This window comes from Tachypleus tridentatus, chromosome 9 (genome assembly GCF_004210375.1).
Source record: "Tachypleus tridentatus isolate NWPU-2018 chromosome 9, ASM421037v1, whole genome shotgun sequence".
Taxonomy (NCBI): domain Eukaryota; kingdom Metazoa; phylum Arthropoda; class Merostomata; order Xiphosura; family Limulidae; genus Tachypleus; species Tachypleus tridentatus.
This window is the reverse complement of record NC_134833.1, coordinates 110,426,098-110,547,993: the sequence shown is the minus strand read 5'-3', so window position 1 is coordinate 110,547,993 and position 121,896 is coordinate 110,426,098. Positions and strand designations below refer to the sequence as shown.

The 121,896-nt window shown below is 32.8% G+C and overlaps 1 protein-coding gene and 1 long non-coding RNA gene across 5 annotated transcripts; one reads left to right on the top strand and one right to left on the bottom strand.

The window, feature by feature from the left end:
- Positions 1-10,527: 10,527 nt before the first annotated feature.
- Positions 10,528-97,688, bottom strand: LOC143226037 (protein O-mannosyl-transferase Tmtc3-like). 4 transcript variants are annotated; one of them, XM_076456433.1, is made up of 21 exons: positions 97,503-97,688; positions 67,363-67,560; positions 54,320-54,456; positions 52,248-52,329; positions 51,595-51,694; positions 48,616-48,731; positions 46,019-46,191; positions 44,494-44,746; positions 41,282-41,430; positions 39,768-39,851; positions 38,437-38,574; positions 36,000-36,093; positions 34,652-34,786; positions 32,972-33,054; positions 31,127-31,199; positions 24,748-24,834; positions 21,670-21,743; positions 19,932-20,052; positions 15,285-15,386; positions 14,074-14,157; positions 10,528-12,703 (listed from the first exon to the last, which is right to left on the bottom strand). In XM_076456433.1, exons 1-21 carry the CDS (start codon positions 97,545-97,547, stop codon positions 12,359-12,361), a joined length of 2,673 nt encoding a protein of 890 aa, XP_076312548.1. In that variant the 5' UTR covers positions 97,548-97,688; the 3' UTR covers positions 10,528-12,358. The 4 variants fall into 4 exon arrangements, 3 of the variants coding, with proteins under 3 accessions (XP_076312548.1, XP_076312549.1, XP_076312550.1); XM_076456434.1 differs by having other exon boundaries at positions 39,768-39,848; XR_013014254.1 differs by having other exon boundaries at positions 12,668-12,703; positions 15,195-15,386.
- Positions 17,843-22,904, top strand: LOC143226038 (uncharacterized). The gene is made up of 2 exons (XR_013014255.1): positions 17,843-18,048; positions 20,704-22,904. It is a non-coding gene; the product is annotated as an uncharacterized LOC143226038 (long non-coding RNA).
- Positions 97,689-121,896: the final 24,208 nt, after the last annotated feature.

Genomic DNA, 121,896 nt, shown 5'->3' with positions numbered 1-121,896 from the left:
GTAAGAATTTATTTAACTACATCAAAAGTAAACAAAATGTTAGAATGGGGATAAGACCCTTGAGAGATGTTAAAGGAAGGCTCATATTTGATGATCATGAGATGGCTAAGTTATTAAATATTAAATTTTTGTTCGGTTTTTTACTAATTTAAGTAGCTTTCCAAATCTTAAACAGTTGATAGATGAAAATGTGATAGAAAAAAATAACTGCGTTAATTCTGAGCTGGTCAAAAAAATGAAAAGTTAAAAAAGTTAATAAAGCTAGTGTGACAGACAATATATCCTCAGGGGTTTTGAAAGAGGTTAAAGATTGGATGTGTGAGCCACTTACTATTATTTTTATCAGCCCTTGAATAATGGGCACGTTTCCAAAAGATTAGAAGGTGTCTAATATAATTCTTCTTCTCAGAGAAGGTGAGAAAAATTGTCGCAGTAATTATAAACTCGTTAGTCTTACCTAGGTTGTAAGAAACGTTTTGGAAAGTCTAATAAAAGATGCTTTGCAAAGTCATTTAACAAAATTTATAATTTTGTTAGGTAGTCAGCATGGTTTCACTAAGTGAAAATTTAAGATAAAATAGATGAGGATAAAATTGCAGATTTGATGTACCTGGATTCTCAGAAAGTACTTGAAAAGGTGTCACTTAAAAGGCTTGAAATGAAGGTTACCTCTATAGGTGTGAGTGATAAGCATTATTAGCAAAATTAGAACAAAAACGAAGACACCACTTATATCCATAACTGGTAAAACATCAATTCTACATTTGCATTTTGTTTTGAAATCCTACTAATTATTTGAAGAGCTTCTTTCCAGTGGTTAAACAACATTTTCAGGTTATGCACACTATATCAATAAGCTGTTTTAAAGTAACACGTTACTCATTGATTTTTGACAAAACTTTCAAAAATCTCTCACCGAGCATTGCACAGGTATATCTGCTACTTAAACACCTGTATACTAAATTTTAAGTTTAAGGCACTCAAATATTTTCAAATTATTTTACAAAATTTATTTCATTTGCCGATTAGTACAGAGTTTGTTTTGAAATTTCGCAAGGGCTATCTGCGCTAGCCGTCTCTAATTTAGCAGAGTAAGACTAGTTGGAAAGCAACTAGTCATCACCAACAACTGCCAACTCTTGGGCTACTCTTTTACCAATGAATATCGGAATTGATAGTCACATTATAACTCCACGGCTGAAAAGGCGAGCACGTTTGGTGCGACGGAATCCATTTGTACAGTGACAGTTAGACATTAATAAATAAAACTTCATTAACCTTAACTCTTACCTCAATATAAACACTTCATAAACATCTTCAAAGTGATAGAAACATTTAAAGGATGCACCCAAGTGACAAAACTCTACAGTGAAACAATCATAACCTTCTGTGTCTTCTGTGTCAACACATTTTACATCAACTACAACAAGAAGGCTTAGCAGTGGGATCACCTTCATCATCTGCATGTAACATTTGAATATAACACCTCTGAAACATCCTATCTGATATGTTGGTGACACATTCATAATACAACCATACACTATAGACAAGATTCGAGAATTAATCAACTACATTAAGAGACAACTTCTCATTATACAATTTACGTGATTATTACCAAGAAACATACCTTATACACCACATGAATTTATGAGAAACTCACAGATGTGAGTAAGTACATCGATTTTACACCCAACCTTTCGGAGAGTTTTAAAGGCAGAGTGAAGAGATATGTAACTCCGAAAAAGGAAAGAAAAAAAAAGCATATCACTGCAGTCCTTCTTAACGATGGATATCTGGAACATTTGATAAAGAAGAGAGTAAAGAAGCCGGACACTGATAATTACACATATACAACCATATTTAACATATGTTAAAGTTCTCTCAAAAATCATATATAGAATATATAAAAGGCATTAAGTAAGAACATCATTTGTAAACCACCACACAATAAAATAACAATCACCACGTCTCGAGCCAGTTAAAAATAACACACCATTTATTGTATTCAGTGTGAATGCGAATTCTAAAACACTATGGAAATAAAAGGACCAACAAAAGTTAGAATTACCATAATAAAAGATTTTTAACACAATATTTCTCTTTTTAAGACTCAAAGATTTTGCAATTTGATCCACATAAAAAGATGTGGCTATTAAGAAGGTACTTATATGAAATAGATTTACAACAAAATAATGAGCAAACATATCAATAATGTCTCTGTGGAAACGAAATTTAGATAAGAGTTTTCATTTCAATACACCTTGACAATGATAATAAGCATACTGTATAAAATATTGTCCACACACTTGTAAATCTAATCTTTGAACTTTAAATAACTTGTATTACATATTTTTTGCTATTTCTAGAGTTGAATAGTGTTACTATCATATCTAACATATTGATATATGTAAAACAATCTGCTATTTTAATCTTACCAACCTTATAGTTTTCTTTCAGATACGTTTTACTAAGATGGATACTCTTTCTATAGACAAATAATGTTACTAATGTTGCATAGGCAGATAATAGTACTAAAGTTCTATAGGCAGTTTATCATACTAGACTTACTGTGTGTGTCATACAAATGTGTTCCTACACTTTTCTATGACTGCATACATATGTTTTTCTCTTTTATTTGCATGTAGTTCTATAGGAGGATAGTGTTACTATAGAAAGGCGATGCTACAAAAGACAATGTTAACATAGTTTGTAGGATCATTGATTAATGAACAGTACTTTGTCGTAATCGTCTATCATAGTTTTATAAATCCTGAGAAGAACTTATATTCGTGCTTAGCTTTATAAATCACCAATGTTTAAAGGATTATTATTGTTGAGGGGCATTTCTATCTGAACATCATTTTGCTGCAACTAAATATAATAAACGAATTCATCATCTTACGTGTATCGACATATAATTTTTGTAACAATGTCTACTTTTGAAAGTTGTATTTAATAATTTACTTATAAAGCAAGATCAAAGTTAGATTAAATTGTTAGTTCTAAGGCTTTGTTACTATAGTACCATTTTGATCTACGTCATACCGTTTCGCCATCTAGTGACACTTTGTGGAACAAATAACACATTTTGTAGACAACTTTGGCATGTTGTGGCGCCAATGTCTTTTGTTCAACTTTATGGAATTCTGACTTCATATCTAGCAGTATTCTTTCTGTCTTCTGCCTGCATTGGAGTCCTAGCAATGTGCCCATTGATGACATTTAGTGGAACTATGACGTCTCCAGCTTTGATATCTAGGACATCATTGTATCGACCCTTCCTTTTTCTATTGTCTGTGTCGCCCTCTGGCAGAGTGCCATGCAATAAAGGGATAATTACTACTATTCCTTTGCTGAAATTATAAAGCAAGTATCTGACAGTTCTCAGAAATAAGAAAAATCCATAAAATTGTCAGACATGACTTGCCAACTGCAACCGATAACTTTGGCTGGACTGAAAATCTACAGAAATTACCTGAATGTTGAATAACAGATACCACTTTTATGCAGTCCAAAGATGTTCCCATTTTCGTTGAATATCGATCTTTGCATTTTTCCAATAATATTTCTTTGCTTCCCTTGTTTGCTGACTCACTAGAACACGAATACCAGTGTTATCAAATTGGGCTATTTCTTTCTATGTTTGACCAACCTAGACATTTTCATTTTCATACTTTCCCAAAAAGGGGAAAACACGTGGAAAAAACTTGATGTAATCTTGCCCTCATACTTGGATTGCACTCACTGTATTTAGTTGTGGTAACTCATTACACTGTCTCCTGGTAGAAACCTAGTTGCAGATGACTGAGTCTGATGACAGTCGTCCATGCACACTCTTTCCTTATTTTAGTAGAGCGTAGAAAAAGCCTAATTTTCTTCGTTCCAAGCCACTGGGAAGATCAATATGGAGTTTTCTTTGCGAGTGGTGCCCTACTTATAGTTAATGACTGGGTGGGCTAACTCCTCATTTGGGATATAAGGTTACGGCTTCACTGGCCACTGTAGTACAGGACATTACACAAAAGAATACTACTATTTATCCCATTGGATATTTCTGGCTAGATGAAATCAAGCTTTATCTCAGGATACAGGTGTGAGATACTACTCCAAACATCTGCTTTTATATTAACTATAAAACAAAACAAAGACCAGAAATGTATCCAACTGGATGAGAATTGGCTTTGACTAAAAACAAAATGATCTAGTTCCTTATCCACCTACATATTTGGCTGGTCTGTACACTCTAGCAACACATACACATGAAAATGGCTTAGATTTTGCCATCTTGACTCTGCAGTCAATTATAGACATAATAATTGTAGCTGTAGAAAAACTCTTGGACCAAACATGTTTCATGCTTGAGAAGGATGTTGCTCCACTAGGCTATATCTAATTTCATAAACGTCACACCAGCCTATGGACTTTGAGTGTTACGGAGATATAATCAGTATTTCTGAATTTAACGTTTTACTCATCTGAACAAATAAGATAGATAACTTTCTGTATAACTTCTCACTATTCCTAACAACTTCTAGTGGTTATCGTTTGCTTCATCAAGAATGATTTTTCAGGTCCTGTGCAAGTGCTCACACGGTGTATTATGCTTGAAAGTTGTATCGCCCTTCTACTGGTGGAGGAATACAAAATTGATATGATTATATCATAGGCTGGCATAATTTACACAGAATTGTGCAGTGTTAGAGATTTGTTCAAAATTTGTGGCACATGCAGGAAATTCCACGGCAACTGAGTGCGAGACAATATTCCTTAGTGGTGCGGAGAGGTAAGTATTTATCTGAAATATATATGTTCAGATAAGGAAAATGTTAACATTGGATATAGCATGTTTTCATCCTTATTTTTCATGATTAAAATTGCATAATTTCACCAGTCTACTTTTAATAAGGTTAATTATTATTTAATCGTATACTTGCAGTACATGAACACCTTCACGAAACTTGGTAAAAAAGTCTATATTCTCTACCAAAGAGCCAGGATATTCCAAAACATTTATATTTACCATATGATATGTACGAAAGTTTCCATGTAAATATAAAATTAACTGATATTACATTCTGACTTCGAAAGCAATACTTAACAGGCAAATGGTAGCATTGCTAATGTAGACATGATTCAGGTTGCTCGTCGAAATAGTAATTTAAATACCTTCTTAATAAATCATCAGAACTTTACAATATTGCATAGTGTTTCCTTTTATTATAATATATGTAATAATTAAGTTTCAAGTTCTTGTAATTTTTTGTTATTTTTTCTTCTGTTGTTTTTTTTAATGACTCAAAAACCAGAAAAATGATGTCAACTAATTTCACTGAGATGACAGTTTCAAAGGCGTATTCTCTTTTATAAGTATTCTAAATAACTATTAGTAATTTTAAAACCCTCATAATTCCAATGTAAATAATGTTATCATTATCCCTTGTTGCTAGCTTTTATACAGAAAGTTGTAGTTTTTTAAAAAAAACTTAAATACAGGATAAAACAGTTTTAGTTTGTTTGTTTTAAATTTTACGCAAGGTACATGAGTGCTCTCTGCGTTAGCTGTCCCTAATTTTGCAGTGTAAAACTGGAAAGAAGGCAGTTAGTCATTACCACCCTCTGCCAATTCTTGGGCTACTCTTTTACCAACGAATAGTGAGATTGGCCGTCCCATTATAACGCCCCCACGGTTGAAAGTGCGAGATTGTTTGGTGGGAGTGGGAATCGAAACTGCGACCCTCGGATTAGGAGTCGAGTGCCTTAACCACCTAGCCATGATGGGCCTAATTACGTGAAGCTTCAAATCCAAATTGAAATTATCGTGCATCTCATGATATTTTTACACATATTTTTGTGGTTTCCAAAATCAGCTTCTTTTTTACGTTGCACATGCGATAAAACTTCGAAATTACAATATAAGACTTAAACTGTAATAATTCAAGCTGTTTAAGGTAATATTTTCTTACAACCAACAGTAATGTCCAGTCAGTTACGTAGTAAAAATGTATGTATATCTTATTAGTATCCCTTTGACACGCAAGGATTTTGTTATAATCATTTATTGCTATGATATTTCTGGATGATGGTATTGCTTGCTAGGCCGGTGGCGTAACCGAATAAATAAAATCTAGATTTAACTGTGCAAAGTTTCCGTTTATTAAAGGACAAGTGAAGTTTCCAACAGCACTTTTATTATTATCGTTTTTATCTTGAAGTTTACAGTTAAGCACAAAGTTGCACAATAGATTATTTGTGCTCTGTCGACCACGAGTACAGAAACCCGCTTTCTAGCGTTCTATGACCACAGACATGATGTTATGTCACTTGAGGTTGGGGGCTGTTATTATCGTTGTTCAGATAACAGGAATCGGATATATCAAGTATTAATGAAAAGTGAATGTTGAGACAACAAACGAAGGCTGTAACTTCATAACAAGTATAAGAAACATCAGAGTTTGAATTCACTGATGTAGTTCCACTTGCCTATAAATAAACGATACACTAGTTCAAGCGTGATTTATTTCTTAACGTAATCTCATTCTGAGTGTATAAACTTGCCCAAGTGCTGCTCTAAGGCATTTATTCCCTTCTGAAAGAGCCCTTCTTCTTAGTTCTCAATCATGACTGGGTGGTATCTAGAAGATCATCAACACTAAAACCCATAACCTTCGTAAAGAGTTTAAGGTTAGGGAAGAGAATAAAAAGTCACATGGAACTAAATCTTGTGACTAAAGGAGTGATTGATTAACCAGAAGTCAGCATCACGAATAGTATTCAAAGCAACACGTGATTTGAGAGATGTGACATTTTCCTGATGTCAGAGCACGCCTTTTTTAAGTATTTCTTTTATATTTTTTGACGCAAAATATTCATTAAAGTTGTAGTTATCTCCTGTAATGGTTTGACTCCTTTCCAAATAATCAACTAGCAATACGACATTGGCATCCCCCATAAATGATACCATAACTTTCTCAGCAGAGGGTTGCGACTTGAACTTTATTGAGATAGAAGAGCTTTGGGGCTTCTACTGCAAAATTTTCATTTTTGTCTCCTGATTAAAGTGTTGAATCTGCATTTTATCCATAGTTAGGAATCTGTTGAAACTTTTGCAGTAGGTATTGGCTTTAAACAGCTCGGATTTGTTTGTGCTCATGTTAAAACACTTTTGGAACTCATCTGGCACTAACCTTACTCATGTCCGAACTGTCATATAAAACGCTTGCTATAGTACATTTACTGGTTCCCACTATATACCTGCTAACTTCTTAAAGGAATTTTTCCTGTTTTATTCTACAATATCTGTTGTGGTCGGATCATCTTCACATAATCGTCTACCGCGATCATCAAACCGTTTTTCTTTCACTGTTGAATGTACCGAAGAGTTTCTCCTAATGTTGCTTACATACTCTGGCGGATTTCTTGCGGTATCATTTTCTATTGAAACAAAATATTTGATCACTGTCAAAGTGCGAGCTTCACGATGACGTTTCACACTGCTCATTTCTTCCCTTAAAATCCATAACACACAAAATAAACTCGTCCATTTATGTGTTACTTATTGTTTATCCAATATTGTTACGCATGTATATATTGCTAGATTGTTATTCTTGCCTGAGCTATTATTTAGGAATGATGCAAATGTCATCCCTACTATCTTGTTTGCATACATTTTTAGAATTGATATTAGCCATCCATACATTTACTTACTTTTTAAAAGGTTTTCTATTTACTTACTTGTTTTACATGAAGTGTTTAAATAGACATAGGAAAGTTTTATTTCTAACCAAGTTTTAAATATAGTGAGGGTCCAACAGTGATATTTATTGTTTATTTATTACACCCTTGTGTAAATTAATTGAAACAAATGGTCATTTTACAATATTTTCAGCATGGCAGCCAGTGTAGCCTCGCTGGACCTGCTGATTTCCTTTAGTAGTTATTTTTTCACACAAACGGCATCATTAGCTGTGTTTTGCAGCACGGTCGATCTATTTTTGGGATATATGACGAAATTTTGAGGAATATTACGTCATTCGAAATTGTGTTACAAAGGCAATGAGACCAGTCAAAAAACAACTTCTTACAAACTCAATGAAGAAAAACGGTATCAATGGGGTCTGAAATACAACAACTGCACGCAAGAACAATGGATTTGTTTGTTTGTTTTTGAATTTCGCACAAAGCTACTCGAGGGCTATCTGTGCTAGCCGTCCCTAATTTAGCAGTGTAAGACTAGAGGGAAGGCAGCTAGTCATCACCACCTACCACCAACTCTTGGGCTACTCTTTTACCAACGAATAGTGGGATTGACCGACGCTTTATAATGACCACACTGCTGAAAGGGCGAGCATGTTTGGCGTGACGGGGGTGCGAACCCGCGACCCTCAGATTACGAGTCGCACGCCTTAACACGCTTGGCCATGCCGGGCCAAGAACAATAGAGGAAGGTGTTATTCAGTGACGAGACTTTTCAGCATGCTTTTTCTTCTTTAAACACTTGTGTGTGTATATGTGATAAAGGTCACAGATTAATCTGTTGAAAGAAGTTATTTTGGTAATTTGAGAATTATGTAAGAAAATTGTTTTACAATATGTTTTTGGTGTTTATGTATTATTCTTATTATTGATATGTTTGTTTTACATACACCCTTGTGCAAATTAATTGAAACAAATGGTCATTTTACAATATTTTCTGAAATACAAGAACTGGACGCAAGAACAATGGAGGAAGGTGTTATTCAATGACAAGACTCATTTCTTCGTACAGGGTCAAAGAAGTCTGCATGTTTGCAGATCTCCAGGTGAGAGACTTCGAGAACCTCACATCAATCAGTTCGTAAAACATTCCTTGAAGAAGATGTTTTGAGGCTTTTTCAACTACTATGGCGTCGGAGGCTTACATATCGTAGAAGGTATGATGCGAGAACCACAGTACATCAAAGTTTTGCAGAGAAGAGTCGTTCCAGAATTGAAAAAGAGATTTCCAGATGGATCTGGCATTTTTCAGCAAGATCTGGCTCCGTGCCACACATCGAAACTTGTGAAGAATTTTATGACTACAACGCGAATAAAGGTGCTGAACTGACCTGGAAACTCTCTGGACTTAAATCCTATTAAAAATCTTTGAGCGATTTGTAAAGAAATATAAGATAATTGAGACCATAATTGAGGTGTGGTACCACGATCCAAAAATTAGTAAAGATTGCAGTCAACTCGTGGACTCGATGCCAAAGCGGCTTAAAGATCTTCTGAAAAATAAAGGTGGTCATATCATGTATTAATTTGTGAGTAATTTTTGAATTCTTAGGAATAAAAAGCAAAAAAATTGAAAAAATAGTCATTTTCCATCTTGTTTCAATTAATTTGCACAAGGGTGTACTAAATAGTAATTTCTGTTTTACCCTGGCTCGATATGGCCAGGTAGTTAAGGCACTCGACTCGTAATCTGAAGGTCGCGGGTTCGAGTCCCCGTCGCATCTAACATGCTTGCCCTTTCAGCTATGAGGGTGTTATGATGTGATAGTCAAGCCCGCTATTCATTGGTAAAAGAGTAGCCTAAGAGTTGGTGGTAAGTGGTGATAACTAGCTGCCTTCCTCTAGTCTTACATTACTAAATTAGGGAGAGTAAGCGCAGATATCCCCCGTGTAGCTTTGCGCGAAATTCAAAAGAAACTAAACTTTACAGGCAATTCACGAATTTTTTCAGACACCCCTCGTAATTATCCAGTTTTGCAACTTTATAATTAGAATTACATACCTAAGCTTTATAGCAACATAGCGAAATATTTAAAATAAGGCTTAAGTGGAATATTATTATTCATATGAATGGTTGAAGTGGACTTCATACCTCTACTTTAAAGCTTCACCAAACGAAGACCTTCTCTTTCCATTACAACTTTTCATAGAAAGTATTTTGTTGAACATCTAATATTTAAGGTTTGTTTTAGATCACAATAAAAAGTTCTAAAATGTTGGAAAATCGTCCGTGTTTAAGGACTTGGTACGTAATTTATAAACCTGATCCAAACATTCCATTCTTAAATTTCTTTGATACACAACCGTCATAATTAGTGTCTCAGAGTGAAGTTTAGAATTGAATTGCATTTATCGAAGCTAAAATCTACAAAATTTTTAAACTAAACCTAATACAGGTTCTATTAAGTATGAAAGGTAACAAAATATTAATAGTAATGACCAGTTTTCCCCATAAATCATTTAATCACGTCAAAAGTTATAGTTTCAAACCATATCAGCAAAGACAAAATACTCTCTACTCTTGTAACATTGACTTTATATTTGTTCTTAACTTTATGAAAGCTCCTTATAATGATATTTTATTATACAAATTAAAACTGTAAACTTTGTACCAATCCAGGTTTTATAAACTGTAGAATATATTGATTTCTATATTAGCAAAATATTGTTATTACTGTTTCATACGAACGAGTGTGCTGCTCAATTTTCTCACTTGAGACACTGAAATTAAATTAACAAAAGAAGTTCCAATAAATAAACACAGAGGTCAGTAAATATAAATAAATAATTTCACTTTTTATTGATCAGAACAACATAAGTTTTTTTCAAGTTGTAATATTTGAGACAATGATTAAATAAAATACATGTAAGTTCAATTCTTTCTTGAGGTACTGGGACAAAACCATTAATAGAAATCACACGTTCTTACTACAGAAAACCATGTACATAATATTGACTTAAATATATAACAGGTTGCTTATACACATGCATTAACATTTCTGTAATAAAACTTTGTTCTTATTTTTAAAATGTGTACATAAAAACTTTTGCAAGTGAGTTCATCTTGGTGACATTTACATCTCTTTAAAAGTAATCTCATCTTAATAATCACGACGTCTTCAGTTGTTTCTTCTGCGATATTCGGTACTCCGGTTATCTTCAAAAGTTATAACGGATACATTTAAAACATATTCTTTCATGAAATGAATAAGAAACCGAGATCTGTAGTTTCGGTGTATTTTTAAAACAATCGAGTTGAAAGACGAAAAATTCTATTGACAAACTACGCTATGGATACAGAAATAAGCTTTTTTTTTACGACATATGGGAAATACATCATTACAATTTTGTTTTTACGAAAATAAATACTAACAGAAATATGGAACAAGCAACATAAAACAGTTTATAACAAATATTTTTTTAAGAATTTGATTTTCTTACTAAAATCCAGCTAAAACATTAGTCTGCATTACATCGTACACATTTTCTTTTGAAACATTAAAGTTTCGAATGCTGCACAAAGCACATAAAATTACTATATTATGATCTCTACAAATACACGTTGTTATAAATAGGTGTACTTGTTGTTCATGTTAAGAGAGAAATACACAACCGTGGGTAAAGTTGTTAACATTTTTAACCTAAATTTCTCTTTTGACCACCAGAAAATACATTATTTAAAAGTATTTACGTATGTACTGTACTCGTCGATCGAATGTGTATTAAACATCTGATTTTAAAGTCTTTCATAGATATGAAGAAGGAACTAAAACAGCTTCTAAAGCTAATTTTTCGCCCTTCAGAGTGTTTAAATCAGTAGTATTTCATTTCTCACCATTTATCATTGAGACGTTTAAATTCATTCTTGTCATGTAAACATTATCAGAGGATTGTTGTTAATTTGTATTCACCAGTTTTATAATCTCGGTTCTAGAGACACTTGAAAACTAATTTTCTTCAAAATGTTTTATAACTCCAGTGTTATTACTATAATAATAAAATTAATATTTCTGTTATTATCTTTATGAATTATATTTGGGTATTTTCACACTTCATTTATTTAAATGATACCAATAACCGCTTACTTCTCTTCTTAAACTGACGAACTTGAATCTAAAAACCTTTTGAAGACAGACACGATACTTTTTAATAACAGGCTAGTGCTAACAGTGAACTGAGATGCAAGGAGATCTATCGCCACTTGATAATTTTCACGTGTAGGTACAAAAAAAGTAACATTTTCAAATTAAATCACATTTCTATTATCAATAATAGAGAATGTGAAAATTAATGTGTATTACAGAGGTGAATCACAAGTCTTTCATCTCTGAGCAGAAGAATATACAACACATCCTGATCAAACTTTTAAGATTACACTTTAGTTTTTATATGATATGTCACAAACTGGAAGCTACAATTATGGCTTAACCAATTCTTACATGCTTTCTATCATAATACATTAATATACACAAAATAAACTACCCAGAGGGCAGCAAATTTCTTTCATAAAACTAGTTTTTATTCAATGTGACATATAATACTGTTTTTATTTACAGGTGACTCTTGCTGCTACTGAACCAAAACACCAATTATATTTAGGAACAATTCATGACTCAGATGTGATGTGACTTGCAGTATCAGTATGATATGTTTCAGTACTGACAGGCCTTTTATTAATGGAACTTTCTGTAATTGTTGTGTCTTGATGTTTTCCCAAGGACTTCACTCTAGTTTTTGAAGCATTGTCCTCCTTTCTTGACTGAATTTTTTTTAGTCGTGCGCGGACAATTTTAAGGTGGCGCTGAATGTATTCTTCTTGTGGAGCAAGGCTAGCAGCCTGTATTAAACAGTGCTCACCTACTGTAAGTTGTCCACGTTCCACATAAACCACACACAGATTGTGTTTAGCCTGAACATTGTTTGGATCCATCTTGAGGATCTTGGTATAACACTAGAAAAATACAAAATATTGTGAGCTACATCCTACCAGTGTTAATGTGGGAAAGGAAATTAAAATAAAGTATCTATAAATTGAGAAAAGTATGAAAAAAGTATATTTGAATTCAAATACCAATGAAGATAGAGTAAATGTTTTTAGAAACTTAGCATATTTGATAAAAGTGACAAACATGCACTTTATAAGACTAGTAACTGACTTATATTAAACAGGAATGACTGAAAATACAAAAAATAGAGCCCTGCTTAGCTATCATTAAAACATGGTATGTTGCAATACAACACTGCACTTGTATCATGTAAGCATAAACATAAATTATTAAACTTTGTAGCTATTAGCACATATTACACATCTAATTTTAACATTTGAAGTTGCAACAACACAAAACAGCAGATTTATGATAGTTATAAACTTACAAAATTAAATAAATACTCATCAAAACAAGTTAAAACATTCTGTAAAATTACATTAAATGATGAATTACATTTTAATATAAACAATAACAATAGAAATCTGAGAAATTGTCAAAGTTGTTTATCAATTCAGTTCTGTGTTTAAGTCTGCAAAAATTGTGTTTATATATATATAGGTATATATTAACCTATACATAATTTATTTTTTAGCTATAATGTTAAAAATGAATAAGCTTAAGCAGAAAAAATTTCTTTGGAATATCCAGCAATTAAAGAACAAACACTTAACTGTAAAACATTTAAGATATATATTTGCAACAAGAACAACAACAACAAAAACTTGTCAAATAGATGAACATTGTTATACCCTGCTTCTTTTTGGTAAGAAAATACATGCCTTCTTTAGCCCTCTAAATATTCTTTATTTCACAACTGTAAAGTACAAATCACCATGAACTGTATATGAATAACTTTTTTAAAATATTTATCAATTAAAATTGTTGTTGTTGTTGTTGTTGTTTTAAATTAAGCACAAAGCTACACAATAGGCTATCTGTGCTCTACCCATCAGCGGTATCAAAACCTGGTTTGTAGCATTGTAAGTCTGTAGACATCCTGCTGAGCCACTGGGGGGGCATCAATTAAAAAAAATATGGTAAAAACTATAAATATCTGGCTGTAATAAAAGTTACCACATAATTATTTTTTACAATAAATTATGTTTTTCAGTCAGTTTAGTGTAGTACATGCCCTAAAACTCTCAGCCATTCTGATAGTTATGCAAGTTAAACTGTTTTGCCCTAACCTAAAGACAGCACACTAAAAGAAAGAAAAAGTGATAAGCTGATGATTGCAAATCTAATAGTGCAATCTGAAAAGGAAAATTATTTCAATAGCTAAATACCACCTCAAAAAAAACAACAATCAGAAAATCAGTAATAAACAATATACTTTCTCTGCTGCTTCCAAGTCTTTCATATGGTTGATGTAGATATCTCCTAGTAGTATTAGTCCCTTCACATGATCAGGATGGTACTAGAGTAAATATAAGCTTCAGGTTTTGATCAACAAGAATATGTTGTTACAGAGCATGTGTATAGAATGAGAAACTTTCTGTTCCAGTTAAGCTAATGCATGAAAAATGTATTAAATGATCACATTTACCATTACATATTTTTTTTCTTTTTTACAATTCTTATATTGCCTAATGCATTTGTAATACAAATGTAAAAATAAACTATAAATGTACATATATATGTGTATCCATCTTTGACAGCTCTCGTTTGTTAACATGCTGATCTTGTGAGGTAATATTAGATAGACATTTTACAATTGTGTCTTGAATAACATTATAGAACTATTTGAAACTTCATGCATCTCAGATGTAATGGAACAAAAAAGTAAATATATACACAGGATCTCAGTTAAAAAACTTAATATGGTGGCACAACATTCCAGTATGTACAAAACTGTTTAGTGAATGTAAACATCAGTTAGAAATAAGTTTTATAAATGTATTACCAAAATGAGTTCATCAAACAGTTATTTCTGAAGACTGTATAATGTTTCCTAAAGTTTATGTTGAATCACAATGTAGATGGAAAATTAATTATTTGCTACCACCTAACGATTAATGTTTTCTGTTTAAAGAATGAATACACAAATATACATTATTTATAAATTTTTATATTTCTGTAAAAATATTTACACAATAGATCTCATCAGCATTGCATCTGGGCTAAGATTGTGGTAATACGTTTTAATTGAAACATAAGGAAACGTAAAAGACTTCTTTAAACATCAATGCACCATAATATATAACAATGTAATTTAGTGACGTCTTAGATCTTAGTCACCACTAGGTTTTCGTTAACCAAATGTTAGTTATAATCATAAAGCCTTTTTTTTTCAAGTATTAAATAAAACAACAGCTTTACACGTATTAATAATAAAAATTTATTCTTAATACGGTTGAGAAAATCAGCTTTAACATATTCTGATGTTTTTCAGAATTTATGGTGCAGAGTGAAGAGATTTAGATATTTTGGCAACAAATGTAGAAACAAACGTACTGTGTGTAGAATGAGTCTTTTAATTCAGTTGCTATTGCAATTTTTAGAAAGTTTGTGACCTCTTATTTCACATCAACAAAAACTTCAAACCTTCAATAATTGTTTAAGGAAAGGCACAGCTTCGAGTGGACGTTGTGAATCTGATAACAGTAACGCAAGGTTGAAGAGAGCACTGCGGAAATCTTCTCGTATCTGAATGTAAAAAAGGAGAAAACTTAGTTGTTAGATATTGACACTATGTGGAACAAAACTGGTTACGTATCATCTGCACATGGTAAGGTCTAGACTGAAATAGACCGTCACAAAAGCTCTTAAAATTCTGGATGTATTTTTCCTATTTCTTTAATTAATTCGCTTACTTTGTCCAAAAATGTTGATAACTATGTCAACTTCTCATTTCTACTTTCACAAAACAAGTGAAACTTGATCAGACTTGTAGTTACTCCATACTTTAATTTTCTGTGATATAATACAATTCTATGTCTAGTTCTTCTAATATATGCTGCGCTTGTATTCCTTTAATGCTTTCTCTTACACACATTCATATATAGAAGGTGACTATATGCGATGTAAATATTTATTAACAACAGTGACAATGAATTTATTAAGTGAAATGACCAAAGGATAGCATTCATAACATTGTATAACAAAATAAATTAGGAATGAAATTCTCCAAGTAATTTCTAACACTTGCTATTGGCTTAACAAGTTGGTATATTTCACTAACAACTGACCTGATTTTGATCAAACCGATATTTTTTTGCTTGTTTCTTTCACATATTTTATGACTGCATGTGCCTTTCAAACTTTTTATCCTGGCGAGATGCCCACTTTTTTATATGCTCACTTGTTTAACTGCAACTTAACATTTCGGAATTGCGAAGGCATTTCTAGGTACTTACAGCGATCATGGCTCGAGACCATGTGCGCGGTAATTTCTGCGTGTTAGTAAGATATCGATTATGGTTTTCTATTCTGATTTTTCAAGATTTAATAAGGAATTCATGGCACCATCAAATAGAATCTGGATACTGGCTTTGTGTTCCAATGCCTGGCAACGACTCTGCAAAAATCACTCATCCAATTTTTCTGCAAAAATTTTTGTTTGATTTCTTTATAATTTTTCAACCAAATGATGCTGGGGCCTCATTCACGCGGGTCACTTCGTATCTACTAGTCGGACACTAACCGATTATTTTAGACAAATCAAGGTGGATGAATGTAAAACATTTTTAGTAAGTGATAAAGATGTCACTTTCCCTTATTTTTTATGCCCTGTATGGTACATATATATCTCAAACTTGCACAATATGTAAAATGCGTTAATGCTCTCAAATTACCTACATTATAGATACTTAACATATTGCAAGTGAATAAAGTTTCATCATTATCTTTGTCAAAAATTTAAAAGACTGTATTGAAATAAATACTTTTACTTGTAATCCACTGTCTAAGGATAAACAAAGCATTGTTTGTTTTGGTTTTTGGTATTTCGCACAAAGCTACTCGAGGACTATCTTTGCTAGCCGTCCCTAATTTAGCAGTGTAAGACTAGAGTGAAGGCAGCTAGTCATCACCTCCCACCGCCAACTCTTGGGCTACTCTTTTACCAACGAATAGTGGGATTGACAGTCACATTATACACCCCCACGGCTGGGAGGGCGAGCACGTTTAGCGCGACGCGGGCGCGAACCCGCAACCCTCGGATTACGAGCCGCACGCCTTACGCGCTCGGCCATGCCAGGCCTAAACAAAGCAAGAAAACTATTCTGTTACATAGAAACAACTAAACAAGTAGTTGTACGTTTTATAGAGGGCTACACGCTTCATTGTTTTCGTTGTTATCACCCTTATTATCGATCCCGAAAAGCTTACCCACTGTGCACACTTTATTGTAAAATTGTATAACTAATTCTCTAACTATTGCTTCTAAACTCAACTGCTCTAATTTTTACTAAAGAGGGAATACGAATATGGAAATAGGCAGACTAACAGAGAGACAAGAAATATGCAGATTGTATGTTTGTTTGTATTTGAATTTCGCACAAAGCTACTCGAGAGCTATCTGTGATAGCCGTCCCTAATTTAGCAGTGTAAGACTAGAGGGAAGGTAGCTAGTCATCACCACCCACCGCCAACTCTTGGGGATTGATCGTAACATTATAACGCCCCCACGGCTGAAAGGGCGTGCATGTTTGGCGCGACGAGGATGCGAACCCGCGACCCTCAGATTACAAGTCACACGCCTTAACACGCTTGGCTATGCCGGGCGTAAATATGCAGATAAATGTAAAAATGTACAGGCAAGTATCTGCCCAGTGCGAAATAGCAACTAAAGAAGGGTTCTCCACTTGTACGTGTAATAACCTGACAATTCACTGGGTTTCTAAACAACTTCACTCGCCGACTACTTTACATTTACATTTCATATTTCACTATGTAAAATCAAAAGCGCCGATTTTGGAGAAACGAGGGGGTACTAGACCAGGGAATATTTATTTTAGAAGCATTATTCCACAAAATAGATTTTACAATAAGTATGTGTATGCTACTGCACTGTTGTATAGTCACGGTCCCAAAATTTTTCGCGAACTAGTGTATAAAGTAATGTGGTCACGTGACTCTAATTGTAGCGGGATTAACGAAATATGACGGTACACGTAACACAGTGTCAGAAATCCTGATATTAGACAAACCAGTTTCAACACGCTTATGACTCCTCTTCAGGCTCCCATTGTATACTAGCAGAAAAACAAATGATCAACAACGACCATTTGCTCCTCAAACTTTAAACTCCATTAAGGATACAGGACGTCAAGAATCTTTTTAGTGATCTTAGGAGATGTTGAAATTAGTAAGGCCCTTTTCATCAAGCAACTGTTAACGATTCTTTATATTTAGTAACCATTTTGTATAAATTGTTGATTTCTAATCGATCTGCTGGCCAGAATAGAATAACGCATATAAAGAAAAAAGCATTCTTTATATCTCCACACTGAATACTTTTTTTATACATTCAGAAATGTCAACACTTTTTTCCGGTTTCACTTACAAAAGTGTATTAACCCGGTTTCAATTATATATTTTTTGCTAATCCATTTATTCATTTATGATAAAGTAAGTTGGGAATAGCTAAAATCCCTGTTGTTTGATATTCCTCTAAATGATTTTCAAATATCAGAGTATATGTATACATTTAACATGAAAAAATAACATAAACTAGACTGTCTATAATGTAGATTGTAAAAAAAAAATATCCTCATTGTGCAAAAGTATTTAAATATATGGTTCATAACAAGAATCCTTCAATAACACCCATGAATACTCCCTCCCCAAGAGAGAGCCATTGTTAGTTAAGAAATTATTGATTTTACTTAGTAGTAATTTTAACAAAGACATAAAAATGGGAACATACAATGTGTAAACACTGACATTTTTCATTTCAATTTCACAAATTAACTTTGGCAAATTGAAATAAAAACAGTTTTGCCTATTTTAAAACAATTGCTGGCCTGGCAATAGGTAGAAATGCACAGGAGACACATTTTCTAACATTTTTGTAAGCAGTTAAAAGGGTTAAATGGAGAAGTGCACCAAAATTCAAAATTAAACCTTTTTAATTCATGTGACCGACTAAGAAGTTCAATAATGTCTTGAAATGGTTGTGTCTACAGACTGATTTTACTTGCCAGAAATGAGGATTTTCTTGAAGTGATAATGATTAGTTTGATTTTTCACACGCACAAAAAAACAAGAAGTGTCAATTCTAAGTGTTTATGTCTACAGTTTGATTTTATTTTAGCAGAAAAGAGTGAATGTTGTATTTCAATGGTAATTTCCAATATAATTATACTTGGTAATTGAAAGTAATGTTGTCTGGAGGTGTTAGTATCAACTGTTGGATTTTATTTAACTGAAATGAGTGGTTGTTGTCTGAAATGGGGGTGGTGTCTAGAGTTGAATTTTACTTGGCCTTATAAAAATGGAATGAGTATCATCTTGAAATGTTAATATCTAGTTTGATTTTACTTGGCAGAAAATAATGGATGTATTAAGTTTTATTTGGGGAAAACCTAATCTCTGAATATGGTAGACAAAACAGAAGAGTAAGGTAGTAACCATAGGTTATAAAACAAACTTTAGCTTTGTTCAATTAATACTGTACACTTTGTATTTTAATTATTAAAAAGAAATATGCTTAAAATCAGAACATATTACAGCAATGAAAGAAAATATACTTCTGAGACTATAAATTTCATTATTGCAATAAAACAGTGTACTTCTACCCATCTTGGATACTATAAACTCCATCTTATTTTGTGATTATGGTTTTAAATCTTGTTTCATTATTTATTTGTAAATAAATTACTTGGAAACTTCACAGATCCCTGTTATTAAGTACTATCATACTTAAAATTACACAGAATATAAGAACACTCACTATATAAAACTCTTGTAATTTATTTCTAAACATATGCAAGTCAGAACGATTTTATTAATATTTCATTAGTAACAAGTATTTACCACATTCTACTATTTGAAAAGACGTAATTATCTTAATTTAACTTGCAAATTATTTCAGAATGCCTGGTAGTTAAGATTTAACTTCAAAAATCACATAGTTACCATCCTGATATTTAATTGTAAAAGACAAAACCATGATCACAAATTGATTTTACACTGCACTTGAAGAAGAGACTATCTTGAAATAGTAGTAATAAGTTATCTGTGACCCACCTGAACAGCATTCTTAAACCACGTTTCTGCCTCAGGCACTCGTTTTTCATCCATTGCCAGCATTCCAAGGTTGAAGTAAACTCTTTCATTACTCTTTCCTTTCTCTAACAGATGTTGTAATCTACAATAACAATAACTGTTAAAACATTTAGAACATAATGTACACAATCTATACATCATCACTCCTTTCTCTCTCTGACAGATGTTGTAAACTAGAGCTCCATTAAGCATTTGTGCATCTCAACATTGAAGTACAGTATCTATACATCATCACTCATAGTTTACTCTGACTTAGGTCGTAACCTATAACACTACTAACTGTTATAAAGTTACAAGGTTGAAGTGCTCTATCTATACCTCATCATTCATTCCTTTCTCTAACACATGTTGTAACTTAAAACATTATATGTTAAAACATCCCAAGGTTGAAGTAAACTACAGTGGGTTACTGGCACTTTATAAGAATATTTTGCACATGTTAATACAGTTACTGTAAAGTTGCTGCAGATAAAATGTTTATAGGTGGCTCAAGTGTGGAGGGAGATACAGTGCCCAATCTGAGGAAGAATATTCACAGACTGCAATCTATGAGATGTACAACACAACCATATAAAAATGTAATACTTATTACCCATTCTATTGCACATAGAACTGCCATGTTCATTGTTAAAATTCACAGACTACTCAAAACATGATTGTAGACAACATACATATATTCCAATCAGGATAATTAAGAAATATCTCTTCCAAGAATTGTTTGTTTTGTTAACAGGTTTTACACAAAAATACAAGAGGACCGTCAGTGCCAGCTGTCTCTAATCTAGCAGTGTAAGACGAGAGGGAAAGCAGCTAGTTATCACCACCCACTGTCAACTCTTAGGCTACTCTTTTTACCAACAAATAGTGGGATTGACCATCACATTATAACACCAATGGCAAGCATGTTTGGTGTGATAGGGATTCGAACCCCTATCCTCAGATTACAAGTCAAGTGCCCTAACCACCTGGCCATGCTAGGCCTATTTTCCAAGAATAAAAAATAAGTAAATAGCTGCTCTGCTTACATATTAGTAAAATGGCAGATTTATGTTGGCCAGGGAAAGAAAAACTGACACCAGCAGTTTCTGTGAACCCAGAATAATGAAACCAATATTTATGCTATCACTTCCTCCAAAGTACCTGTTAAGTCATCTAATTATGCATCCATAGAAATCCATTACATGTTGTTAAGATCTTGGAAATCTTTGCCTTTTTTTGCAGAAGCTTATTACAATATAAAGTGCAGTGACAGATAGTAGAGCATAGTCATTATTATTACAATACACATAATCAACAATGGCAAAAGTACCTTCAAAAACAGCTAGAGACCTGGAATAATATTATTGTTATTAGCCATTTGTATCTCATCATTCATTCCCTTCTCTAACAGAAGTTGTAACTTAAAATAACAGTAACGTTTGAAACAACCCTTGGTTGAAACAACTTTCATTGTTCTTTCTTTTCCCTAAAAGACTATACATGTAATCTAAGATAAAATATTGTGTTCAAACATTCTAAAGGCAGAACAAACTCTTGCATTATTATTTTTTTTCATAAACATTGTAATCTAAGCTTCAATATTAGCTTATAAAATATTCTTTAAATGTAGTTTTAAGGATAAAAAATCAAAAGTTTCAGTATATACAGATTTTTAGATTTAGTCTTCTTAAACTTTACAATTAGTTTCTGGTTTACTGACCTTTTGTAGGCAACATGTCTTAGTTTGTTGCTCCCACTTTCTTGTATTAACACTGCTGAATTCATAAGTGCTTGCTGGAAAGAAACATTGCCCACAAATTCTTAGCCTTTCCAAGTACTTATAATACTCAGACAAATAGAAACATTTATTGTTATACATGAACACGATATATTTTACATATTACAAAGTTAGTATGATATAAAAAAGTATGCTACCTTAACAACATCTATTACATAAGTAGAAGGTTTATACTAAAAAAAATATAGGACAATATTCAACAGCCAGTTTATGAGAAAAGGTGCTCTTCACTGTCGAACTTTGAAAATGTGATTAATCGAATAATAAAAATGTTTATTAATTGTGGAGTGGCTGCATCCAATACATTTTCAGCTGAGCAAATGCTCATGCAGTTAATAGAAACCACTCACTCGAGTACAATATTCTAGCAATTTCTGAGGTGAAACAGTTGTGTAATCCAAAAGGTAAACATTTTTTGACCAATAATAACAATATGTTATGCTTAGTACATGGCAAAATGGATAAGTTTTTGCTGGTGATATAGCACATAATCAAGCTGGAACCTGGAATGTAGCAACAAACTTGGAATTTTGCACTGATAGCAGTAATATTACCAAACAAAGCTTGTGATTTGTGAACACCAAAGGTAAGACAATAATCTGTGGCCAAAGAATACAAGAATGTTCCACCTGACCTTTTCATAGAACTATTACCACTTCAGAAGGAATCAACTAATTGAAATTACAACTATCTAATGCTGTTAATTCATTCTCACCAGACTCGTAAATACAATCAAATGTTTCATTGCTTTGTGTTGTTTGTTGAAATATATTGCCAAAAAATTCATAAGCATGTACTGTAAAGAACCTAGTACATATATAAAAACTAACAGTAAGTCTAATGTATATTTTGTTTATCAAGTAAGGCTTTTCTGTTATGGAATTCAATAGCTAATAAAGCTCCTACAGCACTTTGCTGCTAATCAAATTAATAACATTTTTTTGTTTACATTAGCAGCAAAAAACAAAATAAATGCATTCTTTGAATTCAAAGCCTTTTTACATGTACTTTTATTTGCATAGTATTCCCTTGTTTCATTATGGATAATGCTCTGAAAAATATAGGTTTCTTAGCCTAATGTTTTTATTTTAAATAGACATTGACTTTAGAAATATGTACATGCACTTAAACATTAAAACTACACAAAGTAGAAACAAAGAAAGTTTGAAGATTCATTATTTTATCAAAAATCAACAATTCATTGGACTGACATAACTTTTGTTACTACTTCAGAGATCAGAAAACATTATTATTTTGCATAACTTCTGATGTTTTCAAAAGATTAGAATAGATTTGCTGGCCTGGAACAACGAATAAAATGCTCATAACATATGATTTGTTTAAACAAATATTTAAATACAAGTTAAATACTTTTTTCACTGCAATTTATTGATGCTGCATCCTCATTCAAATAGAAGAGTGTATAAGATACATTTTTATTCTCCCAATGACTAATTGGAGCACTAAGTATATTCATAAAAACATTGACAGGTTAAAATGGAAAAGACTTGTCTTATATCGAGATACATATCACTTAATTTACATGTAGACGAGTTTAATAGCAGCCTGTATGTAAAAAATAATGTTTAAAGCCTGTTTTGAGAATTCTGTAGGTTGGTAAATACATGTGTTCTTAGGTTTGGAGAATTTTCCTAATGATATTTATGGTGTTTATTCATTGGTGTGTGACATTAAGACTTTCGTATAAACATATTCACTGATTACTTACCATAAATCAAATTCCTTATTTGGGTGGACATAATGTGTTCTGTACTTACTGAGTTTTGGTAAACACAAATTTATTAATCACACATTTTAAAACTCAAGTCACATTAATTCACAAAAATCATTACTGAACCACATTCTTTTACAAAACATTGGATTTCATACTGAAAACGCTAAGAATTCGACAATTTGGAAAATATTGCCACTCACGATTTCCACCAATCTTTATTTAGTCTCTTCAAATAAAGAAAAAATCTCGATACTGTAAGTCTTGGTGACTTTCTGTGTAGATGTGCCAACTGTAAATTCCAGGTCTCTAAATTCAAACTGTTTGCTTGATCAGTTACATCAGTTATTCAAACTTAAAGAAAATGAGACAACTTACAGATGATAAAATAGTGGCTTGCAGAAATATATTTAAACTTGCAGTCGTTTTATCATTTGGTTCTAACTCTACCAATCACATCTTGTTCTTGCAACTATCCCTTCTTTGTGCAGAAGTTTTTTAAAACCAAACTTTGTGACATCATGGCAGACCAAAGCCTTACTAATATGATGATGCTGTTGGTTGAGTCAGAAAGAGTGAAGTAAATAAAGTTAGAATTTATTCACGATCATTTCTTTTATCACACTACTGAATGTTAATTGTCAATCAAGTATAATGTGTTCACTATACAATGTAAATGTTGTATATTGTATTTACTGTTTCTGTACATATGTGGTCTATATATATTATGTTTCTACAGCACATATAAACATATGTAGAATGATATTCTGGATTAAAATATAATGCCTGCTCTTACAGCATAACCTAGCACTTACTTTGTAGTACAAACATGTGAACTTTTATGTATGGACAACTGTATACAATCTATATTTTAGAAAATGTATAACAGTTTCAGCGATAAATATTATATTTCATCATACCTCCTGTTTTGGGTAAATGACACCCTGCACACTAGACTTAAGTAAAGTAATGCAACAAATCAATTTTCAAAGGTAGCCAAAACATGTAAAAGAAAAGGGATGCCTTATCTTATAAACTAGCTTTAAAAATATTTCTTGAAATATCTTTCAATTCTAAATAAATGAACCATATTTGGTTAAAAATCCAATGTTTCACTCACTCAAATGCATATTCACTTGTTTGTTAAATTATATCCGACACATACTTGAATAAAAACAGTATGGTAATTAACAGTTTTATCCTTCAAATACAGAGTATACATATACCTTTTTCTCAACTATGAAAGCATAATCTACATAAAATATTACCTCATGGTTTGGATCAATTTCAAGTGCTTTATTAAAGTATACCATTGCTTGAGTAGCTTTCCTCTGTTCCAGGTAAACCACTCCAAGCTACAAACAAATATTTTTTAAGCATTAGCTCAAACTCTTGAAAGAAATAACAATCTAATAATTTGTCATACTTTAATTACCAAACATAGTCATAGAAAAATATTGATTTTACATTTCTTTAGAGTAAAAATCATTGGTGAAAGAAATGTTGAAAGTAGGTTTGACCTTTATACAGGAAATAGATACTAAGTTACAATGGTGATTTAAATTTTTTAACTAGAACTAAACATTTTATTAATTTTTATAACTTAACAGGACAAAATACAGTAAGAACAAGTAAATCTAATACTAGTAATGAAGCATACAAAAAAAAGTGGTAACAAGTAGGTGGGTTACAAAGCTCTTTCCTTTGAATAGGTATTATTGAAGCATTAAAATATTAGCGAATTTTGAGAACTTATCTCAAAAGTAATATCTTAATTTTTTTATGAAAGTAGTACTGATTGTGTTATACTAATCAAGAGATATAATACAAGAGGATCCCTTCATTTTCAACTATGCAAATTAGTAATAGTATTAGTTACTTCTGTCTTTAGTTTCTATTTTAAGTTTTATTTTAAAGGGATATGAAAATGTATTTAATTACGTAAGTAGTAAAGATAATATTGGTTATTTAACTATTTTAACTCTATTTTTATTGATCACAAAATACCACTTATGTTTAACAGTTTGTTGATGTTAAATTTGCACAATGGTTTTACAAAACAGTGACCTTCATAAATAACTTAAGATTATATTTATGTTATTTACTATTTTAAAAAAAATACTTATAAAATAAAAATTAAAACTGTAAACTCAATTTCCACTGTTGTACTAGTCCACAAAGGCCACACTATGAAAAACTGAATTTTACTATTTTCATTACCCACTAATGCTACAATCTGGGATTTGATTTCCTATGGTGTAAAGTGTGTAAACAGCACATTACGTAGCTAGCTTTTGTGATAGAAAAGCATTACTGACTTAAAAAGAATCACCTTTGTGAGCACTATTAAGCATAAGTATTTAAAATTTGTGTACTGAAAGTGCACATTGAAGCTGTCTGCACATAATATGTCATAACCTGTGTAGTTAATGGTTATGTTTATGTAGGCTTACATTATTCATTAATTCAAAACTGTCACTGTTAATTTACTGTTATTCTAATTATTGGTACTGTAGGATGTTTAATATCCTTGTCATGATATCTAAGCTTTTGTATCAACTACCTAAAATTACTTGAACAATTAATGGCTATTAAAGCAAATAAATTAGTATTATGCTTTATAAAATCATGGCATACATTTTTGTTAAAATTAATATTTAATAAAAGAAATTTAACAATTGTCAACTAACAAAAAATCTTCACATTTTGCAACATTTATGGCAAAGCATAACATGGAAAGTTTAAGATACAAGTTTTTGATAAAAAAGACTTGGAATGATTGTTTACTCCAAAAATAAAATTTAAAACAAAATGCAACTGATCAAAATTAGAATTCTCCTATACTGAAAATGTATTTGAGACAAGTACTTTCTCTCACAATAATAACTTTTCCTATTTTGTGCTGCCCTCTGTATGGGAACTTTTTATAAAACCCATGCCACAAGCCTTCCCGTACTTCCCTATTGGAATAAATGATTCCAATATGTCTCTCATGGAAATCATCATATTTTATCTTTCCTCTAACAGAATAGCAATACTATCACATGATGAACGTGACTTTCTATATGCATCATTACAGAAACATTACTTCGAAATTTGGCAGACGAAACAGTGGAAAAATTGTGGAGAAGAGGGTGAAAATTTTAAGAGAAGTGAAGTACCTACTGGAATAAGCCAACTGGATCAAATGAGAATTACAACTGAGGTAAAAGGAGAAAGATCCCAAGAGGAAGAGGGTTGCCACAGAATAAAAAGATGGGAACAGGAATCCCTGAATGAAGCCATGCATGCAAAATAACAACAAAGGACACACACACCCAGTATTAGAAGTCTATCTGGCTTAGGATGAGGGTAGAGTTGATAAATACAAAGAAGGAAAATGGACGATAATGAGGAGCTATTCTTGTGAGCCACTGATGTCTTGGGAAGAAAGGTTTGGTTTGTTTTGAATTGTGTGCAAAGCTACACGAGGGCTAACTGCACTAGCCATTCCTAATTTAGCAGTGTAAAACTAGAGGGAAGGCAGCTAGTCATTACCACCCACTACCAACTCTTAAGTTACTCTTATACCAATGAAGAGGGATTGACTGTCACATTATAATGCTCCCATGGCTGAAAGGGCAAGCATGTTTGGTGTGACAGGATTCGAACCTACAACCCTTGGATTATGAGTCTTATATGTTAACCACCTGGCCATGCTGGGCCAGGAAGAAAGGAAAGATCTAGATAAAGGAGAAGATAGGTATGGTGGTACAGTGTGTGAGAGATATCAGTATTTAATAGATCCCACCAATGCTGCCTGGATGCCAAATAGTAAAGGAAATATGCCTTAAGAGGTAGATGAAATAAAGAGCAGAAAGCAATGGGCTCAAATGTAAAGTAAGGGAATGAAAGTCTATATTAATGTCCAAATCTGGAAATACCATATGTCTAGGTGGCTGATATATCCAGAAAGAATGGATCAAAATGCAAGAATAGGAGAAAGAAAGATCCTGCTGTAACTAATTTAATAAAAGGTATGGGATAGGGCTGTCTAATGACCTGATATGAGGAGAGTGAAGACCCATTCTGAGAGAGCCAGATAAGAAACTTGGAGGTATTAGTAACCATAGCACAGAAAGCTGGAATACTTAAGATCTAGGCCCCAGGTGTAAAAATCATTTCACTTCCACTGCTACACAACCATGGATTAAATATGAACATAATTATCTAAATGAAATGTCAGTCAAAGTGAGAAATCAGATTTTCTTGCCACGGACGAGGCAAAAGCCAGTTGTGAAGTTACAGATGCGGAACTGGCAACTGGTTTGGCAAAGAAATTCAGGGAATAAAGGAAGAGGTATAGGTGAAAACAACTGTAACTAGAGTAATCAAGGAAATTATGGATGAGCAGTTCAGTAAGGAGCAATCAGAATGATTTTGCATGGAGTGGTATGAATGAGGGAGACTACCCAATAAAGTAACAGGGTAAACATAAATAATTTGTTTGACCAATCCTGGCTAAAGGTACCTATAACCAAAGAATGAAAATGGGAGAACCAAGGACCAAAATAAATGTAATTGAGAGCAGTGGCAAATGCATCAATATGAAATATATCCCATTACTTGCAAAGCCATTGAAAAACAAGGGGATTAAAGGTCCACTCTTTTGGGTAAACCTGGTCTGGTTTGGAAAGATGATTTGCCATGCAGTTGAAAGTACCTAGTATGCAACATATCATCAAATGAAAGTGACGATTGTAGACCCAAAAAGAGAAAATCCAGTGTTAGAAAATACACATATCTTGATTGGGTGTGATCTTGGTAATTGATATGAGCCACCACTTCAGAAAGTGACCCAAGCCCTGATGAACAACAAAGTGTTTGAGAACATTGATATGAAATGAATGTTTCCACACAAATGAAAAACACAGAGCCCAGCTCTGAAAGGATAAATCTGTGAATAGGTGTAAATCAGGACACACACTGATACATAAGCCTTGTTCAACCACCATTGGAGATTGGCCACAATGTATGAAGGAAGGGTTGTAGGAACATAAAAGGGGTTCCAAGCAAGGTTTGATTGGTTGTGAAGGTCCTGAAGGGATAATATGTAAGTTTGGCTGAACAGAGTGAGAGGTGTCAAAGAAGATCACATTCCCAAAAGCAATAGAGCCTTGTAAGTACAAAGTGAAAGAGTGGATAGGGTGTTCCAAACAGCCAATTCCATAGAACAGAGCTGGAAAAGAAAAGGTTATGCCCAACTAAGATGGGTGTTGAAGAAAATGCCCAATTGGACAAGGTAATTAAAACATGAAGGAAGGATGTATCCAGTTAATTAACCAGACCACCTGAGCATCTTTAAGAAGGAGCTGACAATTATGACTGACCAACTCTTGTTCAAAATAAGAAACAAGAAGCCAGTTGTCCATGTAAAATAGAAAGTACAAACCCATGGCATGAAGATGTAGATCAAAGATTTGTACCATCCAACAGAAAATAAATGGCATCAAAGCCAGCCTGAAGGAAAAGGTGCAAAAGTGGCACACCACCCCACAGTGGACAACCCAAAGATAAGGACAAGAATACTTTGTTATGAGAATATGCAAATAAACACTGGAGACATCCATCTTGGTCATCAAAAGACCCAGAGAAAAACATACCGAAAAGTAAGATAGGATTCTATGGTAAACTGTGGGATGTGAACAAATGAATTGAGATGGACAATTCAATGACCAGTTTCCACTCCTCTATCTTTTAAGAAACAAAACAAGTGGGAGTAAAATCCCCTAAACTGCATGAAACAGGTTTGATAGCCTGTTGTGATACTACCATGACAAGAGATTTCAAAGAGGAGAAAAAGGAACAAGCACATGAGGCAAGGGAGGTAGATTAAAAAGAGATGTGACAAATCCTTCTGACAAAACTCAGTGAACCAAAACATTGTAGATGAAAGTGCTCCATTAATGAATGAAGGTCACCAGACAAGCCCTTACCAAACCCATCATTCAATCACCAGAATCACTATAAGCATACCAAGCACTGTCATGGAAAATGAACAGCAAGGAGGAGGAAAAGGCAAGGGCTGGATAGGGTATGTTTGGAAAACGGGAATCAGTACCACCTTCTTCTCCAACTGGGACAACGAGTCATTAGATGAGAAAGGATAGACTGTTGTTGGACAGAAGAGACACTCAACTGCAAAGACTCCAGAATCATGTCAAACACAAAGCATCTCAAAAACTTGACCATCCAAAGATCCCTTAGATAAGGAACCATGATTAGATCCATGACAATTTAGTATCATGACCAAAAATTTCCAACAATAAATAAATCATGTTCTTAGGGTTAGAACTGAATACAATAGGTGGGCCAACATGGAAGTGAGGAAAAGAGAAAATCTTTAGAAAATGCTTCAAGATTCCTCCTGTGAAGAGCCTCAGACATGAGATGAATGAAGGAGCAGTACCACAAAAGAGTCATCTCTAGCTGTTTTAATTTAGGAGTATAAGGCTACAGGGAAGTCAGCTAGTCATCACCACCCACTGCCAACTCTTGGGCTACTCTTTTACCAATGAATAGTAGGATTGAGCATAACATTATAATGCCCCCATAACTGAAAAGACAAGCATGTTTGGTGCGACAGGAATTCGAACCCGCAACCCTCAGATTACGAGTCAAGTACCTTAACTACCAGGACATGCCGGGCCAAGAAGGAAGGATGTGGGACATAAGAGATAGGAGCAATAGACAAAATATCACATTCCTGAGAAATGAAATAAAAACTGATGAGGAGCTAACAGAATATCAAGTAGGGGTTTGTGAAGCCACAGCAAACTCTTGGGGTGGAGCCAAGAAATGATTAAACCCTCGTCAACCTGGCCAGGCTTGCAAGGTTCTTGAGGAAGTGGGAGAACAGCAGGAGACAAAGGTTCCATATAACATGCATTCTCTCTGCATATAAAGGCTGATAAATTCTCTGACAGGTTACTCACACCTGTGGTCTGAAGTATGGTACCAAACAAATAAGACGTACCAAAAGTGGTAATATTTACTCTAGAATTTATATTTAACATTAAATAAACAAGAAAAAGTATTCATGGCAAAACACAGTAAATCATTTTCTAAAATACAGTGGAGAGAAAATCCCTAAAATAAAGTAATTTAAATTAAGGTAAACCACTTCAAGATGTGGAGAGATGAGGCATGATGATTTGCATTAGAGATATGTTAGAACCTATGATTTCAATAAGGGTGTGTGTGTGTGGAAGGCTTAGAGCATGCATTGTAAAAAGTTTGCATATAGAGGAAAGCACAAAATGGGAAAAACTAAACCTGTAAATGGAGAGAAGTACGGCATCGGAATGTAGACTTTTACAATTCTTTATGCTGTCTGTATGTTTAATTTTCTTTTACAGATTATATTCACAAAAAATGTCATTAGAATTTCTATTTCAAGTTTAAATTTCAAAACTTTCCCAGAGAATTTCCCCAGACCACCAACAGCATGAGAGGTTGAGCCCCCCTCTTCCTGTATATAACTCAAATATTTGCAGAGCTACACTTGTGACAGTTAATATCATAATGGTCTTATCTAACTCAACTAAACATGTAATACAATAATCCTGTTATTTATGTACATAAAGCTACATAGTTCTCTACACTCACATTGTAATAGATATCAGGGTTACTGCTGTCAAACTGCAGTGCTCGTTCATACACTTCTTGAGCTTCTTGTGTTCTTGTGATAAACAGGCAGATGAGAAAACAAATACAGGTTATAAGAGAAAGATAGAATCATGTATATTAAAGTTCAAATGGGAATTTTTGACCAAAATTATTTTCCTTGCAACCATGAAACAGGTACAAATAATGTGGTATAACATTATGCAGCAAGGCCAACTATAGATTGTAATATCATTATCCTGGAAAACAATGGCATTAAACGTTTTTCTTTATTAATGAGTATATAAAAGGATAGTAAAACTGCAGTAGTCACAGAAGTTTCTCATCAACACACAGTTACAGTGTATAAAGGCTAATAAAGCATCATTAGTCACAAAATATTCCTCAGAATCATACAATCTAGCACACAGAAGGATGTGAAACATCACCATTTATAGATATTGTTTAGAAATACAGAGATTACCAGTACAGAAGACCACTAAAACACTAATCACAAAGATTTCTGAAAATCATACATTGTATTCTCTTATAAGTATATCAATATATTGTTATTACAAAGTGGTTGACAAAACAGTGTTACATATATAATTTTGCAAGTATTTGACAGAACCAGCTTGTATATTAAGGATGGTAAAAACACTTACAAAAACAACAGTTCTTAACAGCCATAGGAATACACAAGGCTGGTAAAACACAACGAATCACAAAAGTTCTTTACGACCACAGACACTACTGCATATACAATGCTAGTAAAATACCACTAGTCACAAACATTAAAAATTATAGAGACTACTGTCATACAGGTTTCTAAGGCCCATACAAAACACTGTATGTCTGAGGCTAGTATAACACCCTAATCATAAAGTTCTTAAAGACTGTAGAGATGACTGTATTTATCTCCAGTGAAACACCACTAGTCAAATATTCTTAAGAACCATACAGAATAATGCATATAAAGTTGTAAAACACTAACAATCACACACAAAAAAGTGACTATTGTGTATATATATATATATATAAGGCTCGTAAAATACTGCTAATCACAAAGATACTTAAGGACTACAGAATCTATTGTACATAAAAAACTGGTAAGACACCACTTTTCACACAAAAACAGATTCTTTATGATTCTAATAAGGACTAGTAAAACCAGAAGTAGTCACACAGATTTCCTATGTCCACAAAAACTGTGGTGTATATGGGTATTGTAAAAACTAATCTAGTCATCTAATTTCCACAGCTCATAAAAACTAGTGTAGATAAGGCTGTTACCACAAGCATAGTCAGGTAAATTGACAAAATCAAAACGTTGTTCTGGTGTGTTAAGGTTAGTAAAAACTACAAGTTACAATGATTTTAAGGCCCAAAGTTGATAAATACCACTTCTCACAGAGATCCTCTATAGTGCTAATAAGAACTGGTAGAGCAATATCTACACAAATTATGGCAATATATAAGACTTTTAAAAAATGAAATAGTCAAGTAGCTTCAATAAACTCAGACAAACTAGTGTTGACAATTATGCACTAATCACATGGATTCAATAAAACACACAAACTATATAAACACTATATTGATACACACATAGCTACATCTCTAAGAATGTGTTTTCTATGATAGATAGGCCTTAATCTTTCTTATTTTGATCTCAATAAAAAGTAACTAAAATAGGTATATTTTAAAAGCAAAAATGTATGGAGGTCTTTTTTTTTCAGTGAAGAAATGATATACAATACTATTTTAACCTAACAATTTTTTTTAGAACTTTTAATAACTTAAGCTATTAACAGTTTCTTGAAAGGCAGACAATGGCATACACTCACAAACCTATTTAATTTGATCAATATGTCACCCCTGTTGATATAGGCCTGGATGTAATCTGCTCTCATGCTGATAGCTTGTCTGTAAAGCTGAAAATATTTAAATATTATAAAAATGGAAATAATGCATTAGATCAATTAATATTAGACTTTTCTATTCATAGTTATAGTTCGTTTCATTATACTCTACTAGTTTTAGTATTGAAATTAGTTTTTAAATAACTCTTTTAGATTAAAATAACATTTGCAAAAGTTACATTGCTAACATAGTTTTTTTAGGCTTCTGACTAAACTATACATTTTAAGCTAGTTAAACCTCATGAGGTACTTTTAGGATTATGGCCAAATTTCAGTTAAAGAGAAAGTACTCTTTAATGATTAACCATCTTTTTCTTAGGTTCTAGTTTTATGGTATACATATGTGTGTGTGAGTACATGTGATATCATTTATTTCTACTTAGCCTGTTATGCTGGATTGTCCATACATAAATTTATAAGTTACTTTTTCAGTTTAATTTAGCTTTGGTCTATTACTTTAGATTAAATCTCGTATAAGACATTTGTTATAATAATGATAAAAGATGAGTTTCAATAAGGTAATCTTTGGCCATAAAACTGAACGATAAAGTACTAAAACAGATAACAATAAGTGATGTTTCTGGTAGTGCTGGTATCCACCTTACTTCCCAACAAGCCAATATGAAGACTTGTGCACGTGTTTGTCAATATTACAGACATTATTTCAATTTCTATCAAAAATCAGTCATTGATTTTAATATTGAGCATATGCATATACTACCATAATATTTACTTACTATAGGTCTTAGAACAAAGTACATGTTGAATACAAAACCAATGTAATATTGTCTTTTGCTCATAGCATAAAGACAATAAATATATCATCATGAATACAGAATTAGCAAATGTGACATCTGTGAAATTTTCATTCTCGACTTTCAAAATTGATCAGAATACATTCCTAACTATGATAAATGTAGCACTGGTCCACTGATGCTTGTATCATTTCTGGACACTTACTTTCATAATCACATCACTGACATGTCAAGGTGGAGTAGCAGATCTGACGATATAGATAAATAAGGTTCTAGTATGACATTATGGTATAGACATTATGAATTTAAACATTTCACATCTCTACATAGTATTTCACATCATTTCGATGCTTTATGTTTGCTATAGTTGTGTTTTCTTGTATTACAAGAACACTGACTTTATACCAGTTCCTTAGTTTCTTCAGTAACAATAGTCTAATTATGTAAACAATGGTGCTATTGTAGTTGGTATTTGCCAAGCTATTATGTGTGTGCCAGTGGGTGAAATTCATAGTAAGGACAAGTCCTTTGCATATGTTTTTGTTATGCAAATAAATGCTCAAAAGATATATTACGAACATTGTTATTACAAGTTATCAAAAAGAACTGTAAAAATTAATATTTTAATTTCATAGTAATAACTAGAAGTAATTATTAAATATAGTGTTCATTAAAACTTCCCAAAGAAGTTAATTTTAAATGGTGCATAACTTGGTTTATAATCATCGTTGATGTACTCAAAGTTAATAATAATTTCACATGAAGAAGTGGTAAATAATTCACTATAGTTCTTATTTTAAAACAATTAAATTTTTAACAACAAAAGTTAATTCAGAAAATGTAAGGTAACTTACAGCATCTGCTTCTTCTAAACGGCTCTTATTTCGAGAGATCAGATTGGCAAGATTAAGAAAAACATTCAGATGGTTTGGGGCTATTCGAACTGTGTAAGGCTCTCCCGTCTTGGGACGAGGAAGTAATCCTTTTGCCTAAAATTCACGTTGAAACCCAAGTCATTTTAACTTCATTGCCATACACAAATATTAAAATGATTTTATAAGATAGAGATAGAAAACATTACATTTCCTTATAAAGCAGACAGTAAATAAAGATATTTAACAGATAAATAGTACTGTCACAAGCCATATTGTATTCTAAAAGGGTTTCTTCTTTAAAACAATTAATAATTGGAAAGTAGTATTTGAAACATAAAACACAGATGAACAAACAAAAACAAATTATTAAAATTTAATATACTTACTACTATAAATCTTTTATACATTACTTAATTTATGTATAACTTCTGTGTCATATCTTGAGATAACAACATGGATCTAAACTTAATAGTTAAAGAAGGAAATATCCTTTAAAATTGTTCTGAGATAACAAATAAACCATAAAACTTGAAAAGGTGAAAGAAAAACCAAAAACACTTGAGATAGCAAAGACGAAAACACATAAAATATTGGGAGAGTAAGTTAGGTCACAACATAATTAAAGTCTTTGAAGGGAAAGACTAAACAAATATGAAAATTGTTAGACAAAGATCTAAATACAAACAAGACCTGAGAAAATAAAGATAAAACACACCTAAAACTCAAGAAAAATATCAAAATAAAATATAGGTAAAATCTGAAAAGGAAGAATGCCGAAACATGTTTATAAAATGCTGAATTGGAAAGACCAAATCAAGCACAAATTGCAAAGCAAGTAAAACAAAGAATAAAAGATCTGAACTAAAGAGTAAGGTTATTAAACCACAAAAATTGGTAAAATTTAAAAAAAAAAAAACATGAGAAGAAAATGATCATGACATGTACTATAAATGATACGACTAAAATCAAATCACACAAATATTGAATTGCAGAAAAGATACAAAAATAATATTAATACAGGTAAAGAGAGATATTAAAACATGTTTCTCTGTGATATTATTTCACAATAATCATTTTCATATACACCATACTATAAATTTAAAAACTAATTTAAGCAAAATAAAATTGTTTTATACTAAAAGAAATTTTGAATTTTTTCAGTTGCATAAAATATAAGTAAAGATCAGACATTAATTTATTTTGTACATGCATGCTTAGACGTAAGCTGGATTTCTTTTGTTAGGTTACTTTCATGACTTTGCTATATAACTTTAAATAAATTAATTTAAAGGTATTCAATAATTAGCAATAAAATGAAGCATTTTACCTTCATAAAAGCTTGTTCTGCCTCACTAAACATTTCTAAATTATTGTATGTTCTTCCAACATTGATATGAGCTCCAATATCATCTTTCTGGACACTGAAAGAATATCAGGTAAATATTTTGTTTTTTTAAAAAAAAACTTGTTTCTCTGTTTGTTCATATCTTAATTAATATTAGTATTGGAAAAGAACATAATACATTTGACACTTATTTATGCAAACAGCACAAAGTGTAATGTTGAACTGTTTAATTCAAGAAAATTTCCAAATTATTCATACATAAGATTGGATAATTTGGGATAGCCACAAGCCTTCTTCTCTCCTTTATTAGAAACAAGTTATTCCAACATGTTTCTCATGCAAATCATCATGAACCACTTCTCCACCAATAGGAGTGTGATATATGTGACACACGATTCCCTCTATATGCTTCTACTGAATTAACAACATATATAAGCACTGCAGGGAAGTGACGAGGAAGGATGGGAATTGTCAGATGAGGTAAGTATCTGTTGGAAATATATATGCAGTATTGAAAAATTATAATTTCTGAAATGGTACTTACCTTCTTTCACAAGATTAGCTAGAATCCCACATAAAATAAATGGGACTGGTACAAAGGAATGGCAGAAGTAACCCCTGAAAGCACCCAAATGGTACTTCTGGAAATGAGAGATAGTCAGAAATGAAGATCTGATGAGAGGAATTGCACCACTTCTGAACCAGGTATACTCTTTGCCCATCCATGAAATATGTAGGAGATTAGGGTGGAAACAGAGAGGAGCACATCCAAGTGGGAGAGAACTGTGGCAGGGTAGTGATCCCAACTACGAAATGTATGTGAAACTCATTCCAACATCACACAAAAGTGAGTAAATTAATGGATGTTGCCCGAGGTATAGAGTGGATATGGTGCAACAGACTGTGCACAGTAAGTCATCTACATCCAAAACTCATTCTGCTGTGAATCAATATCCATGCAGGGGTAGGATAAGGATCATACCCTCTTTATCTCGAGTAGAAGAGACCAGAGGGAAACTAGAACCAATACGACTCCTGAGCATGACACGTGTGATATCTTAGGTCCATCAACCCAGAGATTTGCCATCTTGTATCAAATGAATTTCTATATAATAAAAATCAACTCCTCAGCAGTGAAACTAACCAAAACCATTTGAAAAGAAATAACATTCTTGACATAAGATACAACAAGGGATAACAAAAAGGAGAGAATCTGAACAATTCTTATTAACTCCTTTTTGGTCCACAAAACAGATGGAGTATGATTGAGAAAAGAATATAGACAACCATAAACGTGTGTCAGGATTTATGTTGATTGGTTTTACTCTAAGTCCAACACCTGGCTGTGGAGTACTATATGGGTGGACTGTAATTTGAGTTCTCACTCCTTTGGGATTGTATAATGCATACTGGAGGATATCATGTCATCTACACTCACAGAACACCATTGTGCTCCTCTGCACTGAATGGTTGCAGCCACCTTTGTGCAGAATTTATTCAGGGGGTTACCTCCACAGCTGTCCACTCCAGCAGCTTGGAACTGAAAAGTGGTAATAACTCCAATTGAAGCAAAAGAAGTGTGAGAACACGTTAGAGAGTCCAGATGAATGTCATGCTCCTAATGATGGAGAAGTGGTCAAGATTTCTTGCATAAGAGACATCTTGGAATAATATGATCCCAACAGGGGGAGTAGAAGATTTGTGGCATGTGTAAAAAAAAAAAAGTTTGTATATAGAGGACAGCACAGGATGAGAATAGTTAATCTTGTGAGATAAGTACCATATGGGAAAATACAGTTAACTGCTACATTTAATTTAGTACTATACTTGGTACTAGCTGAAATTATATTATTTTAGAAAAAATACTCTTTGAAATATTTCACTTAATTTATAATAAGTGCATGAGATGTTTGATAGTATCTTTTTTTTATTTTTCTAGTATATAGGTATACATTTAAATAAAATTTAAAATCAAAATCAAGAATTCTAGTGGTATTATCAGTTTATCATCACTGTTATCATTACCAAATAACTTTCAAACCTTTTACAAATGTAATTGCACTCCTAATACTATAAAACTATATGCCACAAGTGAAAAAATTTAAGTTATATTATACATTTAATTATATGCATCACTGTTATTTCCTTACAAAACATAGGTACAAGCTTACTGAAAGTGATTTAACAATTAAAAAAAACTTTTAAACAACCCAGTTTCTTAGAAACTTGTATATGTAACATCTACATGACCACAGAAAAAATTATAAACTGAAAGGAAACTTTTCAAGATATTGATATTCCTCGTAATGTTTCGGAAAAAAGTATCTTTTTTAGTCTAAGTCATATCCATGACTTTAGAGAAAAAGGAATTGATCTTAAAAATAAGAACATGGAATAACCAAAAAGGTTTGTACACTACCAAACAGCTTGAAGAAAGTATTCCAGTGCTTCCGTAAATTTTCCTTCTCCTTCTAAAGCATGTCCCACATTGTTATAAAGTTTGGCATTTTGTTGGTTGACCTTCAACCCAGCCATGAATATTGAATATTCATTCTTCCTGTAATATGAACATGTACCAAATGTACAAAATGATTATTAACCAGAATAATATAGTCTCAGAGTTGTGAAAATAAACTGCATAACTATTATAAATCATATTTTATTCTTATATAATAATGACTTCTCCTAATCTGTTAGAATATCTCTGAAAAAAAAAAAAATCAAGATTAATTTAGGATATAAATGTTAACCAAAATCAACAAGAAATAATTGAATAGTGAAGAATAAATATTTGATATGAAATCATGATATACAAACAAGAGTTGAAACATATTATTGTAATGAAAGCAAAAATTGTATACAATTTACTTAATTTTAGTTTTGATAGAAGTCACAGTTTAAAAGGTAATAGAATATTAAGTATCCTTGTGTTCAAAACTTCATTGTTTTTTTTTAATTTTGCTGACAGATGATCAAGCTAGTCTCAGATTTTTAAGAAACAATATTTGATGACTACATTATTTTGAGAATGTATGCTGTTTTTTTTTTATAAATATGATTTATTTGGTCATAACTTTCAGAAACATATTAACCACCTCCATTTCTTTTCTATACATTAAAGTAAAGTAGTGATATTAACTCAACACATGAGTTCACTTACTAAGTGACTGAAATGTAAATATATGTGTATTAAAATTCAAACAGACAAAACTAACTCACTATTGAAACTCACAAAAGCTCAGTAACTATAATGAATTTGTGCTACTTGAAATGTAAGGACTAATACATTTCAGTACTTTAAAGTGAACAAGAGTAATGCAACAGATTCACACAATACTGATAAATCTCACATATTTATTGTTACATGAAAAGTACCATTGTACAGTAATTTGTAATTCTTTATTACTTAATTTACTAAATTTTCCTTGATTACTTAACATTAGGAATCTTTAACATAACATTTATTTCATGGAGTCTCTGCCAACAAATATCTATGCTGACATGTACTTTTAAAAAAAATTTTATTAATCAAGTTTGAGATACACACAGCAGTGTGCATTTCTATGTTAGCTTTACAAAGTACTAAGACTGTATTATTCAGGAAAACAAATTTAACTATCTTGTAAGTTTCAGTTCCTACTCTTTTTCTATATGAAGGCTACATTTTCCATATTAGCATAAAAATTAAACACACTTATGAAAGTAATGGAAATACATGTAACACAACATTTTAAGGACATTTTAACTCACCAGTCAAAATTTCGGACAATTGTTTTCAGGCTGTGAGATAATAATAGCACTGTTAACAAGGCCCACATTAAAGGTTTCCATCTTCTAGTCCAATAAAAAAAGGGTTAATGGTTTAATGGATAAAAATTATCGTGTCTATATGTTGAAATTTTCAAAAGTCATAAACAAAAGTTAATGATTTTAATTTTATGGAATAAAGTTGTGAAATAATTTTCTAGATTAATATCCAGGGCTTTTTTTTTTTTTTTTCCTACAACATTTAGAACTGTTACCTGGAAGAAATATTAGTTGGAACTAGCTTATGGAACTCAAGTATATTGGCTCATATATGTATTGTTTATTTATTTAAAGTAAAGTATAAAGTTACACAATGGGCCATCTCTTCTCTGCCAACCATGGTATTGAATATAGCATTGCAAGTCCGCAGATATACAATTATGCAACTGATGGAAGGGGTTTCACATATATTAGAATCAAAGTCTTAATATGGAGTTTAGTTGAACTTATAATTTTTTGTGTGATACTGACATTAAAATTGCATTATTGGTTTATGATTTTACTTTGTTATCAAAAAGATAATTTCTAATTTCAAACATTTTCTTAAAATTTTGCAGCATGAGAAAGTTGTCAAAACTATAATTTTTGGAAGGATGTTATAGTAATATTATAAGAGTAAAAAATACTAACAGGTAAGGACATGTGATAAATATGAAATAAATATGGAATTATAAAGATTGTATCACAGAAAAAATATTGGGATACTTTCTTGGTATCTTTATCACATAACATGGGACCAAGTTATTAAAATCGAATTTTGACATTTATTTGATTGATGAAACTGACATTATATGACTGACTGCCAAATGTTGCAATTCAGCATATCTTGTTATTTCTTATGTTCACTGAAATAATACTGAACTTTGGTGAAGCATTTCCATAGAATAGGCTAAAACAGGGATTTTCAAACTGTGGTACATACAAAAGTTAATTCCAAATTATATAATTTGTAAAAAAGGCAGTCTGAGCTTTCCACATACATATACAATCCTTACTTTTGGACTAGTCCTCAGTCTGCAAGGACTTGACAGTATTTTCTTCCCTTCAAATTAACAAAAGTTATACTAGATATTCTTCAATTGTGCCAAAAAGTAATTAATGGGTACTATTAAAAATATTCGTTTTTGCTGCAAGCTCTTTTCTTTTTAAATTAAACCTAATTTGCATTTTAAAAAAGGTTTAAACAGAGACTGGTAGATGAGCCTGAAAAACTTCAAAACTACTAGACTGAAAAAAATATTAAAATTAGATGGACAACACAGGCTAACTTTTGAAAAATTAGTTACTTTTAAGCAAAAAGCTGTTATACATAAAACACAAGTCTGATATACCAGTACGATGATGTGTTACTCGTTAATGAACTTTTTGTTTTCCTATATATGCAAAAAAAGTTATACTAATGTGGGCTAAATATATTATTTTTCCTAAAAACAAACGAACATTAAATATTTACTTACATCCTTTCCATTAAGAGGTGCCATCCATATGCAACAATCAAACACAACCCCATGCTTGGAGTGTAAAGAACTCGTTCAGCTACCACAAAACCTACTGGAAAGAAGAAGTTTGAAGCCGGAAGAAAAGGTAGAATCAGCAAGGCTAAACCCTAGAGATAGATACCAACAGTAAAGTGATTTACCATTAATTTTACAAGTTTTAACTGTGTAGGAAAAAAAACTTTAAAAAGAAACATCTACAGTAATTTTGCCATTTTTCAATTTTTTAAAAAGTAGTATATCAAAATTTAAAAATTAAAGTCAATATGTCCACAAATTTTTAAACTTAATGTTAGTTCTCATTATGTATTACTTTATTATATATCAATTTTTTAGTAATTATACTAGCTTACATTTTAAAATTGTTTTCAGTTATTTTCTGTATTCCATTTTTAAATTGTAATTTGCTGTATAATTTGTCAAATGGCAATACCTTCAGGCCTAGACCTTTCACGTAAATACCAAGTTATACTGTGGTACTGATATTTAGGTAAATTGGTACTCAACAGATAGTTACAGTTACAGGTCTCCACAAAATTCAGATTCTGGAATGTTATGCAAAGAAAGATTTCAAACTCAGACAGCAAAGAAAGTATAAATAAATACAAGAGAACAACTTAGTTGTAAACTAAGCCTGTATTCACATAATGTATATTGGAGCTGACTTTTGCTGCTATGGCAATAGAACTTGATAAGAGAATATGGCTTACTAAACAAAGAAAGAAACAAGGATAATTAATATGCTGATTTTTAAAGTCAGATCAAGGTCATACAGTGTGGTATCTCACAGTCTTTACCTGTGTTAATAACTATTCTAAGTAAACATATTCAAGTAAGATGAGCCCTCAACTCATACTAATTTGTACATGTATTACCCTAAAAAAAGTGTCTGACCTCACTTTAGGTATGATACATAAATAAACCTTCACACAAATATATACGTCATAGGGAATACTAACTAGAGCATGTAACCTCTGTCTAAGATAGAGAATTGGTGCAAGTTTATCACCTACTAACATCCAGTTGACAGAGATGTCACAATTATATGCAAAAAACATGTATGAAAACTTAGAAAGAATAACTAAATACACAAATTATAGGTAAAAGATACCATTAAATGTAACTTGTAAATGATAACTCCAGAAGGACTAAATATCTATTTAATTAAAAGAGTAATGTGTGTGCATGCATGGGAATTTTTTAAACTTCATTAATTTGAACTGTACAAAAAGGAAGTCACCTGAGGGGACAGCAGTAAGTCTATGGACTTACTATACTAAAAGCTGTGATTCAATACCCCACGATGGACACAGCAGATTGTCTAACTTGGCTTTGCTCTAAAACAAAACAAACAAACAAAAATGAAATGAATTGTAGGATAGTATGGATGACATCACCATTTGTATGAGAGAGAGGTGGGTGTAGACAGTACTAAAGATTGCAAAGGTAAAGATATTTAAGGACTATATCTGTCATTTTTCATATCACCAACTCATGTCTATAAATTAAAGTTTTGCACGTGAATTTCTTCATTTGTTTATAGACACTTGAAGTACTGGTACTGTGACCCTGTTGAATTTTAATGCTTGCCTCTGATATCCAAGTTTTGAAGGCATTGTTAGATCTGGTGTCTTTTAATAGCGAGGTTGATCAGTTTGCCATTTTTGATCAGACCCTTTGAACTAGAGATGATTGGTGAGTATCATGTATTGTGGAATAGGTTTAACTTCATTGTCAATGAGATCCCCTGCACACCTATCAAATTCATTCAGAACTCTATGTTACCTAACCTCTTAAGTTAGCAGTATAGGCAGATCATTCAACTGTTTTAATTATTTTAACTATACATCACTATCTTGAGGTGTTATAAATTTTGTGAATTCAAACACAAAATACCATAATAAAAAAAAATGTTGCATATATGAACCAAAATATTCCCCCTAGGTTCGTTAAATATTATAACATTACTAAAACAAAATGTAAATAAAGAAAAATAAATGTTGTTACTATTAATGTAAGAAACGTCAGTGAGCCCGTATCTACACAGTAATAATATTATATGTTAATCCCACTTAAAATATAAATAATGATTCCAGCAAGGCTACGTCTAAAAATAAAAAAAATATTGCCATTATGTAACTTACAAATAGAATACTATAGGATGCTCTATATTTAAAATCACTCTTAAATGGATATTCATTGAACTTTTAACACACTAACATCAGGAATTCATTCGACCAATAATTTAAATAAAAATCACTATCAATCACACATTTACAAAATTCCTTATATTCATTGTCAACCATATATTTACTGAACTCTGTTTTAAAATCACCATGAAAAGATATGTAAACTCATTTATAAAACTAATGTTACTCAAGGATTTCCTGAACTAATACTAAAAACAATGACAGTTAGAAATTAACTAAACACAAGCTGAAATTCACAGTGAATCAGATATGTATTGAACCCATCTATAAAGACAACTTTCATTTAGACATTTGCTGAACCAAACTTAGAAGTAATTGTCAAGCAGACATTCACCGAGCTCAAATTTAAGATTGGACCAATCAGAAGTTCATTCAACTGGGCTTTAATTAAAATTATTTTCAACAACATATCAACCAAAAGATCATTCACTGTTAGATAATCAGTGATCTCTATATTTATTCCACCTCAAACCAAGAACTATGTGAAGGCAGTGTAAAATCATTTTCAGTTGCTTTCATTGAACACAACTTCAATAATCATTGTCATATAGACATTCATTTCATTCGACTTTAAGTTTAATGTCATCTTTTTATCCTCTAATTTTAAAATAACAACTAATCAAATATCAACTGAACTCAATTTTGAAACTGTACTTTAGGAAACAACAAACATATACTGAGTACAAATTTAAAGATAGGCATTTTGAAAGTCACAGAATCCAGTTTTATTACTGTTTAGATATTTCTTTAGCACAGATTAAAAGATATTACTCTTTGAAATTCACATAATCCACTCTTAAAATAATTGTCAGTAAAGCTTTCACTAAATCATATTTTAAATTCACATTGAAAATTAAAATTTAAAAAAATCCAGCAAAGACAAACAAAAATATACAGTTTTTGAAAAATTACTAAAACTACAGTCATAGAGAAAGTGGCTTTTAAAATATTTAACAAGCATACCATAATAAGAATCTCAGCATGTTCATCATCTGAATAAAGCACAGACCACACTAACAATACAAGGGCTAGATAAACCCCTAAAGTGGCAATGTTACGGGGATCTGTGAATGATTCAACAAGCGGTATTGTTCCCATTGTCCAGTCACAACACAGGTTGAAAGGAAATAGAAGCAGCCATGTATTAACAGACAATAAATAATTGTAGGTAAGCTGTCGGGCAGGAGTATCCACTACAGCTGCTGGGTTGTCAAATCTGTGAATCCAAAAAAAAAAAAGCACGTATGCAATATTACAATCAGGAAACTGTACCTTCACGAAGAATATTGGCCAATGATATCTATGTAATCTCTTATAATATTTTGATTGGAAGGCAAATGTACATCACTTAGAATGATTTTAAACAGTGTGTCCTTCTTTTTGATATGCATTTAAAATATATAAGTGAGCTTTTAAGTAAATGAATAAACTTCATGGATAAGTATTCACCAGTGGACAAAGATTAAAATATTATTTTGGAAACAAAGGTTAATTTAATGTTTATATAATAAAAAACTAATTTCTATATCTGAACTTTTTAATAACTTTTTTCTTTGCCTGATATGATGCACTTTATACTCAAGCTGTTACATAAAAAGTTGAATTTTTATAAAATGCTGTGCAGCATACCAAGTACCTCCACCATGCTCAGCAAAACCATTTGTCAAAATACTTGTGCATACATAAAAGGAATAACATTGAGTTTGCAAGAAAGAAACTAAACTTTCTTTAGTAAGATTTCAATAAGATACAATTCACTACAATATACAGTGTACCACTATACTTGGTATATATAAACTCACTAGTAAAAAGTACAATATTTAGTTTCATGATTTATATTATCTAAGCTACAAACTTGACAAAACACCCAGCGCTAGTCAATTTAAGTAACATGACAGTCCTTAAATGTAATGTTAAATAGACAAAGTATAACTTAAAAACTTAGCAATACAGAAGGTTTAAGTGATGCAAGTTTGAATCAATGAACTAGTTATGTTCACAAATGACAAAAATGTGAATTTCAAATGTGATCAATTTAAAGTTAATTTATATCAGTAGGTGTCTTTATAATTAGGTACTGCACACTTAACTGTAAGGTGAATAAAAAATATTTGGTATTCACTTGCTCTCTTCATCATTTTAGATAGTGATATAATCTTGGAAACTAATCTCTGTGTATAAATCTAAAAATGTTTTGTTCATATATGAGTTTTATCTTATAGTATTTAAGAAAACAATGGATAATAAGATATTTTAAAGCCTTCTTTTGACAAAAATGACAGAGAAGATAAAAGCTAGCAAAATTTGTTAATAAAACATGAGAAAAATATTTTATATCCTCTCCAAAAAATTACAATTATTTATATTTTGAAAATATCTTATGTAATAAATACAATTGAAAATAAGCTACATGCACTTTTACTAATACTATATTTTTATGCATTAAGACTTTGAAATCCAAATATTCTCCTAGTTTAAAGATGCAAACCTAGTAAAAACTGGTAACTGGGCACCCATTACTTGAAATCTTCCAACCAAAAGGCCAAGAGAACCAAGAAATAAAACTGTCAATCGCAGCATCATTTCTCTGAGCCATAGAGGAGGTGGAGCCTTTGAACTCATTAAATTCTGACCAATATAGAGAAGGTCTAGAAGTCTGAACTGAAAATACAAAATCTCTAAATATACAAATATTATAATGATTAATATTAATTTCATAAACTGTTAAAATCAATTTCTGAAGGGCTAAGAATTTAATATCAGACAAACTTACTTCACACTGTTTATTCTATTATCATATTACTAAGAATTACATTTGCGAAAGTTTAATGGACAAAAACAGACTGATATAAATTAACCATTTCCCAACGAAATTAAACCACTATCAGTATCAAATAGAAAGAAAACAATTTCATAACTTGATATATATAGTGTATTACATAACTTTTTACTAAAAAAACACTTTTACATGTGCATGTGCCTTATAACTGAATCTTTCCTATATGTGTAGATTTTCATAAATAACGTACTGTTGCATTTGCTTTAATATTTTCAATCAGCAGCAATAAAGATGTTAGTGTTATAAGCAATGGTAAAATGTTTTGTGTTACAGAGTAATAACTAAACCCTAGTAAATTTCCTGCTCTTAGATTATACATGAATAAATAGGATGCATGTTAGGTATTTAATTTGTTTCTAATTATCAATGACTTATCAGATAAGTTTATAAAATCAACAGCTGTATCTGAGTCATAAATGTACAATTTATGTATCAGCTGTAGTATATTTGTGTATGTATATATATAATATTTGTGTACATTTATAAGTTATAACTTACTTTACAATTACATGTACTTATATTAATCAACGGAGTTAGTGGTATTCCAGTCTTCTCTGACCCCATGAAAACTATTGACCGGTGTGTTTTTTTTTCTTTAACCCTTAAATGGCAACCATCATCAATTGATGATACTACTTACAACATTACTACTGTTTAAGGGTTAATAAAGAACAGCATTGTACTTTGTTAGTGGCAAATAAAAATTAAGTAGCTATTTAAAAGATTACAAAACTTAGCAGAAACTGCATTATAAGGGAAATGAGAGAAGCAATTCAAAATAAATATTTTATTCATGGAATTACAGAATATGTCCAAGATAATCAAAGCAAATGTCTAATCACCAGAAATTAATTGTCTATAGATATCTAGGTATGAAAAATTGGTTAAACATTCTCAAAATATTTCATTATATTCTACTTATATGTATAAAGACTTATAAAAACTAATTTTACTGAAAAGAACTCATTTATACTATATTATTAGTAAGTATGCATGAATTATTTTGTTCAGTATATTATATTTGTGACTGTATATACACTTATGCTAAATTAATACCATATTTTATAAATTAGTTATATTTTTCATACTGAAGCATCAGTGTACAAGATAGGATAAGAACTAAGGCTTCTCTTTATTGAAAGAACTCAAAACATAAGATGGAAGTTTGTTTTGTGTAAAAATACATTTTTCAACTAAACACAAGTATATGCTCATTATATGATGTGCCACAATTAATGGTGTAAAATGGTTTTGTGTGTTGAGAAAAAATGTATTTTTACACAAAACAAATTTCCATCTTGTTTAGAGTTCTTTCAATAAAGAGTAGACAGCTTTGTAGATTCTGTTTAAGACTAATAATGGCATCCATTAATTTTTATTTTTTTTATCATTTGTAGTAGAAAAATTAACTTTTTTAAAACTTATGAAACATAATAATGTTTTTTACTTTTCATTGTAATTAAACAAAACCTTTATTATTTTTATAAATATTTCTTGGTGCTAATAACTCGCCTTATAATAACATTATATACATGAAAAATTGCTCAAGAAAACTTAAAATTCTATTGAAAGTGAAGATAGAATAAAAATATTTTATTCTTATAAACATTAATACTGAGAAATATCAAAATAATGGGAGTAATTAAACTGAATTAACACTATTATCAATAACAATTACTACTGTACTGCCATACCAATAGACTAAAGCAGTAATAATACACATGTATAAAAGCACCAAGCATAGAACATATAAAAAAGTTATAAGAATCACACAGTACATAATGCTAATACCTTAAAACATATTAAACAAAAGTAAAATTTTTGTCCATTATTAGTTTTGACTTTGTGGTTTAGGTTTAAAAACATGCAAATCAGTTAAATCAAAAAAAAATTTAAAACCAACTATATTAACACACTATGGTTTATAAACTCAAATTTGATTACTCAGACTAACAATAAAAAAGCTTATTCAGTTTGATATTAATTGTATAATTATGTAAATGAGTTTACTTAATAAATTTAACACTTGTTGTTCTTAAAGTAACATTTTCTGTATTTTAAATACGTTTTAGGTAGACTTCACTTTCTTTAGTGAAGTGCTTAAAAGATGTATTAATTCAAGAAAGCTTTTGAGTAATACTCACAAAAATGTGGAAATAAATACACTGCACATAATATTTATTTTCAAGGAAGGTAATGAAATTAACTTTAAGTAAAATGTTTCATTTACTTATTTCAAATCATACCTTCTGCACAACAAAAACTTCATATACACCACATAGTCCCACAACTGTTATTCCTTGCTCTTTAGAAAGTGTAGCCACTACCACAAAAATTACACACTCTAGAAGTGAAGACCAATCTGTGAATTTGAGAGTATTTATGAATATGAATAATAAAAGCAATGAGTATTAGTTGGTTATACTTTTAAAAACTTGATATATAAAAGAGAAAGTTTAAAAATGCTGTCAAAAATATGAAATGCTTGTCATTAAGAAGTAATGACATGGCTTTTAAAATACTAAGAACTTACGAGTGAAAATAAATAATAATGTAAAACAATATGTGAACCATGCTATATACAGTGAAATTACATATGTGTTTTGTTAAATACCAGATGCAACTATTAAAAGTAATATTACATGTCCATAATCAAATAATATTTTCTAAATCAATAATCACATATATTCAGAGGTACAACAAATTACAATAAAACCCAAGTATATCCATTTAATATATAGATAACCTTTATGTAATAATATTTAATACTTTAGCTTAATTTGCAGCATTCCTCATTCTCTGAATTTAAAATATTAAAACATACTTTAAAGGTAGCACTAAAGTTTGTGTTATGAATTCAATTTGTTTGTTTAGAAATTCTTGCACTAATCTACACAAAAGGTACTTTCTACATATATAGCCATCTATGACTTTGAACTAAAAAACTGGAAGGAAGGAAGCTGGTCAACAGCACTCACTGCTAGTTCTGAAAAATAATTAATAATGTGTGACTGACTGAGTAGTGGGAGCCAACCATAACTCACTGTCCCAAAATGTGAAGCATGTTTATATGGAAACAGACATAACCCAAAATTCTCAGTAACAATTCAAACACACTAATCACTAGCCTACATCCAGTCTCAAATTACTGAAATGGGTTACCTTGTTATAACTGATGAATGGTAACATCAGGTTTACCCATGTATTTGTTTTAACTATATTAAATTGCTTTTCATGTTGGTAACAGTTATATTATTCTCTGTCGTATAATATAATTTTACTTGTAACTTTAGTATAATTTATTACCATTTCTAATGGAAGGCTGAGAGTTTTTAAACTAATTTTTTCTTACTTTCAAAATTGTTCATGCTTCAAATAGTTTGTTAATTATTGACTATTGGTTACAACAGGGGTTCCCAACCTTTTGGCACTCGCGACCCCTTACCTAAAAGTTTGAAACCCATGTGACCCCATACATGATAGGGCTTACTATCAGCAGCTTAATTTTTCTGTTATTTTCTGTGAAGGAGAGGAAAAGAAACATCTAAAAAAATATTTAAAAATTCTGTAATTATTTATTAGCAAATTAAATCACATTGGTCCAACCTGAATTCACAAAAAGAACATATATTTCTTAAAATAATATTAACATAGGTTTGAACAGCAATCCAACCCAGCTAGTGAGATGCCTGATGTTGCATTTCAGCAGCAAGCTTTGAAATTCGTGGCCGAACGTTTGTTAGAGCCAGTCTCATGTCATTTCCAACATCCAATCTGTTCCTATTCTTTGTTTTTATATTGACAAGAGTGGAAAATCCTGCCTCACACAAGTAGGTAGAAGCAAATGGAACAAGGACACGTAAAGCTATCATGCTGACTTTGGAGTATGACTGATACATAGCGCACCAGAACTGAGTCACGAATTTCACCTTGAAGAGATCACGAGCTGAAGAGCTCTGGATCGTTCCTTAGATCCAGAAATTCATCTTGGATATAATCTGGAATGCTGGATACATCAAGTTCAGTACAAAATGGGTTCCTTTCCAGGGCCTCCTGTTCCTGTGATAGCTCAGGGAAGTAACGCTCGACTTCCTTTTCTAGAGACTGAAGATGTTCGGTAATCTCATCCTTGAGGAACTGATCCAGTTGGATCTGAGACTCATCCGTCATTCCACAAAGTTTTTCAAACATAGCGATGCTTCCAAGATTGGTTTTCCGACGCCAGTTCTGCAGTTTGGAAACAAAGGCCCGAAGACTATCTTGAAAAAGGAGAACATGTGTTTCCCTTCCTTGAAGCTTCAAATTGAGCTTGTTCAGCTGGTCAAAAATGTCGGCTAGGTACGCAACCCTTTTATTCCATGCTTCATCTTCGAAGTGAGCTACAAGATCTTTTCTTTCTTGAGTCTCCAGGAATAGCTTTATTTCATCTTTCATTTCAAAGACACGATTAATAACGTTTCCTTTCGACAACCAACGTACTGCTGTGTAGAAGAGAAGGACTTCGTGGTCAGCATTCATGTCTTTGTATAGTTCTTTGAATAGGCGAGTGTTGAGTGCTTGAGTCTTCACATAATTTACAATTTTGATTACAGATTCAAGCACTTCCTGCAGAGAGGCAGGGAGAGTCTTACTGGCGAGAGCATATCGGTGAATCATGCAGTGGATGCCCTTTGCTTGAGGTGCTAGCTTCTTCACTCTCGACTGGAATCCTGATTTCGATCCCAGCATAGCCGGTGCCCCATCCGTACAAACCCCACACACGTTTTCCCATTGAAGATCTTCGTCTTGAAAAAAAGTTGAAACGTTTTGCTTTGCACCAAAACAATAAAAATGTAAGAGCATGAAAAGGTAATTGATGAAATAATTAATGTTATCCCAAGCTACTTCTAACAAGGCTACGCGACTCCCCTGCCAAGGCTTTGCGACCCCTAGGGGGTCATGACCCACCGGTTGGGACCCTAGGTTACAAGGTCCCTCCGTAAGACACGAATCAATACAAAAAATGAAAAACAAATACGAATACTATAAAAATTACAATTAATTACATTAATTTCTGTTTAGTTGCACCATGTATTTTACTGATTTCACTCAATTTTTTTAATCTCTGCAAAAAAAAAAAAATTAACAGGTATAAACATGCACATAACCAGTTTGATAAAATATGTAGATACTATTGGTAGTGAATGGTATAAAAGCAAGTTGATAATTTGAAGTTTACAAAATACCTGTGTGTTGTGGCTTTCTTGTAGCTTTTATGTACGAAGAAAAAGCAAGAAGGAAGAACACAGAAGACAGGATCTCTGCCCTTCCCACCACTCCAGTAACCTATATAAAAAAGTAGAGTAATAGTTATTTATATATGAATACAAGGTGAAAATATTAATAAAGTGATTTTTACTTTAATGCAAACCAAAAGTTATCAATAAATGAATTATGGATGATATTTCAAAATGAGTTTCACAGAACATTTGTAAAAGAAAAGGTAATAATATAGTAAGTAGTGTGGTTTAAGACTTTCTGATAAATATGTATCTTTCATTCTAAAAGTTCTTTCCATTACTTCCACTATATATCAAATATGAAAGTGTTTGTAATTATAGAGTTGCTCAATTAAGATAAGGTACCTGTACAATCATTAAGTCAAAAGTTACTTTATTAATTTTAACTTCCTTTGTCTTATGCACGTACCCATTGCATAATAATTTAATAAAATATATAACTCATAAGTTATATATATATATATAGATGAATAAGCTCTCATATTTGTTACAAGCTATTTCAAAATACTTATTACATGAAATTGTTTTAACATAGCTGCAGTTTATTTTAACCAACACATAATAGATAATACATTTCAACAAGTATTTCACACACTTACTGCTTCAGTGTGAATGGGATGGACAGCAAAGAGAATGGATGCAACAAGGCTAACACTCTCTGACAAGAATAGATGGGTAATTCTGGAAATAAGAAATACATCCAAGCTAAAAACATACAAGTATTTTTAATGTGGTGTTTCGAGGTTGAACTTTTCAATATTCTCACTCAATGATAATAGCAACTTATAGTTCATACCCATGGCACAATGAAATAAGATAATTAGAATGCTGTAAACTGCACAAGTTCAAGTGAAACATATACATTTATTAAAGACTATGGTTACAATTACTCTATATTAACAGGTAGATCTAATAATTACGTTAAAATTGTGTCATATAAATAAATGAGCACAGTCCTGTATTATGAATATAGTAGAAATAGTCACTAAGATAAAGCAGTATACCATAAAACTAAAATTTAGAAATATTTTTAGTTCTTAAACAATAAAACAAACTTTAAACTTGTTAAAATTTAGGTCAGTACCACATCCATATTTTTGTTGTCAATGCTAATTTCATGTGATTCAAAACTATGAGCATTTTCTACTTTTAAGCTTTGCCTGAAACCTGGTTCAGTTCTTATTTCACCAAAATATTGAGTAGTTTACATTGTATAGCTAAATAAAGTCTAACTGTGAAATATAAAATATATACACTGAAAATCCAAATTATTCAGTTAGTTTGCATAAGAAATCAACATACCGAACTTCACATTTCTTCTAAACTACTTCTTGTTGTCAGAATATCATATTAAAAAAATGTTTGAAAATACTTTATTTTTCTTATTTTTAGTTTCTTTATTCAAAACCCATTTCCTATATAATCAATATTACAGTAATAAATTAAGCAGTAGTATATCTGATAAACATAATAAGGAAAATGGTAAGAAATATTTAAATGTCATAGAAAAAATATTATTATTTGAAGTTTTCATTATTTTATAGGAATATGAATTATGACAACAGTATTTAAACCATTTCCAAAATACTGATTCGGACTAACATTTTTATAACAATAAACATATGTGTAAAAAGTCCAAATAACATTTAGTCATGGTCAGCATCTATATTTACAGCCCAAGTAACACTAAGTTACAGGAAGCAAATATACTTAAAACCAAATATCATCTTTCAGTCAAAGAGACCAAATTTATGCACAGTCACAGCAATGTTCAGTCGTAGAGAGCAAATATATTTATTTACAACCAAAGTCACATTCAGACACATACAGCTAATATATTTACAGCCAGAGTAACATTAAGTCACAGAGAGCAAAGATATTTACAGCCAAAGTAGTTTTCAGTCACACATAGCAAATATATTTATTGCCATGTTATATTATGTCACTGAAAGCAAATACATTTACAATTAAAGTAGCGTTTTCTTACAGAGAATACACGTATTTAAAGCTAGTATAAAATTATTTAAAATTTCTGTTACTTTTTGTTTATGGCCATATGTTTTCAAAACCAACAATATTTGTTTTTGTTATGAAATATATCAAAATAATAATGTAGGCACAGCAAATATAGATATATTTGTAGTTACAAGTTAATAATAAACTAAAAATCAAACTATAAACATATCTATAATGACAAAATTAGCATTTTAATCTTTCCAAATGTCTTTCTAAAAACTTAACATAAAAATGGTGATAATGAAGAGAAATTGCATTGATGTGATAAACATATGCTCTTGTACTTTTACAAACAATTATGATTTAATTCACAATGTATGTATTTTTCACAAGAGATATTGCTAGTGAGTAGATCCTTAGTACAAAATACATTGGTAGATTTATTTAACATAGACATTTAAATGCAGTTTCATGAACTACAATCAAGTATAACTGAATACATAAATATTTTGGAAATCTGATTATCCTATAAAAAAACCTCTATTTATATATGTGTATTTCAAGGTAAAAGGTTACTTGTACTTCAAGTTTCACATCAGCTGTATTGATCTTCATACACTTTAGAAATAATAGTATTTCACAATGTTCTTGTTATACACCTACAAATAACTAAATTGCCATATACGAAAACTAGATATATTATTCATAAACTTACCTAAAATAAAGGAAACACACATAAATATGTAGAACAACATTTACTAAATGGTAACTCATAGGTTCCAGTTCACTTAACATATAGTTAAGCCTAAATGTTAGGACACACAGAGGTCTGTAGGACTTGTGGCTGTGTTCCTATAGGTTAATGAAAAAGAAGTATTAACATGGCATATAAAAAATTCTGAAATATATATTTCAATAAATTAGAAACAACAGTATGTTAGAAAAAAGCATTAATAATATACACACAGGGTTTCTATACCTTAACTGTAACTGGGTTATGGTGAAATAGAAAACAACAGGTTTCAATGGTAAATTCTGATTTCTACAACAGCTCTTGTAAGTTGTTTAAATATTAGATATTTAATTACAGTAGAATACAAAGAAAATACTGTAAACTAATATTTCATTTTCTATAGGTTGAAACAACTGAAATAAGAACCTCAATGAGATCAATAATTCCTATGGATTCTCAATACTTACTCTCATTAAGTTTCATAAAAGTAAAACGTATACCTAAGAAACAAATGCTAAATATATTTATCACTAATGAAATAAGCACATAACTAAATATCTGAACAAAATACTTTACTAATGCCTGTTATCTAAATAAAGGTTTTTTTATTATTTTAATTTACTATTCAATCCTTTGTTTATAATAAATTGAGAACTATTATCATCATTAATATTTAGTTAGTCAAAAGCAACGTACATTTGATCACAAACATTATTTGAAGAATAGCTTTATGTTACTTTTCCTTTATTCTGGATAAAGCTTTATATATTTTTGAAAAAAGAAGAAAAGTTAATGACAATAAAAGTTTATTACAAATGATTCCAATAGATGGCAGACTGTTAGCAGAATTAAGATAAGTATTGCAAGACATTTGGAGACATTGATCAAATATGGAAACAAATTTAAAGGTAAATTTTTAAGTAGTCGAGATAAACATATTCCTTATAGAAAAAAATGGTGGTTGCATGTAAAAATTCAGGTGTTGCTCACAAAGGATATAATACATACAGCTACAGAAAAGCATCACAAATTTAAGAACTTTAAACTGATTGGTATAACAGGATATTTAAAAAATAATAAAATAACAAGGAAGTTGGTCAAACAGGAAATTAGAACATTAGGAACGTTGGTTGAAAATATAATAATTAACAGTAAAGACTTATTTAAATACACCAAATGTAAATAAAATTTCAGAATGTAAGGCTTTCCAGGGGTGATAAAGGAAGTCTCATATATCATAATTATAAGATGGCTGAGTTATGAAATTCTGCCTTTTCTTCAGTTTTTACTAATGAAAATTTAAGCAATATCTTTCATCTTGAACAACTGATATAAGGAAATAAAATCGAACAAGATAATTGCATTAATTCAGAGCTTGTTAAGAAACTCTGGAAAGTTTAAAGAACGATAAGGCTTTTGAGCCAGGTAATATTTCCCAAGGGTTTTAATAAGGTTAAGGATTGAATATGTGAGCCACTTGCGTAATTTTGAGCTGATTAAGAACAAATTGAGGAGTTTAAAGAACAATAAGACTCCTGGGCGAAATAACATTTCCCAAGGGTTTGGGGCACGTACCATAGGATTGGAAGTTAACTAATGTTGCTAATAGATTGCTAATAGGATAGAAGAAAGAAGAGAATTGTTATAAATGGAATTCTGTTAAAGTGGACTAATGTTACAAGTGAGGTACCTCATGACTCAGTCGTAGAACTTTTGCTCATTTTTAATTAAATCAGTTACTTAAATTTGCGATTGATATTATGGTCTTGAGTGTTGTTGGCTATGAAGGGAATACTGCTGAATTACAAAATGATTTAGGTCATTTAATGAGTTGGGCAAATAAATGCTACGTGGGTTTTATATATACTAAATGTACAGTAATGCATGCGATTTCTGATAACTTGAATTATAATTTGGATGGAAATAGTCTTATGAAAGAAAGGATCTTGGTGTAAGGTTGATCAATCTCTTAAGCCATCCAAGGAATGTGCTATTGCTAGTGGTCGGGCAAATAGGATTTTTGTCTACAGAAACATTGAATAGAAGTCTGAAGCGATTATAGTTTTATTGTACATGTCGCTGGCTAGGTCACATTTGGAGAATTGTATTTAGCCGTGGGCTCCTTACCTTAGAAAGGATTGTTTGAATGTTTCAGAGGAATAAAACTAGAATGGTGCCTGAGATGGAGGGGTTGTCATATGATGAGAAATGAAGTTGCTTAAAATTGTTTTATACTGAAGAAAAATTAGTTAGAGATGATTCAATTGAAGTGTTTAAGATTGTAAAGGATAGTGATTGTGTTGATGCATCCTCTTGTTTCATAAGTAATGGGAAATGATAGGAAACACAAATAAAAATTTTGGCAAGGTAGGAAACATCTTCAGTAAGACAGACTTATTTTTCTAATAGATTGATTGGTTTCTGAAATGGGTTGCCTTCGGATGTTGTAGTTAAGAGAAACCTTGATAAGTAAATTAATAAGGGTTGGCTTTAAGATTTTATTTTTAACTTTCTTAATTTAGAGGATGAAACAGCCGAGATGGACTAATAGGTTTTTGTTTGCTTTAAACATATTGTTTAAATTTTCAAAGAACTATCTCTTAGTTCCATCAAAACCCATTTAAAAATTAAACTGAACTTAAAGAACAAGTCTAATAACATATTAAAATTCTAGTGGCTATTTTATCTTTAAATCAGTTATAACAGATGTTCTTGTTAGTGATTACACTGATTAACAAAGATTTCGTCCCTCATAAAAAACAAAAGCTTTATCAAATATAAAAAAAATACTGAAGAAAATATAATTAGTTTGTGTGTGTGTTTTCTTATACCAAAGCTACATCGGGTTATCTGCTGTGTTCACCTAAGGGAATCCAACCCTTTGATCTTAGTATTATAAATCCGTAAGCTTACCGCTGTCCCAATGTGGACTTGTTTTTTGTTGTTGTTGGCATCACATACATTTTTCAAGATTATATACATTCACACATACACAAACACAGACATTATTAAAGGGCTTATAGGTTGCTTAATTCGTATACTTAATCCATGTACAATATTAACATTATAGCCAATAAAAAAAATGTGAAATATTATATAAATTTGTCAAATAATTAATGGTCTTCTAGGAATATACATTGTGTTCAGAAAAAGACGCTCTAGTTTAAATTCGTTAAATTTACTGAATTCACTCTTACCACACGTACTTGTGTACTTTAAAATTAAATGTACTCACCTAACTGCTTTATTTGAGCTTTATTTCAATATAATCAATAAATTGTTTGTCAAAAGGCTGTTTTGCTTACTATTTTACTTCCATATGATCATTATTACCCAAACATTTGTTTTATGGGGATCTAAGTATGATAAAAGCAATAACTTTCATTCAGGTTAGAAGACGCATCAAACTTCATAGTGTCTGTTGTAAGTGAAAAATTTGTAACCAGTATTATTGTAATGAACAATAAGTTTAGAACTAACATATTTTGTTTCTTGTTTTAAAATCAAAATTGATTAGGATTGATGGATGCCATGCCCAATATTGGAACACAAGCGTCCGTATTGAGGTATGGTGCGGTAGAGAATATACGATATGCATATTTACAGCTTGGTTTGTTTTGTTTTGAATTTCGCAAAAAGCTGCACGAGAGCTATCCGTGCTAGCCGTCCCTAGTTTAGCAGTGTAAGGCTAGAGGGTAGGCAGCTGATCATCACCAGCCACCGCCAACTCTTGCGCTACTCTTTTACCAACAAATAGTGGGATTGACCGTAAATATAACGCCTCTACGGCTAAAAGGGCGAGCATCTTTGGTGTGACGGGGATTCGAACCAGCTTGGGATGAACAGTGTGTTTTCACAATCATATTTTCACACAGTTTTAAATCACTACCTCTGTTTGTCAGAAAAGTTACGAATAATTTTAATGTGCGTTTTATTTGTTACATCTGTTTCTTTTGTCGTGTAAGTAAAGCACGTATGAATATATATACATATGATATATTATAATCATTTTTAATTTTATATAGATCCTACATAAAAATAACGCCATTTTGTATCACATCTACATTCTTAATCGCTGTTGTAAAGTTATGAATAATGTTAATATTAACAATATTTAATCCCCTGTTTTATATTTGTATATATATATATATATATATATATATATATATATATATATAAAACTGTTAGCTTGGAATAAAAATATTTTAGATTTTGCATTCGATAATGATAATCTCATAATGAACGTAAAGCTTTTATCATTCTTTCTTTATGTTAAATCCTGCGCATACCAGATAACACAGTATGACTTTTCTCTAACATACGCAAGTGAGCGTGTATTAAATACTTTGACATTAAATGAACAAATACTATTCAACATTAAATTTATAAAGTTAACTGTTTTCTGCTGCGTATTCTTTTTAAAGTTATTTCTATCTGTGGTAGATTAATCAGTAAAAATACTTAAAGAGTAAAAAACGGTTATTTTTAGCCAGATCGTTCATATATTGTTTTCTGAAAACAATCACTAACTTACAAACTTTAACATTTGTGATGTTAGAAAAAACACTCTACCACCCAAGTGCTTTAGAAAATTAGAACATTCTTATTTTTGTTTGTCCAAGTTTGGACTAGAAGAAGAAAGGTCCACATTTTGAAAGTGCTCAAGTTATAGGGTATTTATTCATCTCTTAGAAGCCTTAAAGAGCACTTAAGACAACAGTGTTTAAACTAATAATTTGATATAGCGTGTCATTGAAACGTTGATACTTTAATATAGAAACCTAAGATTGAAGAGGCATTCTTTGTGGACAATTATTATAGTTGTTGTTTAAAAGAATCTACAGTTTTAATGTATAAAATTAATTTTTCAAACTGAATATCTCACATGACCTTTAGAGTTTCAGAGCGTAGAGATGAGTCAAATTAATTATTTTCGTCGTTGTTTGCTTTCATGCATGTTGCACAGTTCTAAATCAAGTTTCGGAGAATGCAAGTTTTCTAAATTACTATCTTAGGCTTAGCAATAAGTGTGTGAGTTTTGAACTATTTTATTACAAGTTTTATCATTTTAGAAAGTATAATATATGCTATTAGGCGTTGTTAATTTATATCTGTTAAAACTGGAGTTTGCCGTTGATCATACGAAGAATTACTACTACCAGTGACTGATAATCCATGAAATGCGATAGCCTAAAAGTGTTTCACAGATGATACTACCATGTCATATATCTAAATTCAGTTTTTTATTATTTCAGAATTTTTTAGCAAAGCTATACAAAGAACAAATTATACACAATAGTCCCTAATTTTGAACTGACGACAGATACGATGGAAGGCAGCTGCAGCTTTTGGCTACTTCTGTCTGATAAAAAAATGGCTTTTAGTTGACACTAATACAGTGCACCTACGACCTTAAAATGAGAAACGTATTTTTGTGGACGACCAGAGGCGTCACATTTGTCACTGGATTTACATTCTAGGCACTTAACCGTTTTGGTACGTCTGGCCATAATAATAAAATTTAAGATCGCTGAAGACGATATGTTTTAATCGAAAGCCAAAATAAACTTAGCTAAGCGCTTGAATATCATTTAAATAATATCTGAATCACGTGGTCATAAAACTTTATTAATTACATTGTTTTTTCAAAGTAAATGGTAAAACCATTTAAGGACCTTTCGGAGATAACTAGTGCTACTGATAAAACAAACCAATTCCTGTCAGACTATCGTACTATCTTATTTTACCCAATCATGTTTATGGCTTCTACATTTTCCTTTGTGAATACTTCCACTTAATGTGACTTTGAAGATCAGCACGATTCTATCACAGAAAGAGCTTTCAACCTATATAATCTCGTGATAATTCTCCAGAATACAATAGATTAAACTGTTGTTTGGTTCTGGTTTTATCTTGAACATGATTATGGTATCGTGGGGCTCAGAAACTAGTGTTATGGGATTCTGTAGTCTGAAGAATTGTGAACACAAGTAGAAAATGAAGTATTAAGGAGGCTTTGGGAAATCCTCACAACAATCTTCATCTCGATAGTGCGTTTCAGTTGTGATAAACCAAACGAGAGATGTGTTGATATGTAAGGAAGTCTATAAAGTACAGGGACGACTTAAGACCGACAAGCATTTTCTACAGGTTTTGAAGAAATGAGAGCGAACTTTCCTAACAAAAAAATCCAACAAAAAACAACAGTCTTCTGCTTACAAAATTTGTTACACTTAGATTAAAAAGAATTAGGTCATCTAATCGTGACACTTAAATAAAGCTTGCTTGTTTGTTTGCTTTATGAATTTCGCGCAAAGCTAGATCAAGGTTATCTGTGCTATCCGTCCCTAATTTAGCAGTGTACGGGAAAGCAGCTAGTCATTACCACCCACCGTCAACTCTTAGGCTACTTTTATACTAACGGCTTCGAACCCACGACCCTTATATTAAAAGCCGAGTGCCCAAACCACCTGGCCATGCCGAATCTGAAAATAAAGCTGTGGATGCCTTATGTTTCTTTTAAACAATACAGTGTAACACTCTGTAGCATACAAAACAAAAATGTTTTACCAGCAAATTTTATTTCTTTTTCCTGGATTATATTACTTCATGAGTCCAGGTGAAGCTACCAAGTATTATCTGCATATAATTATCCCTAATTTCGAACCAATAAACTCGAAAAAAGGAAAATGGTCAATAGCATTCGTTGTTAATTGTAGTTTGTTCGAATAACGGAGTTTGGTGTCGAACTAATTTAGCGCACTTGCAGTTCCAAAATTGCGAAACGCATTTTTACAGCAGCGTGTCGTGAACCACAAGTTCTCTACTACACCATGTCAAACGTATATAATCTAAGCCTATTAAGAAAACGTTTAATCAAGGGAGTTGTGGTACAAAAATCTATAATCAGTTTGCCCACATCGTGATAAGTGTATATAATTATCTTAACGGGTGACTAATGACTTCATGAATTCAATGTCTTTGCAATTTTCACAACTTTGATTCTTGAATTTGCATTATCATAAACACATAAAAACGTACAAGCAGTTTATGATCCTTGTATTGGCCCTGTGTGGAGTTTAATAGCATACGACTGGTGTTTTTGTGTTTTACAGGTAACAAGCTGTGGTGCCTGTCGTTTGTCCGGGCAATGAATTGAAAAAAACACACCAAAAAACAGTGGTGTGGGTGCTACGATAAATAACAAAAATATCCTAACTTTCCCATGCAAGTGTTCACCAGTGTAACAGCGGCAAGTCTTTGGATTTACAACACTAGAATCAGGGGGTCAATTCCACTTAGTAGCTAATTACACAAATCTACTGATATAAAAGCTGAGGTAACCGTTCTTTGTCCTTCTTATGGACTTTCAAAAATGTGAGATGGATGGCATGATAGGTAACAGAAAAATCCTAACTTTCACATATTTTATTTATAAGATAACTTATTACTACAGTATTCATTATTATCTCACGAAAAGTTTCGTATAAGCTTTAAGAACTCATTATGTATATACTTAAAACATGGTATACACTGTACGATAATCAGAGTAACTTTGTAGGAAAAGGTTGCTTTCTATTACCCGTTTTAACACCTAACAGCTCTTAATGTCCTTCCAGTGTTTAATAACAGACAGCCATTTCTCTCAGAAGTGTCTTACAGGTCGAAGGCGAGAGGTCACAGATTAATGTATTTTGTTTTCCACAATAAATGGAATCAGTTTTTTTATGAAATATTCTTTAGAAGTGATGAAGAGTGGATGGCTTAGAACTCTCCTGTAGCTCCTGCACCCAAGAAACAATGTTAACTGTTAAAGGTAGTCCACTTCCTAATAATTAAAATATGTATGGCTACAAAATGTACGGCCTTTTCATTTATTTTTGTCAAGCCAACCTTAGAAGTCTTATCGGGAAGAGAATAGCACCATTCTTCATATGGTGATTGTTGAAGTAGAAACTTCAGCTGTGTTTATGTTTTATTGCAATATTGGAAGGCACTTTTGTCATTGTCTTCCAATATAGTACTCTGATATATATATATATGTACATAGGACGTTTGTGTGCCACACCCCATACTGTGTTTATGTTGTATGATTAAACATTGAATAAAGTTCTTTTCCGTGTAAGAACGTGACGCCACTGTAAATGTAGTTAAAGCTAACTTACGTTAAACATAATGAATGCTCAATAACAACGATAATGGAGGAGTTGTGAACTTCCCTATTAACATGTCCATTATTCAAACCTATCGTTCCACAATGTTTGGTTGAGATTGGCCCGGTGGCATAGGAGTAGTTAGACAACGGACAGACAGACACAGATTTTGTGCTTCATATAAGACGACCCATTATTTTTCTATATAATTAATTTCCTTAAATATTATTAATGTTTAAAATTATTTTGTTTGTTGTTTATTTATTGTACGGATTAAGGATTGCCAATTCCTTTAAGATGGCCCGGCATGACTTAATGTTTATGATGCTCGACTCGCAAACTGAAGGTCGTGGCTTCGAATTCCTTTCCCACCAAACATCCTCGCTCTTTCAGTGGTTATGATGTAACGGTCAACCCTACTATTCGTTGGTAAAAGGGTGGCCCAAGCGTTGGCGGTGAGCAGTTATGACTAGCTGCCTTTCCTTTAGTCTTACACTGCTAAATTATGGATTACTAGAGCAGTTAGTCTTTGTGTAGCTTTGCGCCAAATTTCGAAACAAATCAAACCAAACCTAGTGCGATAATACTAACATTACAACATAAAACATTATTAACACTATGATATTCGGTTCATGATCTGATATATTTCTGCTGTACTAATTTATTGTATCATATATTTCCAGGCAACTTGTTATACAGAATGTGTAATGCATAATGAACGTTTTTATTTTCTTTAGTTCTTATGGGGGTCTTATACGAAAGTTCTAGTGATCTAGGTTCTGAACGATGTTGTGGAAAAAAAGGCAGATATGCATTTTTAAAAGCTACACGAAATAAATTTTGATAAGAGAATGTTAAATGATTCCTATTATTGAACAAACGAACCAAAAAATTACTTTCTCGGGAGACGTAATGCATTGAAACATCTTTTGCGCTAGTGAGGTAATATTGTCTTGCATATACAAATAACACAGATTCTTACAAAAGTAGACAAGACAACCTTTCACTCATATAAGCCAAGAAAAACTCCTGCATGTATAACATAACACAGATACACACTCCTGCATTGAGGAACGAAGATAACCTCTAGCATAAGTGAGCAACGACGCACATCTGCACATATAAGATAGGACATATTCATGCACTGACGAACCAAATAAAACTTCGCTCAGGCTCGAATAGCCTCCAGATATGAGATAGGTCACATTCCTGCACCAGTGGAAAAAATTTAACTTTTTGAAGATTTGAGCTGAAACAAACTTGTGAAATAAAAACAAACTGCTGCACAATTAAGATAAGATAAATTATCATTCATGTTGAACCAACATTAATTTTTGTTCAGGTTGAACAAATTTGAATTATTGTTTAAGCTAGCCAAAATAAACTCCAACACAGATTTAAAAAAAAATTCCTGTTTGCTCTTTTTCAGGGTGATGATATGTTTCTATATGCGTATAAAATAACAGATTAATGTGTAGTAATATAAAATCTATCAAAAGAGACCCAATCCAAGTCCTTGTTTAACTGAAACAAATCGAGTTCTTCAAGTATGAAATAGAAAATAATAATAATAGGCAAGTCAAGATAAGCAAAAATATAAACTGATACACTACCGGTATTTCTCAGCTTAATGAAAACCAGCTTTAACATTCTATTTCACAAACATTTCACTCAACAGGTCTACATAGTTTATCTTTATTATTATTATATTTAAAAGTTGTCTATTAGTCTGGTAATGCTGTATAGCAGTGAAGCCTAAAACAAAGCGATTTGAAACGACTGTAATTATATAAAAATTTTTTAAACACGATTGGTGTCGTAATATTGTTTAATCACACGAGTTCATATCTAAATTATTTTAAAGAACGATTGTGAAAAAATAGATATAAACAAAAGAAATATAATATGAAAAGATGAGCAAACGTCCGACAAATAACATGAAAAAACAGCCAGTATTAAAGCAAATAATAAGAAATGTAAAAGAGAAAATTAGGTAGATTCACAAACATGATTCAGGTGTACGTTATTCTGTTAATCAGTGCTTACTTAAAAATTTTAAAAGTCACAGATTTTAAACAAATTTACATGAAAAGAGAGACCTTTCATTCTAAATAAAAATATTTTATGTCGGGAATTTGTAATGCTTTCTTGTTTCTCTTCAGTTAATTTGTGTACAGCTGCAGCTTATAAAAAATTTGTATTGAAAAAGGTCTTCTAAAGTTTTAATGGATGAACCTTCGTGTCATGCCAAAAATATCCCCGTACACGCAATATTATATTTAAACTTAAGAGTATTAAAGAAATTTAAATCACTATGATTTCCTATACAACACAGACTACGTTTAGAAAGATATGCAACACAAGAATGTATAAAATAATACATTTGAAAACATAATCTAAAAAGAATGGAATAATTTTTTTCTCGTTTATAGAATCTTACGCTTTAACGTTTTCGTTTTGTACGTTATTTTGCGATTTTTTCATTAAAATTCTCCCGGTTTTATGGAACTTTCTTTGTTTGAATCGGTCATACATACATTACCTATGTTTTCATTTCCTATGCTTTAAAGTATATGTTCCAAACTCAGTTTTTCCAATTCCATTTCAGTATCGTTTCTTTACGAGTTATTGATAACTAGGTTCACAATGACACCTGGTGTATGTTTCATGTATTATTCAATTTTTTCTCCCGTATACAATGCCCAGATCCTTTATTAGCAATTCAAATTTCTTGCGTCACGTTTGATATGGGCTTTCATATTAGATTTTTAACTGAATTTCTCTCTTTGTACTACATTCCAGAATATTTGGTTTTCGTGCCTGTGTATCCAAGACCACAGGGTCTCAGAATACTTAGAAGATAATGTATTTATAGAACTGTCGTTGGTACAAGTCATTTGTAGTCAGCGTTGTTTTAAATCTAAATTTTCAGGTTAATTTGAAAAAATTAAAATATTCATATAAATAACAACAATAAAACTTAACAAACAAACAAACTAAAAAGTACAAATGTGGTATGTATATGAATTTGTTTCTGATATTCGCTCAAAGTTACACAAATGATATCTGTGCTAGCCGTCCTTAATTTTGAGCTCATAAACAACAGCTAGACAGTAAATCCATATCCTACTCTTAGGCTATTCAAACAGAAAAGTGGGATTTGACCACTACTCTTACTACGCACTCAGAACCCTAAAATGCATAGTACATGAAACAGTAACGAGACATGAGCGTTGGGCCCTCAACTTCATAGTCCGGTACGTTAACCCAAGCCAGACCCGATTGAATGTAAGAAGAAGCTATATTTATTTGAAAATAATATCCAATAATTAACGTTACATGGCGTGTAATCCTCTTATATTGTCAAAAAATTACATTGTGTAAAAACTGACAACAGCAACGTAACCCTTAACAGTCATGTACACTATTTTTTAAAAATTCGTTACACTGTCCTTTAGTTTCGAAAACTGTTACGTTTTCGCTGTTCAACATTGATAGTCATATATTGAAAACATCAACATTAATTTAAGCATTTAATAACCAGAGGTTTATTAGTTCTTACTAAAAGCACTAAAAGAAAACTACGTATATTAGATGCGTTTTAAAATAAACATTTCCAACTTATTACTCAAAGTAATAAACATTGTAAACAAATATAGTTAGAGCGTTATACGATTTGAGAGTAAAAATAAATCTAAAATTACTTCGGAGGTAAAATAATTTTGCTAAGTTCATGTGCTTATATATCTTGATAAAGATTCTTATGTCAAAACGTTCAGGCATAGTTTGCTTTTTTTTTTTAATTAAGCATAAAGTTACACAAAGAATTATTTATGTTCTGACCACCACAGGTATCGAAACCCAGTTTCTAATGATGTGAGTCTGCAAACAAACCGCTGTGTCACTGGGGAGTGGGGAAACCTTCAGGTATAATTATTTTTCTTTACATATGTTTTAATAGTTTGAATGCATTTTTAGAATTGAATGTTTCATAATGTTGAGAACGTTTCTGTATGAACATAACTAAAGAGGCCTTGCATGGCCACGTGGTTAAGGTACTCGACTCGTAATCTGAGGGTCGCTGGTTCAATTCCCGTTAGACAAAACATGTTTGCCCTTTTAGCTGTGAGGGCATTATAATGTGATGGTCAATCCCATTATTTGTTGGTAAAAAAGTAGCCCAAGAGTTGGCGGTGGATGGTGATGACTAGCTGCCCTCCCTCTAGTCTTACACTGCTAAATTAGTGACGGCTAGTGCAGATAGTCCTCGTGTAGCTTTGCGCGAAATTCAAAACAAACCAAATCAAAAGATAACTAAAATTTGAGGTTATAACTAAATTTACTCGCTTGTCAAAGGACGAATGATAAATAAATGGAGAAGGAATGAAGCTTGATGTTATCATGAACAAACGTTATATAACCACTGCTAAAGCTACATATATTCACAATTTAAATTTCCTCTTTTGATAGTAAAATCTTAAGATCAATTTTTTCAATTAATGTTTATCTATTTCGCAACGCAGAAAAACATTTTTTGTCGTAATAACTTTGCTACAGAACATTTAAAATGTTAAACAAAATTATTGGAATAAAGGGGACATTTTGAATTTTCAAATGCGCAGTAGTCAAAAAAGTTATTAGTGTGTAAGTAAAGAATGACACTAGTAACGATAAACGGATTCTAATAGAAAAGGTTCCCAAAACGTGAAATATAATCTTACATGCAATACAACTGTTTACAATTTTTCACTTCGAAATTTCCAAGCTTGAAGAATTTGTTGTTGTAAAACTCACGAAATCTCTTGATGAAGTACTGAGATAATTGAGTAGAAAATCAGAAAACTGTTACTAGAGTAATAAAAACGTACGTACTTTATGAATAGGAGTTCCCCAAAAATCATTCCAGAAGACATTAAGAAGCGGTGTTTCTGGCCTGAGATCCCGATTGTCTCTTACAGCTGACATGTCATCAAAAACGAAACCACAACTCAAAGAGTTCAGATAGCACAGAAATGCTATCGTTCCTATAATGACGTAATATCTACGTCTCACTCGATTTGTCATATGTTCCTGGAATCATAAATACAACTGGTGTTAAAAGAATGTGTAAAGAAGCATCACAAAAACCTATTTTAACAAATTTATGTAAAGAAAAATTAATTGTTTTTACTTTCAATAAAACTGAGTTTCTTTTAATTTTTCTGACCATATACTTTGGAATGAACTATAAACAGGTTTAGATGAGTAAAATAACACAGTTAACAAAAGTTCCCTTTGAAATTTTACATTGTAAAAAATAATTTGCCACCATAATTATTGAGCAACCTTCCATTCATTTAACATGCATTTATGGACACTATTAATGTATTAGATTGCCCCAAAATAAATGACGAAATTCTCACGATGACATTTAGAAGATGAATATTGAATAACTTATCGTTGGTTGGTTGGATTAAACCTACGTTTGTTGCTTACAAGGTGTCTTAATTGTCTACTGTTTCAACTCTACTCAGAGTAGCTTTTGCAACCCCCAAGACAGCATGGACAAGAAGGACTTTGTCTGATTTTCCTCTACGACTTAAAACTTTGGATTTCCCAAAGCCCAAATTTCACCAAAGGAAGGCCATAGTGACTGTATGGTGGACTGGGGCTGGCATCATTCACTACAACTTTATAAATCCAGGGTAAACAGCGGACAAATACTGTCCAGAATTGACCAAAATGTATCAAAAGTTGCAAGAGAAACAACCAGCTCCGGTCAATCGAAGGGGCCTTATTCTTCTTTATGGCAATACTCGTTCCCACATGTCAAGGATGACGCTCCAAAAATTGAACGAATTGGAAATCGAGGTTTTGTCTCATCCACTTTATTCCAGATCTTTTTCTTACAGATTTTTATTTTTCAAGCACTTTGACAACTTTTTAAACAATAAACGCTTTCAAAATGAGGCAGCTGCAGAAGACGCTTTCAGGGAGTTCAGTGACCATAGAAACTCTGATTTCTACAGGAGGGGCATAATCAGCATCGTTACACATTGGCAAAAGTGTGTTGAAGCAAATAGTGCTTAATTTGATTAAATCATGTTTTACAACACTGGTCTATACTTTCCCAAACTTTGCAGTTCAAAAACGTCACTTTTTTCTGGACAACCTAATATTTTTAAAGAAAAAGCAGAAAAATTGCGCAATTTAAATTTCAAATGTGGCGGTTTGTCTAATGAGCACGCGTAAAGTTATATCTATGAGAAAGAAATGTCATTAGAAAACTAAACTAAATTGATGCTTTGCATGCAATAATTTGTTAGAAAACTACATTTTACATTTCCAATTTCTGAGTCAGATTAAGACATACATTTTGTAAATGTACTTATTTTACAAAACTCAAATTTCTACATCCTTGCAGCATGTCTAGTAAATTATTAATAAACAACCATGGTCAAAATACAGTCTTTTCTTGCCGTCAATCTGCTGTATTTTTCACGAAGAAATCAATTTTTAGAAAAAAACACAGCTGAGCTACTGAAGATTTCTTTTATATTTTACAAGAGTTTTTATGACATATTTTGCCCTCAAGTGGGACAGTGGTATTTCTGCGGACTTATACTGCTAGAACCTGCTAGGGTTTCAATACACGTGGTGGGCATAACATAGATAGTTTTTTATGTAGCTTTGTGCATAATAACAAAACAAAAACAAACAAACAATGACGTATAGCTATAGTTCGTACTTACACTTCAGTTCGTTTCTGGCTATTCCTGTCCTGAGACTACACAGGCTAGAAGTCCCAGCTTTCTTGTAGCAATTAAATTGAATTATGTTAATTTGTAAATGAAGTTGGTGATTAATATTGACCCCTTCTGGAATGCTAAAAGGAAATGTTAGTAGTGTTGAACAATATCAGTAAATCTACAGAAGGTGAGAAGAAAAATACCACTCCGAGATGAACTTTTAAGTAGCGCACCTGAAATAATATACTGCAGAAAATATATTGCAGAACCAGAGCCATTTTACTGAACACAGTCAGAGGTGAAAGAAATGACTAAAGCCTAAAATATATTCATCCTTGTTTTACTATAGTTAATTGTGAAGTTATCTTTCTACAAGGAACCAAGGAAGGTGTGAAAATGTATTGCATCATGCTTCTCAATCAGTGTTTCACCCAAACCAATACAATACTCAAAAATAGTTCAAAATAAACTTTAAAATCTCACCTGCAGCTGTTGATGAAGATAGTGCCAGAAAATGTCATTATGTTCGAAACTTCAACTTGTCAAATTCACTAGGGTTGGTTTAAATACGTCAACTGTATGTCAAAACAGCTGCTATGGGTATTAACACTTTTATTGATAAGCAGAGAACAACATTTTGACCATTTTGTTAACCTGAAGATGACCTAGAAAGGTCGAAAAGTTGTTCTCTGCTCATCAGTAAAAGTGTTAATACCCATACGAGCCGTTTTCAGATACATTTATATTTCAAGAGGGTTTATCGTCATCAAGAAATACGTCAACTAGATTATCTGCGACAGGTATGGTGCTAAATCTACATAACCCAGTAAATCCCAAATTAACGTCCTTAACCACTAGAAAATAAAACGACCCTTCTACGAATTTATTAAATCTAAAAAAGACTAATAACATTTATGATACATTAGTTTGTTAGTTGTGTAGAACTTCAACTAGACATACACTGCTGGCCAAAATCTTAAGGCTAATGAACATAAAGAAAAAATATGCATTTTGCGTTGTTGGACACAACCACTTTTTGAGTAGAGCTTCCAAAGATGAAAATTAGAAAAGGGAAAATAAAAAACTTTTTTGGCATTTAATACGAAAAATGCAAACAGTATGAAATTAGCCTAAATACTAGCTGGTCAAAATTTTAAGACCATATTGAAACGAAGCGTTAATTGGTAAACACGTAAAGAAATTTAGTCATTTGTGTTCAAGCACTAGCGTTGTCAACATTTCCCACTGACATCTCCTGTGTTACATTGGGTGAAAACATGGCAAAGGCTAAATATTTGACAGAGTTTGAACATGGTAGAATTTTCGCGCTGCAAAAGCAAGGTCTCTCTCAACGTGCCATCGCTGGTGATATTGGGCGTATTAAACTGCTGTTGCAAATTTCTTAAAAGACCCTGAGAAATACGGAACGAGAATTTCAAGTGGTCGGCCCAAGAAAATTTCACCAACGTTGAGCAGAAGGATTCGACGGGTTGTCCGGCAAGACACCAGCCGATAGTTGAACCAGATTAAGGCCCTTACGGACGCAGAATGCAGCTCAAGAACAATAAGACGGTATTTACGAGAGAAAGGCTTTAGAAACCATAAACGTCTTCAAAGTCCACGCCTCCTTCCACACCACAGCTCGGTTAAACTTTGCTGAGAAGCACCAAACATGGGACGTAGAAAAGTGGACGAAGGCTTTGTCTCTGAGGAGAAAAAAAATTAACCTGGATGGTCCAGATGGCTTCCAACGTTACTAGCACCATAAGGATATCCCACAGGAGACATTTTCTACGCGACGCAGTGGAGGAAGTTCCATCATCTGGGGTGCTTTCTCCATCCATGGAACAATGAAGCTTCAGGTTATACAGGGCGTCAAACAGCAGCTGGCTACATTGGCATATTGGAGAGAGCATCCTTATTGACTGAAGACCCTCTTGTGTGGAAATGACTGGATCTTTCAGCAGGACAACGCTGCAATCCACAATGCCCACAGGACAAAGGACTTTATCATGGCGAATAACGTGATTCTTTTGGACCATGCTGCGTATTTACCCGAATTGAACCCCACTCAAAATGTTTAGGGGTGAATGGCAAGAGAAGTCTATAGGAATGGACGTCAATTCCAAACAGTGCATGATCTTTGTGAACCCATCTTCACCACTTGGAATAACATATCAGCCAGCCATCTGCAAACGCTTATATCGACCATACCAAAGCGAATGTTTGAAGTTATTCGTAATGACGGCCGCGCAACTCACTACTGAGGCCTCTTGTTGGGCATTTCCCACCCTGTTTAAGACTTCTTTTTGGTATGGTCTTAAACTTTTTACCAGCTAGCATTTGGGCTAATTTCATAATGTTCATATTTTCCCTATTAAATGCTAAAAACTTTTTTATTTTTATTTTCCCTTTTCTTATTTTGATCATTCGAAGCTCTTCTCAAATAAGTGGTTGAGTCTAACAACGCAAAATGCATATTTTTTCTTTATGTTAATTGTCCTTAAGATTTTGGCCAGCAGTGTATAACTAGTTGCTCTAACGCAGATTGTATGATACTGAACTCTTTGTCATTATCATATTTATAGTCAATAGCTGTGACCTGCCAATAATACAACTTTGACTTCTCAGCCACGTGTCGAAAACAAGTTATTTTTGTCTTTTTTTATTTCAGGAAATTCATTTTGGTAGACAGTCATCAGCTACCTGAATGACTGAAAGGCAATGTAAATGACAAATACACCCGCTATGATCTGAACTAGCCTTCGGACAATAACTAGTCTTTTGACAATCAAGGTACTATACTTCCCCTAAGGGTTCCAGTAGAGCCAAACGACCTCACGCAGTTGTCATTTTTAGAAAGATTTATCTAAGTCGTATATAAAGCCTGTGGCGAACTACGCGCTACCCCACCTATTTGTTCATACGGTGCTGGACACTAATCTCCTGCAGGTGTTGATTGATTAACGGACAACTTCGTAACTGGTGATCGTAAACTAGTGACATATATGCCAAGCAAGAAGCCTCGAGCTGTAATCAGCAAGTGTGGTTAAAATCCACGATTTTGATACCGCAACAACTAAGGCGGTTTTAAAATAGAAACAACCGAAGTGATATTATCCATGAAAGGTTTTTTGTAGAAACTGTAACCTATAATGACAATAATTATTCTGCATGCAGTTTTTTTAATACACTCCTTTTGGTCTAATTGGTGTAACACGATTTAGTATTCTAAAAGCAATGTTTAATGAAGCAGAATTACAGTAAATACTTTTATTTAGTTCCTTTGATCGGGGCCCGGCATAGCCAAGCGCGTTAAGGCGTGCGACTCGTAATCTAAGAGTCGCGGGTTCGCATCCGCGTCGCGTCAAACATGCTCGCCCTCCCAGCCGTGGGGGCGTTATAATGTGACGGTCAATCCCACTATTCATTGGTAAAAGAGTAGCCCAAGAGTTGGCGGTGGGTGGTGATGACTAGCTGCCTTCCCTCTAGTCTTACACTGCTAAATTAGGGACGGCTAGCACAGATAGCCCTCGAGTAGCTTTGTGCGAAATTCCAAAACAAAGAAACAATCCTTCGATCGGTCGACAAAGAGATAAAAAATCCAACAACATTAATACATAATTAGTATCATGTTTGTTACGACAACATTGAGTGAAAAAATGCTTACTGTGTGCCATTTTCAAAGAACATCAGTTTCTCAGACTGACCAGAAAGTTAAAATTCTGGCTTTTATAACGTATTCTTTATATAACTGTTTACAGCTTTCAGTACAGTTTACATATAATAAATAGAAACCAATTATTTGTTAAATTAATACCCACACGTGTATTTAGACAATGGTGTGTGTCTAAAACTTCAGTTTATTCAGTGTGTGTGTGTGTGTGTGTGTATATATATGTCCCCCCAGTAGCACAGTTGTACGTCTGTATATTCTCACCATTGCAAACCATGTTTCGATCCTCATGGTGGGCAGAGCACAGAGAGTCCATTGTGTAGCTTGTGCTTAACTTCAAAGAAAATCTCTCTCTCTCTATGCACATACAGAAGTTGATTACTACATAAATCATTTATATATATATATATTTCAATCGATGATAAAATCTCTTGTACTAGTTTTCTCTAACCTTCTTTCACAATAACCTGTATAAAATATACAAAATTACTATCAAAATCTTGCTTTTACTAAAAAAGAATAAAATATTAAAAATTGCACAGAATAATTTAGTTTATTTTTTTACAATGACTACCTTTTATTCTTTGATGGAAAATATCATTAACCGATGTGTTTTAAAGAATATTGATAAAAAAAAATAAATTTTCTAGTTATACTCCAGATACGTTTAGTTAACACATAGTAAAATCAAGTGACTTGTGTATATTTGATTAACATGTCATTTGATGCTAATTTATAACAACAGCGATGAACTTAGATATTAAAAATAATGATTTTTGTTTTGAATTTCGCGCAAAGCTACACGAGGACTATCTGCACTAGCCCTCCCTAATTTAGCAGTGTAAGACAGCTAGTCATCACTACCTACCGCCAACTCTTGAGCTACTCTTTTACCAACAAATAGTGGGAATGACCGTAACATTATAACTCTCCACGGCTGAAAGGGCTAGCATGTTTGGCCTGATGGGGTTTCGAACCCGCAACCCTCGGACTACGAGTCGTGTGCCTTATCCACCTGGCCATGCTGGGCCCAAAAGTAACGATAAAGACAAGTTACCCGATACTATTTCTAAGGTTATAAACCAGTGCTGCTATTAAAGGAAAACTAGTATATAACAAACACAATACTGTACCAACGAATAAAAGCATACTGTCATGACATAAGTCGTCATGATTGATTACGTGCTCTGTATTGTTGTGCGCCAATTTTTTAAATTTTTTATCAATTTCTTATTTGATTACCTATATCCAGTAGTTTCTCTTTAATATAAATTGCTATATATTATGTGTATACTTTGCTACCTTAAACTCTTCTTCATGCTGTAAGCTGCGCGCTACATTACCATTTAGATCATGCTGAACAATATCAAATAAGGCACCCCCGGAGAGCTGTTTTCCAGCGTTATAGGAGATTTACAGGGTAAAAGCGTACTTCTAATGTTATAATATGCTACTCATGTTATCTTTTTCAAAACACATAGCCAATGTAATCTAACTTCCTCGTCTCCTTTCTGTAATAACACGTTATGATAATGTTTCTAGCGTACAGCTATTAACGTAAGATGGGTTTACGTGCCACTCTTTCAGCTCAGAAAAGTAAATATACGAATAATAGTTGAAAACACTATTAAAAACACTAGCAGCCAAGGTGTTTGGATACTCTTCACATTCAAGGGTCTGTTTCTGATAGAAGTCAGTGCTTATACATTATAACGATGCCATTTATATGCAATTTTCAATTTAATAAAAGTTAAAGTTCATATTCTCATGCGAAAGATTGCTTCCTGTTTCACGAAGAAAGAAACATTTGGCATTGTAATAACCTACGTAATACTCCACATAAGCTGTAGTTAAAAACAGTAAGGCTCTAAATTATGTCGTGGCTGAACTAGTATTTATAACAGAACATTCCACAAGTTAATGTTCACTGTTATTCGAAGTGATGTCATTAAATATCATGATTTTAATGGGGTTTTAATAAAATATTAGCTGTTGCCCCAACGACTTTAACATTTATGTAATGGATAACGAATTTTATTATTAAAACAAAGAAGAGTTTAAAATATTACTGCTAAAAGCAAACAATGTCGCATTAAAAAAAGAAGACCGAATACGGACTTTACGTTTAACAGTAACTTATAAAGGGTTCTGAATGAGTATACTGACTTTACGTTGAACTTATAAAGGTCCTTATACATGCAGGTAAGCCAGAAGTTAAATCAAATTAAAATAATTATATACAACTACTGGTTATAAAATATATCTATTCATTAACAACGAATTAAACTCATGAATACACTTTTAAGCGCAGATAAATATTCAAATGTAAAATTGTTCTTAAAAATCATATTTTAGAAGGAAAATATCCTGTTTCAAAAACGTAATGTATACACATTAAAATATAATTAACAAATTAAAATCTACTTAAAATCTACTGCAAGTTTATTTCTGAGTTTAAATTCATAAAACCGAATTCACATACTTCCGTAAAGTTTGAAATGTTCAGTAAACCTGAAATGGTAAGATTGTACGTTCATGTCTGGTCAGAATAACGCTGATTCATCAGCCTTGAACTCCTCAAACTGTATCCATAATTCACATATTTGTTGGTTTTTCTTATGTTCTCGTAACAATAAAGCCTTTTACAAGATGTGTATAACTGGGAACTCTGTTTGCAAGAGTAAGTTGTAATCTAGAAAACCAAAAAAGTTTGTGCAGTATCACCACATGTTGTTTATTAAGTTATATACATACATTTTTGAGAAGCATCGATTTTTATTACATTTGTCTGTTTGTCTGTTTTTCAAACAAACTGAACGACATTTAGAAAATAAGCAGGAAAGGAGAAAGACCCTTATAAAAAAAAACACAAATGACTGTTCTTACAAATACAGTCTACTGGAAGATCGTAGCGTTAGCTCCTCTTAAATATTCACGACTGCTTTCGTAAAGAAACGTTTCATATAGTTTTCGTTTACAGACCTGTGATATATCTGACTGTTTTATCGAGAAGTTCTCACTTTCCTTTCCACAGATACATGTATTATTACACTTTTCTTTCTATAGATACATGTATCATTACACATTCCTTATTTTATTGTTCATTTGAGCTTCATATTATTTACATAATAGGACAAACGCTCAAATAAGAAAACTCTGTAATTCATGCAAGACGGTACCTTATTTTGATCTGTGTACAAGACAGAAGACAACCATTTAACAGTATCCGCCGTTTAAAGCGGCAATTCTTAACAGAATAGATGCACTGACTGTTACTCTTATAGCGTATCTTGAACTGAAAGTGCGAAAAGGGTTTGTGAGCATCAATTTCAAACTGGAGTGCCTCGGATCGTCAGACCGCTACGTTAACCTACGTCAGACCGCTAGTTCATGCTTTAACTATTAATTTATAGAAGTTATGGTGTTGAGTTCATTACTGATTTAGCTCGAGTATTTTATTACAATTACGAGAATGAAATGAGAATAATTATAATGTTTTTGAACTGTAGAGACTTGTAACAAATAAATTCACTTAGATAAAAACTTAAAATAGGTTAACACTAACACTAATTCTGTATTAAAATACTTTTCCTACGTAATAGAAGAGTTTTGTTCTTTAAGCACAACCATTTCGTGAATATGATCAGTCAACAAAAGTTTATAGCTCGCAAGCTAGTTATAAAAAAATTCTATAATGTAAGACAATTTGTATATAAAACTAAACTTTGTGATCGTGTCTAAGAGTTTCTTAAGCATACATCTGAATCATTCTTTGATAGCTGATTCAATGTTAATATACTAGACGAAGTATCTTTATCTCTTCTGACATACACACACACACACGTCTCCTAAATCAAGTTAGTTATTTTACGATCACTGAATCGGGAAGGCTCGGCAATAAGATGTGTTGGTTTCAGAACTCAACGATCAAGGTAGCTGTACATGACCCACTAATTGAATCTTCTAGTAGCAGAAAAGGACATCCGCATCCAATCAAGTTTTACACGAAAGGAGTAAAAGAAATATAGCTTAGGAAATGACAGACCATGTTGCCTTCTTCACTCAACTGTTCTAGTAGTCCTATACGCAGCCATAGTCTGTGGCTGAATAAGAAGGGAAAGCCTTCAATCAGAAGAGAATAAACAAACAAACAACAGTTCCATGATAATAATAGAATTTGCAACATTTGGCACCATCGCACTATAACAAGATTCCAATAAAGTAGATTCACTACTTCAGATGAACCATTTGGTAGAGATCATCTGTCACGTGACGCTTTCAGGCGCGGAACTGAATCACAATCACTATGAATACGGGCATAAATTGGGTCATCAGCTTTAAGCGTCAACCGTTTGTCTACGTCACTGGCAGAGAAAGTCATTCTGTTCCCATATATATGCTAAGTGCTCGGCAAGACAGATTCTAAATGACATAATAAAGTGACTTATTGAATAAATACGCTACTGAGTTTTGTGACGAGAATTCACATAGTGATATATTATACTGAACTTATTAAACAAAATTAATCAAACTAAACCCTCCAAACAAAATGTACCACCTTCACTGTCCCTGATGATCATGAACTATTTTCTGTGTTATTGCAATATAAAATCCTCTACGAGGCTTTGATCTATGTATTGTAGACACAAAACTATCAATGAAGTATAATTCTATTATTTTATACTTCAAAGTCCTCCACTAGGACAGCAGTAAGTCTACGGATTTACAACGCTAAAATTAGGGGTTCGATTCTTCTCGATAGACACAGCAGATAGTTTGATGTGACATTGCTATAAGAAAAACACACACTTATACTTCGAGGTTATTGAATTTGCCTATAAACTGGGAGTCTAGATGCTGTAAGATTGTACGTTTTTCAATTCTTGGAAACATAGCAATAATTTTGTGCCTTTTTATAGACAAAAAAGAGAAAACATTATCTATCTATTTATCCATCTTATTTGCTATGCTATCCTCAAAGCAAACTCAATCTCTTTTGGAAACACGAGCTCTTCCAAGAACCCATAGTCGAGAATCTCAGGATGGAGACAATCATTATATTCACAAGTAGTTTTATCTAACAATACGCCTAATAAAAAAAATGACAAAACAGAACAAAGCATTTCGAGAAGGGTGTGAGGTGGAGTAGCTTTGTTTGGCTTTTCACACATCTCAAATCCTGATAATTTACAGTGGAACACATACGGTATCGAATCTTGTACCATATCTATCACCCTATGGTGTTACGTTACTCGTGTCCTGATAGCGTCAAGTTTTTCTCTTTTTGTATAAATTTAATTCTGTTTTGTTATCCATAATTATTTGATTTATTTTATTTGATTATGTTAGCTCGAATACTGATATATATGAAAAGAATTCACTGTCAGATTTCTTTGTTGCGTAAGAAATAGTTTTAAACAACAGTAAATGTTTATTAATTAAACATTTAATTTCTTTGTTGCGTAAGAAATAGTTTTAAACAACAGTAAATGTTTATTAATTAAACATTTAATTTCTTTGTTGCGTAAGAAATAGTTTTAAACAACAGTAAATGTTTATTAATTAAACATTTACAGTAAACAACAGTAAATGTTTATTAATTAAACATTTAATTTCTTTGTTGTGTAAGAAATAGTTTTAAACAACAGTAAATGTTTATTAATTAAACATTTTTCAGCTATTATGGTTGAATAAAATTGCCTCTTTATGAAGAAACTCAACTGTAGACATATCGGCCTTTATCACACATGAAGGAAACGAAAAGCGACTGAGCAAAGAAATCTCACCTCTTTAACTCGAATAAATTTTAATGTTTCACTGCACAATATTTATCATTATTACTTCAAGTTTCTGGCAACGAAGTCTGATAAAAAAATTACCAAACGATAGACCTTTAGTAGAATAGAAGTTAAACACTGAATAACTTTTACTCCATCTTTTAATTCACGGCATGCAATTAAAATGCACATTTTAACGATCAGAATCAGTAGGAATAGGAAAAAAAACAACACAGTGTAAGCAAGAAAAGATGCAACCGGACCCAGAGCGTACACACTTGTGACACATCTTTACTGTGTTACTGTTGCTAGGGCGTAGTTTACAAGATGATATAGCAAAAGGGCCAACACGTTGATTGCTCTAGTTTCAAATATATATAAAAATACATGCCTGTTATATTAGTCTATACAACTGAGAAGCCCTATAGGCTTTGTGTAATAATTCTGAGAAATTTCCTTCACCTGTATACTTTGAAAAAACTGAACGAAAAACCTTCCAGAGAAATTTCAACGAAAAAAATTTAAAAAGTGCAACAATTACATTTTAATGATAATTATAAAAGCATAAAAAATTATTAAGCTTAAGCTTTTAAGCTGATAATAGCCCATCTTTAGAGGCATAAAAATAAAATGAAACGAATAACATGGAACGCTATATACAACAATGTATATAACATCACAAGTGATAAAAGGACGTACCGCGCACTTTGTATCTGACTGAATAGGTAAGGCAATACATAGTAAATTACAAAACAAAATAAGTGTAATGGGATTTTCTTCAAGATACATTAATAACCATATCAGGGACGGCTAATTTAAGCTACACAGGGTTATATTCTATAGAAAGGAACAATGTTTGGATAATTGAAATGAAAGATGAGAAAATATAAATTAACTAATCATAAAAATGTAAAAACAACAACCTAGAAAGTTTATATTTCATGGCGCATTACACCTTGAATAAAAATTGGTTACTAGTTATATTTCAATCTTATATCTCAATGGCGTTCGGTAATACAGGTGCTGAGTGTTTGCTCACTGTTAACCTGTTGTTGACCTAAGAAGGTCGAAACGTTGTTCTTTACTCAATTCTAATAAAAGTTTTAATACCCATACCAGCTGCCCTTAGAATACACGAGTGTTTGCTCAGTTTATCCAAGATATTATTTGTTTGAGACAGCAATAAACCAGGTGTTTGGCTTCACATGTAATTCGCTGTTTGATTTTGTGCACTATTTTAGATGTCTAGTATGCCATATAGTTAATTATTCAGACTTCTTGCTATATCATAAACACTTGTATGGAATACCACATATTTAACTATTCTAACTTTTTGTGATAAGATATAAGATGCAAATATCTAGTATGCTATATAAGTAACTATGCTAACGCCTTGATACTTTACATACACTTGTCTAGTAAAACATACAATAAACTATGCTAATATTTTACCATATCACACACGTCCTAATCTAGTATGTCATACTGTGTTAAGAAAAAAAGAGGCTATAAAAATCACACTGAATACTTATTGCCGAATATGTTCTCATGGCAACCGCAAGTAATCTCTTCTTTAACCAGTCACACAGAAAATGCTCACCATTTCAGCCGTCGGAGCGTTATAATATGACAGTGAATCCCACTATTCGTCGATAATATAGTAGCCCACAAGTTGGTGGTGGGTAGTGCTGACTAGCTGCCCTCCTTCTAGCCTTACACTGCTAAATTAGGAACGGCTAGCGCAGGTAGCCCTCGTGTAGCTTTATGTGAAATTCAAAATCAAACAAAGAAACCCTTTATTTTTTCATTATCTTGTTCAAACTGTCTAGCTCCTGTCTTTCAGAACAATGTTAGAATAAACAATATTGTGCAATGTCGATAAAATAAAACGGCCAATATGAAAACCTATTGCAAAATAAGCAGTTAGTAGACAAATTCACGTAAACATACAATCATCGATTTTCAAAGTAAGAGGAGTAAACAGTTTCATATGGAAAACATGAAATCAAGTATATAAAGAAAAACAAATAAACACAGTTTATATCTACACAAAACTATTATAATAGCTATTAAACAGTAAATAACTTTCGGTGATATATATATATATATATATATATAATTTACGCACAATAAAACAGTTTTATTCTTTTATACCATAATACTTATATGCATTTACCTATAATAACCGCCACATAGGTACGAGATCCATTAATATCAAGTTACCTCTACTTCAATACACTGCTCAATTATCTCTACTAATCCACTACAAACGTAATCTTACTTCAGTGCACTTATTAAAATTTTCTAAGACTCCTCCACTACAAACGTAATCTTACTTCAGTGCACTTATTAAAATTTTCTAAGACTCCTCCACTACAAACGTTACCGTCACTTCAATACATTGATTATTTCTACTAATCCACAATAAATGCAACCTCTAGTCCCGTAAACTGACATATGTTTCCTCCTGATCAACTACGGTCATATTCGCAGTATTCAATGTCGTTTTCTTCTGATTCTTCATAAATATTAACTGATTCTTCAATTTCTCCACTGACTTTTACTGAATACGTGCATCATTTAATTTTCATGCATTTTAAATATTCGCATAGTTACAAATCTAAGAAGAAAGAATGGCAATATATTTGGAAATCAAACGTATTTTTAGGAAAAGTTCATCTTCTATCTAAAAATATTTCCCTACAGCGTCTAAATAGTTTTTAATTTACATTTTTAAAAAAATCTAATATTGGTATTTGTTGCATTTAGTATGAATATTGTGTTAATGTGTTTAGAGACCCTATAAACCACACGTTTTACTCAAAGTTTAAGCAACCAAGTCAGCTGCTATTTGCGATGAATAGGAACGATTTTCATAAAATAAATACTTGAATTATAAATGTATATGGACAGATTTATATAGGATTTTTGCTTGCTCGAAATTGCCTTACGCTATATTCGGTTTAAACGGAAATTGTGATTATTTTGGTGATAAATAGCGAGTTATACAGTACTGAAACTTTAAAACTATATATAAAATCTCTAGTGTGAGCCATTTAGAGCCGTACCACCACGGTCTATCAAATGTTATGACGCACGAATTCCTAGAAACGGTCAATACGTGTACCGACACAGTGCTACTGGAGTTTTTGTGTAAAATTATAGGAATTTTGTCAATATTACTTCATAATTATGCAGCATATGTATAAAAAAATCGACTTTTTTCTTTCAACAATGCGAACTTACTGTTTTAGTGTTTTTCTTCGCCAGGAAGTTGGCTTGCCAGTTGATTTTTGTAGAAGTAAAAATCGACCGACAAGCTAGCTTGCTGAACGTTTTTCTTGTTTTGTTTTTTAACTTATTTTTGGTAATATCTTTTCTTTTTACTTCACCTTCCTAAAATAATTCAACTTGTGATTATTATATTAAAAATGTTGTTCTAAACCTGAAAAGAGATTAAAATATGCAGATGAAAACAGAACGTTTGGTAGAAAAACTTGACAAAATAATGATACATGAATTGACAATTAGATAGTTTGACAGATAGTTGATAATCATAAATGAAGAGTTACACACGAGTAAACGCACCTTAAGCGACGCATAAACGATAGAGTTATAAACCTACATTATATAGTCACAGCAGACTTTAATTTAGAACTGTTAACAGGAGGGAATGAAAACAGCAGGCTCTAATTCAAACTTTTAACAAGAAGGAAAGCAAGCAACCAGTAGCTACCGCTGCGTACATGACTAATCATTGAATAACGAAATAGACCGTGGCGAAGAGCAGAAAGTACTGAGCATATTCTATGCCATATTGCGGGCACGAACCTTGGACCTTTTAATTCGCAGTTCGAAGTGCTAATAATTGTGATACACACTTGATAAAGGTAAGTAGGTGGACTCTGAAAAACTGATAGCTGACATTCAGCAAACGTAAGGTCGCAACAAGAGTGTAACACACAGTCCAACAAGGAGTTGCACTCTAGGAGGGACAGGGGTTTTAAGAGGTCATGTTCTTTAAAAAAAAAAAAGGAAAATGAAGTTCAAGTTAAGTGCCTAAATTTTATTTTAGATGCATAAAAAATTGTGGTATATAGCAAAATAAAAACGTAAACTTTTATTCGCTCAGAATGGCTCGAGGCCCCAAACACTCTCCAGCATTGCTTATGGTTAAGGTTGAAACATGGTAAATACATAAAAAAAACAATAGTTTTTGCTGCTTAAGCATAATGCAACACAATGGCTATCTGTGTTCTGCTTATCATAGGTATAAAAACTCGAATTTTAGCATCTCAAGCTTTCAGATATACCGCTAAGCCACTAGGGGAGTGGCATAAAATATAGTAGAAATAGATTGAGAAATATAAAATAAAATGAAGATAATTATAAATTAATTAATAGTTGAATAAAGAAGATTTAAACACCATATACTGTTTTTTATTTTATAAATTATGTATAAAATATACATTATGTAAAAGGAATCTTTACAAAATCAAATACTGTGAACAGTATAGAAATAAGGATACTTCCGACTAAAGCTAGCATTATTTCTATTACCATTACATTGGGCGTTGAGTATTCTTTAGTTGCATACAAAAATTATTTTGTAGGCTAAGTCTGTTAATTATATGTGTATAACCCGTAAAATATGGAACATTTGTTTCTTTTTTAGATATTCGCGTGAAACTACACAAAGACTGTTTGCGTTAATTGTTCCTAATTTTATTCGGAAAGACTAGAATAAATATACTGCACAATATATTTGTATACTGCACACACTGCCAATTTTTAGGCTACGCCATCCAGTAGCTGGATTTCACTCCAACTCTTATAACGCATTCATCGCACCAAAGTGCAGAGTGCGTACTGTATTTGCTGCAACGGGGTGCGAACCATGGACCCTTAGATCCATACGTCAGCACACTAACCAATAAACAACACCCGTTTTCTCTATGTCATTAACAAACTGCACGCGAAGGCCAGTCTTTTTTTTCTTTAACCTTATTAGTGACACCTTTAAACGTTCACAAGTAGCAGAAGAAAAATTAAGAGGAACAAATAAACGATCGAACAGACCTTTTTACGAATGACATTTTAACATCACTCGGTCTTATCGTTTTCTCCTAGTGTTTGTCATATTCGCCAGCAATGCGCGAATATTCAAGATAGTGATGTCCATTTGGCTGCACTAATAGACGATGCTCAGAATTTGGTATACCGTTTCACAGACTGCAGCTGACCCAAAATTAACATCAGTACGGGGTACTGCAGTTATGAAACGAAACTGACAGTCTTTACCTAACTTCTATATCTGAAGTATATATGTTGTGAAAGGTGTCAGAATACGTCTGTAAAATACATTCGTGTAAATCTAAACTTTATTATTAAATATTGTATAGGTATCGTAATATTTATTAATTTTTGAAACTACTAGTATTTTATAATGATCCAATATAACTTCTACGTGCACTAACGAGTAATGTATGTAGTTACAATGGTATTAGCATTGTTGTTAGATCAGGCCAGAGTTAATGAAGCACCACTGTATTATAGACTGAAGAGTATGTAGGCAACATTACAACGAATAATTAAAACTAATATTCAGTACTGGTGACAAAAGTTCCATGTTCATAATAACGACTACAGATTATAAAGAAAGTAGAAGCTACAATATATAAAACTTACCTTAGCAGTTACGAACAAGAGGTGCAATCTATTTTACTTTCATGACTGATATCCATTTTGCTGAGAAGAATTTATAACTATTCACGTTTTTATAGCAATTTATATTTTCGTGGGTTAATTTACTAGTGAATTCGACAAGATATGCATAAGTATCAAATGATCTGGAAACTGATCACGTTCGCCTTCGCAACATGATTAGATAAATCATCAACATTAATTGTCGTCCAAGCCACCTGTGGAATAACTCATGGCTCTGAAACAACAGAAGAATTCATATAAAGTTACCATAACTTATTTTCATAAACCATTTTGGTGAAGATTTAAATCGTACTTTATACTTACCATAGCCACAAAATAATGGACACCTTGACGTCCAAAACGGCAGATGTCAATGTTGGGTTTCCCGTAAGTCACGTGATCTTAAAGTCTACAAACTTTACTGTTTTGTCTTAGCGCATCGTTTTCTTTCCTTTTATTTTACTTTACACAACTTGACTTTAACAACTTAGTCTCATGCTCCCAGTGGCATAGCGGTATGTCTGCAGACTTCCCAGCTAAAATCCGAGTTTCGATACCCATTGTGGACAGAGCACAGATAGCCCATCGTCTAGCTTTGTGCTTAATTACAAACAACAATTTAGTCCCACACAGTGTCTATATTTTTTTAAATTAATATACCTTTTTACAGTTTTTATATTTTTAAGGGCAGTATAGTCTCGTTGTAGTGTTTACATTTCTAAACCCAGTACAATCTCATATTTTTAAATCCACTGTAGCCTCGTTCTAGTATTTATGCTTTCAAAGCTATTGTAGCTTCGTTATTTTATGTTTTTAAAGCTAGTGCACATTACTACTTTTATATGTGTGTTTATATGAGTTAGGAGTAACATACAGAAAACAATAAACGTTAGAACCCAAAAAGTAAGGCTCTGCCAGATAACGAAAATTTTGCTAAACAAATAAAATATATTCTAACAAGCATACTCAATATCCACGCTTTGAAAGGTATAAAAAGATATACTTAGAACACGCAAACCCTCTACAATTTACACAATGTTTCTCTGTATTTTTGATTTTATCTGCACTGCAGACAACAACGTATATAATTCTTACACTTCCTCCAAACAGCCCTCAAGCGATACATAATATAATGCTGCAAAGGTGTAAATCCTCTGACGCATACAACACAACGACAGACTGATACGTCTTCTGCACAAAAATAAATGATGTATTAAAATCACAACAGTGGTTTTAGTGCCTAGCAGTATATTCTACTTACTCCACAGTTGTGAGATTCTGTAAGATAAAACAGTTAAAATGGGTTTGTCAGAATCCAAAAGAATAGAAGTTTTATATGTCTAACAGAAGACAAAAGCTGTGTAAAATATTTACAATTGGATATACTTCTTTATTCTGTCATGAAAGTCATAAGCTTTATGACTTTTCAAAATTAGGGGTATCTGTGCTCTGTCCACCACGGGTATCGAAACCCGATTTTTAGCGTGTAAGTCCGCAGATATACCACTGTACCACTGGGGGGATTAGGGGTATGACATATTTGCAGTGGCATAATAATGAACACTCACTTAAGTTCAATAGAACTGCTAGAAAAAATCATTTTTTGTATTTGTTTTAATAGAAATATTGAACACGAAAGACTGAAGAATAAGACCCACCTTTATACATTGAATTTGTTCAGGTGTATATATTTGAGATTCTTAAAAGTATTTTAATTATTGCACTTCACGCGGTTATGGTTCTATATGCAATTAAAGAGTTAGGCTTAAATATATAACCTCGGCAAGACACCGAATTTAATTATAATGTTCTACATTATATATGTTACTGCGACGCAAAACAAAGAACACAGATGTGTCATTGAAGCTTAAATAATCTGTTACGTTTAAATATGACAATACAGTGATTTCTACAACATGTTACCCCATATACAGTTTAATACACTAAGAATACCTCGATGATATTAAAAAAAATAATTGACAATCAATGCATGTTTGAAAAACAAATTAATGACGAGAAATGTCACAAAACCTACGTTTTAAGTTCAGACTTTCTCTCGAGTATGGTAAACAGACACAAGAGCGCAAAATAAAAATACCGATCTTTTAAACCAAACACGGAACCTTCAAAAGAAATTTCTTCTGTTAGAGCTAGATAGTTGTTTTTATCTTGACAAGGATGATTTTTTTCTTTAGATTCGGACTTCGCACTTTAAACAGTTTATAGAGATTAAATGAGTTCATTTTTAGGGACAACTCTTGTAACACACTGGTGCTAAACGCTGGAAATTTCCCGAGGTCGATTTCTATTTATTCTTTCCCTCAGTGTTCAGTGTTTTAAACAAAGAACATATGAAGCAGAGACTTGGCCAATTTCAAACTCTTCGAAATAAACTCTGCAACAAAAGATTACCGATCACCCGAGACTCTACGTTCGACGTTAGAGCTTCGGGCAACACTAAAAGTTCGGAAGTCAGTAAACGAGCTAGAAATTAAAACTGCTGGGAAGAATGTTGAAGACAGTTCTTAAACGAAAGCCTGCTGTTACATTTACCGTCTTAATGTGCTGTCTATTGTAAAACAAACTTCCTCAAGCTACATCTTATGCCATAGAAAAGACGAAGACGTCAAGACGTACATTATAGCCGACAAAAACCATTTAGCGTTAAGTACAACCACGCTTTCGTTCACAAGTAAGTGTAATTATAACGGATAACAAAATTAGAGTACAATTTTCTTACTTAGAGTGTATTAAACAGTTATCAGCCAAACCACCTGGCAGTTGTTACCTTATTAAATTTAAAAAATCTGTGTATACGACTTCATCTACTAAACACACACACATTGTCAAATACACGTTACGAAAACAGGTTACACTATAAAATAATTTTAGAGAACACGTTTTAATCAACTAAACATAACCCAGCTCTAACGTCGAACGTAGAGTCTCGGGTGATCGGTAATCTTTTGTTGCAGAGTTTATTTCGAAGAGTTTGAAATTGGCCAAGTCTCTGCTTCATATGTTCTTTGTTTAAAACACTGAACACTGAGGGAAAGAATAAATAGAAATCGACCTCGGGAAATTTCCAGCGTTTAGCACCAGTGTGTTACAAGAGTTGTCCCTAAAAATGAACTCATTTAATCTCTATAAACTGTTTAAAGTGCGAAGTCCGAATCTAAAGAAAAAAATCATCCTTGTCAAGATAAAAACAACTATCTAGCTCTAACAGAAGAAATTCTAATGTACAAATTAACCTATGTATTAATTTCTTTATCGTGAAAAAGGTAAAAGAACTACATGAATATAAGGTATGCAAGTCAAAAAGCAAGGAGGAACCGGTAAAAAGGGTAACTTGTTGGTAAAACGGTAGAGGATGAATAATGGTGAACTTATAAATAGTTGTGGCGTCAAAAAGTTTAAATGTAATGTAGGTACTATTTACAGTAATGAAGGGACGGAACTATTAATCCAAGAAATGGAAGAGAAATTACACGGATAAGAGACGAAATTATGACAGATATGAATACTTGGATAAGTGTAGAAGATAGCTTTCTGGAAGAAATACACAAACGTATAAACAGTTTGTTGTCATTGTTGTTTGTAGTTAAACATAAAGCTAAACAAGGGTTATCTATGTTTTGCCCACTACGAGTATCGAAACACGCTTTCTAGCAGTACTGCTGTGCCACTTGGAGACATATATGAAGAGATTGAAAGGTTTAAGTAGAGGAAACATGATAGAATTAAATCATCGACCGATATTTATTACATAGAAATTAAAGTTAGTGAAATAACGTGAACAAGAATAGAAAAAGGATAAAATTAAAATTATGTGGACAGGCGATGGAGTAGAACTCTTTAGATAAGACTACACAGTACAAAGTAATGAAAAAGGCAGGATAATAGAATTGCGGATAAGAAAAAAACAACAACTGAAGAAATACGTGTGTCAGATGATGAAAAAATAAAAAGAAGAGAAAAACGCCAGATGATGGGACGTTGAATGTACCAAGGGAAAGAAGATTCGAAAAGAGAAGTTGAGGAAAATAAGAAAAGCAGTGAGAAAATATATATGAAATCTCTGACAGGAAGTATAGGAGAAACGGGAAACGAATAAAACAGAACACAAATAAATCAAAACAGAAAACACTTATGGAACTTTATTAGAAATAACAGAAGAACAACAGTGGGATACATAAGAAAACATAGAAGAAAGAGTGGATAGAACATTTCATGATAATGGAGAAGTCAAAATGACATGTTTGTTTTGAATTCTTCGCAAAGCTACACGAGGGCTATCTGTGCTAGCCGTCCCTAATTAAGCACTGTAAGACTAGATGGAAGGCAACTAGTCATTCAACCCACCGCCAACTCTTGGGCTACTCTTTTATCAACGAGGTGTGGTACTGATCGTCACATTATAACGTCCTCACGGCTGAAAGGACAAGCATGTTTGATATCATGGGGATTCGAACCCACAAACCCTCAGATTACGAGTTGAGTGCCTAAACCACCTGAACATGACGGGTCAAACCTCCAATAAATTAGTATTCTAAGTATCTTTACCGGGGATTATTATGACCTATCTTGTACGTGTGTGTGTGTGTGTGTGTGTCTATACAACAAAAAACAAGGATCAATATACATTACGGTAAACATGCGTCCATGATTTCTGTAGATCCCAGCTGATAAAAAACGTAATTATTTTATATTATATATAAAATATATATTCAATACATATATATTGAAGTATAGAGCCAAAAAAAATCACATTAGAAATAAATATTAATCTATTTGTTATAATTAACAGCCTAAGTATTGCGTTTTATATTGTCTTTGATGTAGTGCTATAGCTACGACACTTAGACCTGTTTACTATTTCGTATTTCAAATAAAGTTCTGAAACATACACACTCATTAGAGAAACACAACTGGTATTAATACAAGTATCTGGAAATATTGTGAGGAATGGTCCAAAATTTACGCAAGTGTCAACTAATTTTTGTTAATAAGTTATGATTATTTTATAATATAAATTAATTAGTTTGTTTCTTTGTGTAATTTCGCGCAAAGCTACTCGAAGCACTAGTAAAGGCAGCTAATTAACACCACGAACCACCATTCATTTACTAACAGTAAGTGGAATTGACTGTACAGTATATTACCTTTATTAAAAGGGCTAGCATATTCGGTGACGGGATTTGAAGTTGCAGACCGCAGAGACTAGAATACCCTAACCACCAGGTTATGTCAGTAACAGTTCTTAATAGACTGACATATACATGTAATAATAAATTTTGTAAACCTAGTTTTGTTGCTAAATATTAAGATTTTGTGCTAGTTACATAGTATTTATAAGAAAAAGTAAAAATAAATATTAACCCTTATTTGTTCTCGTTCCTGGTTAGCCTTTATTTTACTGTATTAAACGTTCACCTTTTATAACCATCAACTAGATATGGTCAGGATTTATGTTATCATTATCAGTAGTTAATGGGACAGCTCTGTCGCTGTGTTCTCTCAGTCCGTTCTTTATAACGCAGCTTATGACCATTAGGGACAACACTCAAACTCGTTGTAACCGTCTTTTATGTTTAGTTGTGGCCTACGCATGGACAGTCCAAAAATCCTTGTGTTTAGCTCATAGACATATTTTTTTAACATCTCTCTCTCTAGCTTGGCATACTAGTATACATTATACTGGTGACGTGGGACTAATAAAGCTTCAGAACTACATCAACCAGTATCAAATTCATAACACTTTTGTAGTTGGCTTTTCTTTCTCTTGTATAAAGTGGATTAAACTGACGCCTGGAATAAATACATTAAACCATAAACTCTTGTTATCAGAGTACTTTAACAATGACGTTTCACAGAGGACATAAGTCTGAGCTTAAATTGTTGGGTTTTACGTCGCGCATTTTCTAGAACAAAAACAAAACAAAAAACTACCGCTTTGCTGTAGAACACGAGGTATAGTATAATTAAATGTTTTGTATAACTAGCACAGCTGTATAATTCAATGTTGTGTGTGTGTTTTATATCACTATTTCGGCTGTATAATGAAATTATATATGTTCTACTTTTTTCTTGCAGTTACATGACACAATCTGTTATAGCAAAGCCTTTAATTTCTGAGATTTTCACCCGAATGGTTTTCTTGTTGGAACATTAATGATACGAGTCTAGAGCATCTCGTGCGAACAGCTTGTGACACAGAGCTTTTGTCACAAAAGACATTTCGTTATGGCATCCAGGTTACTATGACGTCTGTACAAAAGGTTTATTTACAAGTTTTCCTGATTTATTTTAGTAGTAATTGATTAGTTTTGTTATGAGATTCACCAATACCTAATTTAAATACCGGGAGAACATCCCTCTCTCGCATATTTTTATTATTGTCACCAACCAGTTTTATGCTAAAAAGAACAATAACAATATCAAAAACTACCTGTCACAAGATCAGTATTCGTAACAAAAACTGTCAAACAATTTAACATGAATGCATCCGTCACAAATTGTTCAAGTTATACTGGTAGCAGTAATGAAATGTCCAGTAACTAAATGTTTGTAACAAAATATCCGAACCACAATGGTACTACAATAGTATGATGTAACCGCTTTGGTACTTTTTTTTTAATCGCCTTGAAACTCATATTGCACACGGATTTCACTGTTAAACACTATGTAACATACTTCCTGTCTTAGAAAGAGTTGTCATTTCGAAATAAAGAATTAGTACTGTTATATTGTGGACATTTTCTCAAGGCGTTCAAATATATTCAGTTAATTAATAAAACCACTTTGAATTTTGATTAAAATGTATGTTTCCTTACTATCACATCTTAAAGATGGCGCAAATTAGTGAAAACATTAGTATAAATTAAGAAAATATACTAAATTTTATAACTTAAAAGATAACAGAAAGTAGTCAAACATTGGTATAACTAACTGAGAAAGATATATTAAATTAGTATAAATTAAGAAAATATACTAAATTTTATAACTTAAAAGATAACAGAAAGTAGTTAAACATTGGTATTACTAACTGAGAAAGATATATTAAATTTTCTACCGTATAGCGGCCGCAGTTTAATTGTGAAGGATAATCGTTATAATTGCTAAAATGAGATGATATATGATCACAATATTCTGTACACCATAAACAGGCTTGAACCTTATGACAATTAAAACGCGTTGCACCATAAGTTGTAAGATATCGTAGATATCGACGTTTCCAAACATATTTCTCATATCAGCTGAAGGGATTTCACATATTTGACTTAAGTTCCATCCAAATCCATACACATTGATCGATAATGCATTTTAATCTGTATAAAACTATTTGTAATTCATCAATTTATTAATAAAGTCTAAACAATTTTGTTTTCACTTTGATCAGTTCAATTATAATACTAATTTAGAAATCTAGTTACTAATACACGTCGCAGATTTGTGAAATCACATTGAGTGAAATTTATTGAAACAAATGGTTAATAATGACGTCTTTTTCACAAATGACATTGTTTGTTTAATAAAGTATGTTATTATAGTTAAATTAATCAGAGTATTAACATTTTTCCTAGGAATTCCAAGGTCTTGTTATTTAATTATTAGTGTTTGTATTTTCAAAAAAGTGTTATACATTTTCTTCTCTTTTTATTGTTACCTTCACCAGCAGTATTGGTTTGAATGTTTAATACATTTACTTTCATTATATTTTGCTTTTTATTGTTACATATGTATTGTAAGATCGTTTTACGCCTTGGCTTCTTGGTATGTGGATGGGACTGGCCTGAATCTCGTAGTTGACAAAACTATGTGAAATATTGTTGACATTGCGGTGAAGAAATACACTAAGCTTGTAAAAGTGGGTTCATCGGCTATACTCATTAACGTTTTAGTGGTTTTCATTGTGTTCTATGTGTTTAGCTTGCTACGATCAAAAGTTAATTGTATTAGGTTTTTGATGCACTGTCTCTGCCGTACTATCATTAATCAGTAACATGTATTGCACTAATTTATCGCAATAGCTACTCTAATAATATACTGTCGGTGCGGGTTTAATAAGTTTTAGGGAAGGAAGCAAGATGTAGTTTTATGTACTTTGTAAGTAAATTATATACGTTTTTAAATCTTAGTATCTTTAAGACTATCGTTTAAAATTCGCTTTTTAATTTTGCTATGATTATTTTCATAGTAAAGGTTATATTATTAACATATTGTGTACATTTAGAACTAAAATATATCTTCTAAGTTAACTGAATCTCATGAAAAATTATAGGGATTACGGCCGAAAATTTCGCTTACAGCGAGGGCACACAAATGATGAATCAATGTATTCCAATCATTATGGGTTTTACTGTATTTTATGGTTGCATCTAACAATAATGTATGCATAGTAAATTCATATAAATTGAATTTGAATAATGAAGTATCATTAAAATACCAATATATAATAATATTCTTAAACGAAACTCACTATTATGTAGCTTTGTGCTGGAATAGCACCTAGTTACGAAAAACAATAATCATTTTTTTAACAATGTGTCATTACTCCTAATAACATACATAATTCCGAAACTAAAAAACAAAGGCACCTAAAAAGATATAATAATTTAATAGTATTGTACGAATGCCATCTCTCCAAATGTTTAGCAAACACAAATAAATAAATCAGACAATTTTGTTTTGTTAATACTTTTTTCCTTTCAAAGACACATAGGTTGATTAGAACTAATATATCAATTTTCCCTCCTATTTGCTGCTACACAAAAAGATTCCCAAACAACAGTGTATGTTATTTTGACGTTTTGAAAAACGTAAAGTTAAGACTTTGGCCAACAGCTGACATCATAACAATAGTAAATAAGAGTCTATAAAAGTATTGTGAACAATAAAACACGATTTAATTCAGCAAGTAAGCACAAAAGGAAACAGAAATATGTGCTCGTTGTTTACCAAAATGAAATAAAATATAACACAGAGGCATAAAGATTCTTCAAAGAATAAATAAATGTTCGACAACAGTATGTGTAAACACGATCATTTACTTACAAGAGGTTATAACACATCTTTGTGCATTTGTTGTAATAGTAAATTTGGTATTTTTAGTCTCTCACGGCGCAGTACGAACTAACCATATACATCCCTGTATCATGGGCAAAGAAAAAACGTAAATATTATCAACTTATATACTATTACACAAAGAAAATAAAACACCAGATAAAATCATAATCAGGTAATTTCCTCAGTATCTCTCTTCTAATGGACTGGGCGAGGTCTAAAAGTTAGTGTGCCGAACTACGGACGGAGGATCCATGACTTGCCTTTCGTTACCGCAAAAGAAAAGATATCGCGCTATGAACGTTAGAACTGTTCAGATAGTCTTGTGTAGCATTGTGAATGTGGTACAGGCTAGTACCAGGTGTTTCCTACAGCTTAGTTAATATGTAAACATTTTGAAATCTCCGCATTTTCAATGATTTCCACTTGAGCGTAGACACTTGCACAAGTATACAATCAAACTTAAATCTATCTTACGTATATCTGATACTTGACCGAATCACTACGTTCTTTTGCAGGAAAGATAGCTTTCACGTTCCAAAGTATAACGTTGTATTTCTTTACGCGAGTCGGTTGGTAGCCGTGGACTGCCCCGCTCTTGCTCTTGAATAACAATAAAAGAATATTAGTGGACGAAGAGAGTTCCGTGAGCAATCTGGTTTTGATGTCGTTATTGCATTTTGCATTTAAAACTAGGCCTTTCACACTCTAATGATAAATATATTTTTGGCTTAACTTTTAGCTTTACCTAGATATATCGGTGGATAAAATCTTGTCCCCCACCGGTACAGCGGTAAGCCTACGGATTTACAACGCTAAAATCAGGGATTCGATTCCCCTCGGTGGACACAGCAGATAGCCCGATGTGACTTTGCTAAAAGAAACACACAAAAATATTTTTGTTGCTTTCTACTAACGTGTTTCGTGGTAGTTTTCACTAATCTGTTTAACACTTTCACTATAAATACTTGCATTTTTTGTTTTACTGTGATTGCTTTCATACATCGAAGACTTAGGTTTATGCATTATTGAGTTTTGTCTCCTGTGTGAGGAAATTGGTCAGATTTCACTAAGTAACGAATCTATTCTATTTATTAGAGTTCGTCTGAACTTCTGTTAGTGGGCCTTACAAATAACTCTGCGGGAAATACGCTTACTAGATTGTACCACACCCAAATACACGAGACAGTCCAAACTCTTAAAATTTATAACATATGTAACTAGGTACACATATATTATTAGTAAGTTATCGTTTGTTATTAGAACATTTAAACATAACCCAAAATAATATCATGTTCCATTTGGTAATAGACGTAGCTGGATTGTTTAAATCAGAGGCATACTAAATCAGAAACTGTGGTTATGGGATTCTACAGAGTTTTTTAAAAGTTGCAGGATACACAGAAACTGACAGAAAAGGGTCTGCTTCAACTCAACCCTAGGGACCAATACGATCTAGAGTGCTACACAGGGAGACCTATTTCTATACTGTTAGGTTTACAAGCACCTAGGTAACACAGTCAGTATGTTCACACACACACACACACATATACACTGTTGACCAAAATCTTAAGGCCAATGAACATAAAAAAATATGCATTTTGCGTTGTTAGACACAACCACTTATTTGAGTAGAGCTTCGAAAGATGAAAATAAGAAAAGGGAAAAAACTTTTTTTAGCATTTAGTAGGAAAAACGTGAACACTTTGAAATTAGTCTAAATACTAGCTGGTCAAAAGTTTAAGACCATACTGAAAAAAAGCGTTAATCGGTAAACACGTAAAGAAATTTAGTCATTTGTGTTCAAGCACTAGCGTTGTCAACATTTCCCACTAACATCTCCTGTGTTACATTGGGTGAAAACATGGCAAAGGCTAAAAATTTGACAGAGTTTGAACATGGTAGAATTTTCGAGCTACAAAAGCAAGGTCTCTCTCAACGTGCCATCGCTGGTGAGATTAGGCGTAGTAAACTGCTGTTGCAAATTTTTAAAAGACCCTGAGAGAAACGGAACGAGAATTTCAAGTGGTTGGCCCAAGAAACTTTCGCTAGCGTTGAGCAGAAGGATTCGACGGGTTGTCCGGTAAGACACCAGCTAATCGTCAAACCAGATTAAGGCCCTTACGGACGCAGAATGCAGCTCAAGAACAATAAGACGGCATCTACGAGAGAAAGGCTTTAAAAACCGTAAATGTTTTCAAAGTCCACGCCTCTTTCCACACCACGAAACAGCTCGGTTAAACTTTGCTGAGAAGCACCAAACATGGGACGTAGAAAAGTGGACGAAGGTTTTGTTCTGTGATGAGAAAAAAATTAACCTGGATGGTCCAGATGGCTTCCAATGTTACTGGCACGATAAGGATATCCCACCGGAGACATTTTCTACATTACACAGTGGAGGAGGTTCCATTATGATCTTGGGTGCTTTCTCCTTCCATGGAACAATGGAGCTTCAGCTGTCTACATTGGCATGTTGAAGATAGCATCCTTATTGACTGAAGGCCCTCGCTTGTATGGAAATGACTGGATCTTTCAGCAGGACAACGCTGCAATCCACAATGCCCGCAGGACAAAGGATATTTTCATGGCGAATAACGCGATTCTTTTGGACCATCCAGCGTGTTCGCCCAAACTGAACCCCATTGAAAATGTTTGAGGGTGGATGGTAAGGGAAGTCTATAGAAACGGACGTCAATTCCAAACAGTGCATGATCTTCGTGAAGCCATCTTCACCATTTGGAATAATATCCCAGCCAGCCTTCTGCAAACGCTTATATCGACCATGCCAAAGTGAATGTTTGAAGTTATTCGTAATGACGGTCGCGCAAATCACTATTGAGACCTCTTGTTGGACATTTCATACCCTGTTTAAGACTTCTTTTGGTATGGTCTTAAACTTTTGACCAGCTAATATTTAGGCTAATTTCATAGTACTCACATTTCCCTATTAAATTCTAAAAGTTTTTTTATTTTTATTTTCCCTTTTCTTATATTCATCCTTCGAAGCTCTATTCAAATAAGTGGTTGAGTCTAGCAACGAAAAATAGATATTTTTTCTTTATTTTAATTGGCCTTAAGATTTTGGTCAGCAGTGTATATTTTCTGAGAATACCATAGAGTATTCAATACACCTACGCTAGTGAAATGATGAAATACACACACACACACAACTGTTTTTAGGAGCTTGGTGCTTAAAGTAGATCACCCAAATGAGGTTAATGTTTCTGCTTTCTCATTATGTTAATAAAATACATTCACATAAAATCACGTTAGCGTCATACACTTGCTCGGTAACATAAATAAAATCGTCACTCGAAATTTGGGAAAAGAACCATCATCTGTCACACCTTGGTTACGGATCTGTAATTTGTGATAATTTACTATATCCTTTTTTCTTTTTTTTTCTCGAGTCTAAGACTTGTCCAGATTCATTTGTTTCCGGCGTTGGTAGTATATTGACTTCCAATACTTTGAGAAAGAGTGTGTTTTCTTATAGCAAAGTCACATTGGGCTATCTGCTGAGCCCACCGAGGGGAATCGAACCCCTGATTTTAGCGTTATAAATCCGTAGACATACCGCTGTACTAGCGGGGGGCACTTTTGAGAAAGACAGTACCTTTCCAAACACATATCACATGGAATTATGTGCATTGAATTTTACGACTTCTTGTTAATTCGAGTACTTTATTATCAATATGGATATTATAGCCTTTGTGCTGCGAGATAGAAATGCTTTTATGTATTATTTATCTAGTTAATACATTTTCTAGGCTTTATAATACTATTTCACGTTAAATGACCTAACTCAGTTTAATATATATTCTAATACGTCATTTTTCTCTCTCTAGCTATACAGTAATATTATACATAAAGTACGGTTTCATGTTATTAGTTTTATTTCTTTCCCTTCTTCTACTAACAACGTGAAGCCATTCTCACGATTTGTTCAATAACATCCGATAAAATGAATAACTTGAAACTGACGTTGATAATATAATGATGATTAAAAATTTTAATTCGTGCACAGAATATTACATTAAATAGAAAAATCTTGCTTACCTTGGGCTGGAAACGTGGAGAACGAGCTATTTGGCGAGGGGCCATGTGTTGTTTGTGACTCAAAAGTACGGTGTGAATTCACGGATAAAATTCAGCAATCGTACGAACAAAGTGACACGTACAACTGCAGTACGCAAGGTATGCTTTTACAAACCCCGTCAGCGGACGTATACCCGACATTCGACCAAGCCGATCCATTCGAGCAGGTGTGAGGAATCGTTTAAATTCACGACCCAAGCGCCCTCTACCGTTATTACCTTAGCAATTTATCTCAAGAGCAGAATAAAAAAAAAAAACATTTCAAAACAAGTAAAATAAAAACACTGTCCTTTTGTTAGTGGGTAAAAATTATGTTTTACATTGTTAAACATTAAAAACAATGTCCAACAGAAAAACACGTAACAACAATATTCCTAATCTTGTTTCTAAATTATGAGCTTTGGAGGAACAAGAGATTCATAAAGCATAACTGTAGCTGTACTACATTTTTATTTTATAAACACTTTTCCTTTGACGACAGCTTCCTGATTCCATTCAACAAAATAAATAATTCAAAATCGCCGTTGGTTAAAAAACAAACAAACCTCTCTATCTATGTCATTAATTTATTATTATTATTTATTTTTACCACTCGATTCCATGAAGGAACATAGGGCCGCAATCGTTTGCGGATTCATTAACAGGCTGGTTTTTTAAGTGAGCAGATTGTTAGCCTACTGCACAACCCCCAACCAGGAGGAGAAACCTGAGCCGTCCCTAATTTTGCAGTGTAAGACTAGAGGGAAGGTAGCTAGTCATCACCACCCACCGCCAACTCTTGGGCTACTCTTGTACCAACGAATAGTGGGATTGACCGTAACATTATAACGCCCCCCCGGCTGAAATGGCGAGCATGTTCAGCGCGACTGGGATGCGAACCCGCGACCCTCGGATTACGAGTCGCACGCCTAGCCCGCTCGGCCATGCCGGGAACTACGTCATTAATACAAAATCTAAATAATCTGTAAAGATAGCTGTGCAGATCTGAAAAAGGAACTATGTATAAGTTCTGGCATTAGATAAGTTTCAAATAATTGTTATGAAATTTTGTAAAACTGTAAATACGTGTGTCAATGTTCACAAATTACAGGTTTATAGAGGTTAACTGCAGACTGTAATATTCTCCACTGCCAATTTATTTAAAAAACATTATTTGCTAATGACAGACAAAAAGAAAGACAGTTTGTTAAAAAAGACTAAAATTAAAGACAAATAAATACTTTAAAACAATAAAATCAACGACAGATAAATATTTTAAAAGACTAAAATTAACGACAGATAAGTACTTTAAATGGTTAATATTAACAACGGATTGATACTTAAAAATACTAGGCCCGGCATGGCTAGTTGTATTAAAACTTTCGACTCCGAATCTGAAGGTCGCAGGTTCAAATCCCCGTCGCACCAAACATGCCTTGGGGGCATTATAATGTGTTGGTAAATCCCACTATTCGTTGCTAAAAGAGTAGCCCAAGAGTTGACGGTGGGTGGTGATGACTAGCTGCCTTACCTCTAGTCTTACACTGTTAAATTAGGAACGGCTAGCGCAGATAGCCCTCGTGTAGCTTTTCGCGAAATTAAAAACCAAGTACGATACATTCCAACCATTGAACAGTGTGCCGCACTTTCACACTCTACTACTTATCAATGTAAGTTTTTCTTTTTCTTATCTCATTATCATGATAAAAACCAGCTAGTGCATTGTTTTATATTTGATGAAGACACATTTTCGAACTGAACCGAACCACGTCGTTTAAAACACTGTTCACACATGATGCTTATCAATAAGCTTTCGACCAAAAGACCGTAAACATTTGAAGAATAGTGTTCCATCACGAAGTGTTAAAGCAGTTTTAGACAAATATTTGTTACCATCTTTATTGTATATTTATTATTTCGTACAAATAACAGAGTGTGAACTCTTTCTTTTTTTCTAATGGTTTTAGATTTTTCTTACAGGGAACACATTAGCAGCTCAATAGTTAAATGAAGTGTAATGAAAGCCAACAATATTTCTAAATGTCAGTATTTCTCCTTATGGGTCTTTTTTTTCTACACTAAGAGAAAGAAGACTAAATATTAATTCCAAAATGACTTTTAAAACTTTTTAACAATACTCGATAACTATTTTCGTTTTCTAAAAAAATTTCAAAGGACTCAAGTGTTGAATTTCGAGTTTATTCACAGTCTCGTAAGGAAGGTGTTTAGAATAATAGATAACATTCTCACATATTGTATGTAAAATGTCATTATCTTTGTTACTCAATATCACCTGCGACTCTTTTATAGATGTTTTGATCAAAATGTCATTTCTTCTATACAACACAAGTGCCCCCCGTTGGTACAGCGGTATGTCTCCGGATTTACAACGCTAAAATTAGGGGTTCGATTCCCCTTGGTGGACTGAGCAAATAGTCCGATGTGGCTTTGCTATAAGAAAACACACAATACAACACAAGCTATATTCTCTGAATTTTATCCTCTCTAATTATTAAACTCCAACAACTGCAGATACCTCGAGTACCAATACACAACTAGCAAACCCAGAACGACCGCACCTAATACTTCACTACAATATCAGAAAAAAGATAATTTGAAGACAATTATTGCAATATTATAACATTAATATTCACTGAATATAATTATATAAAACTTACTACAAAGTATAGTACAAATGAAGACCTTTTTGTTTCAGTGTTTTGCTTGAAATAAATAATACTCATTTCTCTCTTATATTCCATAATAATCAGTTAATTACTGCAAAACAGTGAAGCCTTAGAATATTTCAATAAAAATATGTTATGAAAGTTGAGCGAGCAAACAAAGAGTCCACGTAGTTATTTGAAATAAAGTACAGTATACACAAGAATGTATTCTCAAGATGGCTGGTATGGGTATTAAAACTTTAATTAAAATAAAATACATAGCAACGTTTTGACCTTCTTAGGTCAAACTTTTGTTAACCTAAAGATGACCTAAGCAGGTCGAAACGTTGTTCTGTACTTTACTTTAATTAAAGTTTTAATACCCATACCAGCCGTCTTGAGAATACATTTTAACTTCGCTCGTCATCACGAGTATACACAAGAGATTTATAAATAATTAAGGAAGATAAATTGAATGTTAACCACGTTGTTTCGTATCTTGTTTTTAAAGTAGGTTTAGTGAACATAAAAACATTATGATGTAGCGATTATACATACAAATAGAAAATTCTCGTTCACAGGTCTTACTCTTATTTTCCAATATTCTATTTTATTGATTTTCTATTTACTTCTTAAAATATTAAAACCCAAATCTGAAAATACGCCATGGCCAAGCAATAGTTTAGGCTCTCAGCTGCCGTAATGAACAAATATCATGAAAATGTATTAAGTTTATATTTTGATACAGCGTCCTTGTTATGTTCAAGACACAAAATGTATTCACCATAAAACTAGAGGCACTTAAGTTCCGGGATCATAAATGACTTCTTTTGCAGTTGTTATTAACAGCATGTACGATGTCACACCCCATAATCGAGCTTTTACGTTTTATATTGTTCAAAGAACTATTCAGAGCCTATCAAATGATACAATCTTCAAACTAACTGAACTTATCCTAAAGCACAACACGTTCTGATTTAACGACACGGTTTACAAATAAACTGCTGGAGTAGACATGGGAACATAAATGGGTTTGTCGCGTGCTGTTAACCTTCTTGGTTCTACATACAGCAATAAGCCTTCTCAGAAAATTTTGGTTGTTCTTGTGATTTATACTAAAACTTATCGACGACAACTCCAGCACATCTCTTTAAATGTAAAGAATATTTTAATCTGTTAATTACGCACGCACACACCTAAATCCATCTTACATCCAGGAATTAACTTTACTTAAAACATATCTATTGAAAATTTTTTTTCTTCCACATGGATAATCTCCTTGTACTTGAAAATACCTAGAATACAATATACTATAAGCTATCCACTTACACTCGTGTTAGAGGAACAACTCTGCCGCCTTTGCCCAAAAGCAGCGATAGTACAATGGTAAACAAACTATCTGGAGATGTTTAAACATTTCAACTCCAGATCTCAGCAAAAGCTTGTTTGTATCAGATTTGTATTTCTCTTTAAATCGTCCGGCATGGCTAGGTGGTTAAGGCGCTTGACTCGTAATCCGAGAATCGCAGATTCGAATCAATATCGTACTAACCATGTTCGCCCTTTCAACCTTTGGGGCGTTATAATGTGACGATCAATCCTACTATTCGTTGGTAAAAGAGTAGCCCAAAAGTTGGTGATGATGACTAGCTGCTTTCCCTCTAGCCTTACACTGCTAAATTAGGAAAGGCTAACGCAGATAGCCCTCGTGCAGCTTTGTGCGAAATTAAAAAAACAAAACAAACGAACTCTTTAAATCATTAATATCATAAATAAAACTTTATCATCAAAATACAGATTATTTTACAAGTCATTTCTTTAACGAACACAGTGTAACCACCTACCAACATGGCCAACATTTTAAATAGAATCTAGTGAATAACAATATAATATTGTCATAAAATGATTCAATCCAAGTCAAAAGTATTAAAATTGTGACCTTCTCACATAGACAGACATCTAGACAAAACTGGATAAATATACTCCTTTCATTGTCCTAATATGCTTTACTTGCATTTCTGAATAAGCTATTTACTGTCTCAATTGCTCTGAATGCAATAAACTCGGCATATGTGAACCCGTTCGCGAAAAGTTCTGATAGCATGTCGTAACGCGACAGATGGTACACATAAAACATATTTTTCCTTGAAACCCACGACGTTTTGGATATGAAAAGGGAAAATATTAAAGTTATCTAATTCTCAATCTTGTAACTCTTTCTTTAAGAATATGAGTGGAACTTTTCAGTAACTCAAGAGGAAACATATACAAAATACAGCGTTAATAATTATTTGCCCAGCCTTTAACATAGTTTAAACTGGTTGAAAAAACACCAGAAGTCCCCTTCCCAAGTCCAAGAACATATGAGTAAAAACAAACGCAGTTTTTCTGAACAGAACATCACAGTACTGAAATATGAACCTCACACTAACAGAAACAAAATCAAAAAAGCTTGATTAATAAAATCAAACAATCTTACAACAAACAAATACCCAGGCACATCTCTATATGTATCTTGGATCGTAACTTCCCTACGTACAAATGTATTCCTAAGTTTGCCCAAATTTTATGTATAAAATATTCCATAGTTTTTAAACATGTATTCATCTATAGATTGTTTTTATTTTGTTCAGCAACACACAAATAATTCTGCAAAATTCATAAGGATTAATATTTACCTGAATAATTAACTACAATCAGTTCTAGAATTTAAATACATTGTTGGATTGTTGAATGTTGATTTAAATACTTAATAGTTGCAGAAGAGATAAAAAAGTCGTACCCGTCCTAAAAAACTAATTTTACTTACTGTAAAAGCTACAAACTGTAATAAAATTTACTTTATCAGTAAGTAATCGCAAACGAAACAATTTTTATTACATTGTTATCATAAACGAATTGATCTTTTCTGGATGTTTGTTTTCACCACTCGACAGTTTGTGTGTGTGCGTGTTTCTGAACTTGATTTACCAAAGAAATTACCCCCCCCCCCTTCAGTGGCACAGCGGTGTGTCTACAGAGACACAACACTAAAAACCGGGTTTCGAAACCCCTGGTGGGCAGAGCACCGATAGCAAATCATGTAACTATGTGCTTAATTTTGCACAAACAAAGAAATATAATGTTCTAAACACACATACACACACGTGTATGTATGGAAGGAATATTAATGTTATGCTAGGAACAAAAAATGTATTTTTGTAGAATTACACTTACAGAATATATTGAAAAGTCTTTTCTTCAGTTTTAATTGTTTAGTTATATTCCTATAATCTCTCAGTATTGTTAAAATTGAGATTGAATATCTATATATCCAAAAAATACACAGGCTTTCACAGGGTGTCCTAACTTTTTCACATGACTGTATATGTGGACGTAAGTATATATGTGCGTATATGTTGTGTTCTGTATATAAACATATATGTGTGTGAATGTAGAGAAGATGCTGTTCTATACGTATGCACGTTGAATGTAGTTTCACATTTTGTTGTGTACTTAAGTTTATGTGCGTGTATATATGAGTTTCATGTTGTGTTTTGTATGTAAACGTGTATGTTGGAAGTTAACGTTGTTCTGTATGTAGTAGTGTTCTTCAATTGAATATAACTACAATTAAAATATTTATTAACGAGCACAGATTACATCAGTTAATAATAATTATAATTAAATTATGCAAAAAGCTAGTGTAACGATAAGTAAAAACAACGAAAATGTGCGTTGGAGGCAAGTGGTCTGACTGAAATCCCTGTGTACGCGAATAGAATGCATCAGAAATGCAAAAAAATATTCATGTAACTAAACTAAAAATATATTTACTAAAGACTTCTGATTGTACAATTTTGGTGATTGGTCAGTCTAAAGAGAATGTTGTAAATAGGCTAGTTAATGTGGCGACCTGATTTATTTTACCTCGACAGATGTCAAGGTCGTCACCACCAAATTAACTGTAATAACTAAAACGATATGTAGTTAACTGTTGTAATACATATTACTAAAATTAAACTAACAATTATGAGTAACTAAAACTGAACGTACACATCCTTAAGTATAATTATGACTAGGAACACACTCCTATGTAGAGAAGCGTATTTGGAAGAAAGTTTCACGCTGTATTTTATATTTAAGTGTATGCTGTGCTATCTATTTATCCCACTGTATGCGTTATTCAGAACTATTTTAAATGTGTCTTGTCTTGCTTCTCACAAAAGTTCAAACTGGATATGTAAATATAAATAAACATTTAACATATTTACTGAGGAAATTTTATGATAATACACATGTAAGTTAAATAACAATTTATACACTAATGTATGTGAAGTAAGTGCATATGAAAGTAGCAGCTAAAAAGGAGAACTAACGATTCAGCCCTCTTTTAATTGATGTTCATCATAAGTATACACAAAATGTTCTGTGTGGCATAATGGTTACGTTTTAACTTTAGGAGGTTCGTGTTTATGTCACATATATCCCTGGAAATCTGTGAAAGTGCAATCAGAATTGTAATAAAGTTCTAACACATTTAAAACTACAGGATAAAATTAGGACAAGTTTGTTAGTCAGGTAAATATAGATGAAATCTTAAACTCGACAATACATTTGCACTTTTATATAAATAAACGTTCTTTAAGAAACAATTTCCATATCACACTTCGTTTAATTCATAAACACACACACACACTAGAAAAGATTTCTTACTGTTTTCCTGGCCCGGCATTGCCAAGCGTGTTAGGGCGTGCGACTCATAATCTGTGGGTCGCGGGTTTGCATCCTCGTCGCGCCAAACATGTTCGCCCTTTCAGCCGTGGGGCGTTATAATGTGACGGTCAATCCCGCTATTCTAAAAGAGTAGCCCAAGAGTTGACGTGGGTGGTGATGACTAGCTGCCTTCCCTAGTCTTACACAATCCTACTATTCGTTGGTAAAAGGTAGGGTTGGTGATGACTAGCTGCCTTCCCTCTAGCCTTACACTGCTAAATTAGGAACGGCTAGCACAGATAGCCTTCGAGTAGCTTTGTGCGAAATTCAAAACAAACAAAACATAACACTGTTTTCCTTTATGGTCTTTGGAAAATACTTGTTTCTTGTATGACTGAAACTTCAATAACCATCAAAACGAAATATTTGGATAACGGATAGAGACAGAGCGAAAAGTTTCAACAATCGGCATTGACTGGATAAAACATTTAAAGGACCGACAGTAGCAGGGCAGAACGTTTGAATAAATGGAAGCAAAGTTTAACAAACCGGTTTGTACAGAGAGAGATGTTTCTAATGGCATATTTATCAAGATAAAGAGAATAATTGTGTTAACATTCTAACCGATTATTTGTTGTTAGTATATGAAATACACTCGTCACTTAACCACCACATATAAGTGAAATTAATTTAAAAACAGGAAAATAAATTAAAGGATGAAATGTGAAAATTGTCTTGTATATGTTAGTAGTATATTTCACTGAAATGTTAATCGTCTTTAAAAGAATATACCTTCACAATTATTTATATAGAGGAACAGTTTGTTGTTTGATATTTTCACAAAGCTATAGAAATAACATCTGCATTACTCTTCCCTAATTTTGTAATGATATACTAGAGGGAAGAAAGTATTTCAACAGCACTCACTGCCATTTCTTGGGCTAGTCTAATCTAATAGCTATCTTTGACAACAACCCAAATAATTTATCCAAGGTCCCAAAGTGCGGAGCGAGATTTTGCAGTAATGGGACACGAACCATGTACCTTTAGATCACAGAGTCCGAAACACTAATTACTAGCCACACTGGGCCCAGAGAAAACAGGAAAGTTATTTTCTAGAAATGTTATTATTCCGTCTTGTGCTATCCAGCGTTAAAGGCATATTTGATAGTCTAGTGGAACCTTTTCTTGAAATATATGATATAAATTTTGATAGCAAACATGAATGAAAGTAGTATAAATAACATTCCATAAAGAAATTGAACACAACACTGAACTACTAATATCTTAAAGGAAGATAACTTGAAAAACAACAGGTGTTAAAGTTAGTTTATTCACGAATCCAATTATTTTATAATATGGATTAAGCACTCTTAGACTCGCGGTTGGATGCCGTCCCTTCACCTTTTTTTTTGGAAGTGGGTTACGTTCACGAGCTAATTTGGTGGAAATGCATTTTTCCTATTGCTATCTGAACTCATATTTGTGTTACATAAAAGTTTTTAAAAGAAAGGTTTGGATTCTCCTATTTTATCTCCGTAACAACGTTGGATAATCCTATACAGTCTATTCACTATTTTATGTAGGAATTTAATCCCAGTTAATTCCAAACACAGATTTTTTTCACGTGTGATGTTCAGTTCCTCGTATATTTTCACTCTGAAGAACATATGCTCCCCATCCATCTAGTGGCTTAAAGGTAAGCTTGAAGGCTTATAATGCTAAATTTCAGGATTCACTGTCTGCTGTACAGCGCAGATATCCTATTATGCAGTTTTGAGAGCATCTGAAAAGACAAAACTGGTGAAACATATGTTTCCTTTGTTTTGGATATTGACTCGTAGATATAAGTACTATATTCGTTAATTGTCGCTAATTGGGAACTGTTAGACTAGATAGAAGGCAATTAGTCAGCAGCACCCACCGACAACACTTGTGTTACTCTAATTTGATAGTGAGAGCTGACTGTAACTCTTATAATGCATCAAAAGCTCTGAGGTGCGAGAAACTATTTTGAGGCAACAGAATGCTAATCATGAACCCTCAAGTCACCAATCCTGTGTGCTAATAACTCGGCCACGCCCAGTACACGATAATTGATAGAAATTAGTTTTAATTTTCTAGGTTTTTCTGTTTTATTACAAACGCATGCTGTAAAAATATAATCGACAGAAACAAAATTAACATCGAATTCCACTTCTGATGAAAGTCAGCTTAAAAGGAGCAATAACACATTTCCCATAGGTGTTCCACTACTCCGAAGACTTTTACAGAGAAAAATCATGTCTCATAAAACCAACAGCAACAAAAGTGTCGAAACTGAGATAAATAAACAATATATCTGTATTTAACGCTTCAATGGTTGCACGTTTCATTATTTTATGCTCCCCATTGGCACAACGATATATCTGTGGACGTACAAAGGGCATCGATACTCGTGGGGGGCATAGCCGTTTTTGTAACATTGTGCTTAATTACAAATAAAAAGCATCGGTTTACGTGTTCTTATGTTTGAAGATACACCACTATTTCTTGACTTAACCTATTTCACAAAGTTACCGACCCTCGTGGTACAGCGCTATGTACACAGACGTATACGGGTATAAACCGAGTTTCGATATCCATGGTGAGTAGAGCACAGATAGTCTATTGTGTTGCTTTGTACTTAAACAAACAAATATAAAGTTACCACTTTCGAACACATTTTATGTAGATTAGTAAATTGTGAATTCCTTCTCTTAATAACGTACCTTCTAGAAACCAAACCAATTGTTACATGCTTCACCAAAATGCCATTAAAACAGAGCAGAAAAATATGAAATTAATTTTGATAAAATTCACAAAGTTAACAGTTCCGTGTAAACAGCCCCTTCCATGACCAAAGAATTGAGTAAAGTTTCCTATAACGAGAAACAGAGTTCGGTATTACCAATATATGTAATGATTGAGCTAATCATTTCAAAAAGTTTTAGAAGCTTAAAGCAAAATGAATTATTTGTATTTTTTTCATTTTAAAAAGAATATTGCCCATTGAATTATTTTTCGATACTCACGTTCGCTCGCAAGTAGACGTTGAACAGATGTGAATATTTTGTACTTTACTAACTAGATCACTTCATAGGCTCAGCGCTGTTTGCACCACAGCTATTTCAAGTTTACTGCGAACGTGGTGGTTTAACTACAAAAGCTTCAAAGCAATATCAATAAAGGTAAAAAACTATTCACTTTTTAACAGACTATTTACAAGGATGACCGGTATTTTGCTCAGTAAATATTAAGTAAATAAACGTTGCGATGCAATATATTAGAAATTTTCTTTCGGGAAGGTGGTTTACAACAATTTTTGAATGTTTATATCAAAGCTGAACGTGGCCCGGCATGGCCAGGTGGCTAAGGCGCTCAACTCCTTATCTAAGAATCGCGAGTTCGAATCCCCGTCGCACCAATCATGCTCACTCCTTCGGCTACGTGGTGATGACTAGCTGCCTAAATTAGGGACGGCTATTGCAGACAGACCTCGTGTAGTGTTGCACGAAATTCAAAAACAAAGCTGAACGATATCGCCATCTCATGCGAGAAAATCAAGTTAATTTTAAAGTGAAGTAGTAACGCTGAGTCTTCTATACGTAAGTCTCAGCTGTAAAAGGGTCTTTACGTTTACTTATACATCTCTCTTCTGCTCACAAGCAAAGATCGAAACTATACTTTTAAGTATCTTATACGCGGTACAAATATAAACAATGTTAGCTTGTCAAAGAATACCTAGTTTAAGCTGCCCTAAGTAGTCAGATACAAATCTTTAACTCATCCTAATTCCACTAAATAAATTGGAATGTTTAAGTGATTCTAGCCTGAACAGACGAACATGAGTATTCCATCTACAATACATAAACAAGAGTCTGTAATATATTATGTCCAAGATTAAAGCATGAATTCTTACATAGCGAGTCATCACGGTCCCAACAGATTCACACAAATATCTTAAAAAAACAATCTCAAATAAGAAAAAAATCTAAACTTACTTTAACGCCAATAATAGAAAAAACTCAACTAACATTCTCCTTAATAGACATATATGGATTTCTAAGATATTTCTACTTGCAGTAAGTATATGTATGAAACTCTTCGTCCATTTAGACTCATAATTATACCCAATTCATTCAGTTCCAAGACAAATACATTTGGATACTCATGTTTCTTAAACTTTAAGAAATATGAACGATTTCTTCGTTTATCCCGCTTTGGAAAGAATTTCCAAATTGATAACTATATATTTCAAACTTATTCCAGTTAATAGAGCGTCCGAGCTAACAACTTATTTCAGTCCACGCAGATAGACGCGAATCTCCGATTTAGCCTTGCTGCAAGTAATGCATATGAAACACAAAACTACACCAGACTCCAAAACATACATAACTTATTATTTGACATTACACCTATTGAGAGTATTAAACAGGTGTGAATTATAATTTCCTTCTAAAACAAACATATCGTTTTCGCGACGGATACTTCTGCGGAAATGGCGCAAAATAAAATAATAATTGCGATTCATTATTCTAAATCAAAATCTCAATTAATTATCCTTAACATTGTTCAATATAAAGACAACCAAATAGTAAAATATATTAAAATTGAAAATTCTAAATCCAGATACACTTCTTTCACTTTATAATTTTTGTGTAAAAATACTTTCATTTACATACAAGATATTTGAAACGTCAGTTTATGATTTTATTTGTTTCCTTTTCAGGCGTTTTGCGAAAACTACACGAATAACTGTTTCTGCATAGCTGAACATGATTTGGAACTGAAAATTTATAAAGAATATAGATATCACCCACCATCAACTCTTCGGCTACTCTTGTCTAGTCGAACAGTGGAACAACAGGATTTGGCCGTCACTCTTGAAGTGCACCCACTATCCAAAAGCGTGAAATGCAACATTATAGAAACGCTTAGGTTAATGAAATGTTTTAATTCCCATGATGTTTTTTTTTTTAATAGCATAGCGCTCAACTCACAATTTGACAACCATGTGTTAGAATCCGCGTCCCACCAAACATGCTTGCGTTTAAAGCTGTGGGGGTGTTGTAATTTAATGGTCTATCCCAATATTCATTGGTAAAAAGTAGCCGAAAAATTGGCGGTGGGTGGTGATAACTGGATGCTTTCACTCTAATATTTCACTGCCAAATTTGGACGACCAGCGCAGATAGCCCTTGTGTAGCTTTGCGCAAAACTTAAACAAACAAAGCCAAAACCAACCATTTAAAAGGAACTCACCAGTACTTGGCAGTCTGTTGAGTTCCGGTTTGAAGTTATAACAGCTAAGGTGTCTATTATACTTAAAACTTAGTCATTTTCTGCAGTCCCAGTGGTATTATAGTGTAATAATAATCTGTTAATAATCAAATTAACAATGACAGATTAAGATTATTAAGACTGGCATAACTGACAACACTTTTACCTAGAACAGAGTCTTTATCTATTACAAACTTTAAACCGGAACTAAACACACTGTCAAAATACTGATGAGCTCCTTTCAAAATAATGGAAAATAAAACATTTTATAGAAACGGGTCTTAAACTGTAAATCATCAGATTCACAATCAAAGAACGCTAATCACTAGACCACGACAAGCCCATTAACAACATGGAAGTCTAAAACAGTTCATATGATTAAATTGAGTTTTACAGGACGATGAATATTTCTTAATAGTTGATTTTCAGTGGCAGTGTATAATAATGTTGATTCTCTCTTTCTTCATCTAACTGCACCCTCCCCATTAGTTGCACAGCGGACTTACAACGTTAGGAATCGGGTTTCGACACCCGTGGTGAGAAAAGCAGAGACAACCCATTGTGTAGTTTTGTATTTAATTACAAGGAAAATAATATTGATTCTCTCTTCTTCTGGCCCGACATGGCCAGGTGGGTTAAGGCTTTCGACTCGTAATCTGAGGGTTGCTGGTTCAAATTTCCGTTACACCAAATATGCTCACCCATTCAGCCGTTCTACTCTGATTCTACTCTGCCCATTCTACTCTGATGAGCACCCCCTCTATTCGTTGGTAAAAGAACAGCCCAAGAGTTGGCGGAGAATGGTGATGACTAGTTGTATTCCCTCTTGTCTTGTCCGTATCTTGTACAAAGATACATCTAACTAGGTGAAGTCAAACTGTTCTTATAATACTTTAGCTGTAATTAAGGAGAATGTAAAAATCAAACAAATAGTTCACTTGTTTTATAGATTAATGTCATTAATTAAAGTACTATTGATGTATGTACATGTGCAATATTATGTCAATTCTTGTTGATGATGCGGATATTTTCATAAACATATTTTATATCCAGATAACAATGTATATGTCAGGAATGTAGTGCAAATATAAATATAATTCACTAAATTAAATTAGTGATAAACATATTAGGCTGAATATCGGTGTTTGTGTGTGTATTTTTCTTATATCAAAGCTACGTCGGGATATCTGTTGTGTCCATCGAGCGGAATCAAACACCTGATTTCACCATCGTAAATTCGAATACTTACTGCTGTTCCAAGAAATGACCTGAATATAAAGTTCTAGCTTTACTTGTAATGAGGCCCGGCTTGGCCAGGTGGAGGCACTCGACTCGTAATCTGAGGGTCGCTGGTTCGAATCCACGTCACATCAAACATGCTCGCCCTTTTAGTCGTGGGGGCGTTGTAAAATGACAGCCAATCCCACTATTTGTTAGTGATCGGTGGTGATTATTAGCTGCCTTCCCTCTAGTCTTACACTGCTAAATTCGGGACGGCTAGCGCAGGTCAGCTCTCGTGTAGCTTTGCTTGAAATTCAAAACCAAACAAACAACATTTTCTAATTACTTCTTTTTAATTATGTAATTGATAAATTTTCAAAACCTTCAACTTTATCTTCCATCAATGATTTTACTTTTGGCATCTTTTAATGTTCTCTGGGGGAACAGCGGGAAATTTACAGTATTAGAACGATAAATTCGAGGTTTGATTTTCCGCAATAGACACTGCAGGTGTGGTTTTGCTGTAAACATAACCAAAAAAAAAATTATCGCCTGGCGTGTAGGGCACTGAGGTCGCAATTTACGGGTTGCTGGTCCGAATCTCGTTATTGAGTATTCTTACCCCTTATTTATTGGTAAAGAGCAGCCCAATAATTGGCGGTGGGTGATATTGACAAGCTGCCTTCTCTCTTGTCTGTCACTTCATAATTAGAAACAACTAAAGCAGATAGTCTTCGAATACATTTGTGCAAAATTCTTAGAATCAAACTGTTTTAGGCCGATTACATAAATCTTTATTAAATCTATTCGGTGCTTTATAAATATACAAGCTGAAGGACCTGTCCTTTGTCCGTGTTATGAACTTAAACAAATGAATGAGTGATATTATGATAAATAACACAGAAATATGAACTTTCACATAATTTATTTATAACATAGCATATTACTACAGCATTCTTTATTACCTCAACAACAGTTTCATATTAGCTTTAAAAACTCAATATGTATATATCAGGTCATCCTATAAGTAATGTCCGAAAATTTAATACAGAAAGCGTATCATCATTTCTATCTTTGTAAAAGTCTTTAATGACTAAAATATGTCGTAGAACGTGTGTAAAAATCTTCAGACAAATAAGAGAAACTAACCCAACTCCACTTTTACAGATCGTTAATTAAATAAACCCTAATGAAGATGGATGTGTCTGAGAAGCACATTAAACATATAACGCTTTATGAGTTTAAAAAAGGAAATAGTGCAGCAGAAACTACATTTAATGAAAGAAAATGTCGAAGATGGTTTCAGAAGTTCAGATCAGGTGACTACACAGCTTAAGTGATGCGCCACATTCCGGTTGTCCTATTGAGTTTAATGATGACTTGTTGCTGGCTGCAGTTGATGAATATTGTGCTGTAATAGTTGAAAAAACTAGCACAGAAGCTTAATGCAACCCAATCGTCATTTGCAACAGCATGGAAAGATGTCAAAACTTGGAAAATGGGTCCCCCATGATTTGACAGAAGCCAACCTTAGAGCAAGGGTGGACATTTGCACTTCTGATCACTCTCGTGAACGTAACTCACCTTTTTTTCGACAGGTTAGTTTCGTCTCTATTTTTCTTACTTGTGTATTCTAATGTAGAAACATCACAACATTCTCAATAAATTAGGAAGAAATGACAGTAAGCGAGTACTTTATGTTAATATTGTCGGTTATCAGTACGTGCTTTTTTCCCCATCTTCATACGCGCATACTTAGACCGGAAACTATATTATTAGACATTTATCAAAATAGTGAAATTTATGATTGCTGTGATAGCTTTTTTCGATCGAAAGAACACAGCCATTCCATTCACTGAATGATACCTCTGGAACAGAAACCTAGGTTATTTTCTAGCAACGTTCGGTGGGTTTTAGTATTTAACTACTATTCTTCATTTTTGTATTTACACATATAAAACAGTATTAGTAGATTGTGCTATTAGTGTCAGTCGCTTCTGTTACGATTTAAGGGGTCATCGTAATAATATTTGTATTTCAAATGAGACTTAGACGAGGCTTTAATTATTTTATGGACATTTGGAGATTTCAGTTTAACAGGACCTAAACAGCCAGGTTATAAACCTTTATTCAAATAATTATAATTTTATATTATAATTTTGAGCTGTTCTAGAAGGAATGCATCTGGCAAATCAGCAGCACCTAATATCAAATAGCGTTTCTTTGACTTTTTGAACTGGATGACCGTATTGACTAACTTTTATAGCACGTCCACAACTGAAAGTGTGGGAAATGACCGCATCATGACTCGAACCAAGGACATTGCAATAAGCTAATCTCCATTCCACAATGGAAAATAATTTGTATTTCATATCTACGCGACACATCCCTGACCTTGAAACTTCTCAGAAACCACTAGATAGTTACAGGAAGTCTGGTTTTAAACTATACTCCTATAATTGTGTTCCTTTGATTTTTACCTTCTAAGACAAAATTTCTTCTAATACAAATGCCATAATAATAGATGAGTCTTTGAACAAAGTAGTTTAATGACTAAATAATAATATGCATTGTGACGTTGAATATACATAGAAAACTGTTTGCACATTATCGAAATATTAAATTTCTGAAAACCCGTTAATTCAGCTTCACAGCACCACATTCACGTTACCAATGTTTACGTATATTTACTAAATACAGAGCACAAAAACGTAATAACTAAACAACTTAAGGAGCGGTCTATTAGATACCGCTAAACTTATCGATGTTTATAGAAGTTTGTTATTTTTAAAGTATTAGGATATTAAATATTTGGTCATTTGGAATTGAGCACAAAACTACACATTACGCTATTTAGTGTGTTGCTCACACGATTATCGAAACCCGGTTTTTAGTGTTGTGAGTCCGAAGACATATTGCTTTGCTACTGGAGGTCTAAATATTTGGAAAATAACATAAAAGATAACTTGTCTACATAATGAATTTCTTGGATGACTTTTAAATCGTTTTTTTGAGTTATAAAAAAATCGAGAGTGGGTTAGTGGTTAACGCTCCGAGCTGTGGAATGCACTGATAGTTAGTTCTTAAAGACAAGTTCCCGTAAGTCTAGTGCTGTAAATACCCCACACTTTCAACTATAAATGAGTTATAAAAGCAATAACCAATCGTCCCATTTGGTTCAGATTAGTTGAGTTGCTTCTATCTTGTTACTTTTCCTCGTCAACTGTTCTTAATTCTTGGATGGTTAAGCTTGAAACTTGGAATATTATATGGCTGTTTAGCGTATTTTTCTCATAAGGCGTTCTATGGATGAAAATACCAAATATTTTTTCTACGCAATACATCTAATCCATAAGCTCAAATTTTAGAACTTTAGCCAGTATGAGCTAATCATGAACCATTTTCATTAAAGCTAATTAATAGGGATCGCAAATCATATCAGAAAACACTATTTGAACGTTTAGACTAAAATCACTTTATACAACGCCTTGAAATATTTACTGTTTACTGCTACAGTTGTACACATGTAGAAAATATAATTCGCTAAAAACGTTCCGTTTGTAACTGTTTTTCTTATTCTTATTATTGTCTTATCAGCCTACACCAAAAACTGCTTGGTATGTTACCCCCAACCTTTTGTAGAATACTACATAAAACACTGTGAAGGTTGTAGGAGGTATTGAAAAGTCGATTTGTGTCTTCTATATTTTGTGTAAGCTAAAAAACGTCATAATTCAATTGTAAAAAGTGTTATCAGCATCCCTCGAAGTTAACTTTCTTACAAACATCTGGTGTTCCTGTACAGCTCGTAACTACATCCAATAATGGATGAACATTAGATGGCTGTAGCGAGTAGATACTCTATTCTTCTACATCATGCAATCAATGTCTTTAGGGAACTATCTCCTAATTATGCATAAAGTTAAGAAGAGAAAAAAATCAGTACACATAAAAATAAATTGTTTTCAGACACATTCGTAGAATAATTACTTTAAAAACACCTACCTACAGGTAAAATTTTAAACTCGCTTCAAGGAGGGGAGTTGTGTCTTATTGTAGCTACATATTTGTAAGTTCCTGTGGATTATGTTTACAGAATTTTAGTTATACAGAAACTATAAATGCACACTATATTCTCAAACAAATTTCCATCACAATTTCCTGCTTAACACATTACATTTGGAACTATGTGATCAAATAGTCAACAGCTATATTAAATCATCATGTTTGTATCAGCTAGCTACTAGCTATGTTTATTGTCAATAAAATATATAAAGTTAGCTATCATATCGAATAATCCTTTGGTCACAGTTGAGCACTGTAAAGAGAGCAGACAGGATAAATATTGGAAATTTAAAAACCTGCATGTAGGGATCGTAAAAAAAATTAAGGAAACAAGAACATAGAACTGTGGAAGTTATTTACTTGAAGTATAAATTAATATTTTGACGCCATTAAATGTAATTCTAGGTAATAGCATAGAGACAAAGTACGGATTTGTAAATTGAGTAGATAAAGTCTACAGCATTTCCAGCATTGTTTGTTTACTTTTTATGCTATCTCTATTTACAGGAGTTTATATTACCAGTTCTTAGTTTATGTTATACTGTAAAGCTTACATTCAGTTTTTCTTATAAACACTTATACGATCACAAAGTTTTTATTTTAATTATCCAAAACTATGCTGTTTACGTTTGACACATATATACACACACATTATTTATAATGGTCAACTGTACTCTATTTTTAAAGTATATTTATCAATTATCTATATATTTTTATATATGGCACACTAGGCCTTTCCAGACTCGGTTAGAATATCAGCTCCTTTTGTTCTCAGAACCTAATACTCTTGTTAGACTTTTTGTACTGGCAATTAAGCAAGTTCTATTTTTTTTTCAAATTAACAGCAACACTGGTGGTTGATTGTTAACATTGAGACTTACTTGTACACTACATGACTGATTCTCTGAACGAGTGACTCATGTATTATTTTTCAAGCCGTTTTAAGTCACTTAAGATAAGTTTCTACATCTTAATATTGGTGTAATAAATACAGCTAATGAAGTATTCCATAGCTTTTGGATGCCACTTTGGATTTTGTTTGTTTCTATAGATTATTGATGTTTAGTTTTTTAACGCAAAGCTACACAATAGGCTACCTGCACTGAGAATGTTATTTCTACAACATTATTTACAAAATGTAAATATTGCTATATATATCTATATTGAATAAGAGATATAGTACGTCTTTGCAAATTTACTATACACAGTTAGTGAAATTATGTATGTATGCATATTACAGCTGTTCGTGCTTTCTTCGCTACATAACGAATGTTCTAATATTTTCATGCGTTTCATGCCTCCTCTATCCGTCTCTCTCTATATATGTATATATTTACTTCTATTATTTCAAAAACGTCTCTTACTAACAATAGCACAAATTACCTTAGGTCGATATATCTGATACGTATCGTATGGCAGCAAATTTCCTCTTTGTATATTTGTACTATCAAAGTTAAGCTATATCATTACGCTAATAATTTGTTGGAGAATTAGACCACCTCATTCAGTGTCTTTCCTAAATACCAACAAAAGTTTACATACATTGCTTTCATTTACATTTCAATCATAATCCATAACTTTTATCTCAATTGTTATTTATAGTATTATAATTATACTCTTCGATCTGGTAATAGCATTCCAAGAATTGGGGATAAATTGTGTTTACTAACCACCTTTCCTCTAGCAAAAACTACCTAACCCCAACTCTTGGGATGCTCTTGTAGGATTAAATAGTATGTTGTTGTTTTTATGCGCCGGTCATGGAAAGCGATTGATGGAATATCCACTGTATGGTAAGGTAACCAGTTGGCTACTCTAAATCGTGGACTAAAGGATAGAAAACTTCTTAACACTACCACTAGTGCTAATCGAACAGAGTCCATACTACCCCAAAGTACGTAACGAATTTTTGCGGCAATGGATCACGAACCCTCCGACTTATTACTGAGACAAGCTAACCGCTAGGCCACATACGGTGTAATTTAACTGAGAAAAAAATCATTTTCGTTTGTAGAATCTTACGTGATATCTGAAAACATAGTAAACAGATGTGTGTATATGAACCACTTGTTATATATACGGATGAGAATGTTAAGTAAAGATAGGTAAAAAGTGGAGATCCGAAAATTATAAAACGTATAATGTCAGTTTAAGGTTTGAACTGACTACTTAAACCATGGTTGTTTCTTTGTTTGTCTTTTAATTTCGCGCAAAGCTACACGAGGGCCATCTGTTGTAGCCGTCCCTAATTTAGATACTTGGGCTACTCTTTTACAAATGAATAGTGTGTTTGAACGTCACATTATAACGTCCCAGGCTGAAAGGATGGGCATCTCTAATGAGACGGGGATTCGAACCTGCGATCCTCAGATTGCGAGTCGAGCACTCTAACCATCTCATCCTGCTGGGCCAATATCTATTTTGAAATAGTATAGTTACATAAACTACTAACTATGTTTGAAGAAAGGGACTAATCACATACGGATGAACACTTTTTAAAGACATATTGTTATTGGAGAGAGATTCCCCATCATGACATTTTATATATTGCTCAAGAGTTACATACACCATCCATATTCCAACAGTATATTTGGTTGGTCTGGTTCCTTTCTGGTAGCCACGGCACTGTCAAGTGGTTAGAGGCGCTCGCCTTGCAATTTGAAAGTTGCAGATTCGAATCACCGTTACACCAAAATGCTCCCCCTTTCTGCCGTGGGACGTTATAATGTGCAGGGTCAATCCCACTATTCGTTGGTAAAAGAGTAGCCCAAGAGTTGGCAGTGGATGGTGATGACTAGCTGCCTTCCCCGAGTCTTATACTGCTAAATTAGGGACGCCAGCGCACGTAGCCCTCGTGTAGCTTTGCGCTAAATTCAAAAAGAAGCAAGCATAACCTTTTTTAATTATGTTACACAAATGCAACTAAAAACAATAAATCCATGCTAAAACATCAAAAACGACAATCGAAATAGTGCAACAAAATCCTCTATTAACTATTAACATTTTCCTTTATATAAGGGCATATTCTGGAATCTACCATTTCCCTTTCTCTCTTCTGTGATGTACAAAGGCGCACTTGATTTGCTCAATGGGATATGCCTCTGTGTAATTCGCTTTGATACGTGTATCAGATTCCCATGAGAGGCAGCCCAAATCAGTCTGACGAAACATTTATAATTTTTGTGGAACATTTTCAATCTGTGTTTAATTGTTGAAGTAGTAATATTTTGTTATAAATATGCAACTCGAGTTGACGTAACTATATCGAACAATTTATGGGGAAAGTACGTTCATTGTATTTTTGACAAACTACCAAGATTATCTCTTGTCTCCCCTAATTTCGAACCACTAACGAGAGGGAAGATAGCCACTTAACTGCAGATTACCGCCCCACATCCATGCTAAGAAATCGACTATAACGCACCTTTAGCGTGAAGTGCAGGTAATATTTTGTGGTATGCGTGTGTGTTTTCTTATAGCAAAGCCACATTGGGCTATTTGCTGAGTCCACCAAAGGGACTCGAACACCTGATTTTAGTGTTGTTAATCCATAGATTTAACTTTGTACCAGCGGGGAACTTGTGGTATGCACGAGACCAAATCTGGTTTGCTAGCTCCGAAAATCAAAACTCCACTACAGGTTCAACCATTACCGACTATAGAATCCTGAAAGTAGGGAAGCAAGCGACCACTAAGCACATGGACTTGAGGTGCGCATACATTTTGTAAAGGATATCTGGGAGATAACCTGTGGAAGATAAATTAATAATCTATTTTTAAAAAAAGCGCGTTTTCGTTGATATTATAAGCACACTTATCTGTCGTATAAGTCTTTTCCTATCGGATGAGCGAATTTTTTCATTGACGTATCACTCTGACCCTACAAATTAATTAATTAAAGTAACTTGAAATTCTTACACTTAGTGAACATTTTTAAATGTTACCATGCATGGCTGATACAAAGTAATAACACACACATATATAGAGGATAAAGAAATTAATTATAAAACAATTTAATTTTATATTATATGCATCTTCATCAGTGTCGCCACCTACAATTCCATTTTTACTCCTTGAGTGCTCATGCTTGAACCTGAACTAGAAGCTTCTAAGTGTTTCATAATCCTCAATGTATTGAAGTAAAGACAGTAGGAATAATCAAAGAGTGAAACATGTTTTGCTTAACGGATATTACTTGCGCAGGGTGACCTAGTAATTGAATACGTTGTATTCTGAGAGTTTGGTTCTTTTTAAAATTTTGCGCAAAGCATCTACGAAGGCAATCTGCGCCATCCGTCCCTAATTTAGCAATGAAAGACTAAGGAAAGGTAGATAGCTATCACCGCTCACTGCCAACTCTTGGGCTACTGTTTTAGCAGCGAATAGTGGGATTGATCAATACAAAATAACATCCCCAGGGCTGAAAGGATGAGCGTGTTTGGTGGGACGGGAATTCAAGACCGTGACCCTCAAATTACGAATTGAGCGTCCTAACTACATGGCCATACCGGGCCATCTATGCTTTGCCCACCACGGGGTATCGATACTCAATTTCTGGCGTTGTATCTCAGAAGACGTACCGTTGTGTCGTTATGGGATTCATTTCGAGGCCCGCAGCTTTTAATAAACGATTTTAATGAAATGTTTAGGGAAAGTGAGAGTGAGACAAACAAGTTTTAGGACTACCACTCGCCAGCTTCCAATTCCCTCGGAGTCGACACTTGGGCCAACCCTCGCTTTTAGTTTAATATATCAAACATTTTATCAATAAAATAAAAACAAAAATACTTTTACGTAGTTTAACCATGCATCACAAATAATTACATACAAGTCTGTAACAAATTATAGCCATTAAAATGCAGTAATTTAGTTTACAGATGATTGAAATTACGTTTTGGTATATCGTTGCTGCTTGGCATTACAAATATAAACTTTCCATTTCATATTACCCAAGTGGTTTACTACATGTACATACTTGGCTCACTTTCTATCAGCCAATCACATACGCTTTCCTTTTGACGTTAAAAATTGTGGCGAGATTGGCCTCACCTGCTTCCCTTACATAAACTAGTCCTATTTATCTTTACATATGCTTCCATAGTCAAATAATTATTTATTTCTTCTTGCATTTAACTTTATATTCGGTTTTTATTGCAGTTCACTGTCGTTATATTTTGATATATATATATATATGCATACATAAAACTCACAAATAAAAAACTTTGGTAACGTTCCCAGTTACCTTGAATATCTTGGACTTCATGTCTTTAAGCTTGAATGCACACTATTTTAAGGTGGCAATTTATATAACGTATATCCCTCATCACTGTGTAGCAAAGGGGAAATATTGTGTATTTAATGCGTAGTGATTGGGAGTCATACTAGTCAGTTGAGAAAACTTGATTAGGATTCTATACCAGTATAATTTGTTCTCTGTGTTAATAATTAATACTTTTACTGCTATAATAAAGACATGAATGCTAATTTCAGGAGGTAAGTTTATCCATCTTATCTTACTTACCTCCCAAGTGGTAGTATCTTATTTCGTTTTCTTTTAGGTTTAGAGAGAAGTCACCTTCCCACAACTGTTTGTAAGCAGTAAAGAGTGCTTTAGATGAGGGACGTTTTGGACTTGAGCGCACACATCCACATTTAGTTCTCCTAATTTCTATTTATTTTAATGATTTTATTTTATCTTTATGAATTCATTCGTGTGAGATTGACGAACAGAGATTAAGACTGCTAGAAGAAGTATCCCTATCGCAGTGTGGGTCCTACTTCCCGAGTCATCTCCACAACCCAAATTACGTTTTATATCCCTATAGCCTCCACTCTAGGGATCATTTTAATTTACGCAGCCTCTATAATATAACTTATGTTGGATTTTGTTTTGTTCATTTAAAAGTCACTTATTACAGGTTTGAATTTTCTGTTTTCAACGCAGTCTTTTTTATTTTGATTATCTAAGTATCAATTTTCTATGTAGGCATATATATAAATATATATGCAAGTACTTAGTATAAACATAAAATACAAAAAAACTCTATAACCTCTCTTTCTTTCTATATTTACATATATATTAGAAAACATTAATACATTTTGATAAATGTAAGTGAACAAAATCACAAGGAAGGACTGCATTAAAACAGCAAATCCAAATCTCTGACTAATTATATGAGTTTGTTATAAGTTAAAAACAAGCCAAAACAAAAATAAATTAAACAGAAAACGCTGCACTAATTGAAAAGATTCCAAGGTACAAGCTATAATGTGGGATTATAAAATGTACCGTAGGTTTTGGAGGTGATTGAAAGGTAGGACCCACATTGTGATGGGGATACAATGTCTATCAGTCTTAGCCTCCATTCGTAATTTTCCATTATATTGTTCAATCTTTAAGAAGTTATGAGTGGTGGCTTGGAACTATA

Coding starts and splice junctions, on each gene's coding strand:
- LOC143226037 (XM_076456433.1), bottom strand. CDS start 97,547: ATGGCCCCTCGCCAAATAGCTCGTTCTCCACGTTTCCAGCCCAAG. Junction 48,732..51,594: donor AAGAAAGCCACAACACACAG/GTATTTTGTAAA, acceptor TCAAATTCACAG/ATTGGTCTTCACTTCTAGAG. Junction 20,053..21,669: donor AGACATGTTGCCTACAAAAG/GTCAGTAAACCA, acceptor TTGTTATTGTAG/ATTACAACATCTGTTAGAGA.